This window comes from Carex rostrata, chromosome 22 (assembly GCF_964058835.1).
Source record: "Carex rostrata chromosome 22, lpCarRost1.2, whole genome shotgun sequence".
Taxonomy (NCBI): domain Eukaryota; kingdom Viridiplantae; phylum Streptophyta; class Magnoliopsida; order Poales; family Cyperaceae; genus Carex; species Carex rostrata.
This window is the reverse complement of record NC_135939.1, coordinates 3,789,843-3,934,021: the sequence shown is the minus strand read 5'-3', so window position 1 is coordinate 3,934,021 and position 144,179 is coordinate 3,789,843. Positions and strand designations below refer to the sequence as shown.

At 34.2% G+C, this 144,179-nt stretch overlaps 5 protein-coding genes and 2 pseudogenes across 14 annotated transcripts; 2 read left to right on the top strand and 5 right to left on the bottom strand.

Moving 5' to 3' along the window:
• Positions 1-45,120: 45,120 nt before the first annotated feature.
• Positions 45,121-47,452, top strand: LOC144574044 (20 kDa chaperonin, chloroplastic-like). The gene is made up of 6 exons (XM_078323871.1): positions 45,121-45,251; positions 45,353-45,528; positions 45,766-45,945; positions 46,280-46,435; positions 46,555-46,632; positions 47,177-47,452. The coding sequence occupies exons 2-6, from the start codon at positions 45,361-45,363 to the stop codon at positions 47,348-47,350; spliced, it is 756 nt and encodes a 251-aa protein (XP_078179997.1). The 5' UTR covers positions 45,121-45,251; positions 45,353-45,360; the 3' UTR covers positions 47,351-47,452.
• Positions 47,453-67,758: 20,306 nt separating this feature from the next.
• On the top strand, positions 67,759-69,248 carry LOC144574290 (trihelix transcription factor ENAP2-like). The gene has a single exon (XM_078324222.1). The coding sequence runs from the start codon at positions 67,928-67,930 to the stop codon at positions 68,924-68,926; it is 999 nt and encodes a 332-aa protein (XP_078180348.1). The 5' UTR covers positions 67,759-67,927; the 3' UTR covers positions 68,927-69,248.
• Positions 69,249-71,251: 2,003 nt separating this feature from the next.
• Positions 71,252-75,347, bottom strand: LOC144574177 (protein trichome birefringence-like 14). 2 transcript variants are annotated; one of them, XM_078324061.1, is made up of 6 exons: positions 75,165-75,347; positions 74,617-74,826; positions 74,155-74,298; positions 73,537-73,732; positions 72,795-73,118; positions 71,252-71,986 (listed from the first exon to the last, which is right to left on the bottom strand). In XM_078324061.1, exons 2-6 carry the CDS (start codon positions 74,771-74,773, stop codon positions 71,479-71,481), a joined length of 1,329 nt encoding a protein of 442 aa, XP_078180187.1. In that variant the 5' UTR covers positions 74,774-74,826; positions 75,165-75,347; the 3' UTR covers positions 71,252-71,478. The 2 variants fall into 2 exon arrangements, with proteins under 2 accessions (XP_078180187.1, XP_078180188.1); XM_078324062.1 differs by lacking the exon at positions 75,165-75,347 and having other exon boundaries at positions 74,617-74,902.
• A 12,485-nt stretch (positions 75,348-87,832) lies between these two features.
• LOC144574048 (microtubule-associated protein 70-1-like) lies at positions 87,833-93,308 on the bottom strand. Its single transcript, XM_078323876.1, has 11 exons — positions 93,006-93,308; positions 92,832-92,917; positions 92,167-92,232; positions 91,902-92,072; positions 91,011-91,181; positions 90,771-90,926; positions 90,545-90,691; positions 90,000-90,071; positions 89,159-89,731; positions 88,374-88,543; positions 87,833-88,289 (listed from the first exon to the last, which is right to left on the bottom strand). Exons 1-11 carry the CDS (start codon positions 93,172-93,174, stop codon positions 88,268-88,270), a joined length of 1,803 nt encoding a protein of 600 aa, XP_078180002.1. The 5' UTR covers positions 93,175-93,308; the 3' UTR covers positions 87,833-88,267.
• A 15,989-nt stretch (positions 93,309-109,297) lies between these two features.
• LOC144574195 (uncharacterized) lies at positions 109,298-119,337 on the bottom strand. Of its 6 annotated transcripts, none has more exons than XM_078324089.1 (2): positions 119,317-119,337; positions 109,298-109,934 (listed from the first exon to the last, which is right to left on the bottom strand). In XM_078324089.1, exon 2 carries the CDS (start codon positions 109,924-109,926, stop codon positions 109,519-109,521), a length of 408 nt encoding a protein of 135 aa, XP_078180215.1. In that variant the 5' UTR covers positions 109,927-109,934; positions 119,317-119,337; the 3' UTR covers positions 109,298-109,518. The 6 variants fall into 6 exon arrangements, with proteins under 6 accessions (XP_078180215.1, XP_078180212.1, XP_078180210.1 ...); XM_078324086.1 differs by lacking the exon at positions 119,317-119,337 and adding an exon at positions 111,877-111,954; XM_078324084.1 differs by lacking the exon at positions 119,317-119,337 and adding an exon at positions 111,881-111,952.
• Positions 110,648-111,301, bottom strand: LOC144574196 (uncharacterized; annotated as a pseudogene). The gene has a single exon (XR_013518142.1). The product of XR_013518142.1 is annotated as an uncharacterized LOC144574196 (transcript).
• LOC144574194 (uncharacterized) lies at positions 118,947-120,366 on the bottom strand (annotated as a pseudogene). Of its 2 annotated transcripts, none has more exons than XR_013518140.1 (2): positions 120,267-120,366; positions 118,947-119,555 (listed from the first exon to the last, which is right to left on the bottom strand). The product of XR_013518140.1 is annotated as an uncharacterized LOC144574194, transcript variant X1 (transcript). The 2 variants fall into 2 exon arrangements; XR_013518141.1 differs by lacking the exon at positions 120,267-120,366 and adding an exon at positions 120,132-120,228.
• Positions 120,367-144,179: the final 23,813 nt, after the last annotated feature.

Below are 144,179 nucleotides of genomic sequence, written 5' to 3'. Positions count from 1 at the left end.
TATTTTTAGTGCCAAATGTGACTTGTTCAAAATACTTGACTCGATCGAACAATTCTTGTCCACTCAAGTGTCGAGGAGGATCATCAGTCTCGATTGTGTCCTTCTTAAATGCATCTTTTTGAAATCGAAATTCATGATCATGGGGCAACATCCTTCTATGATCATCAAAAAATGAGACCTTGCCTCCATATTGAAGTTGGAATGCCTTTGTGTCTTCCATGCATACATAACAATCTAGTTTTCCCTTCGTCGACCATCCTGAAAGCATACTTATGGCCGGGTAATCACTAATAGTCTCCATTAAGGCAGCCTTCATAGTGAAATTTTGTTTCTTGAATTTATCGTAGGCTAACACTCCATCATTCCACAAATTATTCAGCTCATCCACGAGAGGCTGCATGTAGATGTCTATGCTTCTAGTGGGACTATTGGGCCTTGGTATCAACAAGGATAGAAATATGTTGTTGTCGCGTATCACCAGAGCTGGAGGAAGGTTATAAACGACTAGAAATACCGGCCAATTGGTGTAAGACCGACCCCCCATATTGAAAGGAGAGAAACCATATAAAGAAAATCCAACGTACACATTTCTAGGGTCTGCTGCAAAATATGGGTTCAAACGATTAAATTCTTTTCAGACTTCACCATCGGCAGGATGAATCATGACCCCTTCCTTTCCCCGCTTTCCTTCTTTATGCCCACGCATTTGTTCTGCGATCGTCGAAGACAAAAAAAAGCCTTAGCAACCTTAGAGTGATTGGAAGATACCGCAAAACTTTATATGGTATACGCTTCGTGGGCTTTAAATGGTTGCCTTGTTTGAAACGATCATCTCCACAGACATCACACTTCTTTTTAGAAATATTATCATCACTGTAGTACAATATGCAATCATTCGGGCAAGTATAGATCTTCATGTTCACACAAAAGTATGCACAAAGTTTCAGTACAGCAAGCTGTACTTTTTAACCTTGACTTACTCTTGAATTAGACTGCAAGTGCACAATCCTATCATTCGTATCGTCAGGTATCGATCCAAGGGACGGTTCAAGTATTAACCAGATTCAACTTAAATTAATTAAAAACTAGAAGTTGGAAAAGTTGGTTTGGTTTGTAATGTTTCCTAAGTTCAATTGCAATAATTAAATAACAGAAAGTAAAGTTTGGTTTTTAATCAATAATAAAAGGCGTTCCCAGGGTTTCAGACTCATCTAAGTTCTATCTCTCAATCCCTGATACGCGTCGGACAGCTTCCTGTCCGAGTCGTATCAGTTTGTCCGGGTCGTACAGCTTCCTGTCCGACCCATACTGACTTTGAGTTAATACACCAGATACCGTTTCTTTGTGTTGTTCCTTCGTGTAGGGTTTTACTGACCAGACCTAATGTTCCTAAACCTCAACCGTCGTATTTTGGTTCATTAACTTGGTATGGAATTGCAATATCTGCCCTCGTCGGGTTCTAGACCTCAACTGTCGTATTTTGGTCCGAATTACCTAGTTGCTTGTTTGGTGTACTAAAGATAACCTCTTATCCGTCGATAAAAGGAAATGTTCACCTTTCGGCTACTACTTGGTTTCACCTTTCGGATCACTAATCCTACCTCATGTACTTAGTTTGGTCGAGAGATTATAAGGGTTGTAATGCGCTACAGACGTGGCCATTCATCTATTGGCAAACCAATAATAATCAAACAATTTCTACTAAGCAGTTAAAATCAAACACAATCAAGTAAACACAAATTTCAACACAAAAATTCCAATATCCAACATGCAAAACAAAACATTCGATTACATCTTAACCCTAGAAACAAAGAAAACTACTCAAACATGGTTCTAAAGCAAATAAAACAGATAAGATAAAGAAAAGTCATGATAAAACCCAAAGAAGAAGAAGAAAATCCGTCGAAAACTCGCGTCTTTCGCTTCTCAACTTCGTCTCTAAGCTTAGCCGCCAATTCAAAACCCTAGCAATGCTCTTCTGGTCCCCAATTCGCTCTCAAGTGAAAGAAATCCCGCTTATAAGCTTTTTTGGCCGACCTTCCTTCATTAGACCTTGTTTCCAGATTCTGGATCTGTTTTCGGATTTGTCTGGTACGACCCGGACAGGATCCTGTCCGACCTGTACAACTGTGTCTTTTGCTTAGATTGTAGATCTTCTCGCAAGCTTTCCAAAAAGTGGTCATACACTGAAAACGGAGTTACGAGTCAAAAGTTATGACTGTTTTAAGTTCGGATGCTGAAATTTCAGCATAATGTTGTCTGACCCGGACAGAATGTTGTCCGACCCGGACAGAATATTCAGAAAACAGATTTTCTTCCCATTTTAGCCCGTTTCCTGCAAGATAAGAATAAAAGTGCAGCAGTACCACATTCTATAGATATTTAATGGAATAAACATGGTTTCACTGTTTTGGACACAAGTTTTAGTACAGAATTCAGTCAGAAATATAGATATAATAGCGTGATATCACTTCACATGACTTAATCCCAACCCTTTCACCAATTTCTTGCATTGATATTGATTTGGAGGCAACCTATTCTCTTTCGGATGCCATTTCTTCACTGCTGATAGGATGCGATTGAATCCCTCCTTGGTTATGTCGCAATCTGATTTAATGCTAAGGAGTTCGGTAACACAAGCAAGTACCATATGTTCCTTGTCACAACCATCCCATAGCGGCTCCTCGACAGCGTTCATCATATTATAGAACTCCTGAGCTTTTGAATTCGGTTGTTCCCAATCAAAAGAAGGACCAGCATCATCAACAACTATTTCAATCATATCATTTTGACACTCCACCTCAACACTCTCTTCAATGACCGTCTCTTCAACGATAGTTTGGCTATGTTCTCCTAATCTGACGTTCGCACGCTCAGCATGCATGGTCCAAATCTCATAATAAAGTCTAAAACCCCATTTCAGCAGATGTTTTCCGATTGTATACCTATTCCACCAACTAGTACACCCACAATTGGCACAAGGACACTTGATGCGATTTTGCTTATCAACATTATTTGGAATGGCAAACGCATAATTAAAAAATTCCTCTACACCATTCACATATACTGGATTGACCTTCTTTTCCATGTAACGAGGACCGTACATCCAACTACGATCACCCTCCATTCCTCCTAATTATGACATATACATCTATAAGATATTGTATACACATAACATAAATGTAATAATTAATGCATGACATTCTAATTTAGATTGGCAAATCTCAAATCCTAACTACAACTTAGTTTATTCAATTTAAAAGAAACAAAAATCCAGATCTATACTTTAGACCCTCCAGATATCATTAATTGATAATAGACCCTCTAAAGCAAGTCATGGAAGAAACACAAAATCAAATTAAGTGTTGCATCATCCATGCAACAGGGCTTGTATACAGCCATACAAGCGGCATCTACATAAGCTATGAATTTAAACGTACGTACCAGAGAGAGCGAGAGAGAGAGAGAAAGATGATGCTTCCTTTCCCTTGCCTTGCCTTGATTAGTTCTAAATAAAATAAAATGCGCACGAGGTCAAAACTAAGCTTAAAGTTATGTCATGCTTACTTATTTCACACTTCAATGAAATAATGACATTAAATATTAATAGATCCAAACTCATTAGTCTTTTAGGGCTTACACAGGGCCGGTGTACAATCTTATCCCACTCTTTGAATGCTATGTCTCAGTAGTGAAGAAATGTATGTAGATTAGTATTTAAGAAAAATTTGGCAGCATTTCTCATTAGTTCTCCGAGTACGCGTTAGAAACACATCATTTCAAATATGTAATTCAATACGTACTCGTATAAACAACAAGGGAAAATGATACCAATTTTTTCTTAAATACTAGATCCACATACATTTTTTCACCTCCTAGATGAGACAAAGCATTCAAAAAGCAGTCCCAAAATGGGAACTATTCAAAATTAATCCCTATTGAATTAATTTTGAACGGGTATAAACCTAAAAGGCATACTAACTATAAGTTCCGGTTTAGTTGAATTATAACATAATACTATATTAATAATAGAATTAAAAAAGATAGAAAACTTGCCTGATTACAAGCAGTTACTCTCTTGAAGATCGAGCCTTCTCCTCTCCTTCTTTTTTCCCAAGAATAACCTAACTTTTACAACTCCTAAAACCAATTTACACCAATTTTTAAATTAAAGAAAATAGATTATACAGAAAGAGGTCCATAGGTGATTGTGTAATATGCCAATTATGTACCCAACAGAAACATTGTGTAATAGAGCAAATCTGATTCTCTCCGTGGTCGCATATTTGAAACTCAAATTGAAAATTCATTGTAGATATTAAAAAAGATAGGAAACTGATAACAATATATAGTAGTATGGATCACCATAGCCTTATTCCTATGCTAAGAACTAATTTACCCTTGTTAACAACCTTTCTGACTTTTTGTACCAAGGAAGGTATCTAAAAGAAAGAATAATTTATCAAAATATATTTACAAGTGGCAAGGCATTGTTGCAAAACTTACGTGCCAGAAAATAGGAGGATTCCAGTAGTGAGAAGCCCTCCAAACTGCACAGAACAAAATAAAAATCACCAATATGTAAGACATAAGCTGACAATAAAAACAGGAGGAAAATTAAGTGCAACTTGATTTTACAATTGTTTAAAAAAAGGTGAAAAAGAGACAAACGATAAGAGGATGTTTAGTCACTGGAGCCCCAACTAAAGCTGCAGTATGGACTAGATGGGTATACTACAGCGAAAAAGACTATCAGAGACCAGTTTTTCAGTCGCTGATAGTCACATCGCCGGTCGCAGATAGACCGGTCACTGAAAAAATTGTCGCAGATAGACCGGTCACTGAAAAAATTGTCGCAGATAGACCGGTCACTGAAAAAATTGTCGCAGATACTCTTCTGATGACGTCACCGGTCGCTAAATGACGTCATCCGGTCGTTGATACTTTTTTTGTAACCAATTTTTTTTTGTCGCTGTTGTTTTTGCTGACGTCATGAAAATCGGTTGTTGATACCCAAAAAACCAGTCGCTGATGCTTCTAACAACATTTTTTTTGTTTATTTTGTTATTTACATCAATTGCACCAATTTCTAATGTTCTCAATTCTGAGTTCTGACAGAGAATTGATTGCCCAATCATCCATACATAAACTATCATGCTTAAAATACAATAATAATTAAACCATTAGTAAGAACTAAGAACTGAGATTGCTATTTATGGAACATGTAAAAAATCATGTCTTCAGTTACAAATTGGTTATACAAAACACATTGCTTATACAAAAATCATGTCTTCAGTTACATATTATGATCACCTCACATCGCTTATACAAAACACCGAATAGAAGATTATTCAAACCACCATATCTAATAACCTCACATCTCTACCTTCTCCAAGTTAACAAATAAATAAATTGGTTTGTACCTTTGCATTTTCCAAGTTAACAATCGATCTCTACCTTCTCGGACTTATAGTTCGTCCTTATATCATTAATTAATTACCTACAAAAACAAAGTGAAGTTAAATCATTGAATCAGTTCAATTGAATGAGAATAAGGATGCTTCTTACATAGGTCAAATTTGTTTTAGCTAATCAAACTGTATTTTTGGCATAAGTAAGGGTAGGGGTATTTTTGGCACTGATGACAATTCTCTTGTTGACTTCATTAATTTTTTTATACTCATTACTATCAAAGAAGAACAAAGATTAGAGTTTGGTCAGGTTAGGGCTTCACATATAGAAGAACAACGAATTGAAGGTTTAATTTACAAAAAAATGCAAAGAGTTCATCGTGTCAGATAACAAAAATGTAGCAATCACACTTTGGTCCCTGATATTTAATTTATTATACTTTCTATGTTTAGTGCCAGTAAAACAGCAAAATACTTACTAACCTTTTTACTTGTCTCTAATTCAGCAAGCTTGATGTATGCTTCCACCATCATTTTCATCTAAGAGGATATGTAAGCAATAATTCCCAAATAAGCCCAAAAAAACATTAAAAAAAAAATCACAGCAAGTTATTGGTTGGTTATAGACAGATATGGAGTATGCACATCTTATGAATTTATGATCTTATTACAAAACCTAACTATGAGATGAATGTAAAGTATGTTACAGAAAGTAAGGCTAACCTGACGAATCAAAGTACCATATATGAAAGGAACCAAGCTCGTTCAAGAGATTCTCAACAGCTTGTTTCTTTTCAATATCTACCACAAAAGAATCATCTAAATATGTACCACAGCAGCTTGTTTCTTGACGCAATCTGATAAACTAACGGTGTAATCGCACACAAGGAAAATCAATTAGTTTCACAAGCAAAAGAAATCAAACAACAAAGCAATCGGCATTTCATAATAACTATATATGTACCTCAGCTTTCTTATAATTAAAAAAGATCAAGCAAAGTATATATGTGCTATGCATTGTACCATAACCTTACTCAAAATAGTTCTAACAACATCAAATTAAATTACAAGAAGCAAGCCTTAATTAAAAGCAAGGCACAATTGTTGAAAATAAATAGAATAAGTGTTGAAAATAATAAATGGGATTAGATAGGATTAGGGACTCGATTAGCCTCAGCGGACCCTTTTTTAGGGTATAATCATCATAGGCTAAATTAAGGCAATAAAGGGAGCAACTAATTATAAAGTTACTCAACCTTTTTTCCTTTACAAAAAAGTTACCGTTACTTTTCTTTCCAACAGCCCTTTTTCACTTTTGACCATATAAATACCCATTGTAACAACTCAGCCAATATTAATAATATACAGAATTTTTCTCTCAATTCTATTATCTCAGAATTACTGAAAAACATCATGGTATCAGAGCAGGATTAAAATCCCGACTCAAGAGAGAAAAATCAGCAACAGCACAAGCAGTTGTAAATTAGAATTTCTGAAATCAAAATTCTCGCAACAGCACAAGCAGCTGTAAATCAATACCAGTAACAGCACCAGTGGCTGTAAACCGAAAATCACAATGTCACAAAGTCATGAGAAACTCACAGGGGTAATGCTAGATGGCAGAAATTACCATGTGTGGGCAAGGCAAGTAATTTTCTCCTTAAGTGGCCGAGAAAAGAGTGAGCATATAGATCCTGAGGGCAAGGCTCCTAAACAATCAAATCCCCCAACTGAACCCGAAAAGAGAGCACTTGCAAGATGGAAAGTGAGCAATCATACCGTCATCACTTGGTTACTTGCAACAATGGAACCAAAGGTATCTGAGTTGCTCTCTTTTAAAGATACGGCATTAGAGATATGGCAAAGAGCCGAACAACTATATGGCCATAGAAAAAATTACTCACATATCTACCAAATTCAACGTGATTACCAACAAGCAAAACAGCAACAAGGGCAACCAACAATGGAATTATACGGTTACCTTCAAAAGAAGAAAGATGAACTTAGGGTATACCGACCTCCCACAACCGATCTCGCTGAAATTCAAAAGCGAGAAGAGCAAGATGACATTTTTCAGTTCCTAGCAAGCCTCGATTCCACATATGAGGCAGTGAGGTCTCAAATTCTGTTACTAGCCGAATTACCAACCCCAGATGAGGTGGCAGCCATGGTAGATAGGGAAGAAACGAGAAGGGCTGTCATGGTGGTTCAATCCCCCGAAAAAATTGAAACCAAGGCATTCTCAGTAATGGCGAGACCAAACCCTAGCCACAGGTCGGAGGTAAGAGGAGACCAAGCACCGGTGAGGTGCGATCATTGCCGAAGAGAGGGACATAGCAGGGACCGATGCTGGTATCTCTACCCTCACCTCCGACCCAAGTGGCACAAGAAAGGCGGAGCCGGAGATCGAAAAGGGGAAAGAGGCGGCTGGGAACGGGGCATAGGCGAAAGAGAGAAGAGAGGGTTTTTAGCGGATGGAGAAGGGAGCGACTGTGTCGCTGGGAGATCTGGACCGTCCGTTGAAATCACCACAGCTTCAGACCCACGGGATCCCATGAGGCATTTGATCCAGCAGCTCTCCATGTTGCTAGATAAAAAACAGGAAAAACAAAATACCTCTGGTATGGTTTGTGTTACAAATCTAACTTATTTTTTAAATAATTCTAAATGGATATTGGATTCGGGTGCCACAGATCACATGACCGGAAATAAGAAATTATTATCCTCTTTTAGGAAATACGAAACCAAAAAATTTGTAACTGTGGCAAATGGTGATGAAATGGAAATTATTGGAGAAGGCTCAATAATTATTTTCTCAAAAATAATACCAAATGTCTTGTATTTAAAAAATTGCTCATCCAATTTATTATCCATTAGTAAAATCACAAATGAGTTAAATTGTGAACTCATTTTTTTGACAAAAAATGTGATTTTTCAGGATCGGATAACCAAGATTATGATTGATGAAGGATTTCTTGAAAATGGGCTTTATTATTTGAATGAAGAAAAATTGAATCTCAATACTACCAAAAATGAAGAATTAGGAGTACTTTGGCATAGAAGAATTGGGCATCCTTCCGACAAGATTTTAAAGAATGTTTTTAATTTTTCAAAAATAGATAATAGTAATTGTGAGACTTGTAAGCTAGGAAAGCATACTAGATTGCCCTTTAAATTATCAAGTTGTAAAAGCGGGAAACCATTTGATTTAGTCCACTCGGATGTATGGGGACCCGCCCCAATTAACTCTTATAATGGATACAAATATTTTGTCATATTTATTGATGATTTCTCTAAAATAACTTGGTTATATTTATTGAAAGATAAAAGTGAAGTATTCTCACAATTCTTAGATTTTTATAAATTCATAGAAAATCAATATGAAGCTAAACTTAAGATTTTTAGATCTGATAATGGAACGGAATTTGTAAATCAAAATTTTTCAAAATTCTTTAAAGAAAAAGGAATTGCACATCAAACAACATGCGTTTACACACCTCAACAAAATGGTGTTTCCGAGAGAAAAAATAGACATTTACTTGAAATGACTAGAGTACTCTTATTTCAAAATAATGTTCCAAAAACTTATTGGTCGGATGCCGTTCTTACCGCTACATATTTAATAAATAGATTGCCAAGTGTTAACTTAGAATACAAAATCCCATTAGAAATCCTTTACCAAAGAAAACTTAATATAGAGCATTTGAAAATTTTTGGTTGTACATGCTATGTACACAAAAATAATAAACAAGACAAGTTGGATCACACCTCAATTAAGACCATTTTTTTGGGTTATTCATCACAAAAAAAGGGATACAAATGCTATGACCCTAAGAACAAAAAATTATACATTTCAAGAGATGTAACTTTTGTAGAAAATGAGCCATATTACAAAGAAAAAATACATGAGGAGCCTATTATAGAATCTTTCGAAGAGAATATTTTACCCCAATCCAATCCTTTGATAGAAGAGGTAAGACCAATTGAAATTGGAACCACAACTGAAAATGAAAATGAAAATGAAAATGAAAATGAAAATGAGGAGGAATTAGAAGAAATTTCATCAAGTGAAGAAGGTCAAAATATAGAAGGAACACCTTTGAGAAGGTCCGTCCGAACAAAGAATCCTCCAACATGGCTAAGAGATTTTATAACGTATAAGGTACAATACCCTATACAAAATTTTATTTCGTATGGTAATGTCTCCTCCAACCATAAAGCCTTCTTGACCTCAATTGAAAAAGAACAAGAACCAAATGATTATCTTGAAGCCGTTAATAACCCGGTTTGGATCAAAGCTATGAAAGAAGAGCTAAAAGCTCTTGAAAAAAATGAAACATGGGTAATCGTACAATTACCACAAAATAAAAAACCCGTAGGGTGTAAATGGGTATATAAGATTAAATATAATAGTAATGGAACCATAAAACGGTACAAGGCTCGCTTGGTGGCCAAAGGATACACACAAACCTATGGTATAGACTACTATGAGACGTTTGCACCCGTTGCCAAAATGAATACCGTACAAATTTTATTTTCAATTGCGGTAAATCAAAATTGGAAACTATACCAAATGGATGTCAAGAATGCCTTTCTTCAAGGAACTCTTGAAGAAGAGGTATACATGAACTTACCACCCGGCCATGAAAAAGGAGATGATAAGAGCTTAGTTTGCAAGTTAAACAAGTCAATTTATGGATTAAAACAATCTCCAAGGGTATGGTATGGAAAACTAAGCTCCTATTTAATTTCTTGTAATTTTAAGATGAGTAATACCGATCATTCCTTATTTGTTAAAATTATAGGTACTAACACTACTATTGTACTAGTATATGTTGACGACCTTATAATCACCGGAAATAATCAAGAAGAAATTAAAAGAATAAAATTGCAATTAAAAGAAAAATTTGACATCAAAGATTTAGGTTATTTAAAATATTTTTTGGGAATAGAAATAGCATATTCAATTCAAGGGCTATTTATCTCGCAAAGGAAATACACCTTAGATTTGTTAGAAGAAACCGGTAAATTGGGTAGTAAACCGGCCTCCATACCAATAGATGACAAATACAAACTAAATACCGAGGATGGTGAACCATTAGAAGACATAAACCAATTCCAACGACTTGTAGGAAAATTAATTTATCTTACGGTAACTCGTCCGGATATTTCATATTCCGTAAGTCAAATTAGCAAATTCATGCATAATCCAAGAACACCACACTTAGAGGCCATTGATAGAATATTAAAATATTTAAAAGGAACCCCCGGCAAGGGAATTTTTATGAAATGCAATAATTCTAATGAAGTGTGTGGCTATTCTGATGCAGATTGGGCCGGAAGCTTCGATAGAAAATCGACAACCGGTTTTTGCACCTTTGTATTCGGAAATTTAGTCACATGGAAAAGCAATAAGCAAAATGTGGTGGCAAGATCAAGTGCCGAAGCGGAATATCGTACCATGGCATCTACCGCAAGTGAATTAACATGGATCAAGCAATTACTTTCGGATGTTGGGATTCAAGCTCAATTGCCAATGCAAATGTTTTGTGACAATCAATCGGCTCGGCATATTGCATCCAACCCGGTGTTTCATGAGAGAACTAAACACATTGAAGTTGATTGCCATTTTATTAGAGAGAAGATTCAATCAAAAGAAATTGAGACTCCATTTGTAAGAAGTGGAGACCAATTAGCGGATGTCTTTATGAAGGGTTTAGATCCTAAACCATTTCAACAAAATATAGACAAGTTAGGGTTAATTGATATTTATACGCCTAACTTGAGGGGGGGTGTTGAAAATAAATAGAATAAGTGTTGAAAATAATAAATAGGATTAGATAGGATTAGGGACTCGATTAGCCTCAGCGGATCCTTTTTTAGGGTATAATCATCATAGGCTAAATTAAGGCAATAAAGGGAGCAACTAATTATAAAGTTACTCAACCTTTTTTCCTTTACAAAAAAATTACCGTTACTTTTCTTTCCAACAGCCCTTTTTCACTTTTGACCATATAAATACCCATTGTAACAACTCAGCCAATATTAATAATATACAGAATTTTTCTCTCAATTCGATTATCTCAGAATTACTGAAAAACATCAACAATCACATACTGGGCGCAATATATGCTTTCATAACAACTATACAGGTTGCTTGCTTTTAACCAAGGCACAATCACATGAAGCAAGCCTTAATTACACAAACAAGGCATAAGCCGGTCATGATATCAATTATCAAATCGAACGTCATAATTTCGGGTAATTCGCACAACAGCAAACATCAACCGAGACAAGGAAGAATTCAAGCACAACAGTGCACGGCGCAAGGAAAAACAACCCAACAGATTGCCTCCGGGAAAATCAACAACCCGGCAAGGTCAATCAAATCTGCCATAAACCCGATACGACATCAATCGAACAATAAAACAAGAAAGTAAAGGAATACCTCAACTTGATTCTCCAATCTCAAATCCGTTGCTCTCCTCTAATCTCCTCGACTTTGCAACAGTAATGACCACGAAGAAAATAGAAAAGCCGACAACTAGCTGTGAGCGGTGGCGACGGGAAGAGAGCGAGAAGAAGGGAGAGGCGGAGTGGAGAAGATGAAAGTGAGAAGAAGAGAGAGGCGGAGTGGAGAGCAGAGGCAGGGTAGACGGGTATAGGACTCGGGAGGGAGACGGAGACAAGGGTTTGGGGTTCGCGCGGAGACGAAGGATTTGGGGTTCGTGCAGGGACGAAGGGTTTGGGTTTGGGGTTCTAGTGCCTTTTTTTTCTTTTGTATCCTAAAATTTCAGCGATAAAAAAAAAAGAGAAAACTTTATGCGACCAGTCATTTCGCCGGTCACAGAAACTCCTGGTCGCCAGAGAAGTCAGTTTTTTTTTGTTTTTCTTTGAAAAAATAGACTTTCTGCAACCGGCGCCAGCACCAGTCGCAGAAAATCCGTTCTGCTGTAGTGTACAGAGAAGTCGTTTGCCATACCTCCAGCAAATTTAAAATGAAAATAAAAAAATATTAGTGACGACTTCAACAAATAAAATAACTAATTAAACATATACCAGATCAATCTAATTAAGGAATGACAGATTAATAGGTCTGATAAGATCTGAAATTATCAAAAAGCCTTATGTTGATATGTACAGACAATAGGGCGTAACGTAATAAGCAACTCCACAAATTTATCCTCTAAACATTCCTCATAAAAATTTCACCCATTTTAGACTATCTGTTGCATAAATACACATCTTCTTTAATTAGTATCGATAAATACTTTGATTTTGATTTCGTTATCTTCTAGACTTGTTTTTGAACTCTTTAAAAATTACAGTTGACTATTGCTCAATGAACACTCAAAAATTACACTAATCTATACTTCACTATTGCTGCATTAATGAACACTTAGTTTACATTTTAAAATAAAAAATAATTCGAAATTGTTTTAGAGAACAAGAGATTTATATTATAGCAGTTGTATTACCATAGCATTTTGGCGCATTTTTCTAGTGCAAGGATAGAAACAGAAATGTAAAAGTGTATGAATGACAGGGAACCAACGAATTGGAATCCATAAACGATTAATAAATTGATCTTATAATGAGAAAGCAATCTAATTAAGAAGGAAGGCTTGTTTCAAGTTCTAGACCTGGTCTTCGGGACAAATATTTTAAGCTTGGCTCGCCCGGCCCATCCAACTTTTATTATCGGGCTTAAAATTAAGGTCATGCTTGTCGTGTTCTATTTTCGACTAAGTTGGGTTCTGTTCGCTTGGACTCAAAACAGCGGTTTCGGTCTTTCGGATAAGAACGAACCCCAATGAATAAACAATCAACTCGAAAACTTTGAGCTGTTAATTTTATAATTCTTTTTGCAAGTTTTTTATACTTGTAATTGTATTTCGTAATTTTATTTGAATATGACTGCTCTGTGCACTCAAACATCTTTTTCCTGGTCATTATTAGATGGATTTGTTTAGAATATAATTTATTTTCTAAAATTATTTTATAATTTGAGTGCATCTTTCATTCCAATTTCAAATTATAGGTAACAATTTCATTTGTAATTTGAGAAACACTAGTGGAAAAATTAGAATTAGGATCGGCCTATCTGGATCGGCTATATGAAACAACCGATCCTAATACCTATCTGAATCAGTTTTCTTAAAAAAATAGATCATAAAAACTATTCAGATCGGATTTTATGGTCAACCGGACCTAATTAATGAACTATTAGGATCCTAGCAGTTTCGAGAACTTGTCTATTTTTCCACTCTGCAATACCATTTTGTTGTGGTGTCTCTACGCATGATGTTTCATAAATAATTCTTTTTTCACAAAAAAATGACTGTAGGTTATGATTTATAAACTCTTTCCCCATTATCGCTTCTAACTACCTTTATTTCCTTCTCAAATTGCGTTTTAACCATTGTATAAAATACTTTGAAAACATTTGGGACCTCATCTTTAGTTTTGAGTAAATAAAGCCATGTCATTCTAGTACAAACATCAGTAAAAATGACAAACCATTTATATCCAGATTTAGACACAATCGGGGATGGACCCCACACATCAGTATGAACTAAATCAAACGGATTAAAATATTTATTGGTACTAGACTGATAAGTAGATCTATGGCTCTTAGCCTTTAAACAAGTTTCATTCACAAAATTCTCATCTTTTATTTCCAAAAATAAGTTAGGTAATAACTTTCTCATGTACCCGAAAGACGGATGTCCGAGTCTTTTATGCCACAGCCATATTTTAGTTTTTAAATCCAAGAGATTATTTCTAGTCGAGTATGCATTTCCCAGAGTCAAGTAGTCCAAGTAATACAATCATTCTCGCTTAAAACCATGCCCAATAATCTCCCCTGTTAAGAGATCCTGAAAAATACAAAAATTCAGGTACATTAGAACTGCGCAGTTTAGATCCTTTGTAATTTTTCCCACAGAGATTAATCTAGTAGATAATGAAGGGACTAATAATGTGTCTTTCATGATCATTTTTTCTAAAACCGGTTTATGTCCCATTCCTTTAACGGGATATATATCCCCATTTGCATTTATAATACCTGTTTTATTCGAGGTTATTACACATGAGATGTCACTTTCAAAGTAGGTCATATGATCTGTTGCTCCAGAGTCGATCACCCAATTTGATCCCTTCTCATTTACACATTTATTTTCATAAATTAATGCAATTTTTCCATTACAGACACGACTTTTACCTTCTATAGGATCCAGAGCATGACCCGTTTGTCCCCTGATCGGTGCCCAGTTGTGCAGCAACAAGGTGAGTCACCCCAGCAGTGTTTTGCGCATGCCCAACTCCACCATAGACTAAGTCGGGCTCCTGTTTTTGGCCTAGCCGATTCTCATGTTCTGCATGCGTTGCTGAAATGATGTGCACTGCTGCCTTCCCCTTTCTCCCTTCTTGTTGACGGTGCTTCCTTTCAACCCACCAGTTTGGGAATCCAACAAGTTTGAAACAATTCTCCCTTGTGTGTTTTAACCCTCCGCAATGAGTACATCCCTATTTGCCATCTAGATTAGAAGAACTTTTATTCAGGGTTAGTTTTACCTCTGGTTGTTTAACTTCCTTAGATATCATGGCCATTGAAGGTTGACAAATTTCGTCTCCTTTCATCATTACCCCCATTCGTGTTGCCTCTTGTCTTACTCGAGCATATGCTTGCTCCACCATTGAAAAAGGAGTTATTTGCACCACATCAGCTCGCACTCTATCTAATCTATCGTCGAGGCCATCTAAGAACATATAAACTCTGTTTTCTTGAACAAACTTGTTAAATTTCTCAATTTCTTCAAGGTATGCCATGGGACTTGAACGTCGAAAGTCTATTTCTTGCCACAGCCCTTGCAATTCATTATAATATTCTTCCACTGTTTTCCCGAGTTGTTTAACCTGACTAACCTTTCTGTTTAGCGCAAAGACTTGAGAAACATCATTGCCATCGTAGAAGGTTGTGGTTACGGCGTCCCGGACATCTTTCGCAGTTGGATATCTGATGAAGCTACCCCGCAGCCGTGTCTCAAGCGAGTTCATCAACCAGCTTTTCACGATTGTATCATCAATCTCCCATTTTTGGTACAGTGTACTTGTGTTAGATGGTGTTGGTGGTGTGCCCTTGACATACCTCATCCATTCCCTTCCTTTGACGTAGAGTTTGTCACTCTGGGATCATAACTCATAGTTAGTGCCGTCAAATTTTACATCAATTGGATTTGGATGCACGTGGCCTTCAGTATGAGGTGGTGGTGGTTGATGAGATTGCTGCATGGCAAGGATTTAGGTTTGTTGTAGACTGATTATTTGAGTTAATTTTTCCAATATGGCAGCTGCACCATTGGACTCAACTAACCCATTGTTTTCATGTGGTGTTTCTGACATGATTTGGGTGGAAGGATACTAGATTCTTTGGTTATACTCTCAAGATGAATCCCGCTCTAATACCATGACAAAATTCTAAGAGTAAATAACACAAGACTCCCACAATCCTCCCTCCCTTTCTTAGTTTCATTGAAAAATAGTGTTACATAAACTTAGATTTCACATCCATTCATCTCTCCTATTTATCAAATTCAGATAGATGTCTTCGGACAGTAAATCAAATCAATTATCAATCCTAGATATAGAATTCTAATTCTAACTTTAGAAAAAAAAATTCACAACCAGCTATTTATTACAAAACAGGAAATAAACCCAAGCCAACCAAGTAAAGAAATCACAGAGGCACCACCTTCCTCATGACTCATGACTGCCTCATTCATGACTCATGAGCTGGCCTTCTTCGACGATTCATGATCTAATCCTTCATGAGTCACGAGCAACCACATGACCTGTTTTGACAGTTTCCTCCTTAGATTTATTATTTCCTTCTTTGATTGGATCCAGATCCTAGCATATCAGCTTGTAAATCCAACAAATTCCTTTATTTCAAAGTCCAAAGTTCAAGTATCTGGCGTTTATATTATTGAACAGATATGAATGCCAGGTGGTCTTTTATTTTGGCTGCTGGTTTCCACCTATCCAATAGAGATAGTTTTCTTGATTTTGTGTGGGTGGAGTGACTGGAACCTTAATTACCAGCACAGAAAAATTTCTTACTGTTTAAACCTGTTGATGTGGACCTTTGTGTTGAACAATTTAAAAAAGCATGAAATTTTTTTATTAGGTTGATCCAATAGTGATAATGACATCTAAAAGGTGCGTAGTATGCTACAGTGCCTTCAAAATATCTGATCATACCCCAGTGAGGCTCAGAACTCTTACAGTTTTGTGGCTTTTGGCTTATATAACTATCTATATTTATCATTTTTGGCTTCCTTAATGTTAATGATCAATAGTGTAATTTAGGATGCATATAAGGCTGAATATTTACCAGAACTGGCTAGCATTGATAAGGAGAAATTTGATGCACTCTGTAATATTCAGGCATGAACTGAAACTTTTGTCAACATTGCTGTCACATTCTAGGTATGAGGTTCCGTACAGCGAGCATTGTAGCTTTGGTGAGCTGTGTCTAGGTATGAGGTTCCGTACAGCGAGCATTGCTTGTCATAGATTTGATGAAACACAGGACTTCTCTTGTGATACTAAACTTTGACACTGCTACCTACCTTTCCAAGAAATTGCATATAGGATACAGAACTACAACTATCGTTATGAGTTATCATTTCTTCTACGTGTATGGTGTGTAAACCTTGGACAATAACATTCCACAGTGTGGATAATAACAGCCAGAAAAGGTTCAGGAGAAAAGTATCTTGTCCTCTTATCATGTAGCCCAATCAAAAGTTTGCTTGGAGAAATTAGTTGGTCCATATTTATACTGAATTCAGGGTAGAAAAATATTGTGGCCCACTAATTGTTGTTTTTGGTCCCAGAGTTGTGATAGCTGTTATCTTTAACGAAGAATGGAGACGAAGATTTTACATAAAAATTCAACGAAGAATGTGAAATGTTTTTGCAGAGCCTTTTGTCAACACTCTCAAATCTCATGCGGTCCTTTTCAAAATATACTCTGTTCAATATATATTTATTTTAACCAAAAAAATAATATAGTTTATAGAACCACCGATTGGTTATGATTGTCAGCATGAAATTAAGAGTTTATTCCATTTTTGTCCTTTTCATTTATTTTAAAGATGGTGATGCTCGGCCCCTGAGACTGGTTTGATGGTATTGACATATTATCTTCTACGATAAAAATCAAAGATCAAATTCTATCATATAAACTGATTTCAAATTTTGATTTGAAAAACATTTGCGAGTATGAGATGTCTGTACAAAAAATAAAATACAGCCGAAAGAATAGAAATGCAAGCGGTCCGGTTTTCTGGTAAGATCAGTTGGTCAGCGACCGAGGTTTATTTTAGCTCCAATTGTTTTTTTTTTGTGCGTGAATTTAGTTCCGATTTTGATTCAACATAGAAGCTTATTTGACAACGGAACATTGTCGAGAAATGGTCGGTACTCGGTAGTCTTTAGTAGAATCCAAAATAATAAATTATCAATTTAATTTTATCCGAGGGTCAACGGTCAACATGACAGTACAAGACGTTTACGCCACTTTGTCAAACGTTTTGCATTTTATTGGCTTGGTTATTTTGGGGAACGCATTGTTCCCGCGTTACTGAATTTGATTCTCTGTCTGGATCTGCTGCTTAAGTGCTGGTTTCTTTCTTGGTGTAGCTTCATTTAAATGCCTACAAGTTTGTTCAATCGTCATCAAGCGAATGTGCATGAAAACTAAGCTCTATTTTTATTTGATTTCATGATCTAACTTGTTGCTGATTGTCATAAATTAGAATAGGGTTAAAATGTAGGGAAAATTTCCTCCATGCCACTCCAAAACTTGAAAAATACCAAATTGCCACCCCAAAACTCAAAATTTCTTATTTGCCACTCTAAAATCATCAAATTTACCAAATTGCCACATTTATACATCTAATATACATATTTGATTAAGTTTATTCTGAAAAACATTGTATTAAAAACGTATTTTGATATTTCCAATTTTATCCCTCAATTCAACAGACTGCAAACCAAATTAACCCCTCTCTTCGTCTCCTCTCCTTTCCTCTCTTCGTCTCCTCTCCTCTCCTCTCCTTTCCAATCTTTCTTCCACGGGGCCTCTGCCTTCCCGTTTGCTTCGAGAAGCGTCTCTTCAAGCACCTCGTGTCGCTCCTCTCCGCCTTTTCTGTCTTTGCCGCTGCATCTCCGCCTCTTCAAGCAACACTTTAAAGTCAGCAACATTTAACCAGTTCTTGCTCCACCAGCACTGCTCTTCGCCGAACCTCCTGCCTCTAGAGCCATAGAGGCATAGAGCTCTCTTTTGTATATTTTGATAGATATAGGCATATATAGAGCTCTTTTTTGTGTATTTTGATAGATAGAAGCATAAAGCACTCTTTTTTTGTATACAACTTTCAATACTATCTTTCGATATATGCTGGTGGTAGTACTTTGCTGGAAATTTCATGTACTTACAAATGTGTAATTGTTATTGCATAATTATAATTAGTTGAAGTTTGTTTTGATTGTCTTTTTATATTGGAAACATTATCATTGTTTTTTATATGATAATTAATACTAAATTGAGGCTTTCTGTCTTACTGTCTTAATCCATTGACATCTAGGCTTGATCAAAGCTAAAGTCTGATAAAAAGAAAAACAGTAAATCATGATTTTATATGTAACAACAAGCTTACATGGCAAAGAAATGAAATTAAGCAACTTTTAAGGCTCCTTGCATAAAACCATGAAAATATGCAAGAAGAATCATTAAAATCAAGCTTAATACACTTGCTGGTAAAGAAAAATGTAGAAGGATGGATTCTGGTACTAATCTCAGTGCTCAATCACTAGCACAGTCATACTGGCATGATGTGCAGTGCATTGATTGCATGGGATCAGTAGTTGAGCCTTTGCAAACCTCTGTTGTCATAAAAAAATGCTCAAAATGCCCAAATTTTGATCACAAATGTGACAGGCAGATAGAGGACTTCATTCCATACTGTTTAGGCTCAAATTTTGATCACAAATGATTTTTCTACTATTTTTAATGAATTTTTGAAGTTCAAATTTCCAAATATCTGAATTTTTTTTTTTATTTCTGTTGCTGGTACACTGGAAAAACGATACTAAACCCCTTACCCACGCGATGTAGGAAGACCAGAAAAATATGAAATAAAACACACAAGTAATATGGACTAATATGGACATTTTCATGAAAAGAAATCCAAATTTCATGTAGCCAATTGCTCAGAATAAATTCATAAGTAAATGACTGAGAAAAGGACTGCTGATGCCCTTCTGTCACTAAATAAGGCGTTAAAAATATAAATAAAATTCCTAAAAATGTGAAATTTGTCCCAGAAGTGCCTAACATGGCTAAGAAATTTGCTAAAGTCTCTTACTTGATAATTCAATAAAGATAAATGTACATATGCACTCCAGAACCAATATGGATGATCATTACTACATAATAAATCATTCTCTGTGTTTTAATTTGACAAAATCGAAGTTTCACATGAAGAAAATGATGTTTTAATCGAGTTCCTGTCATCAAGTAGAGTGTGATAGTGAAGATTGCATCCAAAACCATGAAAAAAATCAGTCAAATTGTGAGGAAAAAACTCGGTACCGATATCAACATGGTTCAAACCAAAACTGGCTAGCAATCTTAAAACCCCTTCATATTTCTATAGCTTAGAGAAGAAACAACAGGGAACAAAATGAAATTAAGAGAGCGATGAGAGAAATTAAAAGAGGCGAAGGGAAGGGTATGAAGTGCGTCAGTGGAGGCGACAAGGGATGAAGTGCATCAGTGGAGGCCTCCATTTCTAATTTTATCTGGGTTCTTGAAGGGTAAAATGGGAAATGTGAAAATACGTTTTTTATACAACACTTTTCAGAATTATTTTAATCAAATAAGTATATTAGATGTATAAATGTGGCAATTTGGTAAATTTGATGATTTTAGAGTGGCAAATAAGAAATTTTGAGTTTTGGAGTGGCAATTTGGTATTTTCCAAGTTTTGGAGTGGCATGGAGGAAATTTTCCCTAAAATGTATGATTGATGTTGTATTCCAACTATATTTCACATTATTATCTCTGTTCTCAAAATTCAAACAATCAATTTGAATTACTCAGTATGATTTTCATAGTAAAGTGATTAGAGATCAAAGTTTATATTTTTTGAAAATTTTTACTATTTTTTTCAATAGGTATAAAATCACAGTTTCTTGACCATTTAAAAATAATGATTGTGTAATTTTCTAAAAAAATAGGAAAAAAGTTTTAATAATATAAATTTTGGTCTCTAAGCACTTTTTAATATATAGATATCATGTTGAATGGTTCGAATAGACTGTTTGAATTCTCAAAACGGAGAGATATGGAATATGGTTGAGGAACAAAACAAATAATGCATTTTAACACCCCTCTATAAATTAATACATATATGTTCGAAATCACAAATTTTATTAAGCATATACTTTTTTTTTGAGAAAACTTGGTACAATTTAGGAAAGAATTTTATATTAAGACACTTCTAAAATGAATTATTGAAATGGAAAACACAATTAGATTGATGTGGTAAACAATTTTCTTAGAATAAAGTATTTCTCAGAGATCTTATATATATCGTTAATTTTGGGTCTCGAGATGATTTTGCAAGTGGTAAGATTTGAACAATTCAGCGCCAAAATTTGAGTCCTGCTTTCCTAGAGTAAGTTACAATATTTTAAAACGCAGTTTTCATTACACGTGTAATTAATTAGTGTCTAATGTATATGTGGTAAGATATGTTGATAATCTTTGAATAAAAATAAATTGTTACTTTGATTTATTAAATTATAGACGTCATATTACTAATTTTTCATGTCTAACAAAATAAAATTCCATAAATTTAAAGTGTTATTATATATGCAATGGATCCTAATATGCATGCGTTCATGTAAAGCATAAGCATATACGACTGCAGATGTCATCTATGCAGCTCCATTTTAAAATAGTGGCAAGAAAACTTATTTCTACATATATAAATTAAAAACTAATGCTACTGCTTGGTGCCAATGTATGGCATTTACACAATTATGATAATTTTTCATTTTTGAAAATTTACTTTTACCAAATTTCAAGTTAATTTCTTCAAAAAGATGCCACCAAATTTTAATCATTTAGATTGTGATTTCTTGGTTCAATAACATTTAGCACTTAGGCTGTTATTGTGTTGCAGACAGATAAGTCTCAAATTATCTTTTAAAAATGTAATTTTGAGAAATTCATGTCAGCGACTCGATACAATGAATATGAGGCGTAAAGACCGTTCTATTTTTTTTGTTTCCATGAAAAAAAACAGAGTCCAACTTTGGAAACTCATGATAAGCTGGACTCGGACAAACTCATGATGAACTCATGATATATAAGTTGGTTCAATAACAGAATTTTCATATTAATCTAATTAACCTAAATCAATCCAACTGATTCAATTATGTCATAATAATCTAATTGATATGATTATTTACTTATTCCATAACCCACACAAAAACCGCCATATTAATTCATATAATTTTAACCAATTCAATTGATTAAATTCAGAAGTTAATCTAATTAACAATCAGTAATCCAAAATTAATTCTACACAAGTGGCTCTGATACCACTATTGGGATTTCGGATAGGTTATAGTGCAACAATTCGAATCAGTTCAAGATTTGTTCACTATCCAAAAGCCAGAATCCATATATAAAATTAATTTCAAAATTAATATAGAGTTTACCACTAGACGCGCAGTGAAAATCTTCGCCTAGTTGTTCCAGCAGTTATCCTCTTCTTCTCCTTTTACATGTCAGATATACGCACCAGCACAGCAGTTGTGTCTCTATCAGTATCCACACGAACAGGTTGACAAACTACTGTAATTCGGTATTATAATACCAAACCGACAGCCCCCTTCTTTCTCTTTGTCTCTCTCGTTTTCTGAATAGAAATTAACAGAATGGCTAACTGAAAAATGAACTGATATATGCATATTTATAAAACATATGCGCCAATTCATATGCACCTATTCATTCGCACCACTTCAGAAAACCTTATCTGACCTGATAAGATCAGATCAGATGAGAAGAGAAAATTCAGACCCAGCCCAATAAAAATTGATCCAATATAGATTATTAATATGACCCAACATATTCTGGCCTTTAGTACATTTTTAACAAATTTTACAAAAAATTAAAATTTAGAAATATAAAACATGAAGTAATACACAAAGAAGTTGAAAGCAAAATATTGTAAAAACAAAGTTTCTAAACAATCCTCAATCAGCTACTGACTTCCTCCATTATCTCTAGTTCAATCACAGTGGCAGGTTTTTCTCTCTCTGAAGATACGCTTAGTTCATTGTTAGCTGTATTTTTCTTATATCTTTCTGATTTGATGTCAATATTGCTTGTGTGAAATTTCATTCTTGAAAGTATGGGCATATTTGCAATTGAGATCTTCTCCTTATCAATTTTAGTATGAACAGAGTTGCAAAGCGGCATCCATTGGATAGGTGTTGTACCGATTCTGATGCCCTTTTATACATTACACACCTGTTTGATAAGAGCCAGCCGCTGTTCACTAAGTTATCTATCGTGAGTATCTTGTTCTGAATCAGGAGCCATCTAATTAATACCATCACTCTTTGTGGCGCATTAAGGGTCCACAAATGTTTTATTTGCGGTTGTATGTGTCCCCCTTCTTCTATCATCCTATAGATATATCTTACCTTGAATGTTTCATTTTCTATCAATTTTCAACTGAATTTGTCATCCTCACTCACCCCATGCGGGCACTAGTGGAAAAACAGGAATCAGGATCGGCCTATCTGGATCGGTTAGATAAGAAAACTGATCCTAATACGTATCTGGATCGGTTTTCTCAAAACAACCGATCATAAAAACTATTCAGATCGGTTTTTAGTCACAACCGATTCTAATTTATGAACTATTAGGATCGGTTTTTCGTAGGAACTGATTCTGATAGTATCAGAATCGGTTAGTATCAGGATCGGTTCTAATAAAAAACTGATCCTAATAGTTCAATCATTTGAATCGGTTGTTATTAAAAACTGATCATAATACTATCAAGGTTGATGCTGGCTTAATTCCGTGTTGAGTGCCTAGTACTCATGCTATCCTGGTTGTGACATAGTGATATTCACTGGACTTTGCCACCGATGTTCTACAATCATTGTACTGACTGACACATTCTTATCTTTGACAAAGGTGTATAACACTGGGTATGCATTATTATTCAATGTCTCTACAACTAGCAGTCTTCCCAAACTCTGACAACTCCTAGATTAGCCCAAAAGGTAGTTGTGCTTGTGAGTTCCAAGGTTTGTCACTTTGTTGACTCGTTGGTTGAGCTGAATGAGATCCATCCAACCTGGCCTTTGCACTTACAACCAGTGCCACATAATTTTTGTCAGTAAAGCTATGTTCATTGTATACAAATTTGCCACTCCCAATCCTACTAGCTATTTTGGTTTGGTTACCAATGTCCATGAGGCTAAGCTCATATATCCAGTTTGTTGATCTTTATATCCATACTATAAGAACTTCCTTCTTATCTGATCAATTTTCCCAATAACTCATTTTTGGCAGCAGAAAGGTATGCATCATGTATACCAATCATTGTTGATAAAGTAGCATTTACAATAAGATTAAAAGTATAAAACACCCCATCGAACTCAAAATCTGAAAGGTTCATCTACCGTCTGATATGCATGCATCACAATAAGATTATTGCATCTTTGCTTCAAGATTCATGCTAATCTAGCACACACATATCTCAGAGCAATTTTGATACACGTGCATCGCATTGTGATTGTGCACGTTGCTTCCATATTCATGTTGATCTAGCACGCACGTATCTTAAAGCAATGCGGACAATAAATTGACCCTCATATTCAAATTGAAGTAAGATGGACGTTTATGCTTTTTAATAATAGAGTAAAATAGGTATTTTATTAAGAATAATTATTTCAATACCCACACTCCAGTACCCGCATTGTACCCCCATCTCTTAAACAGATTTTAACTTTCCGTAAACTAACTTAACTAACTAGTTTAATTAAATTTATTCACAACACTGTGATCTTCCAAGTTTAATTAATTTATTGGTATAAATACTTGGAAGATAATAAATTAATACTTGCAAATTAAGATATTAATACTTGCATATCTAATTTGATATAACTATATAGAGGGATCACTCAAACTACATGGAAGAAGAATCATACACGTTTTTAGAGGTGAGTTTTTTTTCAATATCTTTCACATTTCTCACGTTCTATGAGGAATTTTGCAAATCTAAAACCATGAACGTATTCTACGCAATTTTATCTTTCAAATGAGATTCATAATGATGTACTTTCGGATTCATCGTCACACAAGTATTTATACATCATTGTGCAAGTATTTATATCTCATTGTGCAAGTATTCATACCTATACTTGTAAGTATTTTATTCCTAATCGTGAACCCCGCATCTCCGCATCACATTTCCCTAATCGTCACTGCGTCAACCTTTATCTAACAAAAATAGCTGACCACATAGGTATAAATACTTGTAATACTTGATATTAATACTTTTAAATGTCAGCAGTGTCATATGTGGAAAATACTAGATATAAATACTTAAATAACGAGATATAAATACTTGTGTGATGACGAGCTCGAAAGTATGTCATCATGAATCTCATTTGAAAGATAAAATTGCATAGAAGACGTTCGTGGTTTTAGATTCGCAAAATTCCTTATAGATCATGAGAAATGTGAATGAGATTGAACAAATAAAATTGCGGGTATAATGGGGGGATGAGAGTGCGGGTACTCATATCACGTCCCTTTTATTAATTAGAATGTGTTTTAATATAAAAGACAATAAAATTGATAAATATGCGAGTTTTTGAAGTTTAGAGGAGAAAATATGTAATTTTAAAATTTTAACTTTTAAGGGAGAAATACGTAATTTTGAAGTTTTCGAGGAGTATACGTGAAATTCCCCCAATTATTTAATATTCAAAAGATATTCTCTCTGTCATGTTTCGTCGTCTAGCTTGTTTGGACTGAATTTGTCTTAAAATTAAATTAATGTGATGCCCTCTCTTAACGAATTATAAATATTTGTTTCCGCTTGTAATTAAACAAATTAATAACACTTTTTTCATTTAATTAACATAACAAAAGTAACGACAACGTAAGAGACGAATATTAGTAAACTAATTCATTGATGTACGTAGCTAGCTCGGTACGTACGTACGTAGGTTCCAACTTAATTACGATACTTTTGCAACCACACTGATTTAAATGAGTCAAACAGGTACCTATAAGTTGAATGCATTATAGGTACCTACTAAAAATTAACCTTGTATTATTCGTTAACTACGTACTAAAATGACAATATCTATAGTTGATAATAAAATTAACCTTGTATTATTTGATAATAAAATGACAATATCTATAGTCCATATCAATATCAAACAAATAAATGTAGTAATTTAAATGCAACGTACATATAATAATATAGCATTGTGTAATATATAAATACAACAATAAATTATGAATAAAGATTTCCTTCCCCTAGTTTATTCCCGCCATCCATCCCCCAATCATTAATTATATAAGGGACCACAACTTCCAGTACAAAAAGACAAAAGAAAACGTGTATCAGTCATTAATAATGTGGAGACCACTAATATTTGAAAAACTTTACAACTAATGCGCATAAATATGTATACTTATACACGCAAGTATTAACATCTAATATAGTAAGTATTCATCAAGTATTTCTTTAAACAATTTTTTTTATCACATACTCATTTTTTATACATTTTATGGTTTTTTTTTCTTACTTCAATGTCACTCATATTTCTGACAATCTGTGATTTTTTTTTGCAAATCTAAAGTCACAGACGTTTTCTACGTAAGTTTATCTTTCAAATGAGATCCCTGATAAAGTACTTTTGAATTGTCCGTCGCGCAAGTATTCATACTTGATATATTATATATTAACACTTGCATGCATATGCATCCCCCACTTAATTAGCGATCCCCACAGGTAATGCATTACGAGGTATGAATACTTGCTCAACAAAAAAAAATACTTACACGAGTAGGTATGAATACTTGCACGACGGACAACCCGAAAGTATGTCATCATGGATCTCATTTGAAAGAGAAAATTATGTAGAAGACGTCCATGGTTTTAGATTTACAAATTTTCTTACATATTGTCATAAATATTGATGAAATTGAACGGAAAAAAAAACCCAACTCTAAAAACGTGTAAAAGATGTGTGTGTGATGTGTCCAGTTTTTTTTTTCGAAATATTTAGTATCTTAGGTATGAATACTTGATATATTATATATTAACACTTGTGCGCATAGATATCCATATTTGCACACGTCAGTTATAAAATATATTAAATATTAGGTGGTCCCCAAGTAATTAATGAAGTTCAATTAGTTAATGGCCCCCACAAGTAGTTATTGACTGGGAGATGAATATAAATATGGAACGGGTGAGAGATTCGAACATTCTCTCAGTGCGGGATTCAGTTCCAGCCCGGTGTTTGTAAAATCTACTTAGTTCTCACAAATATGATATAGACAAAATATGATAAAATAAATGCATAATTACCTCTAATGCAATGCAATCCTACATATTTAAACCATTATTCACTTTCAAGTTTCTGTTAATCCACTTTATTTGTCTCACTAGACGACGAATTCATATTCCGCTAGATCTTGACTGTGATAGGACCGCTTCCGCCTACAGTCACGTCCGTGAGAGGACCGCTTCCGCCTACAGTCACGTCCATGACAGGACCACATCATCCTACAATCACGTCCGTGAGAGGACCGCATCAGCCTACAATCACATCCGTGATAGGACCGCTTTCACTTACAATCACGTTAACGAGGGGTCTAGTCGAACACCGGACCCAATGTATACATTCCGATACACAAGTATATCGGCCCCTGTTCATTTTAATTATCTGTTCAATTCTCATTCATTCATTTAGCACATCACTCATGTCATAGTCAACACATCCTATTCACGTAAGTCCTTTGATCAAACGAATAATCCTATTTTTAATATCCTCTAACAAAGTCAAATGGTTGTTCGAATCCAACATGCATAATTCAACTATATGAAAAATAAATGCAAACAAAATGGTAAGTAATAATTTCACAAAGTCCAGGAAACCTGTACCTGATATTTGAGTAATTTCTTGACCGTCTCTTACGTCGTTATTATACTTAAAGATCACACCTAAAATATAAGCACGCATCTAATTAATAATGTTTGAATTCACGGATTCTTGTTTCCTAAAACCCTTAACACTATATGTTATTAATCCTAACTTTTTCATTAGTTTACAATTAATTCGGCTTAAAATCTTATGTTGAATATCCTCTCTGTTTAGTATTCTAAGAAAGAAACAAAATAATAAAAATAATTATATCATATCAAGAATTAATTAGATGAAATAAATTATATATACGATTATATGATCACAATTGAATATATGGTTATATAAAAATAATAATTTCGGTTTTAAAATAACTAAAGAGGATATTATTAATATAAACCTAAAATTTCAGATTATAATATATTAAAGAAAATACTCATTTCTAATATTAAATTTTCAGATGTTACTAAAATAAATACTAATAATCACATGGTATTCTAAAATTCCAAAATTAATCTTCTTGCTTATAACTAATATCTATTAACTTTATGTTCTTTAGTAGATATCAAACTCGGTGAATTAAAAGAAAACTTTCAGAATTTAATTAAAAGTCTAATCATTCCGGAATTCATACAATAAATAGTAAAATCTATTCTAGCAAAACATAATAATTTAACATATTCTAGTCAATTATTTTATGCATGAATGATAAACAAATTTCATACTTTAGAGCAGAAAATTCACTCTAATTAAATATATCAAAATAACGAATTCTAATCAATCAATCTCATCAAATAATATAAGTTGTTTTATACCTTTCGTGCAGATATTTTCCAACCAAATAGAGATGCGTGGCAGCAATTTTTGAGAGAGACAGATATGACACAGTGGGAAGCGGTTTGAATAATAATCAGGAGAGTAGAGGGGTTTAAATAGGAAATGGTTTAATTTGAATTTTAGGAGGGGGCGTCAGAGGGATACGTAACTCAACAGGGATTGGAGTTTGAAAATTGCCAGCGGTTTTTAACAATTTGAAGGGGCGGCAGTGAATGGAGGTTATGAGTTGGTTATATTGGTAGAAAGTGAAATATGGCCTGATAAATTAATTGGGCTGAATCGGACTCTTTTGATGTTGTGATTTATTTAAATATGTTATAACCTACTAATTAAAATAATAAAACTAAACTTTAAATTGAATCATTTTTTTCACATCAGTTCAGTTCACTCCATTTACGTGGCGTTACACTTACCCTCGCGGATACTATCTTATTCTCGGTGCTATATATGATACTATGCATAGTCCACATTACTTTGTTGTACTTTGGATCAATATCATTGACAAAGTTCAAACATTTGATATGAACCGTTTAATACAATCTTCATATCAAAATATCTTATAGAAGTTAACATTTTTTTAAAACTTTTTTTACTATTTTTTTAGATAGTTAGAAAATCACTACTTTAAATGATCTAAAATCTTTAAACCAAGTGATATTTTTTACAATACATGTAGACACCTTCACAAGTGATATACATTTATTAAGATTCACTCTTTATAACCTTGTATCCTCTGTACTTTGTAAACAATAATTCATCAATTTAAAAAGGATATATTTCAAAAATCACCTTTTGATCTAGTGATAAAGGCACATACCTCTCATGTAAAAGATCATGAGTTCAAAACTCACAAATGAGAAAATCATTTGTAATATATACAGGGATTTGAAGGAAGCTGGTAGGCTACACCTTTACCTTTTATTTAAAAAGAAGAAGAATATATACCAACAAAAACCTATAAAGATCATTTATGGATGATCATTTTATACAAGTAGCTAGAGAGAAGTACTAAAATAAAATACTTAATTAGAAGCTCCACAATGTTGAAGAGGAACCATGATCATCCTCATCAGTACTGTCATCGTGCACCTGGTGTACTGAATCCGGCAGTAGCATGAAGTCATAGTCATAAAAACCCAGCCCCGCTTGACTTGCTGAGACCGGTGACGCGAGTGCATCAATGAATGACCAATCAACCGAGTTCTCTTTTTGCATCTCTCTTTCATTGGATGGTAATTCGTTTATGTCCTGAGCAGGATTACTAGCTCCATTTGCATGTCGTCTAGCTTCTGCCTGGATTTCAGAAGCTGAGAATGTGTGGCCATTTGCGTTGGGAATTTCTGGTGGTGAGTCAGGGAAGTTAAGGCGGCTGAGTACTCCCGTATCCAACCCGCGAAGGCAGACAGCTGCTGCATCAAATGCGCGTGCGGCCTTCTCGGGGGAGTCGTAAGATCCAAGCCAGATCCGTTCACGGCTGTTTGGTAGTCGTATTTCAGAGACATATCGGCCCCACGACCGGTGTCTCACCCCCCTATACTTCTTATCTGAATTTGTATTACTGCTGTTACTACTGTTACTGGGGCCATTAGGCATCATTCTTCTGATTAGATAATTGATTTTCAGTCTATTCTCTTAATTTGTTTCTTCGTTAATTTCTACTTACAGCACTCTCTCTCTCTCTCTCTCTCTCTCTCTTTCTCTCTCTCTGGACTCTGAACTGGTGCAGAAGTCAAGAATATATGGTAGTTTTGGAAGATGTATATAATATATGGTTGTGCATGTGGACTTATTTATGGAAATGAGAAGTGGATTTATGCAGGGAATCGATCGAGGGAAGAGATCGATTTATAAAGGAAGTAGAACCGCGTCGTTAGGAGAGGTGAGTTAGGAAGAGAGGATTTTAATGTGGAGGTTTAGAGTCCTAGTTTTTAATTTAACCCACGTCTTTGAACTTTAATTTAGTTTTATCTTGCAACTTGGTCGTACTATTAGTAGAAATTGTATTATAGGTAATGTTATGCGTCTTCGTTTCACTGTCTCCAAAACATTATTGTCACAAAAATCAACACATCCTGGAATGGACTGTTTTTTTTTTTAAATCATGTATTGAAAATCACTATTTTTTTATGGTCCAGGTTTGTCTAAAAACAGTGATTTTCAATAAATCTAAAAAAAATAGTAAAAAATTTTCAAAAAAATATAAAATTTGCTCTACAAACACATATTAATATGGAGAACAAGATGAATGATTTGGATCAGTTATTTGGACTTTGAATCTGGTGATTCATAATCCAATGTACAAAAGAGGCTATACATTGCTATACATTGCAATGCACCATAGCCCAACTCTATATACATATATATAGAGAGAGAGATGGGCTAATGTGCTTTCGGTAGCATATGGGCCAAAATACACACGGTCCAAATTTGAAATTTCAGAATTCAAAAAGTCGATCTGAACCGTTCATCTTGTTCTCCATATTAATATGTGCTTGGAGACCAAATTTTATATTTTTTTTTGAATTTTTTTACTATTTATTAAGTCACTTTGAAAATCGCTAATCCAACGGTTTTACTGTTTTGTGCAGCCACCGTTGGATCAAATTTTTCTAAAAATTATAAAACTTTGTCTCCAAATACAATTTCATATGGAGATCAACTTGAATGGTTTTGATCGATGTTTGAACTTTGAAACTAAAGATATAAACGTGAAGCAAAACACTCACTTTACTTCGCGAAGTACCGTAGCCCAACTCTCTCTCCCTCTCTCTCTCTCTCTCTCTCTCTCTATATATATATATATATATATATATATATATAGTAAGGCTACCATACATTGCAATGCATAGGCATTTTTGTACATTGGACTATAAATTACTGGATTTAAAGTCCAAATAACCAGTCTAAACCATTCATCTTGTTCTCCATATTAATATGTGTTTGGAGACCAAATTTTACATTTTTTTTTGGAAATTTTTTACTATTTTTTTAGATTTGTTGAAAATTGTTATTTTTCAGACAAATCTGAACCATAAAAAATAGCAATTTTCAATAAATTTACAAAAAAATAGTAAAAAATTTCCAAAAAAAATATAAAATTGGGTCTCCAAACACATATTAATATGGAGAACAAGATGAATGGTTTAGATCGATTATTTGGACTTTGAATCCGGTGATTTATAGTCCAATATACAAAAATGCCTATGCATTGCAATACATAGTAGCCTTACTATATATATATATATATATATATATATATATATGAGTTAGGCTGGGGTGCTATGGATAGCATAGTGGCCTCTATGCTATGGCTCAATATTCGAGTTTTCAAAATCCAAACGGTCGATCCGAACCGTTCATCTTATTCTCCATATTAATATCTGCTTGGAGACCAAATTTTATAATTTTCTGAATTTTTTTACTATTTATTAAGTATTTTACAAAATTGTTGATCCAACGGTTTTACTGTTTTGTGCAGCCACCGTTGGATCAACAATTTTGTAAAATACTTAATAAATAGTAAAAAAATTCAGAAAAATGTAAAATTTGGTCTCCAAGCAGATATTAATATGGAGAATAAGATGAACGGTTCGGATCGACCGTTTGGATTTTGAAAACTCGAATATTGAGCCGTAGCATAGAGGCCACTATGCTATCCATAGCACCCCAGCCTAACTCTATATATATATATATATATAGAGAGAGAGAGAGAGAGAGAGAGAGAGAGAGAGAGATGGGCTATGGTACATTGCAATGCATGGACACCCTTGTGCATTGGACTATAAATCACTGATTCCAAGTCCAAATGACCGATCCAAACCGTTCATCTTGTTCTTCATATTAATATGTGCTTAGAGACCAAATTTTACATTTTTTGGAAATTTTTTACTATTTATTAAACCACTTTGAAAATCGCCGATCCAATAGTCCAGAAATTTTTACTGTTTTTTACTATTCACCCAGATTTTCAAAGTGGCTTAATAAATAGTAAAAAAATTCCAAAAAATGTAAAATTTGGTCTCCAAGCACATATTAATATGGAGAACAAGATGAACGGTTTGGATCGGTCATTTGGACTTGAAATTTCAAATTTGGACCGTGTATATTTGGGTCCATATGCTACCGAAAGCATATTAGCCTATATATATATAGAGAGAGAGAGAGAGAGAGAGATGGGCTTGGGTGAGACGCGGAGTATACGCGTTTGGTGCTCCATGGTACATTTTAGCCATTTTGAAAATCCAAACAACCGACCCGAACCGCTCAAAATGGCTAAAATGAGCTATGGCTCATTTTAGCCCAACTATATATATATATATATAGAGATGGACTTGGGTGAGACACAGAGCACCACGCGTTTGTACTTCACGTCATATTTTCATTTTGAAAGTCCAAACAATCGATCCGAACCGTTAGATGTGATCTCCATATTGAAATGTGCTTGGAGACCAAATTTTACATTTTTTGAAATTTATTTACTATTTATTAAGCCACTTTGAAAATCGCTGATCCAGTGGTCCAGAAATTTTTACTGTTCACCCGGATTTTCAGATTTTCAAAGTGGCTTAATAAATAGTAAAAAAAATTCAAAAAATGTAAAATTTTGTCTCCAAGCACATTTCAATATGGAGATCACATCTAACGGTTCGGATAGGTTGTTTGGACTTTCAAAATGAAAATATGACGTGAAGTACAAACGCGTGGTGCTCTGCGTCTCACCCAAGTCCATCTCTATATATATAGAGTGAGTCTATGGTACTATGCATATCACGGGTTGTTACCGTGCTACGGCTCTATATTTGAGTTTTCAAATCCTAATGGTCGATCCGAACCATTCATCTTGTTCTCCATATTAATATGTGTTTGGAGACCAAATTTTACATTTTTTGAAATTTTTTTACTATTTTTTTAGATATTTAGAAAATCACTTGATCTGAAAATTCTGGACCATCCAAAAACAGTGATTTTCAATAAATCTAAAAAAATAGTAAAAAAATTTCAAAAAATGTAAAATTTGGTCTCCAAACACATATTAATATGGAGAACAAGATGAACGGTTCGGATCGACCGTTAGGATTTAAAAACTCAAATATAGAACCGTAGCACGGTGCCAAATCGTGATATGCATATTACCATAGACTCACTCATATATATATATATATATAGTTGGGCTAAAATGAGCCATAGCTCATTTTAGCCATTTTGAAAATTCAAACAACTGATCCGAACCATTCATCTTGTTCTCCATATTGAAATGTTCTTGGAGACCAAATTTTACATTTTTTGGAATTTTTTGACTATTTATTAAGCATTTTTTTAAATTGCTGATCCGATGGTCCAGAAAATTTTACTGTTTTTTACTGTTCACAGCAAAATAGCAATTTTCAAAAATGCTTAATAAATAGTAAAAAAATTTCAAAAAATGTAAAATTTGGTCTCCAAGCACATTTCAATATGGAGATCACATTTAACATTTCGGATCGGTCATTTGGACTTTCAAAATGAAAATACGGCGTGGAGTACAAACGCTTGGTGAGCCATGGCTCACCCAAGTCAACCTATATATATATATATATATATATAGAGAGAGAGAGAGAGAGAGAGAGAGAGACAGAGAGAGAGTGACTAATATGCATTCAATAGCATATGGGCCGATATGCATACGGTCTTAATTTGAAATTTCAAAATTCAAAAAGTCGATCTGAACCGTTCATCTTGTTCTCCATATTAATATGTGCTTGGAGACCAAATTTTACATTTTTATGAATTTTTTTACTATTTATTAAGCCACTTTGAAAATTGTTGATCCAACAGTGGCTTAACAAAACAGTAATAATAATAATGTTCCAATTGTACCCAAACATCTTTATCTTCAATTTTAAAGTTTAAAACAGACAATTCGAACAGCTCAACATCATATCCATATTAAAATATGAATGGAGATCAAATTTTATATTTTTTGAAATTTTTTTATTTTTAAGATAGATACAAAATCAAAGTATTTAAAATATACCGAACTACATACTGTTGTCTTATAATTTCATGTAAGATAATGTTTTGCTAATTAATTTGCTAACTTTTTTTTACATATTTTGTGTTCAGGAAATCTAACAAAAAGAAAAGAGAATAAAACAGAGAAATACAAAGAACTCTATTACATTAATTATAAAAAAAAAAAATTTAGCTAGCTCAAATGACACAATTATGTATTTCTCTGTTTACCGTATTTAATTAAACTGAGCCTTACTTCTTTGGAGTGCCTTGTAAATAACCAGTTATATTTTGTAGGTTTCGTGTGTTTCATTTATTAATTAAAGCAAATTTTAGTTGGATATCAGTGTTAACAACCAAAGTTTAAATTAATACACTTCAAAGAATAATTAATATTATAGAACTCCATATAGGAAAAATGAAAATAAAAACACAAAATGTTACACCTTATCTTTGTCTGTTTGCCGAGTACTCATGTGATATATATAGGGTCCAAAATTATAAATAAAAAAGATTATGTTTTGATTAAGAAAATGATCAAAAACTTGTGTAAATTAGAGTTTTAGAAAGAAATCAGATTACTTTTGTTTTTTCAGAGTATTTTGCAGATTTGAAAAATATAAGTTATTTTAGGATTCAATTGGGCAAAAACAACACATGAATATGATGAAACGACATCTCCATACAGTATGGAACCCATGTCTCATGCGTTTGGAGTGAAAGAACTGAAGAATTGACTAAATTAGGAAGTCAATATTGCACAACTGAAACATAGGCAGCAGGGCTTACGTAGCGCATAAGATCATCAAAATTCCAAAACCATCTCAGAAGTTTCTAAACCCTTTTTATAAATTAAAAATGTTAATTAGTATCCTTTAAAAGTATTATTTTTTTGCAAAATTAATACTATTCTTCTTTCTCATAAAATGAAATTACATGATACTTATTTATTAAGTCCTCAATTTCAATTTTTTTTTTTTTGCTGTGCCTTGCATGCCAACTATACAAATTTGAATCCACAAAATTTTAAATTAGGCTGGTTATAGGTTAGCTGGGTTGATGATCTCCTTGATCAAATTAGGTTTATAATTATACCACTGCTTTTAAGAAACAGTTTTCACAATAATCGGACGTACGTGCATGTAGACTATTTGATGAAATGCGTACTATTTAAAATAGTGATGAATTGTATTGAATTCTACTTACACTTTATTTAGAAGACTAAAGGGTTTTTCAATATATAATATTTGTTATGTCCTAATTACAGTAATATAACTAAAATATCATTTTTTTTTAATTTAAAACTTAGCATGAGATGAGGATCAAAGCCCGAAATTTTTACTGTTACCACATTAAAAAATAAATAAACTAAAACATATCAGATTTTGGGAAATTTGAGATTTATCCAAGTCGCAAATTGAATCTGCAGTAGTAACTAATTTTTTTTATGATTTTCAATATGACATTAACTGAAACCATGTGCAACCACACATCCTTTGAGCTCATTATAAAATAATATGTTTATTTTCACTCTCAAATGAGAGAAAGATTGCAGGCCTCGCATTCCTTGAGCTTTAATATAAATTAATGTAGATTCTCACCAAATGAGTGAAATGACAGAGCCTTTGAACCTCATTTATTATATAATAATATAGATTCTCAAAAGATAAAACATAAATTGATCTTATGTGACTTAATATTTAGAGCTCCACTTATAACAGATTGGTACCAAGATTGCTCTCTTTTATAAGAAAAGATCGACATATAATTATACAAATAAAATTTAATTAGAATGAACTTTTAATACTGACAATAACTTTACTTATTTATTTTCATGTTATATATACATAACTCTAATCATCTTAATTAAAAGTAAGAAATTTAAATTTTCTTTTTTTGAGAAACAATCAAATCTAACTTTTTCATTCAGATTAAAGTGCAATAAGAAATTAACACATATACTTGCACAGAGAATCCAGAATCCATCAAAGCAATGTTACATCAAACCAATCTGCATTCCGTATCATTACTAAATTTTCTGTAAAAAAAAAAAAAAAGTTGGGGCCGCGGAGACAATATGCGGATTTCAGCCCGAGGTTGCAAATTGGAGACCTTGATAATTGGAGCCGTAGAGCCAATCTGTGGTCTAGGTAAAACTCGAATTCTTCAAAATCTGAGATGTTTTAATTTTTTTTTTTTTTTTGGAATATGTTAACAATAAAAATTTCGGGATCAAAGCTCTCAAATCACTACTCTATATGCTTGCACTAGATATTGGACCTTTAATCATTTTAACTCGATAAGCGTTTATAACTATTCTTATTTAATGCAACATTTGATACATAGTATTAAATAACATTTTTTATTATCATTTTACTACGTTATATTGGTTAAAGTCCTCAAAACACTTTTAATAAGTAATAACATATCACACTGAATGTGAATATGCGACCTTCCATTTAAAAGGCAACATCTTAGCTAATCATAGTTCTCGACATTTTTTTCATTATTGAAATGTATCTCATTTTTTAACACGGCATTTAACTTTTGATATAAGTATCAGCTATTAATCAGTTAACTTCTGATTTTAAGAAAGATTACCCGGAGCAAACATTTTTGGGGATCCTTATCTTTTTCCCCACAAACACGTTCTATGAAGATAAAAACTTTTTGTAATCATAATTCGTACATTTGTTATTTTGTTTGGTGGGCACTAAGAATGAAGCAGCATATAAAATTCTAGTTTCTAGATGACCAATTGGGAATTTGATCTGCTTATCTGTCAGACTCACAGCCTGTCACAAGTCCTTGTCGTATTGACTGGTCTTTTTCTGGGTCCATGTTTTATATATGTTTAAATTGACAATCATCATGTCGAATGTAGAATCTAATTCAAATACACTTCGATTCTGCAGGTGATAATAAACGAGAGAACATCATTGCATCAATAACTATATATAGAAAATTCTTCGTCAAAACAGTACTACCTTAATTTTGGACCTACCTTTTTGTAATAGAATATTACAATTCGTACTTTTTTTTTAAAAGACGCCGGAAGTGGTGCAGCTAGGGGTGAAAACGGAACCGGATTATCCGGCGGATATCCGCTCCGTAGCCGGGGATTATCCGAATCTTTATCCGGATTCGGATAATTCCTGGATACGGATTCGGATAATTATCGGAAATCCATAGAAGATCCGGATCCAGATACGGAGTCCTAAACGGAGCGGATATCCGGATTATCCGGATTCGAATAGTTTGGTTGAACCCATATAAAAGACGAATTAAAATTTGCTATAGGTGGGATTTGAACACATATCCTCCCATCTCAAAGTCTTTGGACTAAGCTTCAAACCACTAGATCACAACATCTTTTGTTATCATTCATTTATTTAATATATATATTATATGAATAGATTATCTCTCATCTCTTATAAGTTCATTAATATTTATATTTAATGTTTTAATTAATATTTGTATCTTAGAAGTTCATATATCTTAATTATCCAACCATTATTCGTTTTATATCCGTATTCGAATCCGTATCCGTGGACTATCCATTCCGTATCCGTATCCGTTTAAGGCGGATTTGGTTTTGAATTTTGATATCCGTTTACTATCCGTATCCATATTCGCATCCGCTCATTATCCGACGGATGCGGATATGGTATCAGCATTATCCGCTCCGTTTTCACCCCTAGGTGCAGCTGATTGATGATACTAAATAATATCTCAATTCTTATATTATGCACGTAGTTGTTCTGATCTGCCAATGGCTGAGATTGAAAGATGAACTTTCAAATTTAATATTATCTCTTCAATCACATAATCTATCTTTTTTTGATTAAATACATCTATTTTATGTGTAGAAGTCTAAATTTAGTTAAAAATAAACTCGCCACAAGAACTGCTACCTGGTTAGTCACAATTAAAATTGAATGAATTTCTAGCGATCTATTTTCTTATTTCTCTTTACAACTATCTCAAATTCCTACAATTAAATTATTTTCTTATTTCTCTGTTTTCTCCATTTCATTTCTCCTTTTCCTACATAGTTTCAATAATGAAAATGGAAACTATCATATCTTTTTGGATTTTATTTAGGACTACTGTATCTTTGTAAATAGATAAATAACAGATCTTGTACTGATTGAAACAATCATATCTTTCCAATCTGAATATATATGTACAAAAAATCCTTATTTGAATCATTTAATCATATATTTTTCAATTTTGTTTATTTATATATTATTTCTTATCTAAGTCGTTTAATAACCTGTCTTGCTTGTGGAGAAAATTAGATATTAAATCGCATTGATACTTCAAGAATTTTTTTTATATTATATTTGATCCTTTTTTTTTATTTGTTGTTGTTTCTTTTATTGTTATTTATTATTTGGATATCTATATTTTCTCATTTGTGTCTTTTATTTTCATTTAAATATATGTTTTCTTAATTTTGTGTGAATGCCAAATAAAAATATCTCTTTATATTCTATTCAATCTTATAATATATTTCCGTTGCAACGTACGAGTACGATACTAGTATATATATATAGAGTAAGGCTACGGTGCTATGGGTTGCATAGAGTTTTCAAAATCCTAACAGTCGATCTGAACCATTCATCTTGTTCTCCATATTAATTTGAAGACCAAATTTTACATTTTTTGAATAGTATAAGAAAAATAGTATAAAGTCAAGCTGTGAACAGTAAAATTTTCTGAACCATCGAATCAGCAATTTTCAAAAATGCTTAATAAATAGTAAAAAAAATTCCAAAAAATATAAAATTTGGTCTCCAACCACATTTCAATATGGAGATTACATCTAACTGTTCGGATCGGTCGTTTGAATTTTCAAAATAAAAATATGACGACGTAGAGTATCAACTCATTTTACTCCATGGAGTAGCGTAGCCTATCCCTATATATATATATATATATATATATATATATATAGAGAGAGAGAGAGAGAGAGAGATAGGCTAATATACAATCGATTGCACCACGCCTCTCGTGCAACCAAGTGGTTTTCCGATCTTTAAAGTCCAAATGATCGATCCGAACCGTTAGATGTGTTCTCCATATTAAAATCAGACTGGAGACCAAATTTTACATTTTTTGGAATTTTTTTACTATTTATTAAGCCACTTTGAAAATCGCTGATCCAACGGTAGCTTCTGATTTTTACTGTTTGGCAAGCTACCGTTGGATCAGCAATTTTCAAAGTGGCTTAATAAATAGTAAAAAAATTCCAAAAAATGTAAAATTTGGTCTCCAAGCAGATTTTAATATGGAGAACACATCTAACGGTTCGGATCGATCATTTGAACTTTAAAAATCGGAAAACCACTTGGTTGCACGGGAGGCGTGGTGCAATTGATTGTATATTAGCCTATCTCTCTCTCTCTATATATATATATATGAGGAGGGTTCAAATGCACCCAAATTTTTGTGCACCCAAATGCATCCCATTTTTCAAATTTTTTTTCTCCGTTTTCAAAGTCCGAATAGTCAATCCGAACCGTTAGATGCGATCTATATATTAAGATGTGCTTGGAGACCAAATTTTATATTTTTCGGAATTTTTTTACTATTTATTAAGACACTTTGAAAATCGCTGATTTTGCATTTTCTAGACCATTCGATCAGCGATTTTCAAAGTGGCTTAATAAATAGTAAAAACATTCCAAAAAATGTAAAATTTGGTCTCCAAGCACATCTTAATATATAGATTGCATCTAACGGTTCGGATTAACTATTCGGACTTTGAAAACGGAGAAAAATGATAGGGTGCATTTGGGTGCATAAAAATTTGAGTGCATTTGAACCCTCCTCTATATATATATTCATAACCTCAAGTCCTCAACTATGTTTGAAATTTTTTTCCGCTAACAAATTTGGTATAAGAGCGGGTTGTATTGTATCATGCCGAGAAAAACAAAATAAAGGAATGTCAACTAATCAAGACAGATATTAAATAAGGAAAAATGGTCAGTTCTGACAATATTAATATTAGAGAAATGTTATTGTACTCCAAGTCATCATATTCTATTCGGTCTTAGGAGTGTTCATTGGGTCCATTTTATTCAGTTTTGAACCGAACCAAATTAGTTCGGTTCAAATGGTTTGGTTTTTTTTATTTAATGGTTCGGTTTGGTTCGGTTTGAAAAATTTCAAAACCAAACTTTTATATAATATGAATTTGATCCGAACCCGTCCGGTTTATTTCTTAATACTCCAGTTTATTTCTTAATCAATTGCTTTAAATACTTTGATTTATTTCTAAATATCTTAGTTTATTTCTTAATACTCCGGTTTATTTCTTAATATACTTCATTTTATTATAAATAAATTGTTTTAAATAAAAAATTAATATATTTTGGTTTGAACCAAACAAACCGAAATAAAGCTTTGATTTGGTTCGGTTCGGTTCTATTTATAAAACCGAATTATAAATTTGATTTACCAAGTTCGGTTCGGTTCAAACCAATCCGATGAACACCCCTAATCAGTCCCCAACTAGTTCAACCAATATATTTCTATTTTCGGAAACCAGTTTAACTGATAATCTGATATATATTTCTAATTTTAAATTGTTTGTCATTGAGCGGCACTGATACTTTCTAATTTAATTAAAATTCATATTTTAAAAAGATTCAGCTTTACCAGCAGCCAAGCCCTAAATTTTCCTATTTTTTCCTCTCCGCTTTCCATTTCAGGTAATCCCACAAATTAGAATCCTAGTTTAGAGAGAGAGAGGTCAGAGCAGAGATCCATCTACGATCCATCGATCCTCCATCTCCGCTTTAATCGCCCCCTCCTCCCCTCTGTTGCCTCCGCCTCCCACCACCTCTCCTCCAGTCGTGAGACACCGTCTAAGCTCCGATTAGGCAAAGAGGCGGAGGAAATATCAACTCTAGAACAGATCAAACAATCGATAATGGCGATGGAGCAACGCTGTCCTCTAATAACGACTCAGAAGTCAGATAATACCTTCATAGTCAGAACTCAGAAGTCAGATCTTGTAATTTGTCCCTGTTGAAGTGGAGATTTGTAAAGATCAACGGGAGGAATGAATCCGGACTCGTGTGAGGTGTGAACACACACATATATATTTTTTTCGGCTGTAGACTTGTAGTGTGAACACATATTTACTAAAGACAATTTGATGTCAACAGTTCGATCAATCTGAGACACATATCAGGAGTCAGGACTTAGATCCTTTCATTGCTGTTAATTTTTCCCATCTCCGCATATTAAGTTTTATAAATTATAATGCTTTTAATTTTTATGGGAATGTCATTTTGTAACTTTGTTAGTTTAATTAATTAAAAATTAATTACAGTTGAGTGCTAACTTTGTTATTAGTTTAAATAATTAAAAATTAATTACAGGTGAGTGCCAGCTGATTAGCTATCTTATATCTTCTCAACTTTCAATTCGTTTTACTACCTTTCAATGTTGTTAGGCAAAAAAATTCATTTCGTCTGTCAAGAACAATGCTTATATCACTAATTTATGTAGTTTATGAATGTATGCTTATTTGTTATATAATGGTCTACTAAAATTTATGTGTTGATATGTTAGTTTTGAATGTTTGATATGTAAGGTTTTCAAAAAATTTACTTAACTTAGATTTGAGGTTTAAATAAGATATGGTTAAAATCAATTTTAAATAAGTATAATATGAAAATGTTTTCACCTGTACCAGTACCGTACCGTACGGCATCCATTGACACCCCTAGCTCTGCCTCCGCGGTGAGGTTGTTGGTAAGAATTGTAACTTGTAATTGTTCGGATTAATATAAACATGTTTACTTTTCACTTTTAAAAAATGAATAACCACTGGTCCAGTCAAAACACTTTTTGACAACTGTAAAGCGTCCGCGGTTTCTCTTAAATATTGTGACATGAACATGTAAAATTTTTAAGACTACGACATTAAATCACAGAAGACTTTTGAGACTACACATTTAGTATGGTCAAATTAATTTCGCAGTCCGCATGACATCGAGTTCCAGGCTTCCAGCGTAATCAATGACTTCATGTTCTCGTAAAGTTAATTGTTGGCTTCCTCTGAAATTATGATCAAGCAATCTGCATCTCATAAGCTAGTCAACGTTTACAGTACTATTAAGTTCAACTTCTACCATTCAACAGCTGTTCAAAATTATTGTCGTTTACCTCTAATATTCCAAATAAATGTAGAAGTAAGAATCTTTTTTAACTTCAAAATTTGTCCAATTAGTTTTCACATGATAAATTTACTTGAAACTGATATATTTTATAAATAATATATTTATAAGAAAATTTTATAAATTATCAAATTAATTTAGTATAAAGTTAAGCGGTCAAAAGATAAGAAAAAATAAATACATTAAATTTAACTTGCAAATATGTTTTTATTGTTTAATTTTATAATTAATCAATTCAAATAATATAAAGAGTGTACTTTCCTTTTTTAGAACATAAATATGACCGAATTCTAGGTCCGGTTAATGGGTAACCGAAAATGTTGTTTTTTAAGAGTCCGGTTATTGGTTAACCTTTTTTGTGAATTTTGCTTCTTTTTTAAAAAAAAAAACAGAAATTTCTAATTTGTTTATTTTTTGTATTAAAATATTAGAAATGTTGAATATATTTCTTTAAAAATAGATGAAATACAATATAATTTGATTTATTAGAAAGACTGCAACAAATAACCCGGATCAATATTTTTCAGGCTGGATTTTTCGCAGATTTTTATGCGGATTTTAAAATAAGAATTCATAAAAAATAGAGCATAATATGGAATTATTAATCTAACATTCTTTGCTGTTAATTAAATGAATGAAAGTGTATAATGCAAATATGCAATTAAAAGTTTATGGTGCATGAAACAATGATCATTAGTTAATGCATGGAACAATATCATTAATAAATTGGTACTGTACAAGGCAAAGAAATATTATTATATTGTTTTCCTTTATGGCCCAACTGGCCCAAGTGAAGTAAATTTGCGCAGGACAAAGGAAGAAGCTGCGTCCTTCCGGTTTATAATTCCTGTTTTATAGTCCCACAACACTTCTGAAACAAAAAGCATTGCTCTGCTCCCTATAAAAGCAGCTGAAAATTGTTGTGATTAATCACTCAATGGACCCCACTCCGGATGAGTATTTGGTTTGGATTTTGATTATTACCGGATATCCGATCCGTTTTGATTAATAAATCTTTTTAGATCCAATTAAATTTGAATTTTTTAATAAATAATATGCTATTTGAATGGACTGCATAAAAATTATATGCAGACTGCACAAAACAATATGTGGTGTTTATGTGGCCGAATATGCTGTTTCGCATATATAGGAGGACGTATAAGAATTTGTTTCGCATATATAGGACGTATAAGAATTTCTATGCATAATTCAACCACATACGCATATGCTCTACAAGAGTTAGAGCAATTAATTTGTTCAGTTTCTTTAACAATTTATTTATTTAAGAATTACAATTATAATTCTGCTGGGGAATTGTAGAGAAGTTTGATCCATGAAGTCAAATCGTGCTAAAAATAGGCAAACCAATAAACTTATTCAAAACCCTTTGTTAATTTATAGAAGTACATTCTTGAATCTTGCCTCAATAAAGTGCAAATTGATGGCGATGGCAATAAAAAAGAAACGCATATATAATCAAACAATAAAAGGCCAGCTACAAGCCTACAGCCAAGCTTGACCAAATCTGCTTTTTTTCTTAACAAAAGTAGCACCCACCAAACCTCAACCAAGCTTGAAAATTTTAGTGCCGATTGATTTACATCAAACAAAAATATGTGCAGATATTGTGTGCATATGTTGTGTATGTTTTCTCCGTTTTTCATATTTAAAAAGTCGATACGAAATGTTCAATATAAATGTCAGATAAAAATGTATTTAGAAATCCAATTTTATTAAATAAATAAAAATCAGTTAATATAAAGATTCTAAATCATTTGAAATAATAATCTTCTATCTATCTAATATAATAGTTCCAAAATTCAAAAAAATGTATAAAGTTATGTCTCTGAATATATTTTTATATGAGAATCATGTTGAAGATTAACTGTATGAACTTTAAAAATGAAAATATAAATTCAAAACACATACCAATATATAATATGCATATTATCGTAGCCTCACTCCTGAATTCATCTTAATTGCATTGATCGTATAGTATTTGTCAACCTCACTATAATAACATACATTCTCACAAATAAGATGCTCATAATTAAGATATGCCCTGCAACAATTTCCTTGATTTTATTTCAAAAATGAGATCAAAATCACGGCATGCTAGTCATGACAAGACACGTTTTTGTCAGTATTATTTGAGCTTTGAGTTTCGTGCATAACGTATTTGAACGGTTGAAATTTTCAATAAAAAAAATCGCGCAAAATATGAGATATCTCATAGGATGCGAATGCAGCTGCCAGACAGGATAGTTCTAGTGGAAATAAATCTGCTGTTATTCCGATCGCAATTGTTGATTTTCGTTGAGATTCACGCATAAAAACGTTATCTCGTTGAGATTTCCGCATGAAGAAAATTGAACGGTTGGAAATAGCAGAAGATTTATTTCCAGTTCTAGTAACTTCCAAAGACTTCCTTTCTGTACTCTTTCACTAGGGTTTTATTATCTTCCTTCTCCCTCGCTACTCTCTTATCCCAATCAGCCCGCTTAGAAAAAGAGAAAAAACAGCCGCTCTTCAATCTCTTCTCTCCAAGGTCTAATTTAATTTCATTTTTCCAGTTTTTTAAACTCTATTTGTTGATCAAGGAATTACATCATCTTATGCAATTCAATATATTCCCTTTTTTCTGTTTAGGTCTAGCGATGGCATCAGTACAGCTGTCTGCTCCAGGAACGCTGACATCATCTACTCTAGTGTCAACCAATAGGAGAGCTTCGATCTTCGGTGGTATGCAATTTAGGCTTGAGAAGAGGTGCCTCAAAGGCCTCACAGGCCTCACAGCAAAAGCTGCCACAGTTGTTACCCCAAAGGTATACAGTTATTCAATTAATTGAATAACTTAATAATGTCAATTGAGATTCTGTTGTTAGTTTAGAAAGTAGTTGTAGATACTAACTTGCGACTCCAAATAACAGCGGACTGTACTTGTTGCTGTTAAATCTGTCAAATTGAACTGTAAAACACCCTCTGTAAATCCTTCTAGGAACAAAATTTTCATGTTCGTTTATTGAATGTGTTGTCTTTTTGGTTAATTCTGATGGTTGCAGTATACCACAGTAAGGCCGTTGGGTGACAGAGTGTTGGTTGAGATCAAGACTTCTGAGGAAAAAACAAGTGGCGGCATATTTCTCCCATCTACAGCTCAGACCAAGCCACAAAGCGGTGAGGTGGTTGCCATTGGTGAGGGTAGAACTGTCGGCGACAAAAAAGTTGAGATCAGTGTTCCGGTACTACAAAATTTTACGTTCCACTTTAATTATATTTTTAATTGCTAATAGAAGGGTCTAAATTGTATAAAACGGCTCTGGGGACTCAGCCTTTTCTAGGATCTCAGCTGAATTTGGAATTGTACTTGAATTTGAAGTAGTCGGACACAATATCATTGCTTTCCTGAAGGGACATAATCTTTTCATTACTCCTTTTGTAGTTTAAGCAAATCTGGCAGAATCCAGGTATATTCTGATCCAAATGTTTGGTCTCAAGAGGTGTGGAAACAGTACTAGTATTTAAAATCATTCAGTGATTCATAACAAGTAAAAGATATTATGTTATTGAACACAGACAGGGGCTGAAGTAGTATACTCAAAGTATTCGGGGACAGAAATTGAATTCAACGGAGTAAAGCATCTTATTCTGCATGAGGATGACATAGTAGGTATTATCGAGACCGAGGATGTGAAAGATTTGAAACCTCTGAGTGATCGAGTTCTCATTAAGGTTAGTTCTTGTATTCTTTGTGAGAACTTGTGTCTGTGCAGTTTTTTCTAGTATTTAAATGTGTCGAGCTGAGAGTGTGGTTGAGTTTTAAAGTCTGATCTGTTTGATTGAATGCACAGGTTGCACAAGCGGAAGACAAGACAGCAGGTGGTTTGCTTTTGACGGAGGCGTCGAAGGAAAAGCCTTCCATTGGAACAGTGAGTTGTTTTTGAATTCCACTTGATTGAATTGTCTTTGGTCCATGAGTTTACCTTTTCTGTTATACAAGGCTTCGGTCCTTGCACTTCATAATTGTCTCCATTAGAATTAGTATGAACTGGATTCTGTTGGTTTTATATTTAAATATTTTTACAAAATTCCTGATAAGTAGGGATTTCATGAATTAATACTTCCGGTAGATAGTTCCTTTTCTTTTAGTATTGAATTACTTAAATGAGCACTTAGTTTTTCTTATATTATCAAGGTATGCTGAGATATGTGCAACAACTTTATCTGTTGTTGTTGTTTTAATATTTATTATTTTATTTGCTATTTTTTTTTGGAGCTGCAATGATAATCTACTACTGTCCTATTTTTTGTTGAGTGTTGACCAATATTAAAGACAAGGCATCAACAATGTGAGCATGTAACTTGAAAATATTTCTCAAGTTGCAAACAGTTTTAGAAGCCTGCAACTCTTGATTGAGACTCTGTACAATCTCCTTAATGGTTATGTTACTAACATTGCTATATGAAATGCAGATCATTGCTGTTGGTCCTGGTTTATTGGATAATGATGGCAACAGAAAGGCTTTGGACATCACACCTGGTAGCACCGTTCTGTACTCAAAGTACGCAGGCAGCGAGTTCAAGGGTGATGACGGCAGTGATTATATTGCTTTAAGGTTTTCTGATGTCATGGCCATCCTTTCTTAAGTTGTTTCTAGTGACCTTGTACTATTAGAAACTTTTAGAGGATTACTTGTTTCCATTGTCTGATAATTTTGATGTATGTTTTCTCGATGGTCAATTTTGAGCTAGAAAATTCTGGCTACTGTGATAATTAGTTATTTGTATCTTTGGAACTGTGAACTTAAAAAGTTGAGACGAAATCTGTAGCTTGTTTTTATCTTCATGTTTGGTACAACAAATAACCCAAGTTTGATCATGTATTTGTGGTTAAATTATTTTTGTTATCCGGAAAGGATTGATTTGGCGCTGAAGTAAATATCAAGCATTATCCAAAACAAGTTACGTGTGATTCTAAGGTAGAACACGGTTGCTTTTTGAAATAATGGTATGTTGCCAACTGCAAAACGGTCTGGATTTAGAAAATGTGGGCAGTTTATGACAGTGTTTTAAAATGTGGTTTTGTTTATGCATGCGGAAGGTCATGCTATATATGCAGTTTTGTATGTAGAATTTCTTATGTAGTTTTAATATTTTCTTAAATAAATATAGATAAAATAAAACTAATTTATATCTAAAGATTTATTTAGTCTAGTGGTTTGTGCCATTTACCTCTATTTCTATTTTAGAGTAGGGCTTAGGTGTTATAGGTTGTATAAGGCCTTGTGTGCTATTGCTTTAAAAATTTATTGTATAACGTTCAAATTTCGATTCAAGTAGTTCACTAAATTAGTTATATAATAGAGTAGAACCAGGATGTTCATAAGTTCATCAAGCTCCTTGGTGAACTCAAGTTTAAAAGTGATCGAATCTGTTTTAAATGTTTTTGCAGCAATCTAGTAGTCTCTCAAAATTGGAGTGCTGTAAATGCACTCTAGTAGTATCTGCAAGATTATAGGGCATTTACAACCCCAAAATAGATTTGATGATTTCACAACACTTCAATTGAAGGTGTTTGGAGCACTCTAGTAGTGCCTCCAGATTGCAAGGTAATAGGGCATTTACAACCCTAATACAACACTCCAATTGAAGATGTTCGGACGACTCTTGTAGTGTCTCTATATGGCAAGATAATAGGGCATTTACAACCCTAATACAACACTCCAATTTATAGTGTTTGGAGCACACTCTAGGAGTGTCTCTAGATTGCAAGATAATATGACATTTACAACCCTAATACAACACTTCAATTTAAGGTGTTTGGAGCACTCTAGTAGTGTCTCGAGATTGCAAGATAATGGAGCATTTACAACCCTAATAAAACACTCCAATTGAAGGTGTATGTAGTACATTCTAGGAGTCTCTAGATTGCCAGATAATAGGTTATTTACAAATCTAATACAACACTTCAATGGAAGGTGTTTGGAGCACTCTAGTAGTATCTCTAGATTGCAAGATAATATGACATTTACAACCGAGTAAACCGCACAAAGTACAACCTGTGCTCAAAAGTGGTCATACACTCAAAATAGAGTTACGAGTCAAAATCTATGACTGTTTTAAGTTCAGGCGCTGAAATTTCAGCATCATGTACAGGCCACACAGTAGACCTACATATCCATATGGATCAAGCTAAGAGTCGCATAACATAGCCACGCTGATCACAACAGAAACTACAAGCCTAAAAGGAGAAGATTCATTAGAGAGTGATTACAACATAAACTACAAGCAAAGTTGAGGGAAGCAACAATGCACGAAGTTCAACCCTCTCTCCACCCTCGACTCGTTCTTCATGCTTTGATTACATCATGCTTGTTTTGTGAGTTCTTTCTAGTTCTTATCTTTTCCCTTTGGTTTATTTACTACATTGGAAGACAATGTAAGATATAAGCTTGGGGGAGAGCTACGAAATCTTGTATCCTATATTTTAGGTAGAGTCATGGTTAGAACATACACACTCAAGAGGGATAAAATAATTACGTAAACATGCATAAGAGAACATCAACTAATAGGCAATCATAATCTGAATTTTTTTTTCAAACAATCAATATGCGAAGGATTCAGCAGAGACCAGCTCTCTGAAATTTCCCTCGCACTTTCGTGCAGTTTAAAGTCAACTGCATGCAACTGAGAGACTGCACCAAATCAAATTCTCCCAACCTTAAATTGACAGTCTCCACTCGCACACGATTGACCCAATCTGCACGCGAATAATGCCTTGGCGAATCCCATTGAATATGTTTGGTGGACTCTTATAGTGTTTCTATATGGTAAGATAATAGGGCATTTACAACCCTAATACAACACTCCAATTGAAGGTGTTTGGTGGACTCTAGAGTGTCTCTAGATTGCAAGATAATAGGGTATTTACAACCCGAATACAACACTTCAATTGAAGGTGTTTCAAGCACACTAGTAGTATCTTTATATTGCAAGATAATATGGTATTTACAACCCTGATACAACACTCCAATTGAATGTGTTTGGAGCACTCTAGTATTATCTCCAGATGACAAGATAATAAGGCATTTATCAACCTAATACAACACTCCAATTAAATGTGTTAGAAGCACTCTAGTAGTGTCTCCAGATGGCAAGATAATAGGGCATTTACAACCCTAATACAATACTCCAATTTAAGGTTTTTAGAGCACTCTAGGAGTGTCTCTAGATTGCAAGATACTAGAAAATTTAGAACCCTAATACAATACTCTAATTGAAGGCGTTTGGAGTACTCTAGTTGTGTCTCGATATTGCAGGATAATAAGGTATTTATAACCCTAATACAACACTCCAATTGAAGACGTTTGGAGCAGTCTAGTAGTGTCTCCATATGAAAAGATAATTGGGCATTTATAACCCAAACACAACACTCCAATTGAAGGTGTTTGGAGCACTCTAGTAGTGTCTTCAGATGGAAACATAATAGAGCATTTGCAACCCTGATACAACACTCCAATTGAAGGTCTCTTAAGCACTCTACTAGTGCCACCAGATTGCAAGATAATAGGGCATGAACAACTCTAATACAACACTCCAATTGAGGGTGTTTCGAGGACCCTTGTAGTGTCTCTATATGGCAAGATAATAGGGAATTTAGAGCCCTAATACAATACTCCAATTAATGGTATTTGCAGGACTCTTATAGTGTATCTATATGGCAAAATAATAGGGCATTTACAATTCTAATACAACACTCCAATTGAAGGTGTTTTGAGCACTCTAGTGTCTCTATATGGCAAGATAATTGGACATTTACAACCCTAATACAACACTCCGATTGAAGGTGCTTGGAGCACCCAAGTAGTGCCTCCATATTGCAAGATAATAGGGCATTTACCACCCTATTACAACACTCCAATTGATGGTGTTTGGAGGACCCTTGTACTGTCTCAAGATTGCAAGATAATAGGGCATTTAGAATCCAAATACAACACTCCAATTGAAGGTGTTTGAAGCATTCTATTAGTGTCTCTAGATTGCAAGATAATATGGCATTTACAACCCTAATACAACACTCCAATTGATGGTGTTTGGAGGACTCTTAGTGTCTTAATATTGCAAGATAATAGAGCATTTAGAACCCAAATACAACACTCCAAGTGAAGGTGTTTGGAGCACTCTATTAGTGTCTCCTGATTGCAAGATAATAGAGCATTTACAACCGTCATACCACACTCCAATTGATGGTGTTTGGAGGACTATTGTAGTGTCTTTATATGGCAAGATAATAGGGCATTTAGAACCCTAATACATTACTCTAATTGAAAGTGTTTGGAGTACTCTACTAGTATCTCCAGATTGGAAGATAATAAGTCATTTACAACCCTAATACAACACTCCAAATGAAGGTGTTTGGAGAACTCTAGTAGTGTATCTATATGTCAAAAGAAGAGGGTTGTTGCAACCTTAATACAATACTCCAATTAAATGTCTTTGCAGTACTCTAGCAGTGTCTCCAGATTGCAAGATTATTGGACATTTACTCCCCTAATACAACACTCCAGTTCATGGTGTTTGGAGCACTCTATTAATGTCTCCAGATTGGAAGATAATAAGACATTTACAACCCTAATACAAAACTCTAATTAGAGGTGTTTGGAGGACTTTTGTAGTGTCTCTATATGGCAAGATAATAGGGCATTTACAACTCCAATTAAACACTCCAATCGGAGTTGTTTTGAGCACTCTAGTAGTGTCTTCAGATGGAAATATAATAGAGCAAATACAACCCTAAAAGAACAGTTGAATTGAAGATGTTTGAAGAACTCTAATAGTGTCTATATATGGCAAGATAATAGTGCATTTACAACACGAATACAACACTCCAATTGAAGGTATCTCGAGCACTCAACTATGGTCTCTATACAGCAAGATAATAAGTCATTTACAACCCTACAACACTCCAATTGAAGGTGTTCGGAAGTCTCTTATAGTGTCTCCATATGAAAAGATAATAGGGCATTTACAACCCTAAACAATACTCCTATTGAAGGTGTTTGGAGCACTCTAGTAGTGCCTCCAGATCGCAAGATAATAGGGTATTTACAGCCCTAATACAACACTCCAAACGAAGGTGTTTGGAGCACTCTAGTAGTGTATATGTATGGCAAGATAATAGCGCATTTACAAACCAAATTAAGCACTCCAATCGGAGGTGTTTGGAGCACTCTAGTAGTGCCTTCAGATGGAAAGATAATAGAGCATGTAGAACCCTAATATAACAGTCGTATTGAAGGTGTTTGGAGAACTCTAACAGTGTATGGCATGATAATAGTGCATTTACTACCCGAATACAACAATCCAACTGAAGGTGTTTGGAGCACTCTACTTTTGTCTCTATATGGCAAAATAATTGGTCATTTACAACCCCAATACAACACTCCAATTGAAGGAGTTTTGAGCTCTCTAGTAGTGTCTCTATATGACAAGATAATAGGGCATTAACAACTCTAATGCAACACTCTGATTCAAGGTGTTTGCAGCACTCTCGTAGTGCCTCCAGATTGCAAGAGAATAGGGCATTTACAACCCTAATACAACACTCCAATTGATGGTGTTTGCAAGACTATTGTAGTGTCTCTATCTAGCAAGATAATAGGGCATTTACACCCCTAATACAACACTCCAATTGAAGGTGTTTGGAGCACTCTAATAGTGTCTCTATATGACAAGATAATTGGGCATTTACAACCCTAATACAACACCCCGATTGAAGGTGCTTGGAGCACCCAGTAGTGCCTCGAGATTGCAAGATAACAGGGGATTTAGCACCCTATTACAACACTCCAATTGATGGTGTTTGGAGGACTCTTGTAATGTCCCTATATGGCAAGATAATAGGGCATTTAGAACCCTAATTAAGCACTCCCGTCAGAGGTGTCTGGAGCACTTTAGTAGTGTCTCCAGATGGAAAGATAATAGAGCATGTACAACCCTAAAAGAACAGTCGAATTGAAGGTGTTTCAAGACCTCTAATAGTGTCTATATATGGCAAGCTAATAGTGCATTTACAACCCGAATACAACACTCCAATTGAAGGTATCTAGAGCACTGAACTATTGTCTCTATACGGCAAGATAATAAGTCATTTACAAACCTACAACACTCCAATTGAAGGTGTTTGGACGTCTCTTGTAGTTTGTCTATATGACAAGATAATAGGGCATTTACAACCCTAAACAACACACCTACTGAAGGTGTTTCGAGAACTCTAGCAGTGCCTCGAGATCGCAAGATAAAAGGGTATTTGCAGCCCTAATACAACACTCCAAATGAAGGTATTTGGAGCACTCTCGTAGTGTGTATGGAAAGAGAATAGCTTGCACAACCCTAACACAACACTCGAATTGAAGGTGTTTCGAGAACTTTAATAGTATCACTCTATGGCAGGATAATAGGACATTTACAACCCTAATACAACACTCCAATTGGAGGTGTTTCGAGGACTCTTGTAGTGTCTCTATATGGCAAGATAATAAGGCATTTACAACCCAAATTAAGCACTCCAATCGGAGGTGTTTGGAGCACTCTAGTAGTGCGTCGAGATGGAAAGATAATAGAGCATGTACAACCCTAATACAACCCGAATACAACACTCCAATTCAAGGTGTTTGGAGCACTCTACTGTTGTCTCTATATGGCAAAACAATTGGTCATTTACAACCCCAATACAACACTCCAATTGAAGGAGTTTTGAGCTCTCTAGTAGTGTCTCTATACGACAAGATAATTGAGCATTATAAGCTCTAATGCAACACTCTGATTCAAGGTGTTTGGAGCACTCTAGTAGTGCCTCCAGATTGCAATAGAATAGGGCATTTACAACCCTAATACAACACTCCAGTTGATGGCGTTTGCAGGACTATTGTAGTGTCTCTATCTGGCAAGATAATAGGGCATTTACAACCCCTAATACAACACTCCAATTGAAGGTTTTTGGAGCACTCTAATAGTGTCTCTATATGGCAAGATAATTGGGCAATTACAACCATAAAACTACACCCCGATTGAAAGTGCTTGGAGCACCCTAGTAGTGCCTCGAGATTACAAGATAACAGGGGATTTAGCACCCTATTACAACACTCCAATTGATGGTGCTTGGAGGATTCTTGTAGTGTCTCTATATGGCAAGACAATAGGGCATTTACAACCCTAATACAACACTCCAATTGGAAGTGTTTCGAGGACTCATGTAGTGTCTCTATATGGCAAGATAATATGGCATTTACAACCAAAATTAAGCATTCCAATCGGAGGTGTCTGGAGCACTCTAGTAGTGTCTCCAGATGGAAAGATAATAGAGCATGTACAACCCTAAGAGAACAGTCGAATTGAAGGTGTTTGAAGAACTCTAATAGTGTCTATATATGGCAAGCTAATGGTGCATTTACAACCCGAATACAACACTCCAATTGAAGTTATCTGGAGCACTGAACTATTGTCTCTATACGGCAAGATAATAAGTCATTTACAAACCTACAACACTCCAATTCAAGGTGTTTGGACGTCTCTTGTAGTTTGTCAATATGACAAGATAATAGGGCATTTACAACCCTAAACAACACTCCTACTGAAGGTGTTTCGAGAACTCTAGTAGTGCCTCCAGATCGCAAGATAATAGGGTATTTAATGCCCTTATACAACACTCCAAACGAAGGTGTTTGGAGCACTCTCGTAGTGTGTATGGCAAGATAATAGAGCTTGCACAACCCTAACACAACACTCGAATTGAAGGTGTTTCGAGAACTCTAATAGTATATATGGCAGGATAATAGGTCATTTACAACCCGAATACAACACTCTGATTGAATGTGTTTGGTGCACTCTAATAGTGTCTCTATATGGCAATATAATTGGGCATTTACAATCCTAATACAATACCCCGATTGAAGTTGCTTGGAGCACCCTAGTAGTGCCTCCAAATTGCAAGATAATAGGGCATTTACAACCCTAATACAACACTCCAATTGGAGGTGTTTCGATGACTCTTTTAGTGTCTCTATATGGCAAGATAATAGGGCATTTACAACCCAAATTAAGCACTCCAATCGGAGATGTTTGGAGCACTCTAGTAGTGCGTCCAGATGGAAAGATAATAGAGCATGTACAACCCTCATATAACAGTCGTACTGATGGTGTTTCCAGAACTCTAATAGTGTCTCTATATGGCATGATAGTAGTGCATTTACAACCCGAATACAATACTCCAATTCAAGGTGTTTGGAGCACTCTACTGTTGTCTCTATATGGAAAAATAATTGGTCATTTACAACCCCAATACAACATTCCAATTGAACGAGTTTTGAGCTCTCTAGTAGTGTCTATATGACAAGATAATTGGGCTTTAACAACTTTAATGCAACACTTTGATTCAAGGTGTTTCGAGCACACTAGTAGTGCCTACAGATTGCAAGAGAATAGGACATTTACAACCCTAATACAACACTCCAATTGATGGGGTTTGCATGACTATTGTAGTGTCTTTATCTAGCAAGATAATAGGGCATTTACAACCCGTAATACAACACTCCAATTGAAGGTGATTGGAGCACTCTAATAGTGTCTCTATATGGCAAGCTAATTGGGCAATTACAACCCTAATACAACACCCCGATTAAAGGTGCTTGGAGCACCCTAGTAGTGCCTCGAGATTGCAAGATAATAGGGGATTTAGCACCCTATTACAACACTCCAATTGATGGTGTTTCGAGGACTCATGTAGTGTCTCTATATGGCAAGATAATAGGGCATTTACAACCCAAATTAAGCACTCCCATCGGAGGTGTCTGGAGCACTTTAGTAGTGTCTCCAGATGGAAAGATAATAGAGTATGTACAACCCTAAAAGAACAGTCGAATTGAATGTGTTTAGAGAACTCTAATAGTGTCTATATATGGCAAAATAATAGTGCATTTACAACCCGAATACAACACTCCAATTGAAGGTATCTGGAGCACTGAACTATTGTCTATATACGGCAAGATAATAAGCCATTTACAACCCTACAACACTCCAATTCAAGGTCTTTGGACGTTTCTTGTAGTGTCTCTATATGACAAAAAAATAGGGCATTTACAACCCTAAACAACACTCCTATAGAAGGTGTTTGGAGCACTCTAGTAGTGCCTCCAGATCGCCAGATAATAGGGTATTCACAGCCCTAATACAACACTCCAAACGAAGGTGTTTGGAGCACTCTAGTATTGTATATGTATGGCAAGACAATAGAGCTTTCACAACCCTAACACAACACTCGAATTGAAGGTGTTTCGAGAACTCTAATAGTATCGCTATATGGCAGGATAATAGGTCATTTACAACTCGAATACAAAACTCCGATTAAATGTGTTTGGTGCACTCTAGTAGTGCCTCCAGATTGCAAGATAATAGGGCATTTACAACCCTAAAAAAACACTCCAATTGGAGGTGTTTCGAGGAATCTTGTAATGTCTTTATATGGCAAGATAATAGGGCATTTACAACCCAAATTAAGCACTCCAATCGGAGTTGTTTGGAGCACTCTAGTAGTGCCTCCAGATAGAAAGATAATAGAGCATGTACAACCCTAATATAACAGTCATATTGAAGGTGTTTGGTGAACTCTAATAGTGTCTCTATATGGCATGATAGTACTGCATTTACAACCCGAATACAACACTCCAATTCAAGGTGTTTGGAGCACTCTACTGTTGTCTCTATATGGCAAAACAATTGGTCATTTACAACCCCAATACAACACTCCAATTAAAGGAGTTTTGAGCTCTCTAGTAGTGTCTCTATACGACAAGATAATTGGGCATTATAAGCTCTAATGCAACACTCTGATTCACGGTGTTTGGAGCACTCTAGTAGTGCCTCCAGATTGCAAAAGAATAGGGCATTTACAACCCTAATACAACACTCCAATTGATGGCGTTTGCAGGACTATTGCAGTGTCTCTATCTGGCAAGATAATAGGGCATTTACAACCCCTAATACAACACTCCAATTGAAGGTTTTTGGAGCACTCTAATAGTGTCTCTATATGGCAAGATAATTGGGCAATTACAACCATAAAACTACACCCCTATTGAAGGTGCTTGGAGCACCCTAGTAGTGCCTCGAGATTGCAAGATAACAGGGGATTTAGCACCCTATTACAACACTCCAATTGATGGTGTTTGGAGGACTCTTGTAATGTCTCTATATGGCAAGATAATAGGGCATTTACAACCCTAATACAACACTCCAATTGGAAGTGTTTCGAGGACTCATGTAGTGTCTCTATATGGCAAGATAATAGGACATTTACAACCCAAATTAAGCACTCGAATCGGAGGTGTCTGGAGCACTTTAGTAGTGTCTCCAGATGGAAAGATAATAGAGCATGTACAACCCTAAAAGAACAGTCGAATTGAATGTGTTTGGAGAACTCTAATAGTGTCTATATATGGCAAGATAATAGTGCATTTACAACTCGAATACAACACTCCAATTGAAGGTATCTCGAGCACTCAACTATGGTCTCTATACAGCAAGATAATAAGTCATTTACAACCCTACAACACTCCAATTGAAGGTGTTCGGAGGTCTCTTATAGTGTCTCTATATGAAAAGATAATAGGGCATTTACAACCCTTAACAATACTCCTATTGAAGGTGTTTGGAGCACTCTAGTAGTGCCTCTAGATCGCAAGATAATAGGGTATTTACAGCCCTAATACAACACTCCAAACGAAGGTGTTTGGAGCACTCTAGTAGTGTATATGTATGGCAAGACAATAGAGCTTGCCCAACCCTAACACAACACTCGAATTGAAGGTGTTTCGAGAACTCTAATAGTATCGCTATATGGCAGGATAATAGGTCATTTACAACCCGAATACAACACTCCGATTGAATGTGTTTGGTGCACTCTAATAGTGTCTCTATATGGCAATATAATTGGGCATTTACAATCCTAATACAATACCTCGATTGAAGTTGCTTGGAGCACCCTAGTAGTGCCTCCAAATTGCAAGATAATAGGGCATTTACAACCCTAATACAACACTCCAATTGGAGGTGTTTCGAGGACTCTTGTAGTGTCTCTATATGGCAAGATAATATGGCATTTACAACCCAAATGAAGCACTCTAATCGGAGTTGTTTGGAGCACTCTAGTAGTGCGTCCAGATGGAAAGATAATAGAGCATGTACAACCCTAATATAACAGTCGTATTGAAGGTGTTTGGTGAACTCTAATAGTGTCTCTATATGGCATGATAATAGTGCATTGACAACTCGAATACAACACTCCAATTGAAGGTGTTTGGAGCACTCTACTGTTGTCTCTATATGGCAAAATAATTGGTCATTTACAACCCCAATAAAACACTCCAATTGAAGGAGCTTTGAGCTCTCTAGTAGTGTCTCTATATGGCAAGATTATAGGGCATTAATAACTCTAATGCAACACTCTGATTCAAGTTGTTTGGAGCACTCTAGTAGTGCCTCCAGATTGCAAGAGAATAGGGCATTTACAACCCTAATACAACACTCCAATTGATTGTGTTTGCAGGACTATTGTAGTGTCTCTATCTGGCAAGATAATAGGGCATGTGCACCCCTAATACAACACTCCAATTGAAGGTGTTTGGAGCACTCTAATAGTGTCTCTATATGGCAAGATAATTGGGCATTTACAACCCTAATACAACACCCTGATTGAAGGTGCTTGGAGCACCCTAGTGGTGCCTCAAGATTGCAAGATAAAAGGGGATTTAGCACCCTATAAAACACTCCAATTGATGGTGTTTGGAGGACTCTTGTAGTATCTTTATATAGCAAGATAATAGGGCATTTACAACCCTAATACAACACTCCAATTGGAAGTGTTTCGAGGACTCATGTAGTGTCTATATATGGAAAGATAATAGGGCATTTACCACCCAAATTAAGCACTCCAATCGGAGGTGTCTGGAGCACTCTAGTAGTGTCTCCAGTTGGAAAGATAATAGAGCATGTACAACCCCTAATACAAAAGTCGTATTGAAGGTGTCTGGAGAACTCTAATAGTGTATTGACAACTCGAATACAACACTCAAATTGAAGGTGTTTGGAGCACTCTACTATTGTCTCTATATGGCAAGATAATAGGTCGTTTACATCCCCAATAGAACACTCCAATTGCATAAACAACTCTAAAATGACACACCCCGATTGAAGGTGTTTTGAGCACTCTAGTACTACCTCCAGATTGCAAGATAATAGGGCATTTACAACCCTAATACAACACTCCAATTGATGGTGTTTGCAGGACTCTTGTAGTTTCTCCAATTAAAGGTGTTTGGAGCACTCTATTAGTGTTTCCAGATTACTAGATAATACGGCATTTACACAACCCTAATACAACAATCCAATTGATGGTGTTTGGAGGACTCTTGTAGTGTCTTTATGTGGCAAGATAATAGGGCATTTAGAACCCTAATACAACACTCCAATTGGAGGTATTTGGAGCACATTAGTGTCTCCAGGTGACAAGATAATAGGGCATTTACAACCCTAATACAACACTCCGATTGAAGGTGTTTGGAGCACTCTAGTAGTGCCTCAAGATGGGAAGATAATGGGGCATTTACAACCCTAATACAACATTCCAATTGATGTTTTTTGTAGCCCTCTTGTAGTGTCTCTAGATGGCGAGATAGTAGGACATTTATAACCCTAATACATCACTCCAATTCATAGTGTCTGGAGGTGCCTTGTAGTGTCTCTATATGGCAAGATAATAGGGCATTTATTACTCTAATATAACAATCCAATTGAAGGTGTTTGAAGCACTCTAGTAGTGTCTCTGTATGGCAATATAATAGGGCATTTACAACCGTAATACAACACTCCAATTGAAGGTGTTTGGAGCACTCTAACAGTGTCTCTATATGGCAAGATAATTGGGCATTTACAATCCTAATACAATACCCCGATTGAAGTTGCTTGGAGCACCTTAGTAGTGCCTCCAGAGTGCAAGATAATCGGGCATTTATCACCCTATTACAACACTCCAATTGATGGTGTTTGGAGGACTTTTGTAGTGTCTTTATATGGCAAGATAATAGGGTATACAACCATGATACAACACTCCAATTGAAGTTGTTTGGAGCACTCTAGTTGTGTCTCCAGATGGCAAGATAGGGCATTTACAACTTTAATGCTGCATTCCAATTAAAGGTGTTTGGAGCACTCTAGTGGTGTCCCGAGATGGTAAGATAATAGGGCATTTACAACCCTAATATAGCATTCCGATTAAAGGTGTTTGGAGCACCCTACTAGTGCATCCAGAATGCAAGATAATAGGGCATTTACAACCCTAATACAACACTCAAATTGATGGTGTTTGGAGGACTCTTGTACTGGCTTTATATGGCAAGCTAGTTGGGCCTTTAGAACCCTAATACAAAACTCCAATTGAATGTGTTTGGAGGACTCTAGCTGTGTCTCCAAATTGCAAGATCATAGGGCATTTACAACCCTAATAAAACACTCCAGTTGATGGTGTTTGAAGCACCCTAGTAGTGTCTCCAGATTGCAAGATAATTGGGCATTTACAACCCTAATGCAACACTCTAATTGATGGTAATGGAAGCACTCTTGTAGTGTCTCTATATGGCAAGATAATAGGGCATTACAACCATGATACAACACTTCAATTGAAGGTGTTTGGAATGCACTCGTAGTGTCTCAATATTGCAGAATAATAGGGCATTTACAACCCTAATACAACATTCCAATTGAATGTGTTTGGTCTCTATATAGCAAGATAGTTGGGGATTTAGAACACTCCAATTGAATGTGTTTGGAGAACACTAATAGTGTCTCTATATGGCATGATAAAAGGGTATTTACAACCCTAATACAACACTCTGGGGTTTGGAGCACTCTAGTAGTGTCTCCAGATGGCAAGATAGTAGGGCATTACAACACTCCAATTGAATGTATTTAGACACTATAGTAGTGTCTCTATATGGCAAGATAATCGGGTATATATAACCCTAATACAACACTCCGATTGGAAGATAATAGGGCACTTATAGCCCTAATACAACACTTCAATTGAAGGTGTTTGGAGGACTCTTGTTGTGTCTCTATATAGCAAGATGAAAGGGCATTTTCAACCCCAATACAACACCCCAAATGAAAGTGTTTGGAGCACTCAAGTAGTGTCTATATATGGCAAGAGAAGATGGTAGTTGCAACCCAAATACAACACTCCAATTAAAGGTATTTGCAGAACACTAGTAGTGTCTCTAGATTGCACAATTATAGGGTATTTACAACCCTAATACAACACTCCAATTGAAGGTTTTTGGAGCACTCTATTAGTGTCTCCAGATTGCAAGATAATTGGGCATTTACAACCCTATTACAACACTCAAGTTCTGTCTCTAGATGGCATGATAATAGGGTACTTACAACCCTAATACAACACTCTAATTGAAGGTGTTAGAAGCACTCGAGTAGTTTCTCTATATAGCAAGATAACAGGGCATTTACAGCCATAATAAAACACTCCAATTGAAGGTGTTTGGAGCAATCTAGAAGTGCATTGCAAGATAATAAGGCATTTACAACCCTAAAAGAACACACCAATTGAATGTGTTTGGAGCACTATAGTAGTGCCTCTATATGGCAAGATAATTGAGCATTTGCAACTCCAATACAACACCCCAATTGAAGGTGTTTGGAGGACTCTTATAGTGTCTCTATATGACAGGATAATAGGGCATTTACAAACCTGATACAACATTCCAAATGAAGGTGTTTGGAGCACTCTAGTAGTGTCTCTATATGGAAGGATAATAGGGCATTTACAACCCTAAAACAACACTCTGATTGATGGTGTTTGGAGCACCCTAGTAATTCCTCCAGATTGCAAGATAATAGGACATTTAGAACCCTAATAAACACTCTAATTGAAGGTGTTTGGAGCACTCTATTAGTGTCTCCAGATTGCAAGATAATATGACATTTACAACTCTAATACAACACTCCAATTGGTGGTTTTTCAAGGACTCTTGTAGTATCTTTATATGGTAAGATAATAGGGTATTTTGAACCCTAATACAACACTCCAATGGAAGGTGTTTGGAGCACTATAATAGTCTCCATGTTGCAAGATAATAGGGCATTTTACAACCCTAATAAAATATCCCAATTGAAGGTGTTTGGCAGACTCTAGTTGTGTATATAGCAAAATAATAGGGCATTTATCCCCCTTACACAACACTCCAGTTTATGGTATTTGGAGCACTCTAGTATGGTCTCCATGTTACAAGATAATAGAGCATTTACAACCCTAACACAACACTCCAATTGAAGGTATTTGGAGCACTCTTGTAGTTTCTTTATATGGCAAGATAATAGGAAATTTACAACCCTAATAAAACACTCCAATTGAAGGTGTTTCTAGCACTCAAGTAGTGTCTCGAGATGGAAAGATAATAGAGCATGTACAACCCTAATATAACACTCCATTTGAAGGTGTCTGTAGAACTCTAGTAGTGTCCTAATATGGCAAGATAATAAGACATTTACAACTCTAATACAACACTTCGATTGAAGGTGTTTGGAGCAACCTAGTAGTGACTCCAGATTGCTAGATAATAGGGCATTTACAACCCTAGTACAACACTCCAATTGAAGGTGTTTGGAGGACTCTTGTAGTGTCTCTATATAGCAAGATAATACGGCATTTACAACCCTAATACAACACTCCAATTGAAGGTGTTTAGAGAACTCTAATACTGTCTCTATATGGCAAGATAATAGGGTATTTACTACGCTAATACAACACTCTAATTGAAGGTGTTTGGAGCACTCTAGTAGTGTCTCTAGTTGGTAAGATAATATGACATTTACAACCCTAATACAACACTCCAATTGAATGTGTTTGAAGCACTCAGGTAGTGTCTTCAGAAGGCAACATAATGCGGCATTTACAACCCTAATAGAACAATGCAATTAAATGTGTTTGGAGCACTCTAGTAGTGTCTCTATAACGCACAGGGCTCGTTAATATTAGTGCGGATCTCAATCAGACGGTCTGGATCTGTTAATGCACATTCTGTTAATGCAGAGGATATGAATTATGTAGATTCAAGGGAGGAGTAAGTGATTGATAGCAGGAAAAATGACTTACATCTACATGACCAATAAATGTTGTGTCTAACCCAAAGCGTCCTTGAAGCCAATGAAAAGAACCCTGAAGACAAATTTATTTCATTTTTTTAGATTTTTAACAACAAATTGTTGTATATTAGAATTCTCAAATCATCTTTATTTTTCTATATGCTCAAGTATTTATTTGTCTATTGTCAATTTTCACTTGGTAACGTATGGCAATTGCCACCAAATAAAAAGTCTGGTATTTTTAACACCCCTAAAGTTCAAAAAAGCAAGAAGGCAGGGGTCACTTTGGAATTTAGGAGCTTACCCCCCTAAAATGGATGGTCAAACTGGTAACTATTTTGATGCCATAGGTATTTTTCTCTCGAAATAGTTAGTGTCAATCAGTGCCTCGAAAGTGATCTTAAGTGTATGATTTTCTCATGCCCTAAGAAATGAATCAATTTGAACAACCTAGCAGAATGGTGGTACAATATCTCTTACCACACATTGATCAGGAAATAAATCTACTGCTATTCCGCATCCATCTCTTCATTTTTTTGAGATTTGTGCAGAGAAAATAACTGCTTTTGAGATTCGTACATTCCAAAAAATAAATGGTGAGATTTGGAATCGCAGGGACCCAGCAATTCATTGGAATCACAATAGATGTATGTCCCATCGATCAAGCTCTCTCCTTTTGAGGCTCTATACGACTACCCTCCTACTCCAAAATTGGGAACGACACCTGATTCTGCTGTAGCAGCTGTGAATGGAACCCATACCAATCCTAGAGCATTTTGTGAATTCAAGTATAATGAATATCATATGTAAACAAATGGATGAGTGGTGCTAAATATTTCAGCAAATTGGTATTCTACAATTTTATTATATAACCAATTTACTGAACTACTTAGATCGAAATTTAAAATTTATACAATAAATTTTTGAGACAGTACAGAAGACCTTATGCTATCCATAACACCTAAACCTTAATCATTAATTTAAATTAAAAGAAGATGAAAGCGCTCTCATTTTGCGTGATTCTTATGATCAACGATCCATCAGCGATGCACGAAATATATGGATGTGTAAGATTTTGATTTCAGAATTCAAACTGATCTCGAATGCTCAAATCTTTAGAAAGAAGATGTTACACAATTATTTGTAAATAATGGGTTATAAATATGATGTGTCCTGCCTGCATGTGTTTGACATTTGAATATTTGTCAAAATTATCATAATGTGCAGGCACAATTTTTTGTTACAAGTGTTATGTTGTGTTGTGTTGTGTTCAAAAGTTTGAACGTTGGATATAGTTGGGTACGGATCTCCTTAAAAACTCAAATTTTGAGTTTAGATTCGAATTGTTGGATCAAAATTCGAGTTAATTCGGATTCAAAGTGGAATGTATGGGTCTCCAAATGCAAATTCATGTCTAAGCATGTCGAACTCTTTAGATCCAAATTCACAATTTGAATTACTTCAGAGGATCTGAATTTATATGGTCGTGTTGTGTATGTATCTTACTCATGCTTATGCAACTAATGGTGAGTTCTAAGTGTTAAAAAGTTGTGTTAGAACTTAGATCACTATTTGGAGCTCTCTCTCTTTCTTTGGACAGATGAACAATTTATTTCTTTAATTTTCTTAATTTTCTCGTGACAGACACGGGTGGTGCTATATGCGTCATCCACTGGATCTGTATCCTTCCAGGTACCTGACTAAACACAATTAAAATGGACAACTCAAATTTACTCTCAGCCAGTCGGGATTCGGGATGACAGAGTGGGCAAGATTATTTGTGCTTTGAGATTTGTGCCAAGTTAAATAGAACAATTGGGGCTATCTGATTCAATTGTACTTAGTTCGGTAACCTGAGTGGATATGAATTCTCATCCACTGGTGGTGTGATGCTATAAAAACTTGAAATTTATAAATTATTAAATTCATGTTTACTGTAATTTTCATGTTCAAATTTTGTAGAGTCAAATTTCATTTTTTTTTTTTACTCTATATTACTTTTTCATATTACTTTTTACAGGAATCTACATGGGGTATTATATAATGAATGGTTAGAGATCCTAGAAATTATCAGCTATTTTTCTTTTACATATTTGGAGAATAAACTCAATTGGAGATGGAACTCTAATGAAAAATTTACAGTTAGATATAAGTTTTTGAATTTTAGAGGTATGAAACCTAAAAATGTTATACTCTGGTGATAAGTACCAATACCTATTATGATCAGAATTTTTATGTGATTGGCAAATAAAAATAGGATCTTAACAATTGATAACTTGATGAAAAAGGATGGAAGGACTGTGCTACCCAACAATTTTGTAATAAATCAGAATCCATCAATCACTTATTTGTAACTTGTACTTTTGCTAAATAGATCTAGTTTTTTATGGGATCATATCAAAATTTTAGTATCCAATGGACTAAATATTAGATATTATATACTTTGCTAATCAATTATCATCTACAGACATATCTGCTTTGCGGCTTGTGTGCAGTGCGGTCTGCTGGACAATATGGAAACACAGAAATAAACTTTGTTTTGAAACAGGTAAGAAAAAATCCAGTCAACAAATCATTCTACTTATAATTTCTAATGCATTGTTGGACAGGTCAGGTAAAAGAAGGTGAAGGATTTTATTGGCTTTTGGGAGCTCTCGACTTATCTGTTTGACTAGATTTGCAAAACATACATAATTGCATTTTACAGTTCTCCTCTTGAGTATATGTGCAGGTTCATGACAAGTGAAGGAATAGTAATTACATATCAAGGATGAATTAATACACTGCAATATAACATCATGAATGTGGTCATGAAGGCACAAGACATTGGATAGCAAAAGTTTTAACTCAAGATTAAGGATAACGTATATGTAAGATTGGTAAAATAAGCTTGAGATTGACCTAAGTGAGGCCTACCGTTGTCACGGTCCAGTGACCGTGATAACGGAATAAATAAATCATGTACAAATCCCGTAACGCATAAAATAGGATTTAGCGTCACTGCATCGCTAAATCTTTCAGAGGATTACCATGGTGGGTACTGTTGTCATGGTCATCTACCGTGATCAACAGTAATCACCGTTACACTCCAAACCACTCTAATTGACCTACTGTTGTCACGGTCCCCTGTACCGTTACAACGGTCAGCACCACTTCCTTTTTATCAGCTCTCTATAAATAGAAGCTATGCCAAGGTTTGGAGTATCACTCTAGCCGCCTCCAACTTCAATATTTCGTATTTACAGATATAGAAAAAGTCGTTGTTGCTTGTGCACTCCAACTTCAATAAACACAATCAATCTCAAGCTTATTCAATCAATCAACCAACTCCTAGAGTGATTCTGCGTGATCGAATCATTTACTATTTCGAGCCTTGTGCTCATCTTGCAATCCTTGAAGTCCTTGCGACTCGGATTGTGTTGTTAGGGCCGTGTGACTTCCCAGAAAATTGTAAGGGCTCACCGGTTCCACCTTGTACTCCTTTCTCATTGGGTAAAGAAAGGCGCGCCATCTAGAAGGTCGCGAGCCCCGGAGACGTAGGCGTTAGTACCGAACTCCGTAAACAACTCTCGTGTCAAGTGTCTCTAAACTCTACTATTTACTTTACTTACTTTACATTTAGTTTAGGACAAAGTTATTCTAATTTCCGCCAATAATAACTTATAGAATTGTTAGAATATTATTACTTAGACCAAAAATATAAAAATGCCTATTCACCCCCCCCCCCCCCTCCTCCCCTCCTCTAGGTGCCTTTGGGACCAACAGATTCCACATCTCTTTGGCTTCCAGTAGATACAGAGGCTATTCCTATTGATAACTGACATCTAGATAATTTTCATAGGGTGTTGCATGAAGCAGCTCAGGCCTCTGTGGATGGAATTGGGACTTAGCTTGTTCCTTATGAAGACACTGACAACTAGATGAAGAGATAGGGCTAACAAACCAAATTTTGCTGATATCAAACTTACTCTCAATCTCATTGTGTGGCTTAGTTGTTATGTTAAATTTATTATTTCTTTTGGTTGTAGATGGTGGTTTCAATATGAGATGCAACTGATGATTTTTGCAGTTAGGGACTATTTTATGTTGCTTTTATTAGAAGGAACTAATATGGCTGTAAGTTAACTATTTTTTTAATAAAATGAGCTTCAGCCTCTTTAATAAAAGAAACATTACTTTTTCATATAGAGAAAAGTATTATATTGATACATCTAAATTTCTTTTGAAATGGAATTTTGATAAATAATTTATCAATATATCATGATAATTTGAATTAGTCCTTTAAATTTTAAATCATGGTATTGACCAATAAGTACTATGACTTTAGACTTCCCTTTATTAAGATGATGATCACCATCATTTTTTCATTTTCAGTATTTTTTTTAATAAAAGTTGGTATATACATACTGACAAGTGAATTATTCAGGTTTGGTTCGGTAAGGTCAAAAATTCGTAATTCGGAAATAATTCGGGAATGATTCAGAATTGTCTGGATAGGAGATCTCAGTCCTACAAGAAAGCAAAAAAAAAAAAGAGAGAGAACAAAAAATATTAGGAAAAAATTTGTGAATTATTCAGGTTTAATTCAGTCAAAGTTCGATCAACCGAATAATTCAACATTCGGTTCAGCATCACCAAAAAAATGAATTATTCGAGTATAATTTGCGAATCTTGTGATGATGGGTATACCACCCATTTCTATTCACAAACCACAAGGTTTTCTAATTATTATTATTATTATTATTATTATTATTATTATTATTATTATTATGTTTTTGGACAATACTTTTGGTAGCAAAAGTATACAATTGTTTGGAATTGATACAGACGGTGGGCATTTGCTAAGCGGAAAAGAAAATTGAATAACAAATTGAAAGACCAAAGAATGCCATGCCGGAGTAATCACGCAAAACTAATGACCAGCTCAAAGACCCCAAATTTGACGAGACCGGCGGTGGTCACCCTCTTTACTTCCCCACCTCTGCTCCCCTTTTCCTTTCCCTTCCCAATTCTCCAATGGAATTAGACGATGGTCCCATTTCCCCTACTCTTCCTTCATCGCCTTCCCCCGATCCCTCCCCTTCCCCTTCCCCTCCCCCTCCAGTCCTCGCTCCAGTCCCCTACTCCACCCCTTCCATCCAAACCCTAACCCTAGCACTCCCCATCCAACAACCTCGCCCCAACTCCGGTGCTTTTGGAGGCGGCGTCGGTGGCCGGGAGGACTGCTGGAGCGAAGGCGCCACGTCAGTATTAATCGATGCTTGGGGTGAACGATTCCTCGAATTGAGTCGTGGCAACCTTCGCCAGAAGCACTGGCAAGAAGTGGCTGATGCCGTGACGAGTCGTGAAGGCTACACCAAAGCGCGCAAGACAGATGTCCAGTGCAAGAACCGAATCGATACGCTGAAGAAGAAATACAAGGTAGAGAAATCCAAACCTGCTTCAAATTGGCCCTTTTTCAATCGTCTGGACCTGTTGTTGGGCCCCACTCACACTGCCAGCAAGGCACTTTCGAACCCCAACACTAATTCTGGAACACAAATGCACATTAAGCCACTTGGGGTACCTCAATTTCCTCAGAGGCAACGAACAGGGCATCACATTGCTGCCAAACGTCTGCAATCACCGCCTTCTGTTTCTTCAAATGAAGAATCGTCAGATGGGTTCCCGCCTGAACCAATGGTGAACGGAAAGAAGAGAAAGAGAAATGGAGATGGCGATGAAAAGAAACGAATGGAGGGGATACGGGCTGTCACACATGCAATTGCAAAGTTTGGACAGGTCTATGAGAGAATGGAGACTTCCAGGTTGCAGCAGGAAATGGAGATGGAGAAGCACAGGATTGAGTTTTCTAGGGAGCTTGAGTTGCAGCGGATGCAATTTTTTATGCAAATGCAAGTGGAGCTCTCGCAACTAGAGCAGCCAGTGGGGATGAGGCATGGGAGATCTGCAGATGCAGGTACCAGCAATTTTAATTATTTGAACGATGGCAGTGACAGTAATAGCAGTGATTAGTGCTCTGCGAGAAGTAGAATTTGGAAGGAGCTTCCTTCTGTTGTTAGAATAGTAGGATGTAGAACTATTTGTGTTTTATGTACTTGTACTCCAGAAAATGCTTGTTGCTGAAGTGCAATAGCAGCACTTGAATTTTATGTGTGTATGATTATCTCTGTTAGAGAGCACAATCTATTTATGAATTTATACTTGTAATGCTCTTTGGTGTATTATTGTAGTTATACATTGATTTTGATTTCTGGTGGAGTTGTAATAAGGTGATTGTAATGTAGATTTCTTCCACTTCTGCAGAATTAAAATAGGTTTATCTGCATGTACTTTACTCTAATTAACATGTCCAATGGATACTATTTAAATTTTTTTTGTTGTTGTTATGTTGAACCTTGGCATTATTTCCATTATCAATTGACATTGGGTTCATCATCTATGGTAAACAGTAACCACTGATCAGGCTTTCGTAATGGTGTCTGTGGAATTACCAGTATCCTTTTACCAGTATTGAATACTGATTTCTTTGTCTATTAGCTGTTCTTTTGCTTATTTGAGGCTTTATAATTTATGTCTGTTATGCTTCCAGAGTTCTAGTTTAGATAGATAACACTGTATAGGCTTACATAAAGGCTTTTATTCAAGCTGGTATAGGCTGCTTTTATTTGAGCCTTTTAAAGGTCCAAGTACACGAGTTTAGAAATATAAAATTTAGAACATTGTTTGCATTCTGTAATTGCTAGTAACTGAAAGATAATTGATACTTTGGAAGTGCTCTGGAGCTTGCTCCGGGAGAGGAATTGTGCAGCCATGTCAGGACTCGTTATCTCTGAATGCTACGTGGCTTCTGCAATGAAAGACTATTTACTTTAATAAAAAAAATTTGGACTTATATGTGTCTTTTACCCAACATGTTTTAACCATTCACTAACATTTTCAGGGACTTTCACATCGTACCGTAGGAGAATGAAGAGAAACATTCCAAATTATATGATCAATCCTCCATAGTTGTCTTGTGGGTTTTATAGCAGAAATTTAATCCTCCATTTAGCCATGATCAATCCTCCATTTCGCCATGATCATTTGAAATTACTGAAAAAATTAGCTGTTGTGGGTTTTATACCAGAAATTTAATGTATTAGCGGAGAGTTGGAAGACGATGAAAATACAACAGTTGTGGTAGCTGATGTGGTCGAAAATGATATAATTATTGACATAAATTGAATTTGGATATTGAGGATTAAGTAACACCAAAAGTGATAATGTTTGGCTGGTGGAAAGGTTCAAAGTTTTGGTCACTGAATTCTTTTAAAAATTAAAATTAATTCTCAAGTTTTTTTTTGAGTAAAGGTTGGAATTCAAGTCACTCAACTATTTAATACTCTTGTAATATAACAAAGAATTTTTTCCATCTGGGTTTCGAACTTATGATCTCTCACATAAAGACCATGTGTCTTTGCCACTAAACCAAAAACTAGTTCTTATTAATCCTCAAGTTTTATTTGCACATAATTAAATTTTGAAATTTCTTTAAAAAATCAAATTGGTATTTGTACTTTGAGTAGAACTAGGGTGCTCTTAAGCTCACCAAAGTGTTTGGTGAGCTTGACTCTAAAATCCATCAAATCGATTTCAAATGATGAATCTGAACCGTTGAAACCTGCCTACCTTACGTGTGATGCGTCTGCATGTGAAATTTTTAAACATTCGAATTAATTTAGTATAAAGTCAAGCGGTCAAAAAACGTTCAAAAAATGAATGCACTAAAATTAATTTATTAACCTTCTAATTTTGACTGATTGACTTTATACTAAACTAATTCAAATGTTTAAAAATTTCACATGTAGACGCATCACACGTAAAGTAGGCGGGTTTTAACGGTTCGGATTCGTCATTTGAAATCGATTTGATGAGTTTTAGAGTCAAGCTCACCAAACACTTTGGTGAGCTTAAGAGCACCCTAGTCCTACTCTTTGTACTTTTGGAAAACAATTAAATGAGTAATCTTATTCGTGATTCTCAAATGGGACACTCATTTTTCTTCCCTCAGGACTAATTTGGTGTAAATAAAAATGGATCAATTTTGTACTTTTGAAAATTTATATTTCATTTGGTAATTTTCAAGTTAAATATGATTAAGTTGGTGCGCTTTTATCCATCATAAATTACAGGTTGACAGGAATCAAAACAGACATGTTACTTGTTCCCAAAGAAAAGGGATTCCAAAAAGAAAGAAAGAGAAAAAAAAAATCAACAAGCATGGTATCAGTATAATGCAAACGAATCTTAGCATTCACAAAAGCATTGCAACTCATTTACACTTGAATACAAAATGCATGAGTCGTCCTCTAAACGGACATTTTAATTTTATATTGCTCTTTATTGATTTTTTGTAGTTTACCACATTCAATGGTCATACAAAAGATAACCTCCCTGCATCAAGCTATAAGCAAAAGAATGGTGAACTATACATTAGCTCTATGCAAATGAAAAATCACTATTCACAGCTCTACAAGCTAAAAATACAAATTAATTCTCGCCTCAAAATACATACTATTCTAGACCTAAATTCGTGCAAAAAGAATCTCATTCCATGTGTCAGGTACACCGGGTAAACACCAATGCAAGCAATCATGAATCCCATTTGATGACTTGCTATATTTCGAAATATGACACTCATCTCTCAGTTGGGACAGTGCAGTTATATCCAACAGCCTGACAAAAGACCCACTAACTGCCTGCTCTGCAACAGGGTCACTGGACTTCTCCAGTGACACCTCGCTACCCCCTCTTAAAGGCACTGTGTTGTCACAACTGCCACCAGTGTTCCAATCCCCATTGACAAAATGTCTTGGAGACAATGTTCTTAAGAAAACTTTCAAATTAGGGTTTCTGACAATTTGCGAGTTGAGCCACAAAACAATACTATGTAGAGTCAGGTTCTTAGCATTTGTAAGGTCTGAGAGTTTACTGTCACCAACAGGTTTACCATAAGCATGAAGCTCCCAATGATTTCCCTGAAATTTGCCTCGATTCCAGTGGTGACCCGTGTTTAGCACAAGCACATGAAACCTGAAAAAAAGCATTGGTTATAATCAGGCATTCCGTAAAGAACCATTGAAGCAATAATTCACAACTGTATCATACAAGTAATGTTTAAATAGTTTGCCCATAACAGTACAAAATATTTGCCAAAGCACTAGCACACCAACCCGAAATAAAGTAGCAAAGTAGACTTTGTTTGTTGGACAGAGAATTCACAACTATTCCATATTAGTCAAGGTTGAAAATAGTTGGCCTGTAACAAAACAAAATATTTGCAAAAGCACAGGCACCTAAAATCTGAAATAATTTTAGGTGAATTAGGCTTTTTGCACATGGCACCAATATTTACAACTGTACCATAAAAATAGGATTTGAACACAGTTGGCCTGTAAAATAACCATGTTTACCAAAGACTTCAGTTGAAAAAATGTCTATGGTGTTATGCACAGCACCAATCAGATGATGCTACAGCTCTGAATCTCGATTATTGAGATTAAACTGCTGATCTAAGCACTTAATTCAATCTACATGCGGAAATCTTGTAGTCAACAAAATTTACACTTTTTAAGATTCTTTTACTATTCTTTTGGATAGGCAGGAAAACATTTACTTTAAAAATTCTAGATAGTTCACGAATACGGTCACTTTTCATATAAAAAAATAGTAAAAAATCCTAAAATTTTTTTAACATTTGGTGTTCCTTTTTTCAATATATATATAGAATTGAGTGGTTTGGATCGACCATTTGAATCTCAAAAATCAAGATTGGAGCTGCAACACTGGTCAATCAGACTAACTTCAGAAATATTTTATTTGATAGGGGGAAAATAAGAACCTGTCAAGATACTCCTTTAAAAAGGTCACGGGTCGGTCAAGATGCAAAGCATAAGACACAGATTTAGGATCCGACCCATTAAGTAGAGGCTCGAGTTCACACAAGCTAGCAGACCAATAGAAGAGGACAGTGGTGTTGGTCCTTGGAAAACGATAGGCCCACCCGTCAGGTCTGATGGCACCACGGGCCTTGACTAGGCCAAATTCCCAGCCTACATCCTGGACTTGCGGAGTGGGTTTGCCACCTGTGATCATGCACATCATGGACTGGAACTGTTGCCTGCCTAAAGAGTCTCCGACAAAAGCAAGAGTCTTGTGTTGCATCCTACAAAACATGTTAAAAGTTGTATAGATTATATATAGACCAACATTCTCAAGTACCTCGAAAAAAGGAAAAAAACAAAAAATTAGTAACCAAGACAAGAGGGAATTTTTACACAAACACCTGTGCCAAAATACCTATTTTATCCCTACAAGACGAGAATAAAAAGTAAGCCCTCAAAACATGAAAAATGCCCAATGTACTCCCTCTCCCCATTTACATCCCTCCATCCCCAAAGATATAAGGACAAAAAGAGGAGCAGTTAGGGCATTCAAATGAAATTAGGGGAAGTGTATACAATGTGTTCTTCATGTCAGGTATGTTGCAGTGCTACACATAATATTTTTGATGTTATCAAGCCTTATTGGGCATAAACGAATTCATTCCAATAAAAGAGGAGCAACCGATGACAATGTTGTACCTTTTCAGGAATCTGAGCCCAGTAAAAGAAGGCATTTGACAATTTTGGGGTTGCCATCTGAACTTCTCGAAGGAGAAATCAGGACGCTGCATCAGTTTACAAGCCCACATTTCAGACAGCCACCTCTTGCATTCTGATCCAGAATAAAACGGTCTCCTCGCATCTGGGACCCATTTTCCTTTTGCATAGTTACACTCTGTAGGAGTCCATTGTCAAAATGAGAAATAAGTGGAATAAATCATACAGGAATGTGGCATGAGAAATAAAACAATCAAGAATTTTTTTTTGCATATTTTGTTCCTACAGTCTCAAAATATTGTGTGTAGGCCTGGAAGAATGAGAAATATGCCATATGGCCCTTCAAACATAAAAATGTCACATTTACCCCCTTAATCTTAATTTTGCAAAAAAACAAATCTAAAATGGCCCTCCTACCTCACCTATGGTAAGAAAGCTGTGATCATGACCAATGATAATAAATTCCAGGCATCTTTAGGAAAAAAAGATTTTCACCTTTTATTAGGCCTATACAAGATTTCTTAGTTTCAATAGGTATAAAAAAAGATACAAAAATTCCCAGGTGTAAAAAACTTATTCCACAAGATTTCTTAGTTTCACCTTCGGGGTCATTTTCTGTCAATTCATCGTCTTTTATCTCATCCTTCCATTCAATATAATCTATATCAGGAGCTTCACTTGTATCATCTGGTACTTTGCTCGGGAGTTTACTCCCAGGAACAGATTCTTGCAGATTCGCAAAATCTGTCATATGTAGAAAAGAAAAAGAAGAGATGCAGTGAGCGTTCAACCAGAATTACAATCCAACACAGCTAATACCAGCACTTGATGTATGCACCAGTAAAGACCTGACAAGTACTAATAGTTCGTCAAATATGTTTGTTATTGATAATTCGATACACCTTATCCCTTTATTGTGGTTTCTGCTAGGACTTCGGGCTTTATTTGGGGATTGGCATCAAGTTAATTCAAATACCCCAAACAAAGAAAAGAATTTACTATAGCATCCCATTCAAGAGCAGTTACAAAAAGATCTGAACTTTAAAATCGTGAAGCGAATACCTTTAGGAATGCTCTTGAATTGGTCAGAAGAGAGACCAAAGGAGGTAATAAGTGGGTTTCTTTCCCAAGAGCATATAATAAGTATGGCAATTAGTAGGAAAATCACTGTAAAAGACAGTCTAGTCTTCGTTAATTTATGCCAATTAGCTCCCTTCATGCTTGATGAAATCTCAATAGCTCGTTAGATTTAGAAAAAGCGAACTATCTTCTCTGCACAAAACAAAAGCGAAAAAGAATTTGCTCCTAAATATAATCAGCATAAAGAGCACAAAAACATGGCATAGTTTATCAAAAATACATAACTTGATTCATCAAAAATACAAAAAAAAAAAAAAAGCAATGGGATCCTAAATCTTATCTGACATTTTAAACATTATATTGAAATTGTTATGGAAGGATGTGGATAGTCAAATTCCAGATCTACTTGTATATTAAAATATAAAAGAAAACAACAATTGGCAGCTACGAGATGATGGATTTTACTCAGATATCATACAGCTAAATTCTTGGCCACCAAAGCTTCACCAAAACCAAATCAACAAACTCACATTATAACAAAGCAGGAGGCAAGCTCATCCAAAACATCGAATCGCGAGATCTCACGAAGACTGAACCTGAATCATCAACTCGGCAGATCCTACGAATGGATTAGCGAGGTAAGAAGAAACAGTGAATACATGGGAGATAGAAAGAATGTAAAGAGATGTGACAGTGAATCAGGTTCAGCTTTTGAGAGTCTGAGACCATAGGATGGACTCTGCCAATTTAGTTACTTTTCTTTTTTGTTTTCTTTTTTTAATTCCGGTGTCTGTTCGGTCCCGCCGAGTCGCAGACCGTACAATCTTTCGCTAAGAACAACAATTCGTGTACTTAACATAATAATACCACTTATATCTAGTTTCACTGATATTTGATTACATCTTATATTTTTAAAGTTTTTAAAATTTTAAATGGTTGATTGAAATCATTCAATATGATGAATTACAGAGTAAATTTTACATTTTTTTTTTAAAAACTTACTATTTATTAAGTATTTTACAAAATTCTTGTTTACAAACCATTTAATTTTTGTACTCATCTTAATAAATAGTATAAAAATTCAAAACAATATATAATTTGATATGCAAACACATTTTAATATATCCTTATGTTGAACGGTTTGGGCTTCAAAAATATAAGTTGTAATTCAGTGTCACTAAAAAACAGTATAAGTGAATCATTCACTAATAACAATAAAATTAATTCTAGTGTACATCTGAATAGTGAAGTTATTCTAATTTAAAAAATAAAATTATAGAAGTATTTTTTTAGCTATTTACATTAAACCGAATACTAAATTTGAGTTAATTTAAAATTTAATTATTTATTTATCATAACTCAATTAAAATTTCAGTTAATTTTTTTTAATTATTTGTTGAAGGCCAAACGATTTTAAAATCACTTTAAATTTGATACGTGTGCTAGTAAAGAAATGAAAAATGCTCTACAATTATAGTTTTGTAATCTGAAGAATATATTGTTTTAGTTTTCAATATATTAAATAAAAGTACATAAAAGTTGACTGTACACTTAAATTATGCATCAAACTCGGTTCATTATATAAATTCATATCTTTATTTTTTTTTTTAAGTCTAAACAATTGAGCCAAACTACTCAATATGAGTTTCATATGAAAATATATTTAAAAATAATTTTTTTTATAGGTAGAAAATAGTGATCTTCAAATGGTTCAGAATCTTTAAAAAAATAGCAAAACAAAATTAAATAAAAATTTAAAATCTGGTTTTCATATTTTATTTTATTTTATTATACAAAAATCGCATCGAACAGTAGGATTGATTGCTGAGAGCCTGAGACTTTAAAAATGAGATATGAATTAATAACATGGACCAATATAGGCATAATAGCCCCACTCAATAATAATATAATGATAATTATTGATAAGATGGTAACAATCAATAAAATAAAGAGAACACTTGTGCGTTCACGTTCCTTGAAGATAGATCTCAGTTGACTCGGGAGAAATTTTTATAAAATTATGGCAAATGGACATAATTAATTTGCTTCCTGCAAGCGACAATCAGTTCGGTCATTTTTTTTAATACCCAAAAAAAAAAAAAATTTACCAAACTAACCAATATTTTGATTTTTTTTTTTATTTCTACCCAGACCGCCTGGCATACTGGCGGTCTAGATCTGTAGTGAACCGCCAGGTGGTGGGGCGGTCCACTAGGAGACCTGACCGCCCACAGCCCGGGCGGTCCACTATGCATCAATTAAATCTGAACCGCACATCTTAATGGGTAACTTAATCTGGGTCGTCGGTTAAAGGATTTTCATTCAATTGACTTCTCTGAAAATAAAATTCTCCGGGCTCAACAGAAGGGCTGCCGCCCCCCTGCCACCCCCCGTATACTCTTAGAATCAGGCCCACATACATAACACTAGGTGTAATATTTTTTATTATTGTTTTAGATTCGATTCAATTGAATTCGGAATTATGGTTTATATTAAATGCGATTGAATTTGGGATTGAGGTAATTATTTTGGTAATTATATTAGGCATGATTGTATCATTTTCTCATATCATATCTAATAACTGTCATAATTAGATTTAATTGCTAGTTAGAATCAATCAATCATGTAATCCATATTTAATTACTTTTTAAATCTAGGTTGTGAAGGAAAAATGTTAGTTGCACTACATACTGGTGGGAAGCTAATTAAGGGTGCAGATGGCGTGTATTACACGAAAAATGCTGCATTTGGCTTTCCAGGTTAATGAAAGTACTACATTTCAGGAGTATGCGGGCCTGATTCTAGGAGTATGTGGGCCTAATTCTAGGAGTATGCGGGGGATGGCAGGGGGCCGGCAGCCCCTCTGTTGAGCCTGGAGAATTTTATTTTCAGAGAAGTCAATTGAATGAAAATCCTTTAACCGACAGCCCAGATTAAGTTACCCATTAAGATGTGCAGTTCAGATTTAATTGATGCATAGTGGACCGCCCGGGCTCTGGGCGGTCAAGTCTCCTAGTGGACCGCCCCACCACCTGGCGATTCACTACAGATCTGGACCGCCAGTATGCCAGGCGGTCTGGGTAGAAATAAAAAAAAATCAAAAGATTGATTAGTTTGGTAAATTTGTTTTTTATTTTGGATATTAAAAAAAATGACCGCAATTAGTTACTAGTTATATTATCTCCTCTTTTATAACCAGAAGAAAATGTCACAAAGAAAATATTTGTTATCACTTAAAAATTTTAAATAGAGTTACATGATAAACTTTTCTCCAAATAACACGCAATTAGGTCATGAATTGGTCCAACCTAAAATTTGAAGACCGTTATTATTTTAAATTTAATTACTTTGTACAAAAAATAAATATTTTAAAGGGGAATTTCACGTATACCCCTCAAAAACTTCAAAATTGCATATTCCCCCCTCTAAACATTAGAAATACGTATTTTTCAAAAACTCACAAATTTATTAATTTTATTGTCTTTTATAATAAAACACATTCTAAATTTATAAAATGCCCATTTTACTCTTTTATTAAAAGTATAAAACGTCCATCTGACTCAAGTTTGATTCTGAAGGATTCATCTACCGTTTGATTTGCTTTAAGATCTGTGCATGCTAGATCAGCAGTTCAGCACAAATCTTGAAACGAACATACACAAATATTTAAGTAATGTGCACATACCTTAATGCAATGTGCACGGATCGGAATTGCTTTAAGATCTGTGCACGCTATATTAGCACGAATCTTAAGGCGAACACGCACTGATATTGAAGCAACGTGCACATATCTTAATGCGATGCACGTGGATCGGACAGTAGGAACATTCATATTCAAATTTGAGTTAAATGGAGCGTTTTATGCTTTTAATTAAGGGTAAGATGAGTATTTTTTAAATTTAAAATGGGTGAATTTTTGAAGTTTCGAGGGGAACGTACGTAATTTTGAAGTTTTTGAGGGGTATACGTGAAATCCCCCCATATTTTAAACACTTTCTACGAAAAGGAAAGCAACGGGGATTTTTTTGATAAACCATAATTAAGAAAATATTTTTTACTGATCCAGCATGATTGCTTTTTTTTTTTCAAAAACCAGAAGGACCGGAGCGCTCCTCCGGTCTCAAATTTTGCCTTTTCTCAAGACCGGAGGAGCCCTCCGGTCTTAACAATTTTTCATATTTTTCACCTTTTCGATTGATAGTGGTGCGGCGGATCGTGCAGCAACTCATTTTTTTTTCTTTTTTTTCACCTTTTTTTTCTCATCAAAAATCAGAACCAAAAACAAGAAGGACCAGAGCGCTCCTCCGGTCTCAAATTTTGCCTTTTCTCAAGACCGGAGGGCTCCTCCGGTCTTAACAATTTCTCACCAATTTTTATTTTTTGGGTGCGTCGGTGCGGCAACTGTGCAGCAACTGTGCAGTCACGTTTTATTGTCTTTTCTTTTTGCTATAAATCATCTTCTCTCCCATCAGTCTAACATAAATTCAGAAAACTTAATCTTATAAATTTGTTCTTCTCCGTCATTTTAAGCTGATAATCAAGCTCCACTGAATTATTGTGTTGTTACAGATTGGCCTCTTCTGTGTTGGTAGCTTTCATCTAAATATTGTAGTAAGTTTTTTTTTCAATTACAGTAGTTATAAGGTTGTAAAATTAAAAATTAGTTACTAAAATGACTAAATTTAATCGCTTTGGATGGTATGGATTTGATATGTTAGGTTTTACAATGTCGATGAGTTTTGTTTATAATTTGTATGTAGTAGTGTTAAAGTATGGATTTGATCATTCTGTAAAATTGCGAAATAAAAAATTTTAGTATTTTTTTTATATGTTTAGGTTTTAAAGTATTATAGTGTCGAGAAGTCTGTTTTACAGTATGTATGTAGTAGTCTTAAAATTAAAAATGATATCGATGATTGATTGTTAATTTTTTTTTCAGATAATGTCTGGAGTAATAATAAATGTTTATCATAGACGCGAAATTTCAGACGCACCGACTTGCACATTTCCTGTTACTAACTTAACAAGTTTTGATGAGCTAAGAAAACACATATATGTTGGCATTCGTTTGCTCCCTAGCCAGTTCGATCTGACAATCAGGGCTCGTTTGAACACGGCACCACCTGGCTCAGCAGAACAATACCAGTTATTTAACATAGACCGCGAAGACATATGGCACATGGTGCTTGGACATGCCACTCCGGTACTGAATTTTAAACTTCTTGAATTAGTGGTTGAGTCAGTACCAGTTGTTAGTCAGACCAATTATGACCCATATCCGGGTAGTGTACCTGGAAGTAGCAGACACACAACGGTACCTGATTCACCCATATATTTTGATGACCCCCCCGAAATACCGATAATGGATGATATGGTAAATCATTTTCACGAGTTGAATAATGATACTAGCTCAGACACAAACTCTAGCTCAGACACAAACTCTGACCTTGGTGACCGAGTTGTCGGGGAAGATGACATGGCTGAAATAGAGGATCAAATTAGAATACAAGATGTAATGAAGGAGTGGGAAATGTCTATTCCCTTTATTAATCGAGGATTGCAGCATCCTATTCTGGCATTTAATGACGATGTACCGATGCCGTACGCGGATGAAGCATTTTTTTATTATCCACCTAGAATTGACGGTCAATTTTCAGTGGGACAGATGTTTGAATCCAAAGCCGATCTTAAATCCGAGTTGGGTGGATTTGCCTTAGATCATAACTTAGAATTACAACAAACCCATACCAATCGTACTGGCTATATTGTTATATGTAAAGCAGAGGGGTGTCCATGGAGGTTATACGCAAAAACTACTGAGACAGGAAATTGGACAATTGCAACAAACCCATACGAGCACAATTGTTACAGTATTGCTTGTAAAGTTGACAGTCGTCAGCTGACTGCCAGGATGATTGCAGATGTAATCAAACCTGGTCTAAAGGAGGACTTGGAGATGTCAATTAAAGCATGTCGATTTGCAGTTAGAAATAAATACAAAATGGTTCAGCCTTCATACAACAAGATTTGGAGAGGGAGGGAGTTGGCTATTGCTGATTTATTTGGTTCTTGGGAAAAAGCCTACGAACTGCTACCTTCTCTGCTCGGTGCAATGCAGATGTCCACCCCAGGCACAAAATACATAATTGAGCACGAACCATCTACAAAAATTGGCATCCGTATTTTCACCCGTGTGGCATGGGCTTTCGGTCCATGCATTGAATCCTGGCCATATCTCCGACCAGTTATAAGTGTAGATGCTGGACACCTATCCGGCAGGTATAAAGGGAAATTATTCATGGCATGCGCTTATGATGCAGAACAACAATTATTGCCAATTGCTTTCGGGATTGCGGATGAGGAGAGTTCATCTAATTGGGGCTGGTTTATGCAATTTGTACGTGAAAATGTTGTCGGTCCTGGTCGGATATGCGTTATATCAGACCAGCATGCTGCCATTCGTTCAGTATTTGATAGAACAGATTTAGGGTGGTGTGAGGAAAGGGGTGAAGCAGTTCATCGATTATGTTCTCAACATATTGCGTCAAATGTTTACAAGCTGTGTAAGGACCAAATGATAAAAAAAATATTCAAGAAATTTGTTTGTAAGATGAAACCTTGGAGGTTTAATGAGGGTATGGATTTGATAAAAGGTAGGAGTATTACTACTCATCAGTATGTCATGTGGTGTGGTAAACGGTTGCAAAATATCGAAGAAGAGCCTATGCAACTCCATAAATGGGCACAATGTCATGACGGAGGCCTGAATAGGTGGGGTATAATGACTACAAACGGATCAGAATCCTTGAACAACGTATTTCGAGTGGCTCGCCAACTACCTGTAACAGCAATAGTTGAGCGCACATTTTACAAAATGGTGGATTGGTATGTGAAAAGAGGTAACGTCGCTCAACAGTGGGTTCAAAGAGGAATGAGATTTTCAAATAACATATTATCAGTTTTACAATATCGGACTTCAAAAGGATTAAAGCATGTAGTGATACCAATGGGACCCAACGTTTTTGAGGTCGTAGTTCATGATGGAGTTGTCAGAACGGTATCTCAGCTGTTTACTTAAATTATCAGTTTAAATTTATAAATGGTAACATTTAATTATTTTAATTTGGTTATTGTAGGGAGTGAAGGGAGACATGAAGTATGAAGTTAGATTTTCATTTGGAGAGAGGGGGATGCCTGTTTGTCAGTGTCAAAAACCGCAATTTACTGGCATTCCTTGCGACCATGTCCTAGCGGTGTGTTGCAAGTTACGTCTAAATTCGACGAATTATGTAAGCCACTATTATAGCGTTGAAAATTATGTCAACACATGGAGAGGTAATTTTTCCGGCTTTGGTAACGCCCACAATTGGCCATTTGAAGCTGGAGCACCCACAATCAGGCCGGACCCAAACAAAATTAATAAGGGTAGGAGAAAGCACAAGAGAATTCCAAATTCTATGGATGATATGGAAGCTCGAATTAGGCCTCGCAGTGCAGTACATCGTCCAGAGGGATCAAATAGAACAAGAACTTCAGGTTGGAAATTACATAGTGAATAAGTGAATATTTTAATTATTTGATACATGTAAACATTTTTGTGTTATTATTTCTTAGGAGCAACTGGTGGAAGACGAAAAAGCGTATCTGGTCCACGACCAGAGGCATCCGCTATGTATGCCGAGGCAACTGCTACACATGGTTCACGAAGAAGCGTATCCGGTAGCCGTCCATCTGGTAGCCAAGCAGAGGCATCCGGTAGCCGTCCATCTGGTAGCCAAGCAGAGGCATCCGGTAGCCGTCCATCTGGTAGCCAAGCAGAGGTATCCGGTAGCCGTCCATCTGGTAGCCAAGCAGAGGCATCCGGTAGCCGTCCATCTGGTAGCCAAGCAGAGGTATCCGGTAGCCGTCCATCTGGTAGCCAAGCAGAGGCATCCGGTAGCCGTCCATCTGGTAACCGTTGGAGTAGAATATTCAGACGTGGTAAACACTGAAAAAATTTGTAGCTGTTCTGACCTTTGCTCATTAATCATTAAAACTGTACTTATCTGTAATATTTTTGTATAGAGAAGTTATGTTTTCTGGAAACTAGACTTCCATACCTTTAATTTGGTATAAATTATATCAAAATCCATGTAGCCGTTTTCTCTAAATCGAACTTTTAATCTGCTCAACATCTGGGACTGCTTAATAGAAAAAATTTGTAGCTGTTCTGACCTTTGCCCATTAATCATTAAAACTGTACTTATCTGTAATATTTTTGTATAGAGAAGTTATGTTTTCTGGAAACTAGACTTCCATACCTTTAATTTGGTATAAAGTATATCAAAATCCATGTAGCCGTTTTCTCTAAATCGAACTTTTAATCTGCTCAAAAGCTGGGACTGCTTAATAGAAAAAATTTGTAGCCGGACCAATCTGGACCATTCCTTTAACTTCGCACCAATCTCAAAGCACAAATAATATTGGGCCCCCTGCAAAATCCCGAATAGGCCGGCTGAGAATAAATCTCAAACCATAAAGTGAAAGGAATCTTTTACACATAACGGATTAAGACCGGACCGGCCCTCCGGTCTTGGTTATGTATTTTTGGAGAGACCGGACCGGCCATCCGGTCTTGATTTGTTTATAATTTTTCGGATCTTCTGTGACACATGCAATTGTAATGGATAAAACAGATTAAAATTTTGGGAGACCGGAGGAGTCCTCCGGTCTTGAGTAAAGGAAAATTTTAAGACCGGAGGAGCGCTCCGGTCCTTCTGGTTTTTGAAAAAAAAAAAGTAATCATGCTGGATCAGTAAAAAACATTTTCTTAATTATGGTTTATCAAAAAAATCCAAGCAACGGTGTCGGCGGGTGAGAGCTACGCTTATAGGTTTACCTAGTTAATTAGAAGAATGTTTGGGTAGTCCTCTATATATTTTATAAAGAGGGGTGATTATCTTTAACACCTGCTTTAGAAGAAATTATACATCACCATTGAGTTGTTACTTTTGTATAAATTGAGTCGTTACATCCACCATCAGATCAACGACCAATGCTTAAGAAGTAGAGTTGTTTGAACAGGTGAAATAGCTGAATTTTTTTTATATACCATAATAAAAAAATAAAAAATATACAAACACCTCCGTTTTGATGTAATTTCACTTTTACGAAGGCCGCAGAGCCAATCTGCGAAGCCAATTTGAGGCTCGGAGGCGCGGGGGGTTTTGGGTTGTTGTAACATGCAAAGTGGGGCCACAGATTGAGTCTGCGGTCCCCCCAGAATGAGGCCGCAGAGCCAATCTATGGTCTAGGTAAAGGTGAAATTCCTCCAAAACGGAGGTGTTTTAGCTTATTTTTTATTTTGGTATTTAAAAAAAATTTGGGATGAAATAGAGATGAATGAAGTATGTGAAAGAGAAATGATAGCAACATATCCTTCATAAGAAAATAAATTTCATGGATTGATACATTACCTTCTCTAGCACGAAATATAGCGTTGGTTTGTTTTTTAATCATTTTTGTTTCTTATCAACTTAAAATTCGATTAATTATTCTCAGGATAATGTTGGAGAAAACCTCCAAGGAAAAGGATGGATAAGAGTGGTCATCCCAATAGCTCATGCAATTAATTAATTTTATTTATTTATGCTAAATACATAATAACTAGCAATACCACAATATACATCAATGTTAAAAGTTATTTCGTTTATGGCTTTAAAATATACAATTTAATTGATTTCGTTTCATACAATATCTTGATTATGAATTAGCATTTTTTTTCTCAAATATAAATTTGAGGTCAAGTCATTCAATACATTTCAAGCCCCTGTGTTTTAATACAAAGGATTTATTATTTTGTGGGTTTCGAACCCATTATCTTTCACATAAAAACTATGTGTATTTGCCACTAAATCAAAAACATATTCTTGATTATGAATTAGCATGTATAACACCATAGAAATATAAATTACCTTAATTCAAAAAAATTAATCTTTGGCCAACACACACCTATGTTTTCAGGATGAAATTCGAAAAATAATTAGCTTTATATAATGCACAATGTGATAGGATGAACAAGGTGAATAATAACAAAACACAAGATAAAAATAGAAGATAAATTTAGCTATGTAAATTTCAAAATTGATTTACAACATAACATATGTTTAAAGATAGAACAAATAACATATGTTTAAAGATAGAACAAGTCACAAGTCATTCTCTCTAACAAGTACAAATCTCTTTCCTGTAACACATTAATTACCTTTTTTTGTTTGATTGTTGACATTGTTGCCCGAGATTTTTATTAATATTCAATATTAAATAAAAATTAATACAAATATCTACGATTTTTCAAAAAATTTAAAAATACCTGGGTCGCCAAAAAACTCGACGGCCCGAGTGTTTATTTGTCGCTGTAAACTTGATAAATTATATAGAGTCCAGCTAGTATGACATCGGTGTCATATGACATCAACTATAAAATTAATTGGATAGATTTTAAACGACTAATCCAAACTGTTCAAACCGATTTACTTTATGAGTGATGCGTTTAAATGCAATTTTTTTATATTTTCTAGTTATTTTAGTATCAAATCAAGCGGTCAAAATTGTTGAAAAACGAATGCATTAAAATTAACTTAAAAACTCACACATTTGATCGCTTGACTTGGTACTAAATAAATTTTGCAGGTAAACATGCAACTAATGAAATAGATGGATTTGAACGGTTTGAATTCACCGTTTGAAGTCGATTCGATAGGTTTTGGAGTTAGTGTTATATAGGTTGAAATGACAATAATATCATACTAGCCAAACTATAGTACTACAATTTTGAACATCATCTTAATGCAATTCAATTGTAAATTTAATACGAACTAAACAATTTATATTTTAAGATCCTTTTAAAAGTTACCATTGGTAGCTACTACCAATCATTTCAAAAAAAAAAAAAAGGGTTAAATATGACATTTCTTGGGAGGTAAATACGCCACCTTGGAATTCCAGCTAATATACATTTGAAATTTGTGCCCAAAAAAAAAAGCAGAACATGCCGTACGAAAAGTCACAGTCTTGGGTACCACAACAAATCTATTTGGAACAAAATCCCGTGAACGTTACGGAACCATTCGGCATTCGCCACTTGGATTTCGCTTCAAGGTTGCTTTGATGGGAGAAAGAACAAACCTAGATTCGTCATTTCTTTTATCGTTTTCCTTAAGCATGAAATTCGCCGAAGGTTTGAATAAGCGATCAAAAAGTGTGGTTTTCACTTGAAGGCTACTTTGACGGAGAAAGCACAAGCCAAGATTCGTCAATTCTTTTTTCGTTTTTCTTTTAGGCATCAAATTTGCCAAAGGTTATAGTAATTAAATAGTGTAGTCGGTTGAATTGATGCTTAGCCCTCCCTCATGCCCCAATTACCTATGCCGTGTGCCAGAATAGAATAAAGCCCAAAACTCAAGATAGCTTGTACCGTGCGAAAAATCAAATTCCGGGGATTTTTTTTTTAGAAATTAAAAATTTAGATCATCGAGAAAGAAATTTGTTTTTATTAAAAAAATAGTGTAGTGTAGTCCAACAAATTTCGAACAAATATGTGGTCCAAAACAGTGTTATAAATAACAGTATGCGGTCGTCGGATTGACAGGGTACCGCCAAGCGTTTAATCAGAAATAATCGGCTATAATCAGAAATTCATGACGGTTTGGTCACCACCAACGACTAATCAGCCTAAACAGACATTTTTCACAACACTGGTCAAAAAATTTCAAAATATGGTTTCAGATAAATCCAGGCTAGCAATGTAATTAGGAATACTTCAAACTTTAGATATGATCTCCGAGAGTAGTATGACTGACTTGTGATATTTTGTAAAAATTATCTTACTTCTCTTCCTCCATAGTATAAATGACATGGTTCTCTTCTAATGCTCATCTGCTGGGATCCCAAAATGGCTTGGCTGTACTGGCCTATAACAAAGTACTACCATTGATTAAGTGCTGATACCTGTCTCGGCAACTGTACCCTTACCATACCAGTAAACCCGGACGATCTGAACATATGATTTACTGACTCTCAGTCCTTACAGGGACAGCATCTATTACCAATGTTCATCCTCTTATCATGAGATTGTCTATTATCAGTATTATGTTAAACTGTAGAAGATCATGAGTTTGAAATCTAAATATAAAGTTTTTATAGACAACTAAATAAAAATTGGTATACTAGACTTTCATATTTCTATATAAAAGTAAATGTTTTGTTTTACAACATGAGCCAATGAGCCAACCAAAGACCCATTAACTCTAGTTGGTGTTTGTAATTACTTTTTGTATTAATCCATTGCTAGTGGCACTTGCTAAGTTGCCATCTAACTTTTTAAAAAAAATCTCACTGGTGCTGTCTATTGTCAATATTCTGTTTTTGTATCTTGGTACAGAATTTAGGCCAAAGTCGGTCCAAAGGAAAACTGTCGCAATCAACACTCGAGCGCGTTGAGGTGCTGTCATCTACCTAATTGTCCATCAACGTATCCATCCCGTTAACAATAATAATTTTTACTGTTCCCCTTGTTTGTAAACAACAATTATCTATTTATTTAATACAAATGCATTTTTAATGATAAATATTACAAAATCTTTTCTGAATTTTTTTACTATTTATCAAGCCACTTTGAAAATCGCTAATCCAACGGTGCCTTAATAAAACAGTAAAATCAGAAGCCACCGTTCGATCAGCTGTTTTCAAAGTGACTTAATAAATAGTAAAAAAATTCAGAAAAATATAAAATTTGGTTTCCAAACACAATTTAATATGGAGAACAACTTGAACAGTTCGGATTGACGATTTGAACTTTAAAAATTAAAAAACAAATTGGTAGCACCAAAGCTCAGGAACTACCACTTTGATCTTAGCCAACCTCTATATATATATAAACATGTGCAAAACTAAATCTTTCATTATTAACAATTATATATACTATCTATTAATAAGTAATTATTATTATCTTTGTCTCGACCAAATCTAGCTTCATAAATTATTTTAAAAAGCCATTTTTTTCACCAGTTAGAACTAACATCTATTCAGAAAGGTAAGTTCCTCTCCAGATAAGAATAAAATGTCTGCGAGCAATTTTTTTTTTTTAGAGAACTTCTGTTATCAACAAACAGTGTACACGAGTATTTTGACTACTCAAAAACCTCTAAAACTAGTTATATTACCACTGAAAATAAATTTAAACTCAACACATTTCCACTAGATAAATATCAGTGGTTCAATCTTTAATTACAACAAATATAAACAACTGTAGAGATACAAAGCCCTAAACATGTTAAGAGAAAACTTGTCTTGGAAAGGGTGAATAATCAGAACAAAACAAATCTATACAAATAAATCAAACCTTGAGATCCCATCCATGAAATCTAATTCTCTGCACTCATGTGTTATGTTATCACAATATAGAGGTCATGTTAAAGCAACAACCGATTTGGCCCCTCCAATTTGCAGGGCTGTCAGTGCTAAATCAATCTGGCAATCCAAAAAAATGAAAAAAACAATGAAAAGTTAAGAAGATTTAAAGTAATCATGAGAGGCCTACACATCAAATGCAGCTCTTTCCTTTTGAGTTCAGCACCTATTTGAAGGTTGCACGTCAAGAACTTCGAGGCACGTTTCTGAAATTATAGAACAATTGACATGACTGTTAATAACATGTGTAGGCAATCTGGTCAAGGCAGAGAAGTGGTGCAGGAGCCTACCTCGTACTTACAGGTGCCCTGGAAATGCTGAGGCGCCTTGACTTGAAGTCACTATCTTTGTCTAAGCGCATCGCCATTATTTCTTTCTCCATTGCAGCTACTTCTCGCCTCATCTTTTTTGCCTCCACTTCCATTGCCTTTGTCAATGTTTCCACTTTCTTCTCCAGCATCTGCAATTAACATCACAAAATTGGCAGGTCAGAGATAAAGTATTTTATAAGAAGGCATTTATGATCAGATTAGAAAGAACCAAAGTACCAACAAAGTTATGGACAGCAAATCCTACCCATTTTGGTTCAGTTCCACCTGAACCTGATCAAATTTAAGTCAAAATGATATAGGGGATGCAGCAGCTTGTATGGTTGTATCTAAGTTCATGATTACATTTTTATCAATTAGATGGAAAATAGAATCCAACTTTTACTGTATAACCACATAGCACTATTTTACAAATCAATAAATATTAATTATCCTTAAATTCCAATTATATTTAGTGCGGTGGATGTCCCAATTGTGATGTGACATCAGACAACCCAACACGAGCAACCCCAAGTTTCCAATTATTAGAAACTCACGGTCATATACTGGGTCAACAAAAGCAGAATACAATATATACCATCAAAACCAGATTCCTACAGCAATGTCATAGAACTAGACCAAAAAGGCTCATCCAATCAAAACAGGGAAAAAAAAGAAGGAAACTAACACTAGCAGTAGCTGTTTCTTTTTCTTTTTGTAGAAAATTTTCCAGTTCTCTAAAATAAATTTTCAAACTAGTAACTTACCTCAATCGCACTGTTCTGGTCCTTGAGGCCCTGATCTTTCTCCTCACAAGCTTTCCGCAAGGTAATAACCTCCTTCTGTAACATATCGTACAAAAACCCAGATACCTGCTCTTCATTTGGCTCATTATCCTTGCTAATATTTGAATCTACCTGTTCCTCATTCCTCAACCCTTCTCCCTTCTCCTTTTCTTCACTGACTCCAACACCCAGGGGTGTTTTTGCATTACCAGATTTGTTTGTGTTTGAAGTTAGTGATGTGACACTACGGCTGAGATCCCTTGAGCCACCATCGAATGACTTTGATGCCCCTTTTGCACGTCTCAGAACCATACTGCTGCTAACAGAGAGGGAAGAAGGTCTGGGTGATGGTGATCTCTTGTTATTCACAGAACTACCATTGGAGATCAACTTGTGGACCTTATCGGCAGCCCCAGTACCCCCTAGTGATTGGCGGCGTGAAACTACAGATATGTCATTTCTCAAGGGCTTCCCTTCTGAGTTGGTGCGTCCTGAACTGTTTAATGGTGTTCTCAACCCTTCTTCTAGTACCTTGAGCCGAAGCTGATACTTATCCTGCAAGTTAACAAAGGCTACTTAGAATTTTATTCACACACTTGATCTCAGTTCTAAGAAGAATTTTTAAATTTTTGGCCTTGGCCTGGTCAATGCGCCTTAACAAAGCCCTTCACTAATATCACAAAATTGTATATCTAGTTATGTCCCTAATTTAACAATTGGATCTGCAGGGTTTAGAGCAATTCTACCAGGCAACTTGCACAGTAGTAAAAGGACTTCAGGTACCACTTATAGTAAATCTACTTTCTTTTGCTTTGATTGTTACCTTAAGTTGAGCTTCAATTCTAGCACTTCGTTCTGCTATGGCCAGCTTGTCGCGAAGTTGCTGCATCTCACCCTGTTGTACAAAAAATAGTAATAAATTAGCAATTTACATACAATTGTGATATTCCAGAAAAGAATTGTGATAATCAGTACTTTCGAGACATGTGTAACTTAAAGAATATAAAGTTCCTTTCGTTCGCAAATAGAACAAAATGTGGCAAATATATAAGCAATATAACAAAATGCGATATAAGCAATATAAGAAGTATCTGCATAAACCGCCAAAAATTTCTTTCTTAATGATTGTAAAAGAAGAAACGAACAAATAACTGCTTGTTAGACATCTTTGAGTAAAATGGAGGGAGTTGAGACAAGAAACAAATGATATTTTACAAAGGAAAATAAGATCCTTTTGTTTTAAGTTGTTCAGTCAGGTATTGTAGTTCTTAATTTGAGGTTTTACATGCAACAGTGATAATTCTTCCGAGAACAAAACATTGTTTAACAATTTGTCAGTACAAAAATAAGGGAGTAAGAGATTTTTACTTGCATGAACCTTCGCTCTTCCAGCCACTGCTTAACAGGCATGACTTTATCATTTCCATCCTTCCATTCATTTGCAACTACTACTGCAACCCTATTTGCAGTTACTTTCGCACGCGCCAGCTCGCGGTCCAGAGTTTTCTTTTCATCCTATAGGAACAACAAAATTTTCAGCCGAAATAGAATTATATATATACAAACTGCCAGGCAAAAGGTGAGAAAATATCACATTCATTTCTTGAACTTTGCGCTGGTAATCTCTAACAGCATTGGCAGTGGCTCCACCAGCCAACACAGCCTCTTCAAGTTCCTTCACTGTCTGGCTCAGCTTTTCAACCTCTGCAATCTTTTGCCGGTGTAATCTGTCCAAGATCCTGTTTTCCTCCTGTGAAAAAGGTACTATTGATGACATTCTAGAGCAAAATGCAGCTGGATAGGATAATACTATGGCTGTATTACCTATATATACCTGGCATATGTCAATTTGCTTTGTCAGATCTTGGTTTCTGTTTTGCAAGTCATCCACCAAAGCAGCTTTTGCCAGTGCAGTTTTCACCGTCTTCTCAGCCTCCAACAAAGCAGCCTCCTTTGACTTGGTCAACCGATCCAGTGCCTTGTTATCATCTTGAAGTTTTGCAATCTACAAGTAGGATAAATCTTCAAATCAGTGATCCCTTATCATAATTTTGTTCATTTGACTGGAAAAAGTGCATCATTAAAAAGAACTTTTGTTAAGATGTTTTCTCAGATAGGAGAGCACCAACCAAAGTGAATGAACTTTCAATACAATTGGGCAATGTTTGGGAGTGGGATAAAGGTGGAGGGGTAAGGAGATAACTCTTATTCCTTGTGAGAGTGGTGATAAGACTCGTCTCCTTATCCCAACACTTCATACCCCAACCTACATCACCTTGGGAGAGGCTATGGCACCAAAAGATTTCAGTACAGGTGCTATCCCTATTCTGGTGATTACAGGTGTATGCATTTGCCAGAGATTAATAGCAAGGTGCTTTTAATCATCCTTCTTTTGATATTCCTTTTTTTATTTTTGAAGCCTTCAGCTTTGGTTCTGTATGTTAAGATATTGAACATTTGTCTGTATATTGTATTTCCGTTTTCCCATATTAAGCTGATCATTCAGTCCTGCTGCCACTCTACAAACCATTATTTTAACCAACAGTTGCTATAAATTGACTCATTTTTAAAAATAACCCTTGGATATGATGGTTCTTACACAGCCATCAAATACAACAGTTTTACTAGAAAAGAAAATAAACTGATAATAGAACCTTGTAGAGCTTTCTTGATATAAACAAGTGGTTAATAAGGAAGCTGATATAAAAATCATCTGGTACCCTACCTCTTGACGGGCAATCTTTAGCTCCGCCTCGAGCGGTGCGAGAATGGCTTCTATGGGGGGCATGTCATCATCCTTTTGGGCTGAATGAACCCTTCGAAGCGTCGCTTCTGCCGCAAACTGGGCCGCTATAGAGGCCTTCTTCTCATCATTTAGTTTCTTTATTTCCAAATTCTATCACCAATTACACACGTGTAAGAATGGACTTATAAATTATAATGATGAGCAACAAAAGCATATTAAACGGAGATAAGTTTAGCACCAGTACCTTGCTTTCTAAAAGGGACTCTGTTTTCTTCAGCTTCTCCTCCAATTTTAAGAATTCCTCGGAAATCTGGAATGAGTTAAAAATGAGAAAGGCTACATTTCCATTTTTTTTTTCAAGAGTGCTTTTGACAGAATTTAGAAGCATGATTGACTTTCAGTTCCAAGATGTACAGAAATTTTCTTTGGTTAACTAATAGAGTTAATAACCCAAAAATAAGTTTGCCATAAATGGAAGTAAAAAAAAACATAACACGGTAAAAGATAGGATAGTGCAGTTATTGTCTCAATAAAGGAAAAGCTCACTTGATGGGGCTATCATACCAACTCATTCAGAGACAACTTGCTTTAATTTTCAGAAATATAGAACTAAAAATAAAATAAGTGGGTTAGCAAATACTTTAAACACTTCAGCTAACGGAAAGCAGAGTTTAACTTGAATTTAATCCTCATCTAATTTACTCTTGCAAACCTAAACAAAGATACATGGAAATAATTTATGATATTTTAGAATTCCAAAATTAGATAGTGTTTCCATACAGCTACATGCACAATGGCTATGGATCAAAATTTTGTTTCATTAACCAGTTTAACTGAGAAACTATTGTTACATAGAAACTAACATGTAACATGAAGCCCAATTTGCACAATGTGAAAAGAAAGGAGTACCTCTTCATGAGCTTTCTCTCTAGCTCGTTCAGACAATTTGAGTGACTTGATCTCCGCCTGTGCCTCTCCTAATTCCCTATTCTTATCTGCAATAGATTCACAACCAAAGCTTCAAGCATAACCCAAGAAACAAATCAACGCTAAAAAAAGCAATAGATCAAGCTACATTCGCACCTCTGACCTGGTTCTCGAGTCGAGTGAGCTCAACTCTGATCGGATCTGACCCGTGCATCATGTTGATGAACTCATCTGCGTCCAGGCTCCGTCGTAGCGAGGGCCTACGCCGCACAGGAGCCGCCTTGCCTCCACCAGAGCCACTAGCGCGGCCACTTGCATCTGTCATCTCCGATCTGGAACTTCAGTCGAGCATCAAGCTAGGGTTCCAGTTCAACGGAGAGAGAGAAGAGAAAACGGGGGAGTGGGAAGGGGGTTTGATTAGTGCGAATTTTTGAAATAGAAGGGGTTTGACAGTGCTTGTAAGTTGTAACTGGAAAAAGGCGGTCTAATGTTGTTTTATATTATTTAAAGAAAGCGTAAAGAGGAAACCATCATGGGAAAATAGTAAAATCCGATGAAAAAGATACTCGTCAGAGCTCTCCTTCCTGTGCACATTGTTGTAATAAATAGCATTCTAGCTGGTAAATCATTTGTCTTATACTTTCTTACAGCCTAACTGTCACGGGAGATCTGAATACAGTAGATAAATACTCGTCGCTTGAAGCAAACGAAAGTTGCGAAAGGGCAAAAAAAGGAACCAAGGAGAGACGGTGCTACGGTTGTGCTATATTTATGTGGTACCGTTTCATCTCCAGTTCAACAAAGCCATTCACCCTCCTAGTAAACCATTTTAAATGTACTGGTAAAATGCAGCTCAAAAAAAATGGAGAAGAGAAGACTCCTAAAGGAAATGTCCGTTATAAGGCTCCCACCGAGCCGGCTGCCGAACGGAGTGGGTCCGTACTAGATTCCTCACCTCCCCTGTAAATGCTGATACAGCTAAAAACGGGGTTTAGACCAGTTCAAAGAAGGCAAAAAAATAACGGGGTTTAGACCAGTTCAAAGAAGGCAAAAAAATAACGGGGTTTAGAAATTAGAGAGCCCACACAGGACAAATTAAACGGTCATTCCGTGTGGGCCTGTAAAGTAAGCAAGCAACGCAATGGGCTCCCAAAAGTTTGGTTGGTCCAGGGGACCTTACGTAGGACAGAAATTTTCTAATGTTATTTACAAAGCTGCACCAATGTCTGGTCAAATTGACCACACTCGGCATTGTAGGCTACACTGAATGCAATAGCACGGCCCCATGATAGCTATGACATACCGACATACCGTTGTGATAAAATGCAGAGCAAATATGTTCAATATATAATCAGTGACTTGTTTTCTCTCGGTGAAACCTATTTTTGTATTGAAATAAGTTTGGCACTAAATAACTTGGGTAATATTTGCAAGAGGTTATTAAATTTTGTTATTTGTCAATGTATTGATCACTCAGTTTATTTTGTTTTTTTGTAGTTACTGGATTTTTATACTTGACACACTTAAGTTACTCTATAATTTTTTCGGCCAAAATATTAACAAAATATGTTAATTCCGTTCAAAATACTAACAGAACATGCTTATTCCATTCAAAATATTAACAGAAAAATTAATTTTATTAACTTTTTGGATGAAAAAGTTATAAAGTAACTTGATTAAGACAAATTAAAAATTTAGTAATTATAAAGATACAAATCAAACTTAAGTGACCAATCCATGGTAAAGGACAGAGTTTAGTAACATCCAACAAAATTTACCCAAATAACTAGTTAAAAGTTTGAAACCACCCTTAAATCGCATTGGTGTCTTGTTTATATTAGAGTTCTGAATAAGAATAGATCACACAATATTTTGGTTCAATTTGAACATTAAATTTGATGAGCCCCAGATTATGATGGAGCTCATGGAAGCATTAAATACAACATTTTTTTATAGTGCATCCAATTATATTTACATTAATTTTGTTATGTTACATTTAACTTATAGAGTACATAAATATTAAAATAAATTGAAAAATAAACTTGTAGATTTATTCTTAATTATTTAGATAAAACATATGTCAAATCTGAATTGATTTGAAAGACATTGGCCCTTCCATTATAAGGGCTAATTTGATTGTCATGGAATTATGTGTGGTGAGATTTCACAGGTACAAAAACTCACAAATTTATTTACAGTAACTCATACTCATAAGACATAAGTACATACTTGAATGGTTATAAAAATTTAAAGATATACATTAATAAATGTTTAGTTGTGGTAAATCTTAATTTAAGAAAAAAAAAATATGAGAAATAATATTTCTTTTCTAAAAGACTTTTCATGGATATTAATTTTCTGACCCATTCTAATAATCTAAAGTCTGATAAGTAACATCTAATATTTAGAAAAATAAATTAATAAAATTGTAAAAAATAGGATTGTCAGTGACGATGAAAAATATAATTTACAATTAAACTAGAGAAAGTTTACTTACAAAGAATAATATAATAAATTAAGAAAAAACAAGTTAAACAAAGAATCAATTAAAAATAAAACATAAATTGAACATATATAACTTAAAACTACTTAACACCATCTCCATTCCTCACAAGCTCTTGGAAAAAAAAAATTGGGTCCAACTCATATTTGTCACATCATTTTAAGCTATGAACGAGAATAACTTAGAATAGCAACCAAGATGGATTAGAAAAAAAGATCCACCGAATACATCATGGGAAAAAAAAGTAACATTGATTCAAAAATCACACACAATCTAGAAACTTTATATATTGTTGTTTGTTTTGGAGTTTATTATATTGTTTTTTTTTTTTCTCTCTTCTTTTTCTTTCTTTTCTGTCTCCTATACTAACGGCACTGTACTGACATCTGAGTGGTGATTGTTCTGATTTGGTTGATTCGGTTTCTGGTCCGATTTATTCAGTGTCTCTACTAGGACTTCTTGAGTGGTGATTGTCCTAGTATGATTTATTCAGTTTCCGATCTAATTTGATTCAGTGTCTTCTACGATGAAGTATGCCAGCAGAATAACTATGCCAGCAGGGTAATATATTTAATGAAATGAAAGAGTTTCAGCTGTTTAACTTTTTATATTGTTCAAATCAATTTCTTTCATTAAATATATTACCATTTAATCTAGTTTATTATTATTTATTGTTTATTAAGTTCCATGAAAATTTTCAAATAAAGTAATGGATTCAGTATTTTTTTTTTTTCTAAACCTTATATCAATTTATGAAGGTTCTTAACTGTAGTTTCATTTTGACCAACGAATGTGCAACATAAATAACGTACAATTTTTTTTAACCGACAAGAGTAGGAATGTTCAAATGGTTTGGTTTGTTTGGTTTTTAATCGAACCGGAAAATTTGGGTTTAAATGGATCGGTTCGGTTGAAATTTTAAATAATTTCAGTTTAAATGGACCGATTTGGGTTAGACTTCTCAAAACCGATTAAATTGAACTGATCGGTTTTTAATAGTTCGACTCTAATTTTATTGGTATTATAATGGTTTCATTAAAACAAATCAGATCGAATCAAACCGAACTTTAATTGTTGTGTATGACAATATATTCTTTTCGTTAATAACAATATAATAGGTTTACCTCGGTTTAAAGTTTAAACCGAACAAATCGAAATTTACTTTGGTTTGTTCAGTTCGGTTCTTAATTGGTTGATAGGTTTAATCGATTTAGTTCAGTTCGATTCTATATTTGAAAACTGAAGAAGAATTTAATCTGATTTGAAGCGAATCAACCGTTGAACACTTCGTAGACAAGAGTGGAAAATAATGGGGGACAGAAGGCAGCAATAGTTTACAACTGTTAGCAGAAGGATACGAACCTTTTTCCTTGGTTCGCGTGGTTATAAAAACAGTTTGACACAATTTGTGTTGGTTGCTTACCTTTCGAACCGTTGTTTACTACTGTGTGTAACTGTGTACTGTATTTAATTACTGTCTGCTAACGCATCTGGGTGGTTAAAAAAAAGCTGTTAATTTTATTACATGTTACGGCACGGCACTAGCGTTTTTCATAAGAAATCAATTTTAAATAATGAACACGGATTACGGAAATAACAATTTTTAGACCAAGACCACGCAGTGTTGGAAATCTACCCACCCCCTCCAAAAAAAGTATTAAATAAAAAAATAAATCCACAACATAATGACAAAGAAAAGAATGAGAAGAGAAGAAAAACAGGGGGCAACTTTTTCTCTTTTCAGATCACTGAAAAGCTCGAGATTTCGATGCCCGCGGGCAGAGACTTCCTTGCTAAAGAACAAAATGGTCCCGTTCGGCAACACATGGTGGATTAAATAATAATCCGTGTTAAGGAGGGGTTGTTCGGTAAGCTAAAGGAAGGGGCGAAGGATTAAGATGGCTAAAGGAAGCTAAAGGAAGGGGGGGAGGTGCCTTAAGGAACGGGCAGGGGATTAAGATCCGGGCAAAAGGAGGCTAAAGGAGGTTGTCTTAATCCGCGCTAAGAAACCGGTGTTCGGCAAGATTAAGTGGCTAAGGAAGCTAAAGGAGGCTCCTTTAGCCTTAAGGAGGCTTAAGGAGGCCCTAGCCGAACGGGGCCAATAGGCTTTTTGACAAGTTTCATTTGATTCCTGCTGCAAATGTAGTCTATGCCCTATTTTTTACTAACTGACAATATATTTTTTTTTTTTTTGGATTCGAAACCCGTAGGCATATATTAATAGCACATAAGTGTTTGTTACAACCAGTTACGAATGATAAAAACTAAGGGAAAACAATTAACTATTGAACAGTAAATTAAGCCTACCTATGTTAACTAGGAAATGTAAATTGCTTGTAATGTAACTAGAAAAATAAACTATGACTTAATTATGATTCATGGAGCTCTCACACCGAAGTGGTACTGGTGTTTGCCGCTTGTTTGATACCCTTCACTGAGTTGATGTTATTGTAAACATCTGTTCATCCACTTCCCTTTCTGCCTGAAGCTGTTGTCTGAGTGATATGCTTGGCCTTGGGTATCCTGTGAAGATATTCCTAGATTGCCTTGCCCAATTAGCTAGCCTGTGGCCAACTTGAACTGCTTCTCTAGGTACCTGTTCTAGCCGTACCTGTTGTTGTACCAGTTGGAACAAAATTGATGATATGAGATAGGCTATCATGCTTTGAGAAATAACAATGGTATTTTATTTTCAATTTATATTTATATTTTTAAATTTTAAATAGTGAATTCAAATTTCTCAATACAATGTTCATATTGATATGTACTTCGAGATCAAATTTTATAATTTTTTTAAAGAATTTACTATTTTTCTTAGAATTTTTGAAAATCACAGTTTTACATTAAATAAAAAATACTAAAAATTCAGAAAAACACTGATTTTCAAAAAATAAAAAAATAATATTTTTTTTTCCAAAAAATGTAAAATTTAATCTCCAAACACATTACAATATGAACATCATATTGAGAAATTCAGATCAACTGTGCTTAAATTTTGAAAATAAAGATAGACAGAAAGTAAAACACTTTCTTTACTTTCCAAAGCACCGTAACATCACTCTATATTGTACAAACACTTAATACATGAGTAATCTATGTTATAGAGTATGTGTGATTATCATTTTTCTTAATTTTGATAAACATTTTCTTCGTATTATGTCAACTTTTTGAATAACGAAATTCCAAATGAGGTAGGTATATAATGACAACAAATTATCTGAAAACCAATAAAAGACTTGTTAAAGTAAATAATTAAACTTGTTCATATACGCTTTCAAGTTTATATTAGATAGTGTATCAATTTTGTTATAATTCGAAGATTAGTTGATCAGTCATTGATTGATTATACATACAAACAATTCACTTTTATGGGCACTTAATTAAAATCAATAGTTTTTAAATTTGCATTAATACACATAAATCATGTTTGAGTGAGGCTACGGTACTATGTATAGAGCACATCAGTCCATACTATGGTTCTATATTTTTTTTTTTTAAATTTAAACGGTCGATTACAACTATTTAATATGATTTCATATGAATATTTAATTGGTGACTAAATTTTATATTTTAAAATTTTGTTTACTATTTTTTTAGATAGGTATAAAATCACTACTTTTGAGTGATCATAATATTTAGAATTTTAGATTAAGTGATTCACTACCTATTTAAAAAATTATAAAAATTTTGAAAAATGCAAAATTTGATTTTCTAGTATATTGTCATATTGAGATCATATTAAATGGTTCAGATAAACTATTTAGACTTTTAAAATAAAGATATAAAACTATAGTATGAACCGGTGTGCGCTATACATAATACCGTAGCCTCACTAATCATGCTTATTGCAATTTTTATTTTTTTGGCTTTTTCTTATAAAAATTCTGTTGAATGTCACTTTTCAGACTTTGTCATTTGTCGATTTATCTCGTCCCATGCATATTTCATATTTTGCCTTTTACGAGGAATAATTTAAGTTTATAAAATATTGCCGACACTTCCATAAATAATTATTTACAATTAATAATCATGTATCTGTTAAAGAAAATAGCATACCAGAACTGTTTAATAGAAAGTGCCTCTGGACCACTTGTTCACTGAGACCTTAACGCCATTACTTAAAAGCACAAAAAATAGACAGGTTCATTCACCCGACATAACGCTCAAGCAAAAATCAAATATAACCAAAATGCATGCTAATAGGATTTTCATAGATACATACAAAATAAATGCAATACATTGATTTGCCCTTTTACATAAAATAGCCCAAAATGGTATCTTCAAAAGTACATTTCATCCAACTTGCGACCAAACCTATTAATGAGATATTGAGATTTTCCTAGCTAGCTAGGAGTCTAGCAAAGTAGTTAATAATCCAATTCCTAAATAAAAACAAAAAAGAAACAGTATAACAGTGGCAACAGGTAAATTGACTAAAGTACAGTACACATCCAGTTTATGATGGCCATGTTTCACCAAAACAAGTATCCAACAATTTTCATTAGCTGAGCTTTCATTAACTATCCTCTGCAAAGCAAGAAGGTATTGAATAAGTCCAACTTCCATGTGTGAGGTTTCTTTATTTCTTCGTTTGTTGCTATCACTTGGCAAGAATCCAATGTATCTAACCTGACCCCCCACCTTGACCAACAAATGGAAAAAGGTGCCTATAAGTCTATAGCGGATCCAAATCTGAAAAGGAGCAATCTCCTTTTCTTCTATTTGAATTGTTTAAAATTCATTTGATTATATTTAATTATATTTGAATCGTTTCAATATATTAGATTGATATAAAAGAAATAAATATTTGAAGCCGTGTGTGATAGATTTTAAGCAATTTAGATGAAAGAAAAAAAAATGTTCTTTTTCTTAAAAAAATGAGTAGATTTGAATATGTCTATTACATGAATCCTCTCTCTTTTTTCTCAATATACTTTTTTATTCCGGAATGGAATTGCATAATCTTATTTTCTATCCGAATTTTTAAAATAAATACACAAAGTTAATTTGTTAACTTTGTTATAACTCTACTTCTCAATAATTTAACCGGATTAATTTGAAGCGTCCATTTCATCAGGGGTGGATCCACACACAGTCAAAGGGGGCAACTGTTCCTCTCTGGATTTTGAAATTTAGTGAAAAAATACAGACTCAGTACCACTTTGTCCTTCCCTGAAAGTTTTTGTGCCCTTCTCTAGAACTGGAAAGCCCATTAGACCAGTTCAAAAGCACTGTTAATGAGAAATTTTATTGTTTTTATAGAAAATTTATCGAAATTTATGGATCCGGACCAATTTTTTTTTAATATGTAAAATGATATTATTTTGTTGTTTTTTATTATGTAAGACTATATTATTTTTATTGCTTTTTATATATTGATTGTTTTTTACCTAGTACCTAATTAGTTAATATATTTGAATTCGATAAATTATTTTAACCCGATTCCTGCCCCTCCCTAACAAAAATTCTACATCCGCCCCTGATTTCATATCAAATAATGTGAATCAGAAACTGAATTTTCTGATGCAATCTGAAATAATAGCATACGTGTACCCTTTTTTTTCTTCTTCTTCTTCTATGCCATCAAATTTGTTGGATATTTTTCTAACAAGTAAAAGAATAAAATGATAAATTATGGTGGACATAGATGATTCATGAACATTGTTTTTGTGAGATACAAGTTATACGGAGAGAAATCTAGCTCAACATCAAAGCAAAAAAATTGAGGCTTTTTATTCGAAGGACATAATAATTGAAGAATTTTTTTTGTGTTACATTTCTTTTATTGATCTATATGCCTCTGCATGTAATTATTCTAAGATAAGTTAGCGATTAATAACTAATAATTTATTAACTTTTTTTTACTTATATTAGTCAGCAATTGGCAACTGATAATTTATAAAATAAAATTTATGCATATATTAAAAAATATCAAATAAAAAAATGCAAAAGAAGTAACAACACTTTGAAATAAAGCAAAGCTTTAAGGTCCAAATACAGCTAACACAAAACAAGCCACCTCCTAATTTCAATGTCTGTCTCATTAAAAAACATTACTGATATAAGCTTTTATTTTGCAAAAACAGCTTTCTTATTTCTTTCTTTTCACAAAGTCCAACAACACATGGAATAAATAGATCCCATTCAATTTACATAATGTAGATTTTATCATCAAGCATCTACAACTGAAAATAATTTAGGGAAAGACATCTATTTGAATTCGGCCTTAAAAAATAAAATAAAATAAATTATAATTGAATTCCATATGTGAATTAGTGCAATGGATACAATACAATGAATCTGCACCAAATGCCCAGTAAAATTGTATAGTACAAATGAAGATTAAAAAAAAAAAAAATGAGGATATCAGTTTCAATAATTACAGTATGATCGCAGCGATTTTTTGCACACATCTGCATCAAAAGTTGCTTGGGCAACTGCAAATAAAGGCATAGTTTGAACTTTGAAGTAATTCCTGCAAACTCAAGGGAACCTTGAATGCAAATCAGGACAAAAAATGACGCATAGAAGGCGACCGGCTTCCTGATAGGCTGTTATAATTCAAAACGGAAATGGTTGTTGCATTTAGTTTCAGCCGAAATTTTTATTAATATCCAAAAAAATATCAAATTTTCAAATCTATTTGTAAATTTTTTGGAATCTGTCCAATTTAGATAATTATTCTGTGGATCCAGAAGTTCAATCCGCAGAATAATTTCCCAGATACTTGATTTCTCTTTCCAATAAATTATTTACTGGAACACCATTTTCGGTAAACAATTTATCGAAAATAGGATTTTCTGATTTTTTTTATTTTAATCAAATAGAAAATGTTATGATTTTATATTTTTTTCTATTGAAATATTAGAAATATTTTTATATCTCTTTGAAAATAGATGGGATACTATATAATTTAATTTATTAGATAGATTGCGACAAATAACATGAATCAACATTTTTTAGGCTGGGATTTTTGCCACTGTAAGAAAAATAAAAAAATTAAAAATAAGAATGTTTTTGATCTAAGTTATTGATTCCGGTTCAAAAATCACTTATGGGTAAATAAAGAAATTATCGTGGTCCTTCTAGTATATTCAAATTCTAAGATACTCCATCTATTTTTTGAAAAAAAATTGATTTGACATTTTGGCTCTCTCGAATGATGTCAATTTTTTTTTCAAAATAGATAAAGTATGTTAGAATTGGAATACTAGAAAAAAGGACCACAATAATTTATTTATTTATCCAGAATTGACTTTTGAACTGGGATCAATAACTCAGATTGAAAACATTTTTTTTTCCAGCAACACACAAAAAATCCAGCTTGAAAAATATTGATCCGGATTATTTGTCACAATATTTCTAATAAATTTAGTTATATAGTATTCCATCTATTTTAAAAAAATATATATAAAAATATTTCTAGTACTTCAATAGAAAAAAAAAAAAAACATAACATCTTCTATTGTTGAGTATTTTAAGTATAGAATTTTATGCTTGTTTTTATACTCTTTAGACTTTTAAATTTATAAACCTAAAATACTCAATGATTGGTCGTATGCAAGCACACAATCTATTTTTATAGTACTTTAGGTATCGATCCACAGGAAAATCGAAAAATACTAGTCTTTAACTCTATTGATTCATTTTAGATTTGTGCAAGAAAGTATAATTAAATGGGAGGGGGGGGGGGTGTTCTAACAATCCTAAGTCCAAGTTCAATATCCGGAGGAAGAGTTTTGAAACAATTAAAGTAAAAAAAAAGAAAGTAAAATAGAATCTTGGTTGTTTTTAAGAATTGAGAAGTTCTAGAGGCATTCTTCAATTTTTGGTTGCCTTATTTGGTTTGCAAAATTGTCAATTTGATCATTTAGATTTAGTCCAACTGAATCTTATGCAAATGAAATAGATTTAAGAGGAGGGTTTTACTTTTCCTTTTTTTGAGGTGGGATATACCTTTCCTTCTTTGTAGATTCGCATTCCTTTGTGAGAATTTACCTTCATTCTTTTGAGATTCGTCGGATTCTTGCCTCTTTTGAGATTCACCTTTCTTTTCCGGAGATTCTTTCTCGATTTGCTCGACCTGCCAGTTTCGCCCTTCGTGCATAATTTTGACTTCCATGGCTACGGCATTATCGTGCTCCCTTGAGTTGCTTTCCGGTTTGATTGGGAGTTTGTTATATTGGCGTAACGATGACATGGTTGCAAGTTGTTCAATGAGAGACTCCACTTTGGCGTTCAATGCTCTCAAAGATTTGAGGACCATGTCATTTTGTTCAATCACAAAGTTGTTTTGGGCGGAAACTAAGTCAGCAATCTTTCTTTCTAACTCGGATAATTGAGATGATTCTTGATTTTCATGATATTGGTCATAAAAACTCAGATGGTCTTTCCAATCAAAATTGTAGGTGTTTGAAAAAAAATTGTTTTGGTATTGGTGGTCGTGCCATAGGTAGGTTTCATAGTTGTGGAATTTTGCCATTGTCCTTCTATCTTCTCGGGATGAGAGCTCGCACAAGAGAAAACAAATTGTGAGAATCAACTAATAACACAACAAAAACAAAAAAATTGAAATAAATTTTTAAAGTAAAGACTATTATTTTTAGTATATGAAATTGTGCTTTATGTCTACTCTTTTTGTCTTTAAATTTATTACCTTTAATACCCAAAGAAAGATTAGTTGCAAGCGCACAATCGATCAATGTAGTACTTAGGGTGTCGTACCACAGGGAGTATGTTTAGATACTTAGCTTAAACTTAAACAATTAATTTCAGATAAATAAGGAAAGTAAAGTGCAATAAAGTAGAAATTGGGGGGGGGGGGGGGGGAGTTGTTCTATCAATCCTAAATTTGGGTTCAATACCCGGAAGAAAGGAGTTTTAAACAATAAATGAAAATAAAAACAAAGAAAAGAAATATTAGTTTGCTTTAAAGTTTGAGGAGATCTAGGGGCATTCGGTCTACAATCCCTTGCTAATTTTATGTATTTGATATTGTTTAAATTCATGTATGATTTGATGAGGTTTTTAACCTAAAGTGTTAAAAAGGGTCACGGTCGTGAATTAATAACGTGCCTAGATAGTTTCGGACTTCACGGTTGTTCTTCACCCTAGCTATCTAGACCTATTAAGCTCTTGTTAGCCTATTTCAACTAATTATTGATACAAGTATTTTGGTGCGGGGGGTTAATGTTCCTCGAATTTTAGGGCTGTCACCATCCTAAAGGGATATTTAACGCTCATGCATACAAAATATATATCAATACTTAATCAATCTAGGTGTCCTAAGTAAGGGTTTGACTTCACGGTCGTTCTTCACCAAACCCTAACCTTTAATTTCTATAGTTCCGGTTTGGATATCAAAGTACGGTCGCTTCTAATCCAAATCCTAAGATATTTGTGTTCATAATTTGGTACTCTCCTTTCATCATAGCAATATTGGTTCTTTCGAATCCAACACAGGACTTGATCGATTTCAAGTACTAAACTATGTAATCAACACAAATGATAAATCACAAAAATTAACAATCAAATTCCATAAAACAATCATAATAAAAACATATAACCGAATAAGATAAAATTAAACAAGTTCATGCATTGACCTAAACTCCTAGAGAGTAAATCATATACTCTCTTTTGGAGAGATCCATTATAAAGTTTGGCAAAAATAAGAAAAAAATGATTACACCATTTATCAAATCAAAAACCTCAATCTTGTCGAAATCTTGCTCGGATCTTCTTCTTCTCCTTCCTTGAAAAACCTTCGGAACTTTGAGAATTTCTACAGATTTTCCGCTGTATTTAATGGAAATGGACATGCACCAAGGGATGATGAGAGAGATGAGATTGATGCCATGAATGGGAATGAACCCCCCCCCCCCCCCCCCTTTTATAGCTAATGACCATACCCAATTTAGAGGCTAGAATGTGGGGTTAGTGGGTGTTATCTTTGCATTGTTTCCCAGACTGTCATGTCTAAATTTAGCTCTTAAAACGCGTTCTTGGTGTGCTAAAAATAGAAAATGTGTATTTCTGGCTGTTTGCGGGTCTAGTGCGTCCGCACTGGTGGTGAGTGCGGGTGATCTGATCCGCACTGGTTCCAACTTATTTAAATTCTTGAAAATTCTGCGTATTTCTCTGAGTGCGTCCGCACTGGATCATAGTGCGACCGCACTAGTCTCGGACTTTTCTCTTTTGCTGAAGAATCTGAAACTTGCAAAAATCGGCTAAGTACTAAGTGCGGATGGGTTGACCCGCATTGGCTATGACTGCGGACGCATTAGGCTCGGATTTTTTTTGTGAAGTGCTGAAATGCAGGAAATTCGTCTAAGTGCTGAGTGCGTCTGTACTGGCGGTGAGTGTGTCCGCGCTGGGAGTCTTTTTCTTCATTTTTTATCATTTCCTGCACTGTAAAGCCAAGCAAACGCAGTAACTTGATTTTAAGTGTATTCTAGTCACTTTATATTCAAAATACAAGATATTTGTTGTTATTTTATAATAAAAACTGGATTGAATGTGTATATAATTTATGCTTATTATCTATTTAATTAAAATAAAAAATTCTATTTATAGTAATTTATTTACCAAAAATAATATTTCTGGATCAGAAAGTTTATTCTGCGGATTCAGGCTCTGGATTCGCAAAATAATTTTTCTTATTAAGCATTTTCTAATTTTTTTTTTAAATTGATGTAAATTTGAAAATTTTGTATTTTTTTTGGATATTAATAATATTTTTGGTAGTTTTAGCTTAATTGTACTAAGAAACTTTCAGGAAAGTTCCTTCTTACAAATTAAAAGTTACTCTACTATTAGCAAAGTAGATGTTTCTTTCAATATATGAAATGTTTGTGTGTTATTTACGCATGTAGAGCTGCATATTTTGACAACAGTTCATTAATTTAGTATGTTAAAACTAGGCACGTAGTACTGCACATGCGATGGAGCTGGCAATATTTTTCGAAGAAAACATTGTAATTTGTAAGTGCTACTGTGCTAGTATAATTTTTAGTGAAAATATTTTTAGGATTTCGGATTTCAGACTCGTGAGCTTAAGAAATCCTCTAATTAAATTTCAGACTTGTGATAATTTTACAAAAAAAGAACATTGTCATAGCCACTTGAACAAAAATCCAGGTCGCTGAGTAGGGCTGCTAATGAGTTGAGCTGGCTCGCGAATCAATGAGTTGAGCGGCTCAATATTTCATAACGAATCAGACTTGAAACTAAAAAATACCCTAGATCATTTCTTTAAAAAATAATCGAAGTTTTTCAACATGTAATTTAAAGTCACAAAAATATCTCTATTCCACTTCGATCATTTATTTAAAATAGTTAAATGATCATTTTTTTAACAAGTAATATGAGCCAGCTCGCGAGCTCACGAGCCGAGTCAAGCCAAGTGCTTACATGAGCCGAGCTGAGTCGAGCCAAGTACTTACATGAGCCGAGCCGAGTTGAGCTTTTTTCTATTAATAGTGAGCCGAATCATTTTGCTTCTCTCATTGAGCCGAGCCGAATTTGAGCCGAACCTTAATCATTAGCAGCCCTATCTCTGAGTTATCTCAATCATTTTGTTTTTTTCGTTTTCTACCATTTGTAATCTCTCGGAGCATTAGCTTTTTTAGCTTATCTAAGAAGGGGCTCCCTACACAATTTCTAGGTGCAAATAAGTAATCACAATTCACAACCACTGTTTTGCACTAAAATTTACAAAACCAAATTAAGAAGGGAGATCTCTCGGAGCATCCAAGTTTTTTTAATGTCCGTAACCTATCTGATTGGCTTTTGGGCTGTGTTTGTATCATGCATTAACGTTTTATTATTCAAACATTTCAACAGTAGCATGTATGGAGAACTGAGTTAATAATCCAGTTATTTTAGATTTGACAATATTACTTGAGTAAGGCTTAGGTTTTACGAATAATATAAAGCCTTCCATGTATGGAGAACTGAGTTAATACTGATTGGCTTTTGGGCAGTGGCATAGTCAGGATTTAAATCAGGGGTGGACAAAAAAATTCGAATTACCGAGTCAGTGGGCAAAATTAACTTACATACTTGAATTATTTTAATCAATCTCACCAGTTTCTAAATCATATTTAAACAGGAATCAAGAAAACATTAACACTCAACAATTTTAGTCAATTATCAGTCGCAATTTGCAATTTAATTCATTTAATTGGATTACAATATGGAATTATTAAAGGACATGAGTAGGCAATTTAATTTTCAAGAGTAGACAGACTAACATATTTATACTACTTCATATTCGATTTTAAAATTCCAAAAGTATACAATTGCCTACCCCTGTTACATAGTAGCTCCGCCACTTCTTCTTAGCTGTGTTTGTAACTTTGTATCATGCATTAACGTTTTATTATTTCAAACATTTCAACAGTAGTATATGGAGAACTGAGTTAATAATCCAGTTATTTTAGATTTGACAACATTACTTGATTAAGAAGAGTCCGAAAAAAACTATATACTTAAATAAAACAAAGATGATGATATAATTGTGAATCCACACAGTTTTAAACTCGGTTTATTAAAGCATTTTTATTGGTCAGGCGGCTTGCCAATCAATAGAATAAATTCATGCCACGTCTTTAGCAATGGCAGGAGCGATTCACACTGAATTAGACATTTGTCCCATATATGAAGGACACATGGCGCGCCTGTATTAATAGGCTAGTCCAAAATGAACTGATCTTAGGTGATTGTTAACATGTCTTTTTTAAACTATTGGTAAAATAAATCAAGCGATGCAAACAATATTTAGGTTCTGTTAATTTGTTACAGAATTACATATATACATATAATGAGATTTGACGAGACGGAAGCTTATTTTTGAAAAAAAATAGGAACCCATATACAGATATTCACAGGATTATAGGAATGTATTAAATAAGTGTTTAGTTGTACCGTAAAATTAGTTGTGAAAAATCTTAATTTATTTTCAAAATTTTTTTTTAAATAATAAAAAAATTGTACACAAAATAATTAGACTAATATACTGTAAAATTTTTTGTTGTAATTTGTATAATAAAAAAATTGATGTCCGGTTCAATCTTGACATTTAGTCCCACATTAGTTATTTAAGTAGGTTTGAACTATTTGGGTACGTTTAGTTGTAATCTTAGAATAGCTAGAATAGTAAAATTGATATTTATCTAATTAGAATAGTTTGTTCTAATTTTTTGTGTGAATAACTTATTCTTATAAGATAAACAAGTTTGATTCTCTATTCTCATTATCCTAACACAACTAAACACCGAATAACTTGTTCCAAATAAATTTTTTTTTTTGAAATAGACTTATAATTAAAAATTCAAAATGAGAGTGAAAATTTATACATTATTTATATAGTAGCACCTGGCAACCGATTTCCAACACAAGCACAGCCCTGGTCGTTTTACTAATCTGAATAGTAACATTTTTGCACTAAAAGAAAAATCACTATTCTTTTATCTATTCTCATCTACTAATTTAAAAAATTTACATATATAAAATGGTTTGTACAATGACCAATTAGAGTGGAGAACACAGGACAAAAATCAGAAAAAAAATCTACAAACTTTGGGAACTGGGACTAACAATATCTATATTGAAAATTATTGAAGGATTTGACTAAAAAATATTATGAAAAGAAAAATACGTTGCTATACCATCGTTTGTATTAGAAAATAGAAAAATATGAATACAATGAAGACTACAATTACAAAATTCCCTTCAAGAAAAATATAAATACAAATATTTTATTTGAGTAAAAGTTAGGGTAAAACCACCCAACTATTTAATATGAATACAATTATTGAAGATTGGAATTACAAATTCCCTTGTTCCCAATGTTTCAAGTCATAACATTGTATGAAAGAAAAATAAGGACTGTTATGAACTTGAGAGAATGAGAAATATACAAGTTGTAATAATGAATACTAGCATATTTTTATACTTGTAATATCAAATTTAAACAGAAATCTCAATTGTATTTACAATAGCAAATACATATTAAAGTTGTCAGTGTTCATAAAAGAAAAATTTCAAAAGTAAACCACCAATGAAATTAAACGGTACGCATAGAACAGCCAAATTCAGTTACAGATGCCACAACAAGCTTCATGGTACCAGTGGTAGTACCAAAACAAACAAACAAATAACATCAATTCAGCCCTCTTTTGAACAAGTAGAAATTGACGTCTGATCATATGACTTCTCCCAGTTTCTCCCATCATAGTACTTGTACTCAACATGAGAAATTGTCCCGGGATCCACACAATTTACTGTAACTGAAATTCCATCAGGATTTGATCTAGGTGTGTAAAAGGAGGTAATGCCACAAACCTTGCAGAATGTGTGCTTGGCTGTGTGAGTGCCGAAGGTGTAAGTAGTGATGAAATCACTGGAGTCCTCCATTAGCTTGAACTTTGAAGAAGGTACTATAAAGTGTGTGTTACCCCGCATGGAGCAGTTTGTGCAGTTGCAGATCCATGCAACTACACTTGCTGGTGCTTTCACTTCCCACCTGATCTTTCTGCAATGGCACCCACCAGTGTGAAGAATTTCTTCATTCATTGGTTCAACTGAAAAAAATAAAATAACTCAAAACCCTCCCAAATTTAATAGATCTGATCAAGCAAGCAAGCATGTATAAACCTGAATTCATAATGGGTCATGGAGCCTACTGATGAAAACTGAACAGCATGACTTTGATCTGGGTTATCTCAATTGGTAAAGTATTTTAGTTGTATCAGACGGCTTTTGGTAAACTGTCATTTCACTATGGTAATAATGTTTGACTACTGGACTGGACCTTCTCCAAGATATTCAGCTGCCTCTAGAACCTAGAGGTAGATAGTAATTTCCATATTAAATGCTTTCTATTTCCTTTTCCTCCATTATAACATGCGAGAAAGTCCAGGTTCTGGTATACAACAAAGTATGATAGGAACCGACTATTTTTTGAGACTCTCAGTCTATAAGATAGACATAACCAGTTAGTACTATAATTCACAAGAGGCCTTATGGTGACAATAAGAAAAAAAAAGAAAAGAAAAGAAGACTAATAGATGGCTCATAGAAACCCGAATCAGTGGCTCGTTCTTCCAACTCTCACCCAACAAATAGAAATACGGTCACTTCTCTGAACAATGCAATAAATTTAAGTACATTGTATTTGTGCATCTGAGAGTAGGAGAGAGGGATGGCTATAAAAGTGGAAATCCCAGTTAGGTGGTAGGCAGGAGTCACCACAATTATAAAATAGAAGTACCTTTGTTGAGAATCAAATCTGAGTATGTCAGCACAAATTGGGAAGAAAAAAAGTTTGATGTGCAATAAAATTATAAATTCATTACAACCTGCTCTGGTGATACACAAATATAAACAAGACAATCGTTGTTTAGTTTTTCTTATTTTATTACAACACAAAGCTGATGGGGATGGCCCCTTTACTGTTTTACATCATATTAAATTGCAAAATGACTACTTAGTTATATCTCAACAGGGACAGGTACAAATCTGTTTGCTACAGTTCCTGTTCCTGCTACTTTGACTCTCTGTGAGAAAGGCGCTCGTATGATTTTTCAAAATCTTTCCCATCAAAGTGCCTAATCTCAACATGAGAAATGGTCCCAGGATCCACGCAATTAACAACCACAGTAACTGCCTTTCCAGCAGGATTTGATCTTGGTGTATAAAAAGAAGTGATGCCGCACACCTTGCAAAATGTGTGCCTAGCAGTTTGTGTACCGAATGAATAGGTGGAGATGAAGTTACTGGAGTCTCCAGTGAGTTTGAATTTGGAAGAAGGTACAGCGACGCCCACGGTACCCCTCATGGAGCAGTAAGAGCAGTTGCATTCCAATGCAACCACACTTGGTGGCATCTCAACTTGCCATCTCACGCTCTTGCAGTGGCATCCCCCAGTGTGAATAACTTCAGTACTCATTGTTTCTACCGAAAGATTGTGATTTAATTACGAGCAATTTTATCTTATCCCTCTGTACATTAAATAGGATTAAAAATCTTTAAGAACAGAAAGGTGAAATATTAGAATACTTGCATTATTTGACAAGTTATGTTACAACAAAATAAAACTATCTTGTCAAATCTTCAACCAAATCATATGCCAAATAAACTTTTGTCAATTATAACGCTTCAGAAAAGAAGAAGGAGAAAGGAAATGGATGTGATAACCGCAACTTCTCTGTACTGTCCTAATATGTTTACTTATTGCTAAATCTCCCACAAATCTGAAATTGGTAGCAAAATTAGGCTCTTGGGAGCATCCACAAGGATTGGAACAAAATAGACGATAGCTCAGACACAGAAATGAATTTACAAGTACTATTTGGAAATAGCTATCTGAAGGAGTTTAAATCCCAATTTTATCCAAACTTGATTACCGAAGATACTTGAAATACCTTTATCGAATCAGACAGCACGATTGAGGAAAAACAGCAAACCATCCAAAAAACAATGCACAGAGAGAGAGAGAGAGAGAGAGAGAGAGAGAGATCTTACTGACAGTCACAAGAGGAGAGAAGCCAGCAGCCGGAACCCAGAGAAGTAGAGAACGACTCAGAGACGCAAACGGAGGAGAACTTAGAAACCTCGAATTCGTATCCTCTGCATTAACTCAAAGGAAATCTTTTCAGTTAATGAATCTCAACCGTCCGATCTGTTTTAAAATTCATGCAGACTAGATTTGCACTAATATTGAAATACCCCAAATGTTATAAGCAAGTGGCGGATTGGCTCCGTTTAAAATCAGACCGTTTACATTCATTAACTCAAAAGATTCCCTTTTTGAGTTAATGCAGAGGATACGCATTCCTAGTCACTGGTAAATTAAAGATGGTGAATGGAAAATAGGAAGGTTTAAGGCCAACGGCCCAATTACAAAAAACATTTAATTTCACGGCCCATTATATTTCCATGATAGTACAGCCCATTTTAACACTGGTAAGGAGACGATCCCATCCCATTGGAACCGCTCCATCACCTTCCCATTAGCTGGCTTCCATCACTTGTTCTATTTTGACTTCAATCGGACCAGACTTGTTGCTATACCAAGTTAATCTGTTCGTATCACAGTGTGGTTGAATTCTCTCGGCTTGAACCGCGTATGATATGAATGAATTGAATTCTGAAATGGTGTTGATATTGAAATGGACACTTCTGGTCTTTGTAACCAGGACTACTTGATACATGTTGTACGCATGGTTGACTCCTACCCCCTACTGGCTACTTGGACTTGATAGTTGATAAGTTAAGTTCAAAAATTATATGGACCGGTAAACGATGAACATTCCTACGAATGATTTTTCAACTTTTACCAAATTTGTGTATGTTGGCACTTTGCACGACAGGAATTTCAAACATATCAATTTTACCATTGAAGCTCATTTTTCATTTTAGTACGTATTGATTATTTAAAATTCGAATTTGCAACGTTAAATATATAAAACATAGATTTAAGTTCTTAATTAACTGCCTGAAATTTGCATGGGTATATATCGTTGCTATACATACAGATGTATAAAATGGTTGCATTTTTGTGTCCCGTCATATAAATGTCTATTTCTTTTATTTTGTAATTAACAAATCCCTTTTCAGGTTTCTTATTATAAATTCCAACCGATCAAATTATGGTTTGTCGCGAGTAACATATTCGTGTCAAGAAATGCAAATATATATGCTGCTAGTTTACTACAAATGAAAATGGTCCCTTAGCCACTGTTACATAGAGCAGCTGATAAAAGCTTTAGTCCTTCCACAGAAGGATAAGGGTTTGATTCAGCATGCAGTAAATTGGAATGTAGTGTGCATGCATGCCTACGGGCTTTACTAATTTTTTTTTTTTTTTTTTTCCATAAATCACCTTACAAAATAAGTTATATTAAATCATTGATCAATCAGCCTTTGGTCTTAATTAGTGGCCAAGGGCAACATTGTTGTCTTGAGTACAGTGACAAATGAATTATTTGGGCTCAGGTTCGGCGAGGTCAAAAATTCTGGATTCGGGAATAATTCGGGTATAATTCGGGAATGATTCATAATTATCTAGATCAGAAGTCTCAGTTCTGCAAGAGAGCAAAAAAAAAAACAACAAATCCATTCATTTAATTAATCTTCTACAAATTACAGTAACTAGTAAAAAATAATCAGTATATGATTAATTAATTAATTAAAAAACTAATTAACAAATTACATATATGATTACACTATTAATTTTATTGTCCGTAAGCACCATAGAATTTATTTAAACAAATTATAATTAATACACCAGCTAATTAAACTCGAGCTGCTAGCTAGATCAATTGGAGCGACTAGTGAGGGCTCGGCGGGCAGACGCCATTGACTAAGGGGCCACTAGTGCACCCAGAGGCACCGGAAGAAGGTACAGTTCCTTTAAGCGACTCGAAAATCGGAGGTAAGTCATCTCTGTGTCCTCCTATGGGCCTTGTCGCAGATACATGCTGCAAACTAGTAGAACTAATCAGTAGCATGAAAAACACTAGTTTCATTACTAGAGTTGCTTTTTCCATTTAACTTGGTAGCTAGGAAACAAGATGCAACAATATATCAGTTGGTATATATATATCACTGAGACGGGAGTGTGTTTTGATTGGTTTAATATTAGTTTGATTGGTGGAGAATCTTTATAGAGGTGAAAGCCTATTTATAGGCAGGAAGCAGGCATATCACTGGGTTTTTGCATGGTTAATTACGTGGTCGTTACTTTGCATTAATGAAACGGTCTCATGGTATGAAAAATTGTTTTCACGGTCCTGTTGTTTGAATTATGGACTTTTCCTAACACGGTTCAACATATCCCCTTACCGTCCAAACACAGATTGTTCCATTGATTCAAGGTCCAAGTAGGATACAATGAATTGGTTCAATCGGGGTCGATCGATGTTCCAAGATATTGACCCTGTATGCTGTAAGCTAGCATAGCCCTGATTTGTTGCAAAATTTTGAAAGGAAAAACATAATGTCAACCATCGGATCATGTATAGTGTCTGGTAGGTCTTGATGCACCATTTTTGTTCTAATAGAAAGGAACTTATTTAAGAATTATTCTTTTTTCTTTTAAGCTTAACAGGTCATATGCATACTAACGATTGTATTAAGATTGCAAAAAAGTATTTACAGCCTGTAACCTTGTTTAATTATCTCCATTTAATAAAATGTTAAATTGAAAATATAACAAATCATACTATTCTTGAAACTATGTTTTAAAAGTGAAATTAAATGAGAAAAATAGAACTCTGATCAGTATATATTTATATATATATGGACATCTAACATATACTTTTTATTTAATTGTTATTGGGGCACAATTTATATAAGGCCGTTAAATAACACGTGCACGAAATTTAACATATTTATAAATTCTAAAATGTGTCCGTACTAAACTTATGTTAGAAGTGTCAGATACGGACACAGACACTGTAACATATACTTTTAATGGTGCAGAATTTTAATAAAAACAACGATTTTCAAACCATTTTAATAAATAGTAAAAAAAATTCAAAATTTATAAAATTTGGTCTCCAAGCACATTTTAATATAGATTAAACATCTAACGGTTTGGATCGGCTATTTGGACTTCGAAATTAGAGATATGAGTGCGAATTAAAACAACTCGTTTAATTTGCAAAGTAGCGTAGCCTTACCCATATATATATATATATATATATATATATATATATATATATATATATTAAGGCTAAGGTGCTATGAGTTGCATAGAGACCTATGGTGCTAAGGCTCAATATTCAAGTTTTCAAAATCCAAACGGTTGATACCGTTCATCTTGTTCTCCATATTAATGTGTTTGGAGACCAAATTTTACATTTTTTGAAAAATTTTCACTATTTTTTTAGATATGTAGAAAATCACTTGATCTAAAAAATTCTGTACCATTCAGATATTTGATTTTCTACCTATCTAAAAAAGTAGTAAAATTTTTCCAAAACAGTATAAAAAAAATGAAAAATTCGGAAAAACAGTATAAAAAACATATGAAAAATCTTGTTTTGAAAAATTCTGAAAAAATAGTAAAAAAATTCAAAAAAAATATAAAATTTGGTCTCCAAGCACATATTAACATGGAGAACATGTTGAGCGCTTTAGATTGACCATTCAGACATTGAAAATGCAAAAATAAGTTATAAACATATATCCACATATGCTTATGGAAGTAGAATAGCCAACACACACACATATATATATATATCAAGGTTCTAAAAAAAGCGATTATAGCGCTATAGCTTTTAAGGTCCAAAAAAGCTATAGCGCAGCTATAACGCAACCATACCTAGCTATTTATAATCATTATCAAAGAAAAATGGTTAATAGCGTTATAGCTTTTTAGAACCCCAAGAAAGCAAGTTGGATGCAAGGACCACACAAAAACCGGTAGTGGAGCGCCTATCATCAGGGCAACACTCCCAATCGGCATCGGAATATGCATGAAGCTCAAAATAAGATGACGCATGAAGGTGAATGCCATGAGAAATAATACCCGTGAATAACGAAGAATTCTTTTGACCGCACCCCAATGCTCATTAGTGGGAGCATGCATGAATTGCGATGCCTTGTTGATCACATATGTGATATCCGATCGTGTGATGGTGGAATATTGGAGAGCCCCTACTATGCTACGATATATATGGGGTTCGGCCATAGGAGAGCCATCAAATTTGGAGAGGGTGTGGCCGGGTGTGCATGGTGTAGAACACGGTTTTGAGCCATCCATCTTGGATAGAACAAGAAGATCATGAATATATTTCGGTTGCGAAAGATGAATGCCATGTGAAGTGGAAGATACTTGAATGCCCAAAAAAAAGTGTAGGTGACCAAGATCTTTAAGTGTAAACCTAAAAGTAAGATCACTAATAAGAGATATAACAAGAGAATGGTTAGAACCCGTAATAATTAATAATGTCATCAACATGGGTGGACTCAAGAAGGGTTAGGGGTAGGCAAAGTGTCTACTCCTGGATTCAGAATTTTTTTTAGATCCAGTGTTATTTTATACTTGTGCCTACTTCTGAATAGATATAATGCCTACCCCTGAATTTAATTTAAGAAGAAAATTACGTAGAAAAGAAAGTCAGTCCAAACTGATTTGCGTAAAAAAGGCATATTTCGACTCGTTACTCCACTTAGTAGCATACATCTTCTAAGGATATAAATATGTACCGTGCCGTGATTAGTCACACCGTAACTTGGATCACATGTTGTGTCATGATAAAATTTGAAAGTATGGTCATGGCACGTAAACGGTCACAACACATTAATCATGCTGTGATCACACGTGACGTGTCCAAACGTGATCGGTTACATTTATCACGTTTACCTTTTTCTTTTTTTATAATTTATGTTATCTAATTTAAGATTCACAATTCGATCAAGATCTAATAGTCCTAATTACATGTGACGATATGTCGTGCCGTGACCAAATCTTTTGTGTGATGTGCCTTGTCGTGCCCAATTTTTGAAAGATGGTCACAGAACGTAACTGACACATGTGTCGTGATGGAACCATATCATGGTGTGATGTATTTGGTCATGCCATGATCTTTTTAGATCCCTAGTCGCTATTCTGCTCTGATTTGCTAGGAGAAAAAAAAAATTACACTCTTATCAATATTTTGTACTTACTCCTAATCAAAATCCTGAATTCACTTCTGATCATCAACATAAACAAGAATCAAAATAATAGAATTATTAAAAACACGAATAAACAAGGAAGGATCGTGTTAGTTACAACCTATGGTCTTTTTTATTTATTTTTATAATCAATACAACTATAAATATAGATTAAAATAAGAAAACTTTGATAGAACAGGTATCTATAAATGACTCAAACCAGCGATGGAGGTCACCACTCCCTTTTCTTTCTCCTCCTTATGGATAGGAATTCTTTTGATATGTTTTTACCTGTGAAAAAAGAAAAAAGGGAAAATCATCAGCGGGATGGGCTTGCCGTGACATGGTGTAGGTAACTTGGATTTTTACACCCATAAAATCCAGAGGTTGGTTGATTCTTTCCATACTTTATGTCTTTTTATGTCAAATTCATGGTCTCTTTTGAATTAGAGGGGCCCCCCTATTGTTTTACAGATCTATTTATAGACCTTTGCTCTAATTACAATCAATAGCTCTAACTAATCTTCATAACGGATCCAATAACATAAAACAGACCCGTTAAGCCTTTCCTATATGTATAGCTGTGCTATTCCTCATACGGACATAATTGATTGAGTACGGAGCTCAAGTTGATCAACTAGTCGATATTACTTATGTTAAATAAGCTCCACACGGTGCTTACGGATAATAAATTGTTCTGTGTTTTAACATAGGCTTAAGTACAGATGCACGTGTTAGTTTATTTATTGTAACCATAGAAGAATAATGAACTAGGTAATGCATGTTGCCGCTTTTTTCATTTTTATAAAAAATAATGATAACGAGAAGGAATTGTTGGTTATGTTTCTTTATTTCTCGACATACATGCATGTCTTCATGGATAATTTCTACTACAAGGGACTATTGGGATCCATATATGCATACATTCAATAGCTATATATGCTTGCATGCAATAGCTAGCTGGACAACTGCAAGCAACGACACACGTACATGTAAAGGAGAAGGAGCTATTTTGAGAGCAATAATTATATTATTGAGTCCTGAAAAAAACTTTTTCTTTTGACACCTAGTTTACTCTTATTTAAAGCTCTTTAATTATGGTGTAAACTTGATATTCATGCATTACATATTAATTTATTATCTATGTGAAAGGAAGTTATTAACATCTTAAAGAAAATCCATAAATAGCTTGTTATTGCTTTTATTTTCTAATGCAAATGCCAAACTAATAAGTAACACCACCAAGTATCCATTTAAAATCATCTGTAAATTTTATCAAGAAATAGTAAAATGACAAAAAAAAATCATGAAAATATGATTGCTATACAATTATAAAACCGCTAAAGAAGTATTTACACATGATCAGAGATAACCGTGTATGATAGCAAGGATTATATACACAATTATTTCAGAAGAACCATGTAAACGGGTATGTCGGAGAAGGAAATTAAAAAAAAAAAAAATGATTTACTTGTTTAGGTTGCAATAAATAAATCTAGCTGTATTCCATTACCAATTGTTTGGTTTTATAGTTTGAGCTCTGTAAATTTCTAGACTTATCATCGTAACAGCTAAATACCAGCAAATGTCAATCCTTAATTTTTAAATGTAACAATATCTATATATAATGAAAATTATTGAAGGATTTTACTAACAAATATTATGAAAAGAAAAATACGTTGTTATACCATCGTTTGTATAATAAGATAGAAGAGTATGAATACAAATATTGAAGATTACAATTACAATATTCCCTTGTTCCTAACGTTCAAGTCATGATAACTCATAACACTGTACGAGAAAAGAATAAGGACCATTATGAACTTGAGAGCATGAGAGATATATAAGATGTTGGGATTATTCGGTGACAACAACAAAAATTTGTAGATATTATGAATTTGAGAGGATGTTTATTTGTAATGCCTTGGTGAGAAATCTTAAAAAGACCATCTTAATTTGATTCACGAATGCAAATACATATTACAAGTTGTTGGAGTTCGTAAAAGAAAAACTACCAATGAAATTAAATAGTACATACAGAACAGCAAAATCCAGTTACAGATACCACGATAAGCTTCATGGTACTTCTGATAGTAGCAAAACAATCTAAAAAGAACATCAATTGGCCTCTTTTGAACAAGAAGAAATGGACGTCTTATCATATGACTTCTCCCAATTTCTCCCATCATAGTACCTAAACTCAACATGAGAAATTGTCCCGGGATCCACACAATTTACCGTAACTGAAATTCCATCAGGATTTGATCTAGGTGTATAAAAGGAGGTAATGCCACAAACCTTGCAGAATGTGTGCTTGGCTGTGTGAGTGCCAAAGGTGTAAGCAGTGATGAAATCACTGGAATCCTCAATTAGCTTGAACTTTGAAGAAGGCACTACAAAATTTGTGCTACCCCGCATGGAGCAGTTTGTGCAGTTGCATTTCCATGCAACTACACTTGCTGGGGCCTTCACTTCCCACCTGATCTTTTTGCAATGGCACCCACCAGTGTGAAGAATTTCTTCATTCATTTGATCTACTGAAAAAAAATAATATAACTCAGACCCTCTCAAATTTAATAGATTTGATCAAGCAAGCAAGCATGTATAAACCCTGTATTTGCTGTCATCCTTGCATAATAGAAGAAAGGATAATGGGTCTGGGAGCCTAATGAAAATATAATGTCTGACAACTGGACTTGGACAGTAAATTCCATATTAATTTTTCTGTTTTTTTTTCCTCCGTTATAACATGCGAGAAGCTCCAGTTCTGGTATACAGCAAAGCATGATTGGAGCCGACTATTTTCATTTCCTCTCAGTCTATAAGATAGACATAACCAGTTAGTACTACAATTCACAAAAAAAAGGCCTTACGGTGACAAAAGACAACAAAGAATACTAACAGATGACTTAAAACTCGAATCAGTGGCCCTTTTTCCCAAATCTTACACAACAATTAGAAATATAGTCACTTCTCTGAACAATGCAATAAATTTAAGTACTTTGTATTTGTACGCCTGAGACTGGAGGAGAGAGGGATGGTTATAAAAGGGGAAATCCCAGTTAAGTGGGAGGCAGGAGTCAACACAATTATAATTTATAAAATAGAAGTACCTTTGTTGAGAATCAAATCTGAGCATGTCAGCACAAATATTGGAAGAAAAAAAAAAGTTTGATGCGCAATAAAATTATAAATTCACTAAATTGGTGATACACAATGACACACAAGAGGAGAGAGATGTTACTGACAGTCACAAGAGGAGAGAAGCCAGCAGCCGGAACCCACAGAACAAGTCAGAGACGCAAGCGGAGAAGAACTTACGAAGCCTCTCTGGTAAAATAAAAATGGGAAATGGAAAACATGAAAGTTTTAGGCCCAATACCCAATTAGTTTGCACGGCCCATTACTAAAAGCATTTAGTTTGCACGGTCCATTATATTTCCAGGATAGTACAGCCCATTTTAACACTGGTAAAAAGGAAATCCCATGATCCATATCCATTGGAAGCGTACTATTGCACCATCATCTTCCCATTAGCTGGCTTCCATTACTTGTTCCATTCGGACTTCAATCCCATAACCCAAGTTAATTTGTTCATATCGCAGCGTGGTTGAATTCTCTGCTTGAACCGCGTATGATATGAATGACTTGAGAATCTTGATACATGTAATACACATGGTTGACTCCTACCCCTACTTCTGGTCTTTTGAAGTTTGAAACTTAAGTTGAATCATACTTTGCATTTAGAAAGTAAAGTCAAGACAAAGTAGATACTAAATAATTTTAAAACAATAGTGGAAAATAATGTAAGTACATTTAGTAATGCTGAATAAAAAGATCAAAATGTCTAAATGTAGTGTACTAAGAAGTAATTAAAATATTAATAATTAAGAAATTTGATGTTTAATAATGGTATCTATGAAAGTATATCGAGTACAAGAATCTGTGAGGGTAAAAAAAAAGACTATTCTCAAGGGTAAGCCGACATAAATTATTATTTTAAAAAATATTGTATTTACCAATAATAGAATCTACAAAGATACCAACACTGTTAAGCATATTTACTATTAAACATATTTACGTTGTTATCTATTTATATTAATTACCAAGAAAAATATCCGCATAAAGATTGGTGTTGTTAACTAATTTTATCCTAATGAATTGCTATATGTATATATATGTGAAATTTTTTCCATGAGCTTTACTAAACAAAAATAAAATTTTGGCTAGTTTTTTTTTTTTTGAGGAAAAATAAGGGTCTAGCCCGTATTTGATTGATAATTGCGATTACAAAAGATTTGTAGTTGCATAAAGTGAAAATAAACACGAGTCACTCAAACTAACTTGAGCTAAAAAACAAAATGAAAGAAATGTCAAATAAACCTAAACTAGAAAAGTTAAAGCTAATAAACGGATAAAATAACATAGAAAATGGAATATACTGAAAAGTCATATTCCTCCCGCCTGTTGTCCATGGCATTGTAACAAATATGTTTGGTTAGTTGACAAAACAAAAATACACTATTCACTTCCTCGCAAAGAGTGTTATCACTATTCCTCTATGGATACACATATAATAATATGTTTGGTTGCAAAACAATAATAGCTAGAATAACTCTATTGTTATTTGTCTTATTAAAGTATATAACTAATTCTCACTTTTTGTAAGAATATGCTATTTTAATAATTAGACAAACAAGTTAATTAGATTCTCTATTCTCTATTCCGAATAGCCTAATTTCAAAATGTCATATTCTCAACCGAACCAAACATACCCTAAATACATATATGCATGAGAAGTGTTCAAATGAATACCTCCATTTTTGTACCTCCATCATACCTCCATCATATCCTAATTCGTATTTGACCCTCATAGCTTGGAAGTTTGGCTCGCCTCTGAACACGAACATAAAAATATATCATATTTCAATTTTATTTATGAATATATGTGGTCCTTTAATTAATTAAGCTACTTTTGCATGGTTAAAATCAATTTTCTTTTATGCGCCTGGTCGCTTAATTACCAGGAAAAAAGAGAGAGTCAATTTTAATATCTTTTGCATGGTAAACTGTACTTAATTTAAGGTTAGAAATTTGAAGTTCTGCATCACGCGGGACAGCTAGCATGAGCGACTGATTAATTCAACCTCATTTTAACATTGACTTTCTATTAGGCTGGTCCTGAGGTCGGCTAACAAGCTGACTTAACTGGGGCTTAGAAAGCCTGAAAGAGACGCATATCTAATGCCCAAAAATGTGCTAAAGGGACTATATCTAACGCCTACTAGGTATGTTAATTGTGAATATAATAGCCAATATCCTCAACGGGACATCTCCACAGCTGTATAATAACTGGGTAAGATTATATTGAGGAATTTGATAGGTGGAGACCCGTTTATCAAAAATGAAAAAATTTTGAAAAATCTGTTAATTGAACAATTAGTATTTTTTTGGGCTGCACCGCACCTAATAAGACCTGTGTCGTCTCAGATTCAGAATCATCAAAATAGCACAAGCGTACTAGCTAGGTCAGAGGCAGAGACCTATGCATAAGTAAAATCTATGCTAATTTTAGTACTCATTTTTAGTTTTTATTAGTAAATCTAGCTGTACTCCATATTACCAATTGTTTGGTTTTGTAGATTCAGCTAAATACTGTCAAAGCTTCTAGACTTCAATATCTCATTTTAAGAGAAAGCTGTGAATCCTCAATTTTTAAATGTACGGAAGTTATAGCCTGCCTCTATACCCCCACATCATATTAAATTTTTCTTCAATTCGCCATTTTTAACATAAAAATATTAGACTAATTTAATTTCAGGTGATCAACTTTACAATGTGGAAATATTAAATATTCAGTTTTGACTTCTGGTAACAAATTAAATCTAATATATATATTGGATTGTGATAACGACAATTACATATATATGCATGCATTTTGCTATATATAATAACTAGACTATAATATTAATCTCTCAAACTTTTTTTAATTTGAAGGTTAAATATATAATCTCTCAAATTTGTTTCCTCGAATCGTAAAACTTTTCATTAATTATAACCATTTGAGAGACCGTCTACAAATCTTATTGTATACGTATGTAACAATATTAAACTGTTCTTTGTGCCTATATTTCTTTGGCTATCAGAATTTGTAATTTCACTGTAAGTCTATAATGGTTAGCCTGCACTTGCCATTGCCACAAGGGATCAAACAGAAAGCAATAAACTGTCTTTGTAAAAATATAATGGTATATAATGATATATAGGGTGATCTTGTATATTAGTTACATCTTATAAAAAAACAATATGTGCAATTTGGGATGAGTCTTATATAACACCCTCATTCATACTGGTAAGAGCCAGGTGAAGTACATGTGTGGTGAGCATCTTTGGGCAGAGACGGACATATACATGATAATGTATTATGCGTTGATATGAAGACTAGACGTGGCACATACCAGTGTTGTAAATAACGGTATGCGGTTGTCGGATAGACAGGGTACCACCAATCGATTAATTAGAAATAATTGAGAATAATTGGTCATAATCGGAAATAATCAGCCAATTAATTGGAAAAATCCATTATAGTTTAGTTACTGCCAATGACTAATCGGCCTAGCTAGATGGACGTTTTTTACAACATTGGTACATACTGCATGTGAAAATATGTTATTTTACTTAGGAGGGGCAAAATATGAAGATAAAAAGATTATTCGTCTCATCATATAAAAATAGTGATTACTGAATTGATTTATTTTTTATTTATCTCATATAATTTCAGTTTAAACATAAGTTCAGAATAATTCTAAACAAAGTTTCCTATATATTAGAGCAAAAATGGTGCATGGTAAGTTTGTGTATTTACATGGAACGGCATGTTAAGAGGATCAGAGTCGCTACTCCATGATATGTTATAGCTAATTTCTCACAGTTTGGAGAAATTTTATTATTAGCTCCATATATAGTCATTGAGCTACATGCTTTATTTAATAATATATTGAACCTTTGCATTTTTAATAAGCCGAATTTTTTATTTACACCATATTCAAAAAAGAAAATAAACCAAAGCACTTTAATTTAGGGGAATTTTCAAAACTATCCAGACCGTTAAGTCAATTTGCGGCCTCAAAAACATAGGGCTGCCAAATGCTATAACGGACCTAGACATCACATATTAAACCTCAAATTTGATACATTTTATATTAATAATTTTAATAATTTTCAGAAATAGAAAGGACACAATAATTTTTATATTATTTACTAGACATGACTTTTGAACCGGGATAAATAATTCAGATACAAAATATTTTAATTTTTTTTCACTAACACACCAAAAAAATAGTTTTTTTTACAACCGGAAAAAATTCTACCTAAAAAATATTTTGTAATCCTTCTAGTATATCTAAATTATAAGATGTTTTATCTATTTTATTTTATTTTATTTTTAACATGTTTAAATTATTAATTATTCTTTCTAAATTATTCTTTCTATTTTATTTTTAACATGATTAGCTTGGCTATTTTTTGAATTCTCTCAAAATCATAGTTTTTTTGGTTTATTTGTTTTGGAAATATGGTATAAATAAAAAATTCGGTTAATAAAAGTATTTAAGTTAGGGGGTTGACCCCATTCTCAAATGATTATTGTCTTGATTTAATTTACAACAAATCAGGGCTATGCATGGTAACTTGAGTGGCTATGTTATGACCATTCTTTGGACGGTAGAGAACTAGATATATCTTGATCCGTGTTTTCCGTGTTTAACAAAATAAAACCAACCAGACCGTCAAAAGGAGTTTTCATAACATAGACCATTTCAATGCAAGAAAATAGCGCGTTTAACCATGCAAATTAATTAAAACCCTGTGATACGCCTGCTTCCTGTCTATAAATAAGCTTCCACATTTCTAAAGCTTCTTCATCAATATCAAAGTATAGATAAAACCAATAAAACACACTCTCATCTCAGTGACATAATTACTGATTGTAGCAATTCACTTGTTTCCTAGCTACGAATTGTGAAATGGAAAAAGCAACTCAAGTAATGAAACTAGTGCTTTTCATGCTACTGATTAGTTCTACTAGTTTGCAGCATGTATCTGAGGCGAGGCCTATAAGAGGAGAAAAAGATGGTTTACCTTTCGTTTTCGAGTCACTTAAAGGAAATGTACCTTCTTCCGGTTCCTCTGGGTGCACTCATGGTCCCTCAGGCAATGGCGTCTGCCCGCCCACCCCTCCGAATTGATCTTAACTAGTAGCTCAAGCTAAATTAGCTGGTGTATTATATATAATATATTAATTTGTTTGAAAATTTAATTTTATGGTACAGACAATAAATTTGTGTAGATTTAATATGTTATCTTTAATATTTTAATTAAGCATGACCATTTGTTGTACTGTAATTTGTAGAAGATTATATAATCAAAATGATGGACGTGTAGATTTGTGATTCATATTCTAATAGCCCAAGAGTGTTTTTCCATAACATGAGATCAGTCAGTACATGTTGATATGTTCCAAGTCAACAAAGTATTCAGAACACGAGACTCCCTGTCTATAGAAAATTCTCCATCTCTCTAAAACTTCTCCATCGATCAAAACGAACCCAGAAGGCCAGAAAGGTGGTAAGTACGATCAGCCACCAACCAATTCAACCTCATTTTGACATTGATTAGTTGACTATGGGTAATATTTTATATTAGCTTGGTCAAGTCAGCTAACAAGCTAGGTTGACTCTAGATCTACTGGGTTTAAATAAAAAAAGCACATGAAAGGGATCATGAGCCGAGTTGAGTCCTAGTTAAAGGTAATTAGGATTCAACTTGTGAACTTATGAGTAGACTTGAGTTCATTTTGAACTAATTAAACCTTATTTTCAGAAAATAGAGGTACATATATTATACTATTTGCTTCGTTTTTTTAATTCTATCATTTGGATTGAATTTTTTTAAGAGATTCTATTTTTTATTTATTTTTGAATTGCTATGTTAAATATTAAAAAAATATGAATTGTGGATATATTGAAGATATGCAAAATTATGGGTTGAATTGTTTTTTATCTATTATCCGATGAGTTAATGGATTTAAATCCGATTAGCTATTTAAACCAAATTAGTGCCCTATCTTGATGGAAATCTTGAGTCCACCCCTTATATTGGGCGGTCACTGAAAATTGAACCCAAGATCTTACAAACACTTAGTGAAACTCACTGCTAAACTACAAGTACACATTTATCATTTTACAAGAAAGGCTAAATTATACAAAAACTAAAAACATAAAAAATTTAATTAAATTTCAATATACATAATTAAAAAAAAAAATCCCATATGGTTTAGCATCTCCTCACATACAGATATATAGATCCGATCCTGATTCACACAGTTCTATTTCGAACTTGTGCTAAATGATTTAACACAGGCATTGACCCAGCTAGCGCAGTGGGCAATTTAAGATCAAATCATGGGTTAATGCCTATTTATCAGTTTTGGATTAATTGTAAAAAGCGCCAATCTCTACAGCAGAAATAGAGTGCCTGATTTCCATTGGATAAGTAACTGGTCCGATGAAGAAGTAAAATTAAATTAGGTTAACGGATTTGATATAGGTGTATATATCTGTTCAGAGGTGGAGGTAAAGAGAGGGTATGCATGTCAATTGATAATTAAGAGTTTTATTTTTCTCATTTGATTTAACTTTTAAAACATAGTTTTAAGAATAGTTATGATTTGTTATATTTTCAATTTAACATTTTATTAAATGGCGACAATTAAACAAGGTTACAGGCTGTAAATGCTGTTTTCAATCCTTTCTTTTTTTGAGCAAGAAACACGGGTCAAGCCCCAATTTGATTGGTCGGTAAAAGTTACAAGTGGTTTGTAACTAAAATAAGAAAGGAAAGATACAAGCTCAAACATCTGAGCTAAGGTAAAATAGAGAAGCTTTTTTCAATCTTAATACAATATATCGTTAGTAGGCATATGACCTGTTAAGTTAAAAATAATAATAATAATAATAATAATAATCTGAACCAAGTCCCTTTCTATTAAAACAAAAATGGTGCATCAATACATGATCCGATGGTTGACCCTGTGTTTTCCCTTTCAAAATTTACAACAAATCAGGGCTATGGTTGCTAGGCCGGCTGGCCCGAGGCTCTCTAACTATGCTTACAGCATACAGAGTCCATATCTTGCAATTCATTGTATCCTACTTGGACCTTGAATCAATGGAACTTTTCTTTGATATCTGAATTCAATAATATTTAATCTGTGTTTGGACGGTAAGGGGATATGTTGAACCGTGCTACCAAAAGTCCATAATTCAAACAACAGGACCGTGAAAACAATTTTTCATACAATGAGACCGTTTCAATGCAAAGTAACTACCACGTAATTAACCATGCAAAAACTCAGTGATACGCCTGCTTCCTTCCTATAAATAGGCTTCCACCTCTATATAGATTCTCCATCAATCAAACTATATATTAAACCAATCAAAACACACTCGTCTCAGGGATATATACCAACTGATTGTTGCATCTTGTTTCCTAGCTACCAAGTGAAATGGAAAAAGCAACTCAGGTAATGAAACTAGTGTTTTTCATGCTACTGATTAGTTCTACTAGTTTGCAGCATGTATCTGCGACAAGGCCCATAGGAGGACACATAAATGACTTACCACCGATTTTCGAGTCGCTTAGTAAAGGACCCGTACCTCCTTCCACTAGCTCTGGGTGCACTAATGGCGCCGCCCCAGTCAATGGTGTCTGCCCGCCGAGCCCTCACTAGTCGCTCCAATTGATCTAGCTAGCAGCTTGAGTTTAATTAGCTGGTGTATAAATTATAATTTGACGTTTAAATAAATTCTATGGTGCTTACGGACAATAAAATTAATAGTGTAATCATAAATGTAATTTGTTAATTAGTTTTTTTATAATTAATTAATCATATACTTATTATTTTTTACTAGTTACTGTAATTTGTAGAAGAATAATTAAATGAATGGATTTGTTGATCTGTGGTGTGCTTCATAATATTTTTCTTATAATCTGTTTTTCCATGTCATGACTCATGAGATCATTCAATTACAAGATGCTGCTAAGCCAAAGTAGTAAGAAAAAGAAATTCCCTGTCTATAGAAGGGTTTCCAGCTCTCTAAAATTTCTCCATCAATCAAAACCTAACCCAAAAAACATGAAACCTGGAGACTAATTCAACCCCATTTTCACATTGACTCTTTATGATTTGACTATATATGGGAATGTTTTGTGTTGGCTTAATGGTAAAGTCCGCTAACAAGCTGACTCTAGTACTCAACCGGGGTTTAAAATTCAAACCTAAAAGCATGATCGGGGTACATATAGCAACTTAAAGCCCATAGATATATGCGCTAAATAACCACATGAATCAAACTTGTGCATCCAGAGTTATATTTTTGAACCTGTGCTAAATGACTTAAATAAATTAAAAAGTTATGTTTTTATTCAAATAGCGGCGCTATAGCGCAAAATAGTGCCATAGCTTAACAGCGGGGTTTACCCAGCACAGCGCGCAATTTAAAATGTGAGGTTAACGCCGTTTTGGACGGTAGTTAGCTTCAGGAGTCTGATTTTTTTGTGACTATATATATATATTATGATGACCTAGTTTTAGTAGCCATTATGATGTGAGTGAGAGTTTCTGTATTAACTTTTAAAACACTTTCTTTGTAACTTCTTCTCTTTTTTAAGTCAAATTAATGAAACTAGATTTCGGCTCTTTTTTTTTATTAAAAAAAAGGCCGTTTTGGACGGTAAAAGGGCCCATCTCCACCGCAGAAAAACATATAGTGTCTGATGTTCATTGGATAATAACTGGTCCGATGAACAAGTTAATTAATTAGGTTAACGGATTTGATAGATCAGGTAAGTACAGATCTTTTTAATGCTACTTGTGTAAACAATCCAACCTATATAATTCGGGGCGCATATTTAAAGGAAGGCAAGGTGCCCAGCCTCCCATGATTAAAAAAATAAATTATAATATATATATTCTGTCATTTCTAAAAAAAATTACAGTTGTTATCTATAAATTAAGAATTTACTTAATTTAAGTAATAGATGTGTTTTTTAAAAGTATATCTTTTTAAATTTCTATTTCTAAAACCGACCTAAATTTTCAAATTTTTTTAATTCCGACGACCCTGTTGACAAGCAGATTTTTATTTATTTATTTTTGTTGAAAATATTTTAATTTTGACTGGCATGAACTTTATATGCATCATGTTAAAGGAATAAGGGTCAAGTTGACTGACAGAAAATTGAAAAGTTTGTGCCGTGATAACTGTGGACTTGTCCATTTATTATTCTTTTTTTTTTTTTTTTTTTTTGAAAATTTCCATTTATTATTCAAATCTCGCATTAACACGTCTAATGCATCAGTTTTCTTGAGTCAGGGGAGGAGACGTTCTGTATGGTCATCGAATCAAATTTGAGCATGATATATAAACCAAGGTTTTGATTTTTGAAAATTGAAATCGAAAGCGGAATCGGCTTGTGGATCAAGAGAAAAAGTACATCATATCTATTTAATAAATGATATTTAAAATATGAAAAAAAAAATATCAAAAGAAGCAAACTAAATAAACATGTGACAAGTATGTATCTCAATAAATTTAGACTTATACACGTAAAATAATATAAAAAAAAGATGTATATAATAAAAAGAAGATAGACTTTTTGATCGGAGGAATACTAATATTCAATTCAAAATTTCATCTTGATTTAATCGCAATAAATGATAAATCAGGATATCTACGTGCTTAATTTATTATGATTTATGGCCCATATATTGACGAGCGACAGAATGAGGAGGGAAAATAAAATATTTTGGAGTTGCACCGCATTTAAGACCTCTGTCGGCTTAGATTTAGAATCATCAAAATAGCACAAGCGTACTGTGTCAGAGACACCTATGCTTAATTAAATCTAGTAAATCTAGGTTTTCACTCATTTTAGATATTTCAATCGTAAGTAAATCTAGCTGTACTCCATTACCAATTGGTTCGTTTTATAGATTCAGCTAAATACTGTCAAATTTCTAGACTAATATCCCATTGTCATGTGTGTGTATATATAGGTGTCAATCATTTTCTTTAATATGAATTCAACAATATATTTGATCCGTGCTTGACGGTAGAAAAGTAGATATGTTGAATCGTGTTAACAAACTATAAACCAGTACTAGACCGTCCAAACGGCTTAATTTTCATACCATGAGACCGTTTCAGTGTAACTGCTACGTTAACCATGCAAAAACCTTGTGATACGCCTACGTCCTGTCTATATAAGACTTCCACCTCTCTAAAGCTTCTCAATCAAATTATATTAAACCAATCAAAACACACACTCTCATCTCAGTCATATACCAACTGATCATAGTAGCATTTTGTTTCCTAGGAAGTGAAATGGAAAGAGCAACTCAAGTAATGAAACTAGTGCTTTTCATGCTACTGGTTAGTTCTACTAATTTGCAGCATGTATCTGCGGCAAGGTCCATAGCACAAGAAAGAGATGGTTTACCTCCCATTTTCGAGTCGCTTAAAGAAAGCATACCTCCATCCGGTCCCTCTGGGTGCAGTAATGTCCCAGGCAATGGTGATTGCCCGCCGACCCGACCCCCTCCTAGCTCGAATTGATCTAGCTAGCTAGTAGCTCGAGTTTAATTAGCTGGTGTATTAATTATAATTTGTTTAAATAAATTTTATGGCACATACGGACAATAAATTAGTGTACATCCTATATGTAATTTGTATTACTTCGTTAATTATTTAATTATATACTGATTATCTTTTTATTAGTGTCTGTAATTTGAAGAATAACTATTTAAATGAATGAATTTGTTGATCTGTGGTGTGCTTCATAATATTCTAATATTCTTAACTCAAAGTATTCCTAAAACCAAATTCCCAATCTATAGAAGGGTTTCCAACTCTCTAAAATTTCTTCATCAATCAAAGACCAACCCAAAATGCATGAAACCTGGAGACTAATTAATAAAATCCATTTTGCCATTGACTATTTATTTGACTATGGGAATGTTTTGTGTTGGCTTAATTAGTCAAGTCCGCTAACAAGCTGACTCAAGTCAACGGGGGTTTAAAATTAAAACCTGAAAGCATGAAAGGGGTACATATATTTGTAGCTTGCACTAACACTAAACACTGAATTATATATATACCAACTCTTTATTTGTAGCGAAATGAAAAGTGCAACATGAATGCAAGGCGGAGCCAGGACACAAGATGTTAAGTACGTAGGATATTTGGGAAAAATTCTAGATTGAAACATAATTTTGTAATTTTTTTTATTAATTAAGTATATTTTTATATATTTTTTTCTGAAAAAAGCATAGGAACAAAAATGTATTTTGAAGCAAATTTTAGGTTGAGACAAAATTTTATAATATTTTTAAATCTTATTAAGAATGATTTTAATTTTTTTCTGAAAAAAATTTGAATAAAAACATAACTTTTTAATTCATTTGAGTTTGGAGGTCATCTTCTCGAATGATGCAAGTAAACAATTTTATGCTATTGATTAGTTAGTTAATTCGGATGCCAATTTTCATAATTTTTCAATGGCACTATTGCACCATCATCTTCCCATTAGCTGGCTTCCATTACTTGTTCCATTCGGACTTCAATCCCATAACCCAAGTTAATTTGTTCATATCGCAGCGTGGTTGAATTCTCTGCTTGAACCGCGTATGATATGAATGACTTGAGAATCTTGATACATGTAACACACATGGTTGACTCCTACCCCTACTTCTGGTCTTTTGAAGTTTGAAACTTAGATTCAGCACCCAACTAATTAAGTTGAATCATACTTTGCATTTAGAAAGTAAAGTCAAGACAAAGTAGATACTAATTAAATAATTTTAAAACATTAGCAGACAATAATAATGTAAGTGCATTTAGTAATGCTGAATAAAAAGATCAAAATGTCTAAATGTAGTATACTAAGAAGTAATTTAAATATTAATAATTAACAAATTTGATGTTTAATGGTATCTATGAAAGTATATGATCAATCTACGTAAAAGAATTTGTGAGGGTAAAAAAAAAAAAGACTATTCTCAAGGGATAAGCCGACATAAATTATTATTTTCAAAAATATTGTATTTACCAATAATATAATTTACAAAGACACCGACACTGTCAAGCATATTTACTAATAAACATATTTACGTTGTTATCTATTTATAAGGAGGGATTCAATTACACTTTTTTTTGGTGACACCGGATTACACCCTACATTTTTAAAGTCCAAATAGTCGATCCAAACCGTTCAACATGATGGATATATTAAAATGTGCTTGCAGATCAAATTTTACATTTTTTTTTACTATTTATTAAGATGAGTACAAACAATGGTCTGAATAAAGCGATTTTGTTAAATACTTAATAAATAGTAAACAAAATTGAAAAAATGTAAAATTTGATCTGCAAGCACATTTTATCCATTATGTTGAACGGTTTGGATCGACTATTTGAACTTTAAAAACTTTGAAAATAGAGAGTGTAATTCGATGTCACCAAAAAAGTGTAATTGGATCCCTCTTCTTATATATATTAATTACCAACAAAAATATCCGCGTAAAGATGGGTGTTAACTAATTTTATCCTAATGAATTGCTGCTATATGTATATATATGTGAAATTTTTTCCATGAGCTTTACTAAACAAAAATAAAATTTTGGCTAGTTGACAAAACAAAAATATACACTATTCAAAGAGCATTATCACTATTCCTCTATGGATACACCTATAAGAATATATTTGGTTGCAAAACAATAATAGCTAGAGTAGCTGTCATTTGTCTTATTAAAATATATAGTCAATTAATTCTCACATTTTTTGTAAGAATATGCTATTCTAATAATTAGACAAGCAAGTTGGATTCTCTATTCTAGCAATTTAAACTTAACCAAATACGGAATAGACTATTTGGAATATAGCCTAATTCCAAAATATCATATTCTCAACCTAACCAAACATACCCTAAATACATATATACATGAGAAGTGTTCAAATGAATACCTCCATTTTTGTACCTCCTATTTTTAGATATTAAATGTCAAATAAAACCGCTAGAGGAGCGGACTCACTCTAAGTAAATGACCCCCATCATTTATTTTGATTTTTTTTTTTGTATTTATTCATGATTTTATATAAAGTTTAGAGAAAAATGTTATGGGTATTGTAAAATTGACTCCTTTTGAAAAATTTTTATGATTAACTCTAATTCGTATTTAATCCTTATAGCTTGAAAGTCTAATTCTGCCTCTGAACATGAACATAAAAAATATCATGTTTCAATTTTATTTATGAATATATGTGGTCCTTTAATTAAGCTACTTTTGCATGGTTAAAATCAATTTTCTTTTATGCGCCTGGTCGCTTAATTACCAGAAAAAAAGAGGTCAATTTTAATATCTTTTGCATGGTAAACTGTACTTTTTAAGGTTAGAAATTTGAAGTCCTGTATCACGCGGGACAGCCAGCTAGCATGAGCGACTGATCAATTCAACCTCATTTTGACATTGACTTTCTATTAGGCTGGTCATGATCAGGTCGATCGGCTAACATTAAGCTGACTTAACTGGGGCTCAGAAAGCAAGAAAGAGACGCATATCTAATTCCCAAAAATGTGCTAAAGGGACTATATCTAACTAAATCCAACCAGCTGATAAATTAAGGCCAAATATTGCATTAATGCCTATTGTAGAATATAGTAGTCAATATCCGCAACGCGACATCTCCACAGCTGTCTGATAACTGGGTAAGATTATATTGAGAATTTGATAGGTGGAGATAGGGGTGTCAATGGCACCCTTTTACCCGTTTATCCGACCCGTATCGTATCCGAAAACACGGGTAAGGGTAAGATTTTTTTTTCGTTAGCTAATCGGGTACGGATAAGGGTAATGATTTTTTTTCGTTATCTTACCCGTTTTTGTATAAGATAATTTAAAAAAAATAAAATTATATATATAGATATATATTTCTTTGAAGATGATACATGATACAATAAAGTTTTTGTATTTTATTAAATTTTCATAATACAAATTAGTTGTATTCATTATTTTTTTTCTTATTTTGAAAAATATTTTATCGAAAATACAAATCGAAATGTTAATGACACTTTTTTATCCGTTTATCCGACCCGTACCGTATTCGAAAATACGGGTAAGGGTAAAGATTTTTTTTCGTTACCATAACGGGTATGGGTATGAAAATATCTCCACCCGACCCGTATCGTACCCGTTGACACCCCTAGCTGGAGACCCGTTTATCAAAAATAAAAACAAATTGAAAATATGTTAATATCTCAGATTCAGAATCATCAAAATAGCACAAGCGTATAGCTAGCCAGGTCAGAGGCAGAGTAAAATCTATGCTTTTACTCATTTTTAGTTTTTATTAGTAAATTAATCTAGCTGTACTCCATTACCAATTGTTTGGTTTTGTACGTAGATTTAGCTAAATACTGTCAAATTTCTAGACTTCAATTAATATCTCATCTTAAGAGAAAGCTGTGAATCCTCAATTTTTAAATGTACGGAAGTTATAACCTGCCTTTATACCCCCACATCATATTGAATTTTGCTTCAAATTCACCATCTTTTAACATAAAAATATTAGACTAATTTAATATCAGGAGATCACCTTAAGACAATGTGGAAATATTAAATTTTTTTTTTTGACTTCTGGTAACAAATTAAATCGAATATATTGGATTGTGATAACGACAATTATATGCATATGCATGGTTCTGCTATATATAACTTGACTATAATCTCTCAAGCTTGTTTCCTCTAATCGTAAAACTTTTAATTAAATTATAACCATTTGAGACCGTCTACAATTCTTATTGCATTGCATCTCCCTTATTTAGAGTATACGTAACAATTAAACTGTTCTTTTTGCCTATATTTGTTTGGCTATCAAAATTTGTAACTCCATTGCAAGTCTATAATGGCTAGCCTGCACTTGCCATTGCCACAAGGGACCAAACAGAAATCAATAAACTGTCTTTGTAAAAAAATAAAATAATGATATATAATGATAGAGTGATCTTGTATATTAGTCACATCTTATAAAAATGTAATATGTGCTATTTGGGATGATTCTTGTAACACCCTCATTTTCATACTGGAAAGAGCCAGGTGAAGTACATGTGTGGTGAGCCTCTTTGGGCATGCAGAGACGGAGGGTATGTGTCGATATGAAGACGTGGTACAAATCAGGGCTATGCTTGCTAGGCCGGCTGGCCCGAGGCTCTCTAACTATGCTTACAGCATACAGAGTCCATATCTTGCAATTCATTGTATCCTACTTGGACCTTGAATCAATGGAACTTTTCTTTGATATCTGAATTCAATAATATTTAATCTGTGTTTGGACGGTAAGGGGATATGTTGAACCGTGCTACCAAAAGTCCATAATTCAAACAACAGGACCGTGAAAACAATTTTTCATACCATGAGACCGTTTCAATGCAAAGTAACTACCACGTAATTAACCATGCAAAAACTCAGTGATACGCCTGCTTCCTTCCTATAAATAGGCTTCCACCTCTATATAGATTCTCCATCAATCAAACTATATATTAAACCAATCAAAACACACTCGTCTCAGGGATATATACCAACTGATTGTTGCATCTTGTTTCCTAGCTACCAAGTGAAATGGAAAAAGCAACTCAGGTAATGAAACTAGTGTTTTTCATGCTACTGATTAGTTCTACTAGTTTGCAGCATGTATCTGCGACAAGGCCCATAGGAGGACACATAAATGACTTACCACCGATTTTCGAGTCGCTTAGTAAAGGACCCGTACCTCCTTCCACTAGCTCTGGGTGCACTAATGGCGCCGCCCCAGTCAATGGTGTCTGCCCGCCGAGCCCTCACTAGTCGCTCCAATTGATCTAGCTAGCAGCTTGAGTTTAATTAGCTGGTGTATAAATTATAATTTGACGTTTAAATAAATTCTATGGTGCTTACGGACAATAAAATTAATAGTGTAATCATAAATGTAATTTGTTAATTAGTTTTTTTATAATTAATTAATCATATACTTATTATTTTTTACTAGTTACTGTAATTTGTAGAAGAATAATTAAATGAATGGATTTGTTGATCTGTGGTGTGCTTCATAATATTTTTCTTATAATCTGTTTTTCCATGTCATGACTCATGAGATCATTCAATTACAAGATGCTGCTAAGCCAAAGTAGTAAGAAAAAGAAATTCCCTGTCTATAGAAGGGTTTCCAGCTCTCTAAAATTTCTCCATCAATCAAAACCTAACCCAAAAAACATGAAACCTGGAGACTAATTCAACCCCATTTTCACATTGACTCTTTATGATTTGACTATATATGGGAATGTTTTGTGTTGGCTTAATGGTAAAGTCCGCTAACAAGCTGACTCTAGTACTCAACCGGGGTTTAAAATTCAAACCTAAAAGCATGATCGGGGTACATATAGCAACTTAAAGCCCATAGATATATGCGCTAAATAACCACATGAATCAAACTTGTGCATCCAGAGTTATATTTTTGAACCTGTGCTAAATGACTTAAATAAATTAAAAAGTTATGTTTTTATTCAAATAGCGGCGCTATAGCGCAAAATAGTGCCATAGCTTAACAGCGGGGTTTACCCAGCACAGCGCGCAATTTAAAATGTGAGGTTAACGCCGTTTTGGACGGTAGTTAGCTTCAGGAGTCTGATTTTTTTGTGACTATATATATATATTATGATGACCTAGTTTTAGTAGCCATTATGATGTGAGTGAGAGTTTCTGTATTAACTTTTAAAACACTTTCTTTGTAACTTCTTCTCTTTTTTAAGTCAAATTAATGAAACTAGATTTCGGCTCTTTTTTTTTATTAAAAAAAAGGCCGTTTTGGACGGTAAAAGGGCCCATCTCCACCGCAGAAAAACATATAGTGTCTGATGTTCATTGGATAATAACTGGTCCGATGAACAAGTTAATTAATTAGGTTAACGGATTTGATAGATCAGGTACGTACAGATCTTTTTAATGCTACTTGTGTAAACAATCCAACCTATATAATTCGGGGCGCATATTTAAAGGAAGGCAAGGTGCCCAGCCTCCCATGATTAAAAAAATAAATTATAATATATATATTCTGTCATTTCTAAAAAAAATTACAGTTGTTATCTATAAATTAAGAATTTACTTAATTTAAGTAATAGATGTGTTTTTTAAAAGTATATCTTTTTAAATTTCTATTTCTAAAACCGACCTAAATTTTCAAATTTTTTTAATTCCGACGACCCTGTTGACAAGCAGATTTTTATTTATTTATTTTTGTTGAAAATATTTTAATTTTGACTGGCATGAACTTATATGCATCATGTTAAAGGAATAAGGGTCAAGTTGACTGACAGAAAATTGAAAAGTTTGTGCCGTGATAACTGTGGACTTGTCCATTTATTATTCTTTTTTTTTTTTTTTTTTATGAAAATTTCCATTTATTATTCAAATCTCGCATTAACACGTCTAATGCATCAGTTTTCTTGAGTCAGGGGAGGAGACGTTCTGTATGGTCATCGAATCAAATTTGAGCATGATATATAAACCAAGGTTTTGATTTTTGAAAATTGAAATCGAAAGCGGAATCGGCTTGTGGATCAAGAGAAAAAGTACATCATATCTATTTAATAAATGATATTTAAAATATGAAAAAAAAAATATCAAAAGAAGCAAACTAAATAAACATGTGACAAGTATGTATCTCAATAAATTTAGACTTATACACGTAAAATAATATAAAAAAAGATGTATATAATAAAAAGAAGATAGACTTTTTGATCGGAGGAATACTAATATTCAATTCAAAATTTCATCTTGATTTAATCGCAATAAATGATAAATCAGGATATCTACGTGCTTAATTTATTATGATTTATGGCCCATATATTGACGAGCGACAGAATGAGGAGGGAAAATAAAATATTTTGGAGTTGCACCGCATTTAAGACCTCTGTCGGCTTAGATTTAGAATCATCAAAATAGCACAAGCGTACTGTGTCAGAGACACCTATGCTTAATTAAATCTAGTAAATCTAGGTTTTCACTCATTTTAGATATTTCAATCGTAAGTAAATCTAGCTGTACTCCATTACCAATTGGTTCGTTTTATAGATTCAGCTAAATACTGTCAAATTTCTAGACTAATATCCCATTGTCATGTGTGTGTATATATAGGTGTCAATCATTTTCTTTAATATGAATTCAACAATATATTTGATCCGTGCTTGACGGTAGAAAAGTAGATATGTTGAATCGTGTTAACAAACTATAAACCAGTACTAGACCGTCCAAACGGCTTAATTTTCATACCATGAGACCGTTTCAGTGTAACTGCTACGTTAACCATGCAAAAACCCTGTGATACGCCTACGTCCTGTCTATATAAGGCTTCCACCTCTCCAAAGTTTCTCAATCAAATTATATTAAACCAATCAAAACACACACTCTCATCTCAGTCATATACCAACTGATCATAGTAGCATCTTGTTTCCTAGGAAGTGAAATGGAAAGAGCAACTCAAGTAATGAAACTAGTGCTTTTCATGCTATTGGTTAGTTCTACTAATTTGCAGCATGTATCTGCGGCAAGGTCCATACCACAAGAAAGAGATGGTTTACCTCCCATTTTTGAGTCGCTGAAAGGACCCGTAACTCCATCTGATCCCTCTGGGTGCACTCATGTCCCATCAGGCGATGATGTTTGCCCACCGACCTGACCCCCTCCTAGCTCGAATTGATCTAGCTAGCTATCTAGTAGCTCGAGTTTAATTAGCTGGTGTATTAATTATAATTTGTTTAAATAAATTTTATGGCACATACGGACAATAAATTAGTGTACATCCTATATGTAATTTGTATTACTTCGTTAATTATTTAATTATATACTTATTATCTTTTTATTAGTGTCTGTAATTTGAAGAATAACTATTTAAATGAATGAATTTGTTGATCTGTGGCGTGCTTCATAATATTCTAATATTCTTAACTCAAAGTATTCCTAAAACCAAATTCCCAATCTATAGAAGGGTTTCCAACTCTCTAAAATTTCTTCATCAATCAAAGACCAACCCAAAATGCATGAAACCTGGAGACTAATTAATAAAATCCATTTTGCCATTGACTATTTATTTGACTATGGGAATGTTTTGTGTTGGCTTAATTAGTCAAGTCCGTTAACAAGCTGACTCAAGTCAACGGGGGTTTAAAATTAAAACCTGAAAGCATGAAAGGGGTACATATATTTGTAGCTTGCACTAACACTAAACACTGAATTATATATATATACCAACTCTTTATTTGTAGCTTGCACTTGTTTTCCTTTGAAGCGAAATGAAAAGTGCAACATGAATGCAAGGCGGAGCCAGGACACAAGATGTTAAGTACTAGGATATTTGGGAAAAATTCTAGATTGAAACATAATTTTGTATTTTTTTTATTAATTAAGTATATTTTTATATTTTTTTTCTGAAAAAAGCATAGGAACAAAAATGTATTTTGAAGCAAATTTTAGGTTGAGACAAAATTTTATAATATTTTTAAATTTTATTAAGAATGATTTTAATTTTTTTCTGAAAAAATTTGAATAAAAACATAACTTTTTAATTTATTTGAGTTTGGAGGTCATCTTCTCGAATGATGCAAGTAAACAATTTTATGCTATTGATTAGTTAGTTAATTCGGATGCCAATTTTCATAATTTTTCAATGGCAATTCGTTACTCGATATATATATATATATATATATATATAGAGAGAGAGAGATGGGCTATGGTGCATTGCAATGCATGGACCCTTTTATGCATTGCACTCTAAATCATGGATTTAAAGTCCAAACGACCAATCCGAACCGTTCATCTTGTTCTTCATATTAATATGTGCTTGGGGACCAAAGTTTACATTTTTTGGAATTTTATTACTATTTATTAAACAATTTTGAAAGTCGCTGATCTGATGGTCCAGAAAATTTTACTGTTTTTTACTGTTCACAGCAAAACAGCAATTTTCAAAAATGCTTAATAAATAGTAAAAAAATTCCAAAAAATGTAAAATTTGGTCTCCAAGCACATTTCTATATGGATTAAACATCTAACGGTTCGGATCGGTCGTTTGGACTTTAAATCCGTGATTATAGTGCAATGCATAAGGGGGTTCATGCATTGCAATGCACCAAAGCCCATCTCTCTCTCTCTCTCTATATATATATATATATATGGAGTACGGCTAACGCGCTTCCTCTAGCATATGGGCCGAAATGCTTCCGGTGAAAAGTTAAAATTTCAAAATTCAAAAAGTCGATCTGAACCGTTCATCTTCTTCTCCATATTAATATCTGCTTGGAGACCAAATTTTACATTTTTCTGAATTTTTTTACTATTTATTAAGCCACTTTGAAAATTGCTGATCCAACGGTGGCTTACCAAACAGTAAAAATCAGAAGCTACCGTTGGATCAGCGATTTTCAAAATGGCTTAATAAATAGTAAAAAATTTCAGAAAAATGTAAAATTTGGTCTCCAAGCAGATATTAATATGGAGAAGAAGATGAACGGTTCAGATTGACTTTTTGGATTTTGAAATTTCAACTTTCCACCGGAAGCATTTCGGTCCATATGCTAGAGGAAGCGCGTTAGCCGTACTCTATATATATGATATACTTTTCTACTAAAGGAAGTAATTACTACAATTTTGAATTTTCTGTTGGGTAATTGGGTTGACTAGTTGGTCTAGAATAAAATGCACATCACGGTATTAATACACAGAAATGAATGTCCTTTTCTTTTAATTCTAAAGAAATAAAACTAAATGTAAATTATATGGAAAATGACAATCTAGCTTGGATTATTCAGGCCGGGTACGATGATGGTTGAATATGTTGTGGAGTCTTAAGTTTAAATTATACACGGTTCGCTGATCAATAGAATACCGAAACCATGTAGGACGTTCATCTAATTAGCTAGTTTCAACGAATGCAATATAATAGAAAGAGGAATCAATCTTGTGATTATTCATACCGATATTCAAATCAGTCTTCTTATTCATATTGAAATTTAATGTCCTTTTATATATTTCTATGATATATGCAAGTCCCAAACGTACTGCACAAAATTTAATTATCACCGTCAAAAACGTTTTCTACCAACAATATTACTGATCTCTATAAAGACTGGTCTAACATGCATACTAGCTTTCTTCCATGAAGGAATTTCTTTTTTTTTTTGGGAGAAAAGTCTGTAGGCACGCACACACCACACCTCAATTCTGTCCCATGCAAAATCGAACCCATGTCCTCCCGTGAGAGGATTAGTGCCTTTACCAGCTGCTCCATGCAGCGGTGGCTTCCATGAAGGAATAGAATTTTGTACTATACATACATGCAAATGCATACTTCAACAACTAGCTATATATATAAGCCCTTTCACCCCTTATCTCTTAAACCAACAAACGCAACACAAAGAAATAAATTACAAATTAAAGAGATTTGCGAAGTTAGTTTATCAAAAGAAAAGAGTTCTAAGATGGCAGCAAAGGCTATGCTACTAGTTCAAATGTTAAATTTCACCTTGCTAATCAGCACGAGCAGAATACATCATGTGTCAGCTGCTAGGCCTTCAGGCACTTTACAAAGACACAAACGTGCTCCTCCTGTTATTTTGGAATCTCTCATTATTAAAGGTCATGTCCCTCCACCAGGGTCGGATTGTAGCCATTATGTGAAGGAAAAACCGTGCTCTCGACCCCACCGGCACCTTAATGTGTGTAATGTGTCATCGTTGCATCAAGCGTTTATTTAATTTATGATAGATTTACAAATGATTTTGTGCAAAATCATTTATAATTTTTTTCTTTGTATTTAGTTTAAGTTCAGTTGTTATTTTCTTAGGACTTGTTATATATAAAATAATGCAATGCGTATTGTTTCTATTATATCAATAATAGAAAATATCTTATTTTTTAATTACAGTTGCTTTTTTTAGTGTGCTAACTAACTTTTATATATTATTATTTATTAGATATTGTTCGAGCACATCCAACTTTTATGTTCATTTATTAAATATTTTTAAACTTATTGATAGAATTACAAAATAAAAATTGTGGATGTTATTTAATTTATAAATGCATCTTTTAAATTCTCGTTTCTAAAAAGTTGACCCTAAATTTGATATATATATTTTTTATTCCGCCCTTATTAATTTACAGTTAGATTTTGATTTTTACTGACATGTAATTTATGCATGTTAAACAAACAAGTTCAATCAGTTGACTGACGAAACTGAGAAGCTGACTGAATCAGAGTCTAAGCTAGCAAAGTTCAAAGACAAAAATGAATAATTCTGAACCAAGATCCTTTACATTAGAACAAAAATGGTGCATCGAGACCTACCAGACAGGTAGATCAACACTATATATACATGATCCGATGGTTGACACTATGGTTTTCCTTTCAAAAGTTTACAACACATCAGGGCTACGCTAGGCCGGCTGGCCTGAGGCTCTCTAACTATGCTTACATGATACATCAAACAGACATCCCGTTTGAACCAATTCATATTAATTATATCCTACTTGCACCTAGAATCAATGAAACGTTTCTTTTGGTACCTGAATTCAACAATATTTAATCCGGTAAGGTGCTACATGGAAAAGCAAAAACAAGACACAGTTGCTAGGTCAAGTGCTGAAGCTGAATACCGTGCCATGGCTACCACTGCAAGTTAGTTTGGTTAAGATTATAACTCCAAGAACTTGGATTTAGGGCTAATAAACCTACTAGATTGCCCTGTGATAATCTAGCGGCTATACATATTGCCTCAAACAGGGTGTTTCATGAAAGGACCAAGCATATTGAAGTTACCTGTCATTATGTGAGAGAAAAGGTCTTGGATAATACTATTGAGACACCACACGTACGCAGCAATGAACAATTAGCTGATGTATTTACAAAGGCTCTGTCCAAAGGAATGTTCGAGGCATGTATCGACAAGTTAACTGCCAATGAACTTTACGGTCCAACTTGAGGGGGAGTATTGCGACACAGAGGATCCAAGGCGCTAGACATTTGGAAGAATTGGTCAGAAAAGATCTCATAGCTGGCACTATCAAACTCTGATGGCTCTACCAGGGATATATCGACCGATAATTTGATTCTCCTATTTACTTCTTTTTCTGGTCCTTGTTTCTTTCTTTCAAGATTATTACCAAATATTGTATAGGCTAGCTGTAGCATCTTCTATTTCTAGCTCTCTGTGATTTATATATAAATAGTCAAATAGATAGCAAAGCAAGGATGTATATAAGATATAAGTTTAAAATGAAATACAACAAGGGAGGGAGGATTGAGGGAGTGTGGTGTTAGAATTTCTGTGATCACTTGATTTCTACAGTTATGTTTCTTTATTTCTCGACATACATGCATGTCTTCATGAACAATTTCTACTGGGATCGATCCTTCCCGCTTGACAGAACTTACAAAGAAATATACAAGGGACTATTGGGATCCATATATTCATGCATTCAATAGCTATATATGATTGCATACAATATATAGCTAGCTGGACAACTGCAAGCAACGGCACACGTACATGCAAAGGAGAAGGAGCTATTTTGAGAGCAATAATTATATTATTGAGTCCTCAAAAAAACTTTTTTCTCTTAATACCTAGTTTACTCTTATTTAAAGATCTTTAATTATGGTGTAAACTTGATCGTGCATTACATATTAATTTATTATCTATGTGAAAGAAAGTTATTAACATCTTAAAGAAAATCCATAAATAGCTTGTTATATATTGTCTTTTATTTTCTAATGCAAATGCCAAACTAAGTAACACCACCAAGTATCCATATTTAAAATCTTATCAAGAAATAGTAAAATGACAAAAAAAAATCATGAAAATATTGATTGCAATACAATTATAAAAGATTTGCACAAGATCAGAGATAACCGTGTATGATAGCAAGGATTATATACACAATTATTTCGGAAGAACCATGTATAATTCAAAGGAATCATACACGGTTACTTGTATAATTCTGGGATCCGGACCCCAGAACAAGT

Excerpts from the sequence above, each read along its gene's own strand:
- LOC144574195 (XM_078324089.1), bottom strand. The coding sequence starts at position 109,926 with ATGAATGAAGAAATTCTTCACACTGGTGGGTGCCATTGCAGAAAGATC.
- LOC144574177 (XM_078324061.1), bottom strand. The coding sequence starts at position 74,773 with ATGAAGGGAGCTAATTGGCATAAATTAACGAAGACTAGACTGTCTTTT. Across the intron at positions 74,299-74,616 it reads ATTCAAGAGCATTCCTAAAG|ATTTTGCGAATCTGCAAGAA; the intron begins GTATTCGCTTCA and ends TACATATGACAG. Across the intron at positions 73,733-74,154 it reads GACAGAAAATGACCCCGAAG|AGTGTAACTATGCAAAAGGA; the intron begins GTGAAACTAAGA and ends GGACTCCTACAG.
- LOC144574048 (XM_078323876.1), bottom strand. The coding sequence starts at position 93,174 with ATGACAGATGCAAGTGGCCGCGCTAGTGGCTCTGGTGGAGGCAAGGCG. Across the intron at positions 92,233-92,831 it reads GAGAGAAAGCTCATGAAGAG|ATTTCCGAGGAATTCTTAAA; the intron begins GTACTCCTTTCT and ends AACTCATTCCAG. Across the intron at positions 89,732-89,999 it reads GAATTGAAGCTCAACTTAAG|GATAAGTATCAGCTTCGGCT; the intron begins GTAACAATCAAA and ends GTTAACTTGCAG.
- LOC144574044 (XM_078323871.1), top strand. The coding sequence starts at position 45,361 with ATGGCATCAGTACAGCTGTCTGCTCCAGGAACGCTGACATCATCTACT. Across the intron at positions 46,436-46,554 it reads GTGATCGAGTTCTCATTAAG|GTTGCACAAGCGGAAGACAA; the intron begins GTTAGTTCTTGT and ends TTGAATGCACAG. Across the intron at positions 46,633-47,176 it reads AAAAGCCTTCCATTGGAACA|ATCATTGCTGTTGGTCCTGG; the intron begins GTGAGTTGTTTT and ends TATGAAATGCAG.
- LOC144574290 (XM_078324222.1), top strand. The coding sequence starts at position 67,928 with ATGGAATTAGACGATGGTCCCATTTCCCCTACTCTTCCTTCATCGCCT.